Source organism: Oreochromis aureus, linkage group 14 (assembly GCF_013358895.1).
Source record: "Oreochromis aureus strain Israel breed Guangdong linkage group 14, ZZ_aureus, whole genome shotgun sequence".
Lineage (NCBI taxonomy): Eukaryota > Metazoa > Chordata > Actinopteri > Cichliformes > Cichlidae > Oreochromis > Oreochromis aureus.
The window spans coordinates 11,558,150-11,678,994 of record NC_052955.1 but is presented as its reverse complement, the minus strand read 5'-3'; the positions used below and the strand labels follow the sequence as shown (position 1 = coordinate 11,678,994).

At 41.0% G+C, this 120,845-nt stretch overlaps 9 protein-coding genes across 13 annotated transcripts; 7 read left to right on the top strand and 2 right to left on the bottom strand.

Moving 5' to 3' along the window:
• The first annotated feature begins 17,011 nt into the window (after nucleotides 1-17,011).
• Nucleotides 17,012-17,932, top strand: LOC116316380 (odorant receptor 131-2-like). Its single transcript, XM_039598042.1, has one exon. The coding sequence runs from the start codon at nucleotides 17,012-17,014 to the stop codon at nucleotides 17,930-17,932; it is 921 nt and encodes a 306-aa protein (XP_039453976.1).
• A 2,639-nt stretch (nucleotides 17,933-20,571) lies between these two features.
• Nucleotides 20,572-22,949, bottom strand: LOC116316385 (diablo homolog, mitochondrial-like). 2 transcript variants are annotated; one of them, XM_031734941.2, is made up of 6 exons: nucleotides 22,630-22,949; nucleotides 22,327-22,444; nucleotides 22,023-22,148; nucleotides 21,522-21,632; nucleotides 21,296-21,392; nucleotides 20,572-21,146 (listed from the first exon to the last, which is right to left on the bottom strand). In XM_031734941.2, the coding sequence occupies exons 1-6, from the start codon at nucleotides 22,764-22,766 to the stop codon at nucleotides 20,941-20,943; spliced, it is 795 nt and encodes a 264-aa protein (XP_031590801.1). In that variant the 5' UTR covers nucleotides 22,767-22,949; the 3' UTR covers nucleotides 20,572-20,940. The 2 variants fall into 2 exon arrangements, with proteins under 2 accessions (XP_031590801.1, XP_031590802.1); XM_031734942.2 differs by having other exon boundaries at nucleotides 22,327-22,441.
• Nucleotides 22,950-27,731: 4,782 nt separating this feature from the next.
• Nucleotides 27,732-28,755, top strand: LOC120432896 (odorant receptor 131-2-like). The gene has a single exon (XM_039598253.1). The coding sequence runs from the start codon at nucleotides 27,781-27,783 to the stop codon at nucleotides 28,744-28,746; it is 966 nt and encodes a 321-aa protein (XP_039454187.1). The 5' UTR covers nucleotides 27,732-27,780; the 3' UTR covers nucleotides 28,747-28,755.
• An 8,055-nt stretch (nucleotides 28,756-36,810) lies between these two features.
• or95a1 (odorant receptor, family 95, subfamily A, member 1) lies at nucleotides 36,811-38,612 on the top strand. Its single transcript, XM_039598142.1, has one exon. The coding sequence runs from the start codon at nucleotides 37,120-37,122 to the stop codon at nucleotides 38,083-38,085; it is 966 nt and encodes a 321-aa protein (XP_039454076.1). The 5' UTR covers nucleotides 36,811-37,119; the 3' UTR covers nucleotides 38,086-38,612.
• A 4,147-nt stretch (nucleotides 38,613-42,759) lies between these two features.
• Nucleotides 42,760-55,525, top strand: p4ha3 (prolyl 4-hydroxylase, alpha polypeptide III). 2 transcript variants are annotated; one of them, XM_039622430.1, is made up of 14 exons: nucleotides 42,760-42,793; nucleotides 43,042-43,170; nucleotides 43,942-44,096; nucleotides 44,218-44,441; nucleotides 47,567-47,716; nucleotides 47,793-47,844; nucleotides 47,922-48,079; nucleotides 48,741-48,917; nucleotides 50,495-50,559; nucleotides 50,695-50,854; nucleotides 50,954-51,016; nucleotides 51,488-51,556; nucleotides 52,547-52,643; nucleotides 53,121-55,525. In XM_039622430.1, the coding sequence occupies exons 2-14, from the start codon at nucleotides 43,058-43,060 to the stop codon at nucleotides 53,189-53,191; spliced, it is 1,554 nt and encodes a 517-aa protein (XP_039478364.1). In that variant the 5' UTR covers nucleotides 42,760-42,793; nucleotides 43,042-43,057; the 3' UTR covers nucleotides 53,192-55,525. The 2 variants fall into 2 exon arrangements, with proteins under 2 accessions (XP_039478364.1, XP_031590793.2); XM_031734933.2 differs by lacking the exon at nucleotides 42,760-42,793 and having other exon boundaries at nucleotides 42,934-43,170.
• A 195-nt stretch (nucleotides 55,526-55,720) lies between these two features.
• Nucleotides 55,721-74,108, top strand: c2cd3 (C2 domain containing 3 centriole elongation regulator). The gene is made up of 33 exons (XM_031734932.2): nucleotides 55,721-55,965; nucleotides 57,144-57,413; nucleotides 57,496-57,653; nucleotides 57,801-57,979; nucleotides 58,093-58,235; nucleotides 58,314-58,446; nucleotides 58,532-58,684; nucleotides 58,777-58,921; nucleotides 59,033-59,142; nucleotides 59,306-59,509; nucleotides 59,665-59,777; nucleotides 59,877-59,995; nucleotides 60,300-60,428; nucleotides 60,518-60,961; nucleotides 61,871-62,022; nucleotides 62,475-62,718; nucleotides 63,088-63,271; nucleotides 63,358-63,541; nucleotides 64,105-64,277; nucleotides 64,363-64,498; nucleotides 64,821-65,095; nucleotides 65,595-65,675; nucleotides 65,753-66,370; nucleotides 66,449-66,793; nucleotides 66,877-67,015; nucleotides 67,095-67,159; nucleotides 67,246-67,451; nucleotides 67,543-67,673; nucleotides 68,701-68,850; nucleotides 68,930-69,120; nucleotides 70,458-71,208; nucleotides 72,214-72,322; nucleotides 73,877-74,108. Exons 1-33 carry the CDS (start codon nucleotides 55,914-55,916, stop codon nucleotides 74,012-74,014), a joined length of 6,624 nt encoding a protein of 2,207 aa, XP_031590792.2. The 5' UTR covers nucleotides 55,721-55,913; the 3' UTR covers nucleotides 74,015-74,108.
• Nucleotides 74,109-74,435: 327 nt separating this feature from the next.
• Nucleotides 74,436-95,909, top strand: LOC116316381 (mitochondrial uncoupling protein 2-like). Its single transcript, XM_031734934.2, has 6 exons — nucleotides 74,436-75,812; nucleotides 88,548-88,755; nucleotides 90,175-90,378; nucleotides 92,602-92,703; nucleotides 92,784-92,964; nucleotides 93,045-95,909. Exons 1-6 carry the CDS (start codon nucleotides 75,687-75,689, stop codon nucleotides 93,142-93,144), a joined length of 921 nt encoding a protein of 306 aa, XP_031590794.1. The 5' UTR covers nucleotides 74,436-75,686; the 3' UTR covers nucleotides 93,145-95,909.
• An 872-nt stretch (nucleotides 95,910-96,781) lies between these two features.
• On the bottom strand, nucleotides 96,782-99,693 carry LOC116316382 (vacuolar protein sorting-associated protein 37B-like). 2 transcript variants are annotated; one of them, XM_031734938.2, is made up of 5 exons: nucleotides 99,345-99,693; nucleotides 98,325-98,496; nucleotides 98,163-98,236; nucleotides 97,009-97,200; nucleotides 96,782-96,927 (listed from the first exon to the last, which is right to left on the bottom strand). In XM_031734938.2, the coding sequence occupies exons 1-5, from the start codon at nucleotides 99,450-99,452 to the stop codon at nucleotides 96,802-96,804; spliced, it is 672 nt and encodes a 223-aa protein (XP_031590798.2). In that variant the 5' UTR covers nucleotides 99,453-99,693; the 3' UTR covers nucleotides 96,782-96,801. The 2 variants fall into 2 exon arrangements, with proteins under 2 accessions (XP_031590798.2, XP_031590797.2); XM_031734937.2 differs by having other exon boundaries at nucleotides 96,782-97,200.
• Nucleotides 99,694-100,102: 409 nt separating this feature from the next.
• camkk1b (calcium/calmodulin-dependent protein kinase kinase 1, alpha b) lies at nucleotides 100,103-110,896 on the top strand. Of its 2 annotated transcripts, XM_039598146.1 has the most exons (17): nucleotides 100,103-100,274; nucleotides 102,768-103,114; nucleotides 103,206-103,253; nucleotides 103,343-103,396; nucleotides 103,482-103,533; nucleotides 103,633-103,766; nucleotides 105,574-105,610; nucleotides 105,727-105,748; nucleotides 105,887-105,975; nucleotides 106,816-107,015; nucleotides 107,179-107,232; nucleotides 107,328-107,401; nucleotides 107,940-108,027; nucleotides 108,112-108,240; nucleotides 108,794-108,897; nucleotides 110,135-110,185; nucleotides 110,545-110,896. In XM_039598146.1, the coding sequence occupies exons 2-17, from the start codon at nucleotides 102,845-102,847 to the stop codon at nucleotides 110,624-110,626; spliced, it is 1,488 nt and encodes a 495-aa protein (XP_039454080.1). In that variant the 5' UTR covers nucleotides 100,103-100,274; nucleotides 102,768-102,844; the 3' UTR covers nucleotides 110,627-110,896. The 2 variants fall into 2 exon arrangements, with proteins under 2 accessions (XP_039454080.1, XP_031590805.2); XM_031734945.2 differs by lacking the exon at nucleotides 110,135-110,185.
• The last annotated feature ends 9,949 nt before the right edge of the window (nucleotides 110,897-120,845 follow it).

Genomic DNA, 120,845 nt, shown 5'->3' with positions numbered 1-120,845 from the left:
GTTGAACTGAACTTACAATCATGAGACAAGGTTCTATATGGGTACAATAACAAAGCCCCCCTCTTTTACAAAAATAGACAATAGTACAGCTTACGTCAATCCAAACCACAAAATGTTCCCTGACCTTTAACATTGCTCTAAAAACATTGTCTTGGTCGGTGCTTCCCTCTTCGCTGTCGCTCGTCTGGTGCACTTCCTCTAAGTGCGTCGGCACACTTCTGCATTTCTGTGTGTATGTGTCTGCAGTGTATGCTACGTGCGTGTCATGACCTCTCACTATTTGTCTGTGTGTGCGTGCAGAGTTTGCATCTGCTTTCTGAACCTTAGTTGACCTCAACTTAAGCAACCAACCAGGCTAAGGCCATCCTGTGTGTAATGATCTTGACTTATATGTGAAATATATAAACAACTGTTTCAATCTACCACAACTGCTTAAGGCTTAATCCGCAATAAATGCATACTAAACACCCTTGCACTTAAACTTCTGGCTTCAGTTTCACTTCTGCAAAACATGCTCTGCAGACGCGCGTTTTGTTTCCTGTCTCTGCCCTCTACACAGAGATCATAAAAGCATTAATAACATTTAAATTATAGATTCAACAGAACCATTTAAAATGGTTCTTCTTTGGACCTGTAATAAAGGCTATAACCATATATCTGAACATCTGAATGCATCTAAATGCAACCTCACTATTAATACTGAAATGTTAATGATGATTATAAAAATAGCAGCAACTAATAGCAGGACAATATTTCTATTCCTGACACTCCCACTCTTGACCTCTTGACCACAAGAGGTCACCATACTGATGTGTGTTGGGTCACTGCTTGGCCCATTCAGCTGCTCCCCTGTCCATCCCAGACATCATGGACATTTAGGATCACTGTTCTTAGCTCTGACCCTCTCTTGGCATCCTGTGACTTAACAAATCAGACAACCTCATGTCATCTAGGTGGTCTTAATAATAAAATGCCAGCTCCCACTTGAGAACACTCATGCTTGAGGTTAATCACACCAAAATATCAGCGAGCCTAAAGTTGATCAGGGCATGAGAGAATAAGAGTGCGAGCAGAGCTCAATCAGCACTCCTCCCTCACCCCAGAACCCACTCATACCGGTGAAAGACCCCTTACACTTGTGAATCTCTAGTGGTCTGTCCCTTTTCTGGGTCCCACTCTGGTGGAAATCTGGCCACCTGCAAAGGAAACAGAACCCTTCCTCCCTATACGGCTTCCCTGCCTTATGTCCCTCAATTGTCTTCTTTATTCAAACCTAATGTTACTCAAAACATGAACCTAATTTTGTATTTGGTTTTGACTTTTATTTTATATCTCATTCAACCGTACTCAGCATTTGTAAAACTCTCACAGCACTGCCTTTAAGAGAATCGGAGGAAGCACGTCTCTGCATGTGCTTCCTCTTTTTCCTTATCTGATCACCAACATCCTGTGCACAAAACTGTCACTGCTGCAAGGGCCTCTCATCTAAAGTCACCTCTCACCAGCAAAATCATCATAAAATCATTATAAGGGCTTATTCTACTAAAAGGATAATAAAAACAACCGCTTTAATCACTCAGTGTAAGCACATAGTTAATTGCTCCTAGATAAACTTCATCATAGCTAAAAGCTGAACTCTAACTGTATTTTGAACTCCCATTTTCTGGGTGATAACCTGTTTGAATCTATCATTTTATTTCATTTTGCTGCTTTTAATGTAATGCCTCCCTCTAACTTAAACTTTATCAGACTTAACCAACATATATAAGCTTTCTCCCTTTGCTTCTGTTTTCTGTATTTCTGTATTCTGTAACTGCTTTTTATATAAGAGGACTAAGTTAGAGCTGCATCTGTTATCTCAATATTTTATATGTCACTCAGTTTAGTTACAAGCAAAACTCCTATTCAGTTCCTCTTTCTGTCATTTGTTATTGGGCCAACTCAAATTCAGTTAAAAGCTAAAGGAATTTCAGGCCCTAGGCCTCAAATCAATACTGTCCTGTGTGTTGATGAACTCTGTATGTCTGTAAGCGTGTGCAATCCTTCAAAACTCAGGTCATTCTCACAGTAGATTGGCTAATCATAACGTTAACCAAAAGTTTATGACCCTCAAGAGACGACTCTCTGAGCCACAACTCCGTCAAAGGCACAAAAATGCAATGTGTGAAAAAAAATCATTTCTACATATATAATCTCCAATATTATTCATCTTATCCTAAAAATCAAAAAGAAATCACACTTTTTCTACTCATAAAATGTTCACTATTTTCCCCAAAGCATATCCTTTATTCCCACAATTTCCCCTTTAAGTTTGGTGTACAACTTCTTTTTAACCCCAGCAATTTATCTTCTAAACAGAATTCAGTTCATTTTACTCCTTTCTTTAGAATTAACAATCTCCGCCTCAGTTTTACTGTATCTAGATTATCAAACAACCCCAATCATTATAAAATCCTAGTAAAACCCCTTTCACATTAAACAAATTAAATCTTAAATCCTCTCTTTTTGACACATCTCATGTGGCAAAAACTCAACATCTCCACCCAAGCTTAACAAATTAAAAGGAAAAAAGGTTAGTCATTTCATTTCCCAGAACCGCTCAGCAATTCTCCTCTCCGGTGTTTTTGCTTCAGCCCTGAAAACCTGTGTTTAAGGAACAAAATCAATTTAATCATCATGTCAAATCTCCTCCAACTCGTTGCTCCATTGAACTCTGGATCCTTGGAATTTCCTGAAAACAAAACCTGTAGTTTACATTTCATACTCAACTCTCCCTTTATGATCCGTCTATGTCATAACAAAAATAAACTTGAACAGAACAGTTATTAATCCTGAGTTACCTCAGTTAATGGTAACTTGAATCTCATCAAACAATGTTTCCCTTTTAGCATTTAGCATTCTCCCAACAATATAATGTAATCCCATAATCTAACCCCGTAAAAGAAATTTTCTCAAAGCAAACATCAGCATCCCAAAATCAGCCTCCCAGATTTAAGTCTCCCACTTGTCCTGCCTATGGCAAAAGCAAAACAAAGCATCCCCTTTCTTTTCCTCACATGATAAATCTGTCCACATTTATTCATTCCACCTTAGTCCAGTCACTCACATTCACTCACATGCATTCACACATGATATTTTTGCTGATCTGCAGCCTCCTGCGCACGTCATCAGATGCTCCACATCAGCAAAATGAGCTCTATCATTCGTTTTATTTCGTTTTCCTGTTTAGGAAAATAGTTCTCTATACTTTTGACTGGATTGAATCGATACAATCCATTTTTAGACAGAGACTTGCCGCCAATCAGTCTCTGATTGTAATCAATTATAATTCTGTAAAGCCCACCTGATTTTCGTACTTGGTAATTTTGTCAGCGCCGTCCGTTCACTCTCTTCCAGGCCTGCTTAGAACAAAAATGAAAAAAAGAGCTGATTATTAGCTCATCAAAGTACCAAACAAAATCACCTGACAGGTTTTTCCTGAGTGCACTACTACAAAAATTTTTGGGGCCCCTCTCAGACAGATCCATGTCTTAATTAAACACCCTCTCTGGAAATAAAACAACAGCCTCAAAATCTGAAACAATCTTAAATTTCACCCGTTCAACACACGAAAACCTCGTCAAAAGATCAAAGACCGTTTTCATTCAGCACAAGATAAAAACCAATTTCAACAACGTATCATCCTTAAATTATAAATTTCCTGTCCAAATCTGCCCCTCTGAACAGACCTGACCACCGTAATCAAATATCCTGATACTTTACCATTATATATTTCTCCCAATACTCTTCAACAGCCCGATCTCTCTTGAACTGAACCGAAAGCCTCCGACACACGCGCACACAGGAAGTGTCTTTGTCACTCACTCACTCCAGCTAATTTGCATAAACCCACAGCTCAACAGCCAACTTAACAAGAGGAATACATGTTTAAACTTTATCACGTTATTGAATTATTTTCATTTTCTTTCTATACTAATCACTTACTTTGATAAATCAGTGCAAGAGCACTCCTGAGTCACTCTTATAGACACTTTTCTTTTGTTTTTCCATCTATTTTAAATCTTTCCATCAATTGTATTAACCATTCACACCATTCTCTCACTCATACAAGCAGCAAGCAGATCTTCATTGCATATGCTTATGTTCTTAGCCAGGTTTTTAATCAATATCTGTTCATTAAGCTTCAGGAGCTTGTCTTTATAAGGTTAATGCATTTTCTGTTTGTGTGTGTATGGGTATATGTTATTTTGCATCTATGACTTCACAGTCTCCCAGACTTCTTCCCAACTCTCCAGTTAAGCAGTCAGTTTTCTTTTTCCCCGAGTTACTAACCCACATTTTGATTTCCCACCTTAAATTACCGCCCTCCGGGTCTTCAGCCAGGAGCTGGGGCTTGCTTTTCAGGTTCCTGGACACATCATGCTGTGAACAATTCAACCAGAAACTTGCCTTAACATATCCATTCATGTTAACCTGTAATTTCTTCAGACTCCTGCATCTGGAGAATTGGCCTGGGTCTGCTTTACCCTGAAAATAACAAACTAAGACATTTTCATTATTATCACCAGTGGTTAAATAACCCATTTCTCTATCTCTGATCAGAAACACCAATTATGCCATGCATGTAAGCGTGTTCTTCCCTGCATTTTATGTTAATTGGGTGTAAACTGCTTCTTCATTAAATTAATTCATTGAGTTCTTCGTTGCCTTGTGATGTATTCATGTTAATGTACACTACGTGTAAGCTGTTTCTTCATTGCATCCTATATATTCATATTTAATTTATGCATTTCACCACTGAGCTTTAGATTCAAACTATCTCACTTCTGATTCATTTCAAAAATAATCTCACATGTAACAATTTGTATGTGTGTTTTCTATTCATTAAGGTAATGACAATTATTTTCGTTCATTATTCCTACCTTTTCTAATGTTTACCTCTTTGTTATGCTGTAGTGGACATCCCTAAACAATTCATGAGTTCAGGTTTCAATTTTCAATCCAATTATATCCTATATTCTCGCAGTCAAACTCGTCCAGCTTCATCTCTCACTGGTCCTCTCTGCACAATGTCCTGTTCGGGCCTCAAAGCTCCAGCAAACACAGTCTCAACTCAGCTGTTGTCTTCTTCTCTGTTTCTTTACAGTCTTTCTTTCAGATTAAGTCCCAGCATGGCAAAATATCACTCAATGTCCAGTGCTCTTCCACAATTCTTTATCCCACTGTTCAACTGCCCAGCCTGTATTTTCACAGTACATGTTACATTACTCTTACATGCTGCTGCTGGTCGTCAATCGTCATCAGGGTTAATGGATCAGTGGCACTGCCGTTTGCCTGCTGTATTCAAGTTCACGATGTTCTATCGATCTTCATCAGGCGATTGACTGTCCTTTGAACTTCTTCTCCGCTTCAGGGACAAAGTGAGAGATCCAGCCGCCCAATTTCGAGCCAAAAACTGGCTTATTCTCCCAATTCTTTTAATCTACTTTTCTGCTGCTGAACTCAAGGTTGCAAAGTTGAAAGACGCCCACCTGTATTGACCATATAATTAGTATTATATTCATTTTTTCTTAAAGGCTTCATTGCTCCCATTTCCTCGTCTGTCTCTCTGTGTTCTTTCTGCACACACTCAGTTCCCATATATGGGCATGCACAGTTCCTGTTCACTATTTCCTGTTGCTGCAGCCCCGATACACAGAGCAATATTTCCTGTTCCTCAAACTAATCTAACTCCTTTGTTTTTGTTTTTCTTGAATTAAAAACACTTTCAAACTTTAGCACATCCTACTTTTTCATCACCCAAGAAATATATTTCACACTCCTTTATTCCATACACACCTTTAAAAGTTCTCACCTCTTTCAGACGCCATAAATCGTCTCACACGCACTGCCTTTCTCTCACTCAGAGAACTCACGCAGAGTCACTCAAATCAAATACTGACAGCACTCACACAGTTAAAATCACTCGAAATACGCTTTCATACGAGTATTTTGGACATGCCTTCCATGATCAGAAAGAGCAAGTCAAAAGAAAAGAAAAAGAAAACTGAAACCTCTCATCATCCTCACGGCTTCTCCCCACACACATAACTGAAAAAATAAACACACCAACATTTATGGCTCACGAAATATACATCTATCAAAATTCAGTCATTTACTATGCATCCACACTAATATATTCACACTGTATTTACACCCTCATAATAAGCTCTTATATACAGGCATTTAGCAAAAAGCTCTCAGTCCTCTCAAAATTGAAACCACCCTCTCTGCGCGTCACTGCTGCTCATTTGCATTTACACACACAATCAGTGCACTTCCGGCTGTGCATGACTGACACAGAGACTGATCCTACTCATAGATCTCATATTTTATATTACAGACGTCTTAAATTACAACTGCACAGATTTTTTTAGGCCTTTTCAACTCCTATGTAATTTCGATAATAGAACATAACGGCTCCAACCGATCAGTCCCAGACTTTTGTGCTCAATTCACCAGGGCGGTCCCAGACTGTCCTGTCCAGATCTCTAAACCTAACTTAATTTGCCAGCATACCCAATAAGCGCAAAAATAGGAGACTCTAACTCCTAGCAATTTCAGAGGTTCCCAAGTTCTCTCCCGCTGTCGACGGTACTATCCCTACTGTCCAGTAGGTCTAAGGTCAGCGTCCTGCCTTAGCGCAAGCGTTACCAAGGAGAAAATGCGCTTCTTAACAGGCGCGCTGTCGTCCTAGAAAAATTTATAATAATTTGAAACAACAATCTACACCGGATCAGGATTAAGATTGAGGCAGATCTCCGTTGTGGACATAAGGGACTTGAACCCACGAACTGACCATCACACGTAGATCAAATGACCAGCGGGCTTCACCCCACACAATGACCAAATTCCCTATCCTTCTAAAAGTTCACTTACAGTCCAACTGCTTTAATTCTCCTTTCATTCCTTTATTCTCATTAACTCAGTACTGTCACTTATAAACTTCCATTTCATTATCATTACTTCAACCGTAAACTTCATGAAAACTTCACCAAAATTAAAAACAGACATTCACCAGTAATTTTCAGTGAGTAGACTTTAATTTGACATGCCCAATGTGACACCTTTTGGAAATATATTTCAACAGGCAGTGTCTTACCTTTAAATGCCCCGGGGAATGCCTGCTCACTTTCACCACTGATTACCGTCTGCCCGTCCAATTACCACGGACCCCGGATCTCACCAAAACCCCAACATTCCCTCTCTCTCACCGGAACGAGCCCCCAAATGTTAGGGTTCAATATTGAGAGAAGAATCCATAAAACCACAGATCCAGGCGTGTGCAATTTAGACGGCATTTTAATAAACACATGTGTGAGTTCAACAACCCAATCAGTGTTGAACTGAACTTACAATCATGAGACAAGGTTCTATATGGGTACAATAACAAAGCCCCCCTCTTTTACAAAAATAGACAATAGTACAGCTTACGTCAATCCAAACCACAAAATGTTCCCTGACCTTTAACATTGCTCTAAAAACATTGTCTTCGGTCGGTGCTTCCCCTCTTCGCTGTCGCTCGTCTGGTGCACTTCCTCTAAGTACGTCGGCACACTTCTGCATTTCTGTGTGTATGTGTCTGCAGTGTATACTACGTGCGTGTCATGACCTCTCACTATTTGTCTGTGTGTACGTGCAGAGTTTGCATCTGCTTTCTGAACCTTAGTTGACCTCAACTTAAGCAACCAACCAGGCTAAGGCCATCCTGTGTGTAATGATCTTGACTTATATGTGAAATATATAAACAACTGTTTCAATCTACCACAACTGCTTAAGGCTTAATCCGCAATAAATGCATACTAAACACCCTTGCACTTAAACTTCTGGCTTCAGTTTCACTTCTGCAAAACATGCTCTGCAGACGCGTTTTGTTTCCTGTCTCTGCCCTCTACACAGAGATCATAAAAGCATTAATAACATTTAAATTATAGATTCAACAGAACCATTTAAAATGGTTCTTCTTTGAACCTGTAATAAAGGCTATAACCATATATCTGAACATCTGAATGCATCTAAATGCAACCTCACTATTAATACTGAAATGTTAATGATGATTATAAAAATAGCAGCAACTAATAGCAGGACAATATTTCTATTCCTGACATAACACTTTATTAATGGATTTAATGGGCTAATTTGCTATATTGATACACTACTGTATAACGGAATTGCAATAAAGAAATTACAATGTAAGAAGATAGTCATTGCATAAATACTGTAAATTTTGCATCATCTATTTATTAATTTAAAAACCTAAAAAGGTACTAAAAAGGTGCTATTTGTTTGGAAGCAGCAAAAGAGAAGGAAAGGATTGTGTAAGTGTGGGCAGAGACTTCAAATCTAGAGACTTTTACTGGTAACAGGAGATCTATCTAGGTGAGGAACCAGGGCACCCTGACGACAAGTGGGCTACTGGAACAAGAAGACATCGGTGGGCAAGAGACGAAAATAGGGCTTTGTTGGAATGCTACTACGCAAGTAACCCTGGCGGAAGGGGTTACATGAATAGGATGAGGGACCTATGGATTCTTCGATACCCAACATCCACAATGACGGCGAAACAACTAGTAGCTCAGTGTTCCAACATTCGAAAGAAGGGACTGCTATCACAGCTAGAGATTGACGAGGTACAACATAAATATTACATGAAGTACCCTCAGAAGGTCTGCTAGATGATGTTAATGCAGCACTACGGATGATACCTACAAATACAATTACTGACACTAACAAGCTGATCTACAATACGGCAGCAGTGATCAGTGAGATGCTTGGCTACAAGTTGAACAGCCACAAGGGGCAGTACCCTCCATGGAGAAGGAGGCTAGAGGGCTAGATCAAAGTAGCACGAAGGGAGGTTAGCCAACTAACGGAGTTGCAGAAAGGCACGACAAAGAAGGTGCCTAAGAAGTACAGCAAGCTGTCCATACCTGAGGGCTTGGAAACTGCCAAGCAAAGACTCACAGCCTTGGCCAGCCGCTTGAGGAGGTACACCAGAGAGATAGAAGGCAGGAGAATAAACCAGCTGTTCTCCACAGAACCAGCAAAGGTGTACTCTCAGTGGCAAGGGCAAGTGGCAAACAAGAGAACAGCACCACCAAGGCTGGAGACGGAGCAATACTGGAAGAGCATATGGGAGAAGGACGCAACCCATAACGGCAATGCTCAGTGGCTAGTGGATCTGAGGGCAGACCATAGCGACCTCCCTGAACAGGGTCCAGTAACCATCACAGTGGCAGACATCCAAGAAAGGGTCTCCAGTATGAAGAGTTGGACAGCACCAGGGCCCGACATGGTTCACGCCTACTGGCTGAAGAAGCTGACTGCACTCCACGCAGCGTCTGGCAGCACAAATGAACCAGCTGCTAGTTAACGAGACACCGGAATGGCTAACCGAAGGTCGGATGGTCCTGATCCCCAAGGACCCCAAGAAGGGACCGGTCCCATCCAACTACCGACCAATAACCTGCCTCAGTACTACATGGAAGCTCCTGTCAGGCATCATATCGGCTAAGATGAACAGGCACATGGGTCAATACATGAGCGGGGCACAGAAAGGGATTGGCAAGAATACCAGAGGCGCAAAACACCAGCTACTGGTAGACAGAACAGTCAGCCGAGACTGCAAGACCAGACTGACCAACCTGTGCACAGCCTGGATTGATTACAAGAAGGCCTATGACTCAGTGCCCCACAGCTGGATACTGGAATGCCTAGAATTGTACAAGATCAACAGGACCCTAAGAGCCTTCATCAGGAACTCAATGAGGATGTGGCGTACAACACTAGAGGCCAACTCCAAGCCCATAGCACAAGTCACCATCAAGTGAGGGATCTACCAAGGAGATGCTCTGTCCCCACTGGTGTTCTGCATAGGCCTGAACCCCCTCAGTGAGATCATTAACAAGACTGGCTACGGATACCGACTACGAAACGGAGCGGTTATCAGCCACCTCCTGTACATGGATGACATCAAGCTGTATGCCAAGAGTGAACGAGACATCGATTCACTGATACACACTACCAGGCTATACAGCAATGACACTGGAATGTCGTTCGGACTGGAGAAGTGTAGTCGGATGGTAACAAAGAGAGGGAAGGTAGTCAGAACTGAGGGGATTGAACTACCAGAAGGCAACATTGCAGACATAGAGGACAGTTACAAGTACCTGGGGATCCCGCAGGCGCATGGGAACCATGAAGAGGCCGCTAGGAAAGCTGCAACCACCAAGTACCTGCAGAGGGTCAGGCAAGTCCTGAGGAGTCAGCTGAACGGTAAGAACAAGATCCAGGCCATCAACACCTACGCCCTGCCCGTGATCAGGTACCCTGTTGGGGTAATAGGCTGGCCAAAGGAGGAGATAGAAGCCACTGACATCAAGACAAGAAAGCTCCTGACCATGCATGGAGGGTTTCACCCCAAGTCCAGCACCCTGAGGCTGTACGCTAAGCGGAAGGAAGGGGGCCGGGGACTGGTGAGTGTCAGCACCACAGTCCAGGATGAGACAAGAAACATCCACGAATACATCATGAAGATGGCCCCAACTGACAGCGTGCTCAGTGAATACCTCAGGCAGCAGAAACCCCAAGAAAGAGGAGGAAGGCGAGGAACCATCATGGAAGGACAGGCCCCTGCACGGTATGTACCACCGGCAGATAGAGGAGGTGGCTGATATCCAGAAATCCTACCAGTGGCTGGACAAAGCTGGACTGAAAGACAGCACAGAGGCACTAATCATGGCAGCACAAGAACAAGCTCTGAGCACAAGATCCATAGAGGCTGGGGTCTATCACACCAGGCAAGACCCCAGGTGCAGGCTGTGTAAAGACGCCCCAGAGACAATCCAGCACATAACAGCAGGGTGCAAGATGCTAGCAGGCAAGGCATACATGGAACGCCATAACCAAGTGGCCGGCATAGTGTACAGGAACATCTGTGCCGAGTATAACCTGGAAGTCCCGAGGTCAAAATGGGAGATGCCCCAAGGGTGGTGGAGAATGACCGAGCTAAGATCCTGTGGGACTTCCAGATACGGATGGACAAAATGGTGGTGGCTAACCAACCAGACATAGTGGTGGTAGACAAACAGAAGAAGACGGCTGTAGTGATCGATGTAGCGGTTCAATGACAGCAATATCAGGAAGAAGGAACACGAGAAGCTGGAGAAATACCAAGGGCTCAGAGAAGAGCTCGAGAGGATGTGGAGGGTGAAGGTAACGGTGGTCCCGTGGTAATCGGAGCACTAGGTGCGGTGACTCCCAAGCTAGGCGAGTGGCTCCAGCAGATCCCGGGAACAACATCGGAGATCTCTGTCCAGAAGAGCGCAGTCCTGGGAACAGCTAAGATACTGCAAGAGGACCCTCAAGCTCCCAGGCCTCTGGTAGAGGACCCGAGCTTGAAGGATAAACCGCCCGCAGGGGCAAGATGGGTGGGGGGTTTTTTCCGTTTATATATATATATATATATATATATATATATATATATATATATATATATATATATATATATATATGTATTAGTGCTGTCAATAAATTAAAAAATTAACTAATTAATCTCACAATTTTCTGTAATTAATTGGGTAATTAATAATTAATAAGCTTGTAACTGACATTTATGCAATATAATGAAGTAAATGCAGAATAAACACAAAGAATGTGTTTTGGAGTTTGTACGTGTTTTGGAGTTTGTACGTGCTTTGTCTCTAGCGGCCACCGTAAATATACTTTTATTTATTCACTCCACATAAAATCTAATAAATAAATTATAAAATATAAAAACCAATTTGTTCCCCCTGTTCAAATCACGGACAAACAGCATCCCACAGTTGTTTATGTTTTTAAACCCATTTTGCACAGAGGCATTTTTTGAAAAATGTATTGACAGCAATGTTGAATATTATTACACAGGAAAAAAACAACTACACGTGAAATAATTACCCTGTGACGCCTTTGCCCTTCTAAATGGAGGGACAGTAACTGCTTGTGTATATGTAAGTGTGTAAAAACTGCAGATAGTCAGATTAACAGTAACAGTATTTCGTCTCTATGTGCCATTCTGCAATTCATCTCATGTAAACAATAACGTGGCGCACAGCATGCCGTGAAAAAAGGCACATACCTTTGGCATTGCGTGACAAATTCTGTATTCCTCGTCCACATGTAAACACAAAAAAGTAGTTTTAAAAAATCTCCATTATCTGTGATAAGAGATTTTTTAGGATTTTGGGATTTTTATTATGTTATGCTTAAAAGTACGTTTCTTTATCTAAATGTGTTTGCTCTTTTCAGTATTCAGCTTAAACTCTGCAACTCTGTGCAGACTCCTAAATGGGGAAGTTACACAGGAAGCCTGCAGTTCTATTTTATCTCTTCCTGTACGTCTCTGAGAATGCTATGAATAAAAAGGCTGACAACTATTGCACGGTGCGAGTCTCCCTGAGTCTCACCCGTGTACACGTAAACCTGTCTGAGCGTTTTTATTCCGCCCTGAGTTGCAATACAGGAAAACTCCTGACATTTGTTGGTCCTTCGAGCCGGATGAGACACAGGTGATTTGAAACGCCATTTACGTGTGGACGAAAGGCCCAAATGCATAGAAACAGCTGCGTTTTCAAAAAATATGTGTGTGGACGTAGCGTAAAAGAGTTAGTAGTGTATTTTATTACTACCTATAATTTTTTGCAGTTTACTTTTATTTGCTTAATTGTTTACCAAATGTTACCAATTTCAATGGAGTTTGAAAACAAAATATGGGTGTGTGGTTGGAGGGTGTGTTTGTGCGGGGGGGGACATTTTTCTTGTAAAACAAAGGGGGGCTCAGCAAGTTCCCAGAAAGTTTGGGAACCACTTGCATAAGATGTAAGTACAACTCGTCCGTTTTCATATGCAAAAAAAATTATTGCGCTAGCTGACGTGGTTCAGGTTCTACAGGGATTTAAAAATAGTTACGCAAAATGGAGCGTGCCCACTCCGACCGGTTTTAAAGGGTTAAAGAGATCAGGTCTCTCCTACTGAGAGTGAAAACAGGAGTTTAACACTGTTGTAGTGTCGAGTTTGTCAGCTTTCAGGGGAGCGCCACTGACCAGGGGCCCCAAGCAGTATCTCCGCATATGCCCCATAAGTTGGATGTGAGTTAGAAGAGACAGAGGTAGAATTCTGGCATAATGTGGAGGAAGTATTATTAGTGTTGCCAGAGGTAGAAACTGATGATTGGAGTGGAATCATAAGATGTAGACCTGAGGAATGAGGAAGTATGGGAAAGTACTCAACGCAAGAGGTGGGCAAAAAAAAAATAATTAAAAATTGGATTGTCAGAGAGATGAAAAAGTAGACAGAAGTACTGTGTGTGTATAGGTGTATGGCAAAGAGTTGTTGTTAAGCAAGTTAATACTTATCTATCAATTATTCAAGGATAAAAAAACACAACTAACCCAAAGGATGAACCAGCTCTGTGTCTACACATAACAGAGAATTTAAAATATAAAATGATAACTTTCTGTATTTTGTTACTTGCAGCCTTTGGCACAAACACACGTTGTTCTATTTCTTTAGTGAAATCCATTAAAATTGCCAAAGATCACAAAGTTTGACTGGCGTAAAATAGAATTTATACTACAACAAGGTGATCCTGAAAAGCCTATTAGCCAAAATCTTGGCATATCTTGGTATGGTAGGCAGTGTGTCTGTCATGTTTGGAGTTTTACTTGATCGACCAGTAAATTCAGAGCTTCACTTCTACACTCAGTTCTCCCTTCACCACGATGGACCTGTGCAGCTTCTGCATCACTGTAGCCGCAGCACCAATCCATCTGTCAATCTCCCGCTCCCTTTTCCAATCACTTGTGAATAAGACCCCGAGATACTTAAACTGCTCCACTTGGGGCAGGAACTTGTTCCTGTAGATCAAGCTCTTGCAATGAAAAAGATCAAATGGCCCGTAGCAATGGGCCAAACACCCATACTCTCAGAGCACCCCCACAGTACACACCGAGGGACAGATCAAATGCCTTCTCCAAGTTCACAAAACACATGTAGACTGACTGGTCAAACTCCATGCACCCTGAAGTATCCTTGAGAGGATAAACAGCTGGTCCAGTGTTCCATGACCAGGACGGAAACCGCATTGTTCCTCGTGTATCCAGGGTTCGACTAATGGATGGACTCTCCTTTCCAGCACCCTGGCACAGACTTTCCCAAGGAGGCTGAGGAGTGTGATCCCCTATAGTTGGAACACACCCTCCGGTCCCTTTTCTTAAAGATGGGAACCACAACACCGGTCTGCCAATCCAGAGGTTCCGATCCTGATCTCCACACAACATTGCAGAGGCATGTCAAACAGCACAGCCCCACAATATCCAGAGCGTTCAGGAACTCAAGGCAGACCTCATCCACCCCAAGGCCTCTGCCACCAAGAAGTTGTTTAACTGCCTCAGTGAACTCGCCTTCGGAGATTGGCAGGTCATCCCCCTATGTCCCCAGACTCTGCTTCCTCCATGGAACAAGTGCCAGTGGGATTAAGGAGGCCCTTGAAGTATTCCTTCCACTACCCGACAATCTTCTCTGTGAAAGTCAGCAGCGCTCCACCCGTACTATACACTGTGCAGGTAGAGCACCGCTTTCCCCTCCTGTGTTGCCTGACGGTTTGCCAGAATCTTGTCGAGGCAGTCCAAAAATCTTTTTTCATGGCCTCTCTGAACTCCTCCCACACCCGGGTTTTTGCTTCAGCCACTACCTGAGCCACACTCTGCTTGGCCTGTCGGTACCTATTAAGTCCCACAGGCTAACCAATCCCGATAGGACTCCTTCTTCAGACTAGTGGCTCCCTTCATCTCTGGTGTCTGCCATTTGGTTTGGGGGTTACCACCACAACAGGCACCAACCACCTTGTGGCTGCAGCTCAGTGCAGCGGCTTCTGCAATAGAGGCGCTGAACATGGTCCATTTGGACTCAATGTCCCCAGTCTCCCTCGGAATGCTGTTGAAGCTTCGCTGGAGGTGTGTGTTGAAGATCTCATGGACTGGGGCCTCTGCTAGGCATTCCCAGCACATCCTCACTATACGTTTAGGCGCACCAGTTCTTTTCAGCATTCTCCACCACCTGATCCAACTCACCACCAGGTGGTGATCAGTTGACAGCTCAGTCTTCTCTTTACCCGAGTGTTCAGAACATATGGCCTCAGGTCTGGTGATACGATTACAAAATCTATCATCAACCTGCGGCCTTTAGCGTCCTGGTGCCACGTGCACTTATGGACACTCTTATGTTTGAGCATTGTGTTCATTATGGTCAAACTGTGGTTTGCACAGAAGTACATCAAAAACACTGCTTGGGTTCCAATCCAGGAGGCTGTTCCTCCCAATCACGCCCCTCCAGTGCATGACCTCACTGTCATTGCCCACATGAGCATTGAAGTCTCCCAGTAGTACAACAGAGTCTCCAGGCGGCGCACCCACCAGCACCCCACCCAGGGACTCCATGAAGGCTGGGTACTCTGAACCGCCACTCGGTGCATAAGCGCAGACAACAGTCAATCTCCGTTTCCCTGCCCAATCACTTGTGCAGGAGATACTTAAACTGCTCCACTTATCCATTGGGAGAAACTCCAAAGATACAGGCAGTGGCCCGTAGCAATGGGCCAAACACCCATACTAGGATACCCACCCCAGGCCGCTGCCTCTCACCAGGGGCAACTGCAGACTAAGACAGAGTCTAGCCCTTCTCCGGGAAAATTGTTCTAGAGCCTAAGCCATGTACTGAGGTGAACCCGACTATATCTAACTGGTACCTCTCAACCTCACCACTGACTCAGGCACCTTCCCCACCAGACTCTTTGCCTACCAGAGAGGTGGCATTTCATGTCCTAATTGCCAGTCTTGGTAGCCAGAGACAGGTCTGCCAGGGCCTCTGCTCCTGGCCGCTGCCCGGCACACAATGCACCCAACCCCTACGGTGCCTCCTGTGGGTGGTGGACCTGCAGGAGGATGGCCCAATCTGCCTTTTCCAGGCTTTGCCCAGCCGGTCCTAATGGACTAAGGCCTGGCCACCAGACGCTCACTCTCGGGCACCCTTCCCAGGCAGGGTGAACTGTTTCCTTGGTGTTGTGCTCATAGGGGTCTTCTGAATGACCAGTTTGCCATGGGAGACCCTAACAGGGGGCAGAAGCCCCCAGACAACATAACCCCTGGGATCCCCTGGGACACACAAACCCCACCACCATGATAAGGGTTTTTCAGACAAACATGTAAGAGAATAGTGTATTTATTGGATATGTTCCAAGGTTCCAAGAGTCCTATTGCAACAAATTAGCTGGAATATTGTGGCGTGTGGCATGCTTGATGTTACATACTTTACCCTATATAATTAAACAATTGGAAAAATAAATAAAGATCTGAAATATAGAGGGGAGATTTATTTTAAAAAAAAACACTCATTTATGCTGCTCAGTGTGCATTAAAGGCAATAGGTAGGGAAGAAAATAATTTTTCCTATTGACTTATTTGAATATTGCACAAAATAGGCCTACTGCTTGTCACGGTCACATCACTGTAGAACTTTATAAGACATACCTTAAAAGAATAATGGGATATAGTCTTCCTTCTGGCAATAACCATGCCAATTGATTAACTTGTCAACAAGCAACAAAGTTTTCAAAACTTTAATCTAGAATTTAGTGTAGACTCTCCTGACTGAGTGCTCCATCTATCAACAATGTACAGCCATCAAGGGGAATGATCTCTAAGGGAAGATGACGACACCTTAAGACAACTTCAGTTTCATATAACCTTTAAATTAATGTTCCACTGTCATCTCTAAGAAAACTGCAGCACTCAGAAGAGGATATTTGTGTTTGGAAAAGGACGAAAGGTTTCTCCACTAGACTGATTTTTTGGTTTCAGTCTTTAGAGTAAATCTTATATTTATAATGACACTGATTGACTCTTAGAAGTTATTTAAACAATCGTGTTTGTTCTCAATGGCAGGTAACAGCTCACTAATTTGTGCTTTCTTGCACCAATTATTGACAGTCCGGGTCATGATTGTGCACACCCTGGTGATAATCTTTCTTTGTATCAACATGTTGCTCATTGTGACCTTTGTAAAAAAGGAATGCTTTCACACATCTGCTCGCTACATTTTATTTTTTGTCACTTTACTGTCAGACAGCTTTTTGTTAGTCATGACTGATATCTTGCTTATTTTAACCAGATGTTCAGTACAAGTTTGGTTGTGTATAATTATCACTCTTTTCGTGCTTGTGTATTCTATTGTCACACCAGTTACTCTGACAGCAATGACTCTGGAGTGCTATGTAGCCATTTGTATGCCCCTTCGTCATGGACAGCTGTGCTCCACACGTAGCATTAAGTACTGTATCCTGATAATTCATGGCCTCAGCTCTGGGCCATGCATTGTTATTATTTCCATGTTCTTTGCTACTGCTTCAATTAGCTTCTACAGTCAATACACAATTTGCTCTGTTGAAATGTTTATGCTTTATAGATGGCAGGATCATGCTCGCTCAGCTGTAAGTCAGTTTTATTTCATGATTATGGGCATCACTATTGTTTTTTCATATGTTCAAATAATGAAAGTGGCCAAAGCTGCATCAGGAGAGAATAAGAAGTCAACACAAAAAGGAGTGAGAACAGTGATCCTTCATGGTTTCCAGCTGCTTCTCTGTCTTGTTCAGCTGTGGAGTCCATTCATAGAAACAGCTGTCCTTCAGATTGATGTCAACTTGTTTAGAGATTTCAGGTATTTTAACTATGTATTATTTAGTATTGTTCCAAGGTGTCTGAGTCCTCTCATCTATGGCCTCAGGGATGAAACATTCTTTCTTTCGTTGAAAAATCTCATGCCTACTTCATCCTGTTCAAAAAAACATGTGATTTGACAAAGTACATCACTTCTATTAATAATGGTAACATCCATATTTAATCAAAACATTCATTAATTTTGACAATATTGACAAGCATGTAATGATTAACTTCATATATTTTAACAGGTACAATTTACACTGAAGTTTTAAAAAATAAAAATGTAAATAATAAGAGTTAGTTTATCTCATTTGACAGAATTTACTGTAGAGTATCTACACAATATGTGGAACAATAAACAAAATAATAAGTATGTGTGGTGTTTTCCACTCATCAAATCCGACATGAGAGGCTAAATAAGAATAAATGTCTTTTTGAACTTGTAAAAACAAATTTATTTCTCTAATGTCTTTAGGCATAGACATGGTTAATCAGCAAGATGATTATTTATCACAATATAAATAAAACTAAATGGAATTTTCCAGGATCTAATATGTTCATTATTAAAACACCTAAATCATGTCATCGTAATTTAGCATTATGTGATTGGGCACCAAATGTGGATGCACAACAGATATCATAACAATTATAAATTGTAATAAATAGACATTTTCTTGTACTGTTATGTAGATGTCATCAAACAATGAAACACAGAATAATTTTGTTATATTATTAAAGCAAAACATATATTATATTTCACTTATGGATAGGATAAAAGGGTGTATGTCAAGAAGTCATTCTTAAGGAAGAAAAACAGCGAGAAAAGGCTGAAGTATGCCCAGTTACACAACAACCGGACTGAAAGTTAATAGTAACGAGCTGTAATGATTTATCCAACTTAGAAATTTCTTGGTTCAACTCATCATTAATACACTTGGCTTCATTAAAGGTTGTATCAAACCTCAAGTAAACAAATGAAATAAATGCTTGTTGGTGAGTTTGTGTTACTTTTCTTAAAAGTAATGCAGCAAACGAAGTTGAAAACCAGCCCAAAGAGACTTTAAAGACACCACAATGATTTTACTATAGACACATGAACAGGTAGAAATGGAGATTGCAAGCCTGACTGCTCATTACTGCCTTTGTTACCTGTTAGCAATCAGGCTCTGGCTGCTTGGCAGTGGTGTCCATACACTCAGCTTTAATATCATTTACGTCTTGCATTTTTCCAGAACCCTATATACATAATCACATACTGTGTATACTACTGTTTATATAGTGTATTATCTTACTTATTTTGTATTTGTTTGTATTTTATTTGTATTTTTGTATTTTTCTTCTGCTATCTGTACCTGAGCTGAGGTTGCCATCACCAGTGTGTGAGCTGGGTGGATGTCTGATGTGTAAAGCGCTTTGGGGTCCTTAGGGACTAGAAAGCATATATAAATACAGGCCATTTAAAGCATACATTTTCCCGCCATAAGATCAATAAAGTCTTATCTTATCTTATCACTCTGGGTTCTTGGCTAGCTTTGCGTTAGCATGCCGTCTTGCAGATGTTTGCAAAGAGCTGAAGTTCTGTTAGCAGTATCATAAAAAGCAGTATAACTTTGTTGCATGCTACAACCAAAACTGCAGACAACATTGTTCTAGGCTAATTTGGAACATAAAATTGGATAAAAACTTCAAGTTCACCTAGACTCAGAGGACAACTGTTTGCCTTTCCTGGACTGCGCTGTGCACATTGAAGAGAATGGCAACCTCAACATTGAAGTTAATATGTACCTCCTCTTTGACTCCCATCACCCTCTGGAACACAAACTTGGAGTAATTACCCTACACCACCGGCAGAACATGTTCCCTCTAAGCCTGAGGGAAAAATACTACACACGTCAGTGAAAACATGTATTATCCTAACTGGGCATTCATAAAGTCAGCAATCCACAGAAAAGAAGATCAGACACCAGCGAGGGAGGATAAGAAAGACAGACGCATTTATAGTCATCCCCTATGTAGCCGGTGTATCATTAAACTCGGACTTTTCTTGTTGTTCCCAGTGTACTTCAGACCCAGCAACACACTCAACAGAAACTGGTTCACCCGAAGACAAAACTCCAAAACACAGACTGAACAACGTGGTGTTTGTACAGTGCAGCGAGGAATGCCCAGACCTCTATTGGAACCAAACAGCCACTTCCGCATGGCACAACATGAATTCCACAGGACAAGACTCAGCAGTCCACTACATCTTAAGGATAAGATCACTCTTTCAAAATGCCAATGTTCACATTTGGACAGAGAGGACAGATGGTTTGAAAGAGGAGTGGGCCATCTATGTCCACTGTGATCCCCATCCTTGAACAGAGGCGTGGTTTACGACATGTCTGCCATCTATAATCAGTTTTGGTTCCCTCCCCAGGGATTCCCCATCACATGCATGGACTAGTCCTCAGGAATTCAGACAACCTTTCTCATTCACTATTTGTTAGGGTCCCACACCCACTTTCACAACTCTGATTAGAGGATCATTGTCCCTCATTAATACTCCCTGGGTTAAAATCTGGCTCTCGGCCATTTGACCTTAGAACTGAAGAAGGGATGAGAGGTGAAACGTCATCACTGTCGTTTTTCTTTGCAAAGTTATAATAGGGGATAATAGGGGATATGATTGCTGGGTTTTTCTCTGTTCTGTTGTAGGGCCTACCTTACAATATAAAGAGCCTTGATGTTGTTGTGATTAGGCAGTTTATAAATAAAATTGAATTGAAATTGAATCTTTAAAAACAATGGAGGACACAGTAATTTTATTTAAAAAAAATCTTTGTTACAACAAAACATATATTGTAATCCACTGATGGATAAGAATCACTGGAACAAAATATTAGTGATTCCATCGTTTTCCTACATTTACTAACCCTAATAAATAGTCTTAAATAAAAATATTTGCAAGTGGTTTATTGTTAATTTTATTTTCAAAATTAGCCTTTTTTTGCTTTATTCTTCTGTGAAAGTAAACATGTAAATATCTGACAGTAGGAAAGCTATTATAGCAAAAAGACTAGAAAAGACGTTTTCGAAGTTGAGCTCATTACTTTGAAATCAATAGCACTTGCACATTGTTTTCCTGTTTTCCCATATGTCTGTCTTAGTCCTCTCGTAGATAAGCCTCATGCACCTCAAGCCCATCACTATCCTCAAGGAAGGCAGCATATTCTGCCATCCTCTGGATCTCTTCTACTTTTGTCTCAGCCAGCTTCTTATCTGCCTCGGCAGAAAGTTTCTGTGCTTCTTCCACCTGCGACCGGGCCACCTGGATGTTTGTCCTCATTGAGATGGATGCCTGGTGAGCTCCTGGAAACACAGATTCATTTTGTCAGATTTCTGAGTAAAAATATAGGTGTATGCAACTATTCCCAGAACTTTATAAAGTAACAGTACATGTCCCAAATTTGATTTTAATGACTTCATTCATCCATAATTCAGGAAAAGATTCTTCTCACCTGAAGTGCACGCTGCCTCAGCTGCCATTTTACACAGGCTGATGGCATTGATCCAAGCTGATTCATAACGTTTGCATTCAACTAGTCTTTCACTAGCCTGTTAAGACAGAGAGAAGTGACAAACTCAATAATTTCTTAATGTAAAAGCTAATTTCCAAAATATAAACTCAACACAAAAGCATATTAAACATTTGTTTTGAGGACAAAGAGGACAACACAAACTAACCTCTGCACGCCAGCCATTGATCGCTTGCTGGAGTGAATCCTCCTCTGCTGGGGTCATTCTTCCCAGTGAGACCAAATATTGTCTTTGAAAAGCAATACGTGAGTGCACAGCCTGTGAGTAAACAGAGGGAACAAAAGCAGTCAGTTACAGTACACAGCAACATTTGAATTATAAACTCAGAAGAGTTTGTAGGACACTGAACAGTATTTCGGGCTACTTGTATAAGTTCAAATCAGACATACAAGACTTTATTTTAGAATTTTTGCTAATTTTATCCATTGTCTCTCAGTTTTCATAAATTTGTCCAAGTAAAATTAATTCCAAAGTTTATTGTCACCATATTTAATATTAGGCTGAAAATTGCTGCAGTATATTACTGAATAGATGTGTCCAGATGTTTTTGTCCTCTCATGTTTGTGTTGAATTTAAATTAAGCTATTTTTTAAATCTTTTGAAAAACGAAATGTTGCAAACCATGTCTTATACACAGTAAAAACCTACCTTTGAATAGTCTGCAAGGGCATCGACGTAAGCCAAGGTGGTCTGAGAGAGGAAAGTACATGAGCTGTCTGTAATCACTGAGGCAGCTCTTCTGATCAGAGAGTCATGCGAGAGGTTTTCCACTTGCTGCAAACAGGGAGAAAAAAAATATCAGTGTTTTTAAGTCTTTTCTTTAATTTCTCCATATGTATATTATCTATAAGAAGAAGAAATACTCTGAAGACTCCTGAAGAGTCAACATTAGTGCAGTTGTAGGTGACTGTACTAATTCACACTTCTATGTTATTTCTGGAGACTCACCCACCTGTGTAAAAGGGACAGCACAAAGCCCACGGGCAATGGTTAAAGACGCTATGCTCATGTGTGAAGGCTTTGTCAGTTCCCCAAACTTCTGGTTTCCAGGTATCCTGCTCTCAGAGCTGCTGTAGAAGCAATGCAGTATGTTAGGACTAGGACCAGCAAACAAATTAATGATATTTCAATTTGAAATGCTGTGAGTTATTGTCCTATGGTCTGACTTGGACCAACTTGTGGTAAATTTCACCAAAGATCAAGGTCTGGTTTTAACTTTGCAAATCATTTTGTTGAATATTTATTCACAACTTACCTGAGGAAGCGAATGCAAGCTGCTCCTCTCCTTAGCACGCTCTTACTGGTCCGCAGCACTGAAATGTCTATCTGATTCCGCACAAGTCCTGTAGCGGCACGGCTCGCACACACTGAACACTGACGAACAGCTTGCATTTTGCAGATTAATTTGATCTGCTGCACTTACAGAGTCTATTTATCTAATCTGTAAAATAAGTTCCTGGCTGCAGGTTTTCCTGTTCAGTTTAAACCTTGCACTTTTCTCACTGTTGCCTTGTCTTAGTAAAAGTCTTACTTGCTGCTAGAGAGGTTTGAGTCTGCTCTGTGAATAAAAACTATCATGTCTTGTGGGTATTTATAATGACTCAGCACCACTCAATTACGCAAAAGGCATTGATCTGTTGACTGTCCCTGTAAATGTACGTATTTGGTGTTATCTGCGAAACCCTGTAGATACGTGCAGGTTAGAGACCATTTGTGCTGGTTGTGGACTTTCTATCTCTATCACTGTGTAGGGTTTATATGTATGACTCAAAAGGCTAGATGTAGTTAATGGCAAAAAGTTTACCAACTTTCATTACATTTTAATTTGAAAAACATCCCCCAAAAACAACTATTTATACTCATAAAATTTCCCACACCTAAAAAGTGGCTTTTCTGTCATAATGTACAATTAGGGTTAGTGCAGAGCAGAAGAATGATAAAGCATGATAAAGGGCCAAACTCTGTTTTTCATTTTTCATTATCATTTTTTGTACTGATGCATAACTACAATGAAAGCCAGAAGCCACTACCCAGAACAACAAACTACTGAGAGTTGCATTGTGGGTAATGTAGGTGTTTTGAGACAGGCTTATTGGAGGTAATAAGATCAAATGAAACCACACCAGGATAATATAAGAGCCAAAGATTGGAAGCAGGGCTGTTGGGCACACTCACAAGGGTGAGGAAAGGAGACATGTAAGACCAAGTATCGGGTAAAAATAATTAGGAAATTACAGGTGGAGCAAGACAAAGGTAGCAAGTAAAAAAAACAAAAGGGAAAAGGGAAAGTTTCCAAAATAAAAGGAAGTGACTGTAACTTGTGTACCACATCCGGTCATGGCACATGATACTCCTTGAAGAGGTAGGTCTGTCACAATTCAGGTAGACTTGGGTGCACATGTAGTGCACCCATGTAGTGCATCTACTATCTGTGCCCAACACCAGCATTTCTTCAACAACTACCTCTGTGAAAATCACTATGTTGTGTGTAATTTATGGTACCACAAATCTATCAGTTTGCATACGGATTTCCATACAGACTCATAGGGAGAGGGGTTTTCACCTACTGCATGTCACTGTGCAGTAGGTGTGGATGGCCTATACATCAGTTGAATGGTTGACAAATGGACTGAAATAGGGAAGGGAGCAATACTGAAGTTCACTAAGAATGTGAGAAGTGTGCAAAAACATCAAAGATAAAAAAAAATACAGAACATAACTGAAACAGATAATTGGTTTATTTCTGCTGCATTAATATTCAGACACTTTCTGTGAGGCCCGTTTGCCTTTTTTGGATCTAGTTAACCTTGTATGCACAATATGACAAACTGCAGCACGGAGTCCATTGTTTTGTACAAGTCATCTAAACTGTGTTCAAAACAAACAAATGTTAAAATAGAAAGTTTCAATTACTAATGCAAATATCAAGATACCAAATATGCCAAGATGAATTTTGGTGGGTAGTTTTTTAAAATGAGGCACAAAACATTTCAAATGTTTTCTTTTCCGAAATAAACTTTTTGTGTTGGAATCCAAAAAGAGACTGCAGTTGTTTATGGTGGAGAAAGAGGGCCTCAGTTAGGAAATGAGAAATTGCTGACATCATAAGAGCTTCTGTTTTAATAATTTTTTCCTTTGTAAGTACTACATTAAATAAGCTGATATGATCAGATAATAAATTGACTTCAACAGGTTTAAAACTACTTTGAGGATAAAGATGAGAGAAAGTGTATACTGAGGTCTTGAATCTCAGGAAAACTTTACAACATGATGAGCACTTTGGATGGTCATACAACTGGGCCAACACTGTAGCAAAATAATGCATAATTTCTTCGTCAAATCTGCATTACATACTTATTTCACCTTCTCTGCGTTTCTCTCTCTGTGCCATTTAATGTTCCACTAAAACTCAATTGGCCAAAAGTCTTGCAATTGCCCTCTGTCTGATGCACTGAAAGTGAGTTATTTGCTGAGCTGGGTTCAAAAACAGAAAGTTTGTTTTGGACAGAGACTGTGGCCCAGTCCTCTGGGGTCCTCATTACTGACGCAAAACTTGCGTAAACAGCTGACAAGCCCCCATGAGCTGCTCTCTACAGAGTCAACTTGTTTGCCAAACAAAAGAAAACTTCAGGTTGCTCAATGGGACTCGAGAGCTTTGTGTTAATAATCAGCTAGTCTGTTAATTACTAAGCGGGGGACATGGGCCATGCCCTCTAACTGCGCTCTGGAGATTCAACACTCAATGAAGAAACACCTCTTAATAGATTTCATCACCTTTTTTTGAAAACAACGCTGTTATTACACCTGCAACTCTGTGCTCTGATTACCAACTTGAGTAAAGTTGTGCAAGAATGTTAAACATTGTCACAAAAAGATAATGCACTATGTCAAAGATACCACAGCTTTTGTGCCAGTAGGGTTTTTGCCATTTTTTACAAGGCCCTGGACAAAAATCTACAACAATCTACAACAACTTCAACATATACAAGTACAGACCTGAAAACCTACCAGACCTGTTGGAGGATATACACAAATTAAATGGTACATTTTCTTCAGAAACATTCAGGTCATTCCTGCTGGAGTTCTGATATACAGAAGTCCTCATATTTGTTCTCCTATCTGGCAAAAACATTACTTCTCATATGTTCAGCTAAACAGATTATACCAGCAATTATCATCGTTAAAACCTTACTGAACACTTAATCATATGTCTGAACATAATCCTGGACTTCATCAAGAAATTATTTTTAACTTGCAGTTTTTGAATGCAGCCAACTATACAATTTATCAAATGTTTTTTAAATATAAAAAAACATCTTAAAGCATGAGATTCTTGTACTACATTTTCTTGCATTTTCTCTAACAATTATGTCAAACATATAACTAGAACTGGCCCACCAAAATGTCCAATCTGTCATTGTGGATGGTTTTGGAAAATGTGGAAATTTCAAGAACAAAGTGGTATACATTTTGGACCTACATCTGCATTTTCATCAGTATTACAGTTTTTTTTTTTTTTTTTTACTGTCAAAGACAACATCCACGACCTATCATAAACCAAAGGCAGTTTTTTTATGTTTTGGTTCATTTTTGTTTTCTTAGCTCAGAGTTGAGCATGATGGCGGTTACATGGTTAATTTGTTTTGTATTAACATTAACCAGGTTTACTTTCTAAAAGCTTGTTTAAAATAAAAGAAAAACTATGAAGAGACAAATGAAAAACACTGTGATGCAACTATGCAGGAAAAATTATATGAAATGATAATTAAGTCAACCTTTCAGTAACCCCACAGTGACAGGCTCACCATGAAGGAGGCCTCACCAAGATCTGCAGCTCACAAAATGTCTACACACTGACTTTCACAGTTACACTTGCTATAAAAATAAAGACAAAATTGTATAAAATTGTGGTCAACTGTCATTGCCTAGCAGTTCACAAGCAGTTTGTACAAGAAACAGCTGGCTCAACTAACCCAGATAACTTCAAAGGTGTCTATTCACCAAAGTCAGCGTAATGCCAACAATTGATACGAGAGCTCCCCTTCCAGCTGGAAGAGGCTTGTCCCAGTGACTGATTCAGCAAAACGTACATTTAAAGGGGCATTTATGGCTTTTCTACTGTGTTCAAGCCTTCCTGCCCTCAAAGTACAGCTGCTTAAAAGGCCTTCATTTTCGCCAGCTCATAGTTTGGTACACATGAACTGAACCTTCATTGCATAAGAGGCTTCCAACGTGGAGCCAAGTTCAGCAAACTTTTAAGCCTGTGGGATGGAAAATCACTGAGCTTAGGAAGGTAATTACTGTTCTGGTTTATGATCATTTAGGTATTTTTTTATGCTTGGGTGTAGATTTAAATATTTTATGTATTTTATATTTTATTGTAAAAGGTCACAATATACATTATTTATTTTGACCCTGCAGTCTTTTCAGGAGGACATTTAAAGGAAATAGTGTAGCACTGACTTAATAGAGTAGCCACTAAAAAACTAATACTGAGACTTCCCAATATCTAAAACCACTGGACTGGATCACAGTGGCTACAGCCATCTTTTTCATACAATCTATGATAAAGGTCTATATTTATTGTGCTTTTACTTAACACATTTTTACTTTATATAGTATTTTACTGCTCAATAAAAGAATGCTCATTGGCTTACATACCACTCCACTAAATATAGTATGGTTTCTATTCAGGGTATGTGTGTTTTGTACTGTTTAAAAAAAAGAACATTTACTTTTTTAATGAATGCTAATATTTTATCACCAGTAATTGTGAATTTTTAATTATCTGTGTTGTCAGTATGAGCAGTGAATCACCTTGAAGCCAATTTTAGGAAAAAAATAGAAATAAAAATGGATAAAATTTTGTCTAATTTGACAGTATCAACTGCTGCTCATGATGCCTTACAATATAGACTCACTTGTCTGTTTAACTTCCTTTCATGGATCCTGTAATAAAAGGTGCTTTATCATTTTCCCCCACAGTAATCTGTAGTTAATGAGAACCATGATGCTTAATGACGATAGCATGAAATTAATTTATCTCTGGGGAATCAGCACTGAGTCAAACATAAGATAACCGAGGCCAAACAGATCAGACAAGGGGAAGACCATCTTTGACACTTTGTTTGTTGAAAACATGTTGTGTGCTGAGAAGAGAAATCTGAGCTCTTCTGACAGACAAAGTCATTCTTATTAGGTGAGCGAGGCACTGTCTCATTTTAATGAGTAAATGGTTTGTTTTACAGGGTGATTTGAGTTTACTGATTATTTTATTAACATGAGGCAGCTCATTTCTGTTGTAAATGTAAATGATATTATACATTATGTTTTATTTTATCTTGTGTATATGGAAGTTTAAGTTGTGCTTTTTTTAACGGGTGTGCTGCAGCTTAAAGCAGCAAAAATGCAGAATCTGACTGAACTTCCTTTTAATGCAACTTCCCAAAAAAGTCTGTCTGTTATTATCAAAGTATGTGCAGTTATCCCCTTCTTCAGCACCTTCCTCTGCTGCATTGCTGTCATGCTACATGTGTTTGCATCTCACAGGCAGTTCCTAAACACTTCACGCTACATCCTGTTTGCCCACATGTTGATCAATGACACCCTGCAGCTTCTGTCCTCTGTGCTGCTTTTCCTACTTGTAATGGGTCAGGTAAAATTTCTTGTTTTCTACTGTGTTCCTCTGCTGTTCATATCCACTGTTACTTATCAGAACACACCTTTAATCCTGGCCGCAATGTCCCTGGAGCGTTATGTTGCCATCTTCTATCCCCTGCAGCGCCCGGCTGCCTGGCGCTCAGGCCGTATCTGGATCATTAATCTTTGTCTGTGGCTTATAAGCTGCATGTCCCACATCATCGAGTACTCCATCGGGAAGCAACGTCCTGCTGTAGATGTCCTCTTTACACCTGTGCTCTGCAAAAATATACTTATCAACTCATCTCCAATCCAAGCATTATTCAGAACTGCTGTGAGTGTGATGTTCTTTGCAGTTGTGGCTGTTGTCATCTTCTCCACATATGTGAGAATCCTGCTGGAAACCAGGAAGCTGAGACAGGACAGAGTATCTGTGAACAAAGCCAAGCACACTGTGCTGCTGCATGGCTTTCAGCTGTTTCTTTGCATGTTGGCTTTCACTCTCCCCATCACTGAAAGTCTGACATTGTTGTACACTAACTGGCCAGCAGAAGACATTGCCTTTTTCAATTATTTCTGTTTTATCCTAATCCCACGCTTTCTTAGCCCACTCATCTACGGCTTCAGAGATCACAGTCTGAGGAGATACATTGGGAAAACATTCCTCTGCTGCTCAAACGCAGTCAAGCCCCATTTCAGAAGCAAACAGCAGGACAGCTTGTCTGCTTCTTGAAAAAAAAAACAGTTTAGACTCCTGCAGAAAACCTGTGCAGAATATCTGCATCTCTGTCTGTCGTTTGCCCAAACGAACACTGAGCAGTTTCTTATGCTGTAATTATTTTTTCCATTCACACTGGCCATTAACAGATTCCTTATTGTACTGCATGTAAAACAAATCTGGAAACACAAACAGGCAATATATATGGAAAAAAAAAACACTAAAGTAAGATATCCACTTTATTTGTCTGATTAATATGTTTCTAAAGCCTCATATTGCCTTCAGATATTTTTGCACAGAACAAGGACCTGGCTCATGAAAGGGGCTCTGTAATTATCAGGTAAATATTTACAGTAAATAAAAAACATTTCAGTGGTAATTTGAGCGCATGAATATTGATTTGACTTCTTTTCCTTAAAAAGGCTAATAAAAGGTGTCTAAAATCTTAATATGACACTCCTCATGTTGGTCATGTTTTTGTGTCAGATTTCATGTTTGACTAAAAGTGTGATATCTGCACTGATAAATGCTCCATTAGATCTCTAACCTACAATAGTTGTTGGAGTATAGAGCGAATCTCAGAAAATACTTTTTTATTCTTCATTTAATTTTGTCAATTTGTTAAAAAAATAAGTGCACTATTAAAAGATGTCACTTTATACTGGAAATAAATTCTATAAAATTGTGATAAAATGTCTTTATCATCTTAGTTTCATGCTTTAACACTTTGGTTAGAATTATCACAAAATCATCCTAAACTGCACTCTGGTTTAAAAAGTTTTACTTGGTCAGCACTGGGGAAAATGTTCTTGATCTGAAATTAGTGAACCATGGTGCTTTGACCTTTTAATCTAAGGTTTTATTGATAATTTTGACATTGGTAATTTAAGGATTAAAAATGAACTGGCTAAATCTCTCGGACTCTCTGTGAAAACAATCCTGACGCCAGATGTTTTAGAGATCTGATGCTGTTAAACATAAACCAGAAGAGACTAAAAATCTGTGCCAGCACCATCAGACAAGATTACTCAATGGTGGGAGTGAATTTAAGGTAACTTTAATGACGTTTGAAGGGACACATCCTCTCATTCTTTCAGTGAGGATTTATGATTAACAGGGACTGAGTTGCATTCAAGGTAACTCTAAATGCTTTTTGGCTCTCTGTGAGTTAGCCGGACTTTATAGCAGATATTTAAAATCTTATGGTGTCAGTATTAAAAAGAAATACTTGCAGGAGTATCTGGATGCAGAACTTTTGAATGGGGAATATTGTTCCTTGTCAGACTTTGTTCATGTTTATTGGGTTTCTTTGGGAGTAAATATTAGGTGATGTTAATCAAACTGAAAACAGAATACAGCTGCTGAAAGTCTACAGCAGTTACCCCTCACATTTACTTTAGGTTAGTCACAAAATAATACATAAAACGATGTAAAAATGCTGCTTATATCCTGAACATAACCACTTTGTGTTAACATGCCACTAATTTTTAATCTGAGAAATCCTAATTTAGTTTAATGTCAATAAATCATTGCATCCTGGTTGTTACTTTTCCCGAACATGCCATTACATTTCAATGAAATTCTGAAAATAACATCATAATAGTAATAACAGAAAATCTTCAGACAAAATTACAGTTCTCTGAGTTTTGCTTTATGTAGTTTAACTCATTTTCAAATGTAGGCTAAATATTTAAACAGATGCTTTACTGCAATGTCCGACAGGAACAGTTGTAAAATCTTTCATAAGCAGATTGCTTGGAAGGCTTAAAACCATCATGTTTTTTCCCTTTTTGATGATCCAGCTTACATTTCTATAGGCAGGTGACCTGCGAACAGTTGTTATCTTTTAAAATCTAGATTTTCATGTCATTTATTGCAAAACTGATGAACTCGAACCGTCCAACTGCAGTACCTTTCACCACCAGGAAGGGGCTATCCATCTTTTGGGGATCCTTGCTGTGGCTCATCGCTGCTGCAGCTTGGATATTGCGCAGAGCTTTGTCCTGCATATGTCGCTGTGATTCCAAACGCGGTTTTTAAACTGTTTTTAAGAGCAGATGATTTCCCTTTTATTTTCAGTTTTTTAAATACTGACTTCACAGTAAAAGTAAACAAAATATTGCAAATATGTTACATCGCAGTATTTGCTCAGACTGAACTCATTTAATTAGAAACAGCATCTGTGACAACCCTATAAATCTGATGATATTGGTGAGCACATGAGCGCAAACTAATTGTTCTGAATCAATTCAGGCTGTCTGTATATGATGAACAGAGGGCGAAGGCTGATCTCAGATCAGTCGAGAGCCTGCTCCAATGCTGAGGAAAACTGAGAGGCGGTGAATCTGCCGAGGAAGAGAACGAACAGCTCACTTTCGGAGATGAAGTTTGTGTGCTTGTTTGCTTTCTCTCGGGCCTCCTGAGTGTCGTTGAGGAAATGTATACAGAGGGGTGAAACACTGGAAACAGACTTGATTGTAAAAGATTGAAAAGATTTGGATCTCAGAAAATATCCGATTTACGAATCTCGGTTTGGTTCGAGTTTTATCCAAAGCTGCTGATTATATCATAGCCCAGGAGACTGATCTCAGATCAGCCCTGAGAGCCTGCTCAAATGCTGAAGCTCAGCGGTGCTGTTCAGGAAAACTGAGAGGCGCAATATAGATGCTGGTGAATCTGCCGAGGAAGAGAACGAACAGCTCACTTAGGATTCGGAGATATCAAGTTTTGTGCTGGCTGTGTTTGCTTTCTCTGCTTAGGCCTCCTGAGTGTCGTTGAGAGGAAAATGTATACATCGCTGCTGAACATAAAGCAGGCGATCAGTGTTGAACGGAAGCTGATCGATTACTTGAGAATTTACATTGGCCACTGGAGGACATCAAACGGTAAGTAATGGTGAAACACTGTAAACAGACTTGATTGTAAAAGATTGAAAAGATTTGGATCTTAGAAAATATCCGATTTACACTGATTTTTGAGGTATTGCAGCATTAAAAGAAAAGCGTGCAGGTATTGATATCTCGGTTTGGTTCGAGTTTTATCCAAAGCTGCTGATTATATCATAGCCCAGGAGACACTGCACACACACATAGTAAGTAGTAATAGAACAAGCGTTGCAGATGTGAGATTTAATTATGATATGATCCCATTATGGCTTGTATAAACCTTATATGTATGATATCATTAAAAAAAAAGCAGAAAAAATAGACTTAAGGTTTTCGTGGCTCTATTTCACTATGTTGGATGCAGGATCACTGATACAAAACATACCAAGTCACTTCCCGCTAATTTATGCAAATAACTCAATAGTTCTTCTGTGGAAGTGTTTCTAATTTTGTGAAGGAATCTTTTGGTCATGAGAATTCAAACATTGGCTTGATTGTGGTGGATTTTTGCAAGTGTTTGAGCTGGAATAAGCTCAATATTTATGGTATTTATATGAGATACAGTTTCCTTGAATCAGTCTAATATTCTAAATGATACTTTGCCCATAGAGGACTTTTGCAGATGTAAATTTAATACTTTATAGACAGGATTCTTATCTTTTTCCTCTTGTTCCTTTCTTCTGGTGAAAATAATGTTTCGTGCATAAAAATGCCAGTTTAATTATTGAGATTTTATTATTTTTGGTCTGAAGACCCTGTTTAACAATTCTGTATCTTCACACAGTTTTTATGCCAAAGTATCCGACCTGCACACAGAACTTTACAAAGGCCCAGCGGTCGCAATGGCCAACCCTCTGGTGGCTTTTACTTTGATCAAACGTCTTCATTCAGAGTGGCTGAATGTCGTCTACAGCAATGAAGCCCTCGAGAAGGTACAAGGTTGCCCCACTGCCGTCTTCAAAGACACATCTGGTGGTGATATTTAAGCATCCACGTCCCCTCATCTCTGCTGTCACCACTAAACCCCTCATCATTCACCTTTTTGCCCCTCTGCTGTCCAGTCCTCAGGTCCAGTTACGAGGAGGAAGAGGCCGATCTTGAAACCGAAAGACCTTAAGAATTTTCCCAAAAGTCTTCCCAAAAAGTTGATTATGTTCATCTGGCCTTAACATTTTCAGTGAGCGAAACATTTCATCACTCATCCAAGTGACTTTTTCAGTCTCAGCTGACTGCAGGTTTCCCCAACAGAACATCTGCATAATGGCTGAAACTGGCACCACTGATTAATAATGGGCTGTGAGGTCAGTTTATTGATCATTAAAATGCAAATTGATCAGTCACCATTGATCAATGGCCATGAGTACCATTCACAGAGAGTGAATGGTACTCAATGGTACTCAATGACTGCAATCACAGCACTGTAAGATGGTAAAAGATGTACCCTTAGGGCCCCTCCTCAATTCAGAGATGGTCTTTCCCTTTTCATGTAAATGATCTCCTTGACTCCCCGCTCAAACCAGCGTTCCATCCTGTCCAGGATGTGCACATCCTCATCATTGAAAGAGTGTCCACTGGCTGGTAGGTGTGAATAGACTGCAGAGTCCTGGCCTGACAAGCTAGCTCTTCTGTGTTGTGCCATCCTCTTAGCCAGAGGTTGTTTGGTTTCCCTGATGTATAAATCACTGCAATCCCCCTGGCACTTACTGTAACAGCATACGCTATATTACCATATTAGTGACCAGATCCTTGAGGTGGACCAGTTTTTGCGGCAGTGTGTTTTGGGGTTTAAAAGCAGAGGAAACAGAGTAATATATATGGTACTCATAGCAACTGACGAATTTGCATATCAAGAAGATGAAGAAACTGACCGTACAGCCCATTGTTTGTCAGTGGTGCTCATTTCAGTCATTGTGCATATGTACTGTTTATAAGGTTGGAGAAACCTGCAGTCAGCTGTGACTGAAGAAGTCACTTGGATGAGTGACGAAACATTTCTCCCACTTAAAAAGCTACATCCAGATAAACAGGATAATTTAGGGGGGAAATCCTTACCTGGATGACTGAATATGCATCAAGACAATATAAAGTATCCTTGTAACTATAACATTGACAGTATTATGAGGGAATCGCTTTACTGGTCCAGGCCACTTAAGGTAAAATTGCTCTGCATGTGGTGCAAAATGAGTCCTGGTTTATTACATTGTTAGTAAGAAACACTTAAAGGCCCATGTTTTACTCTTAGCTCAGAGTAAGCATGATGATATGGTAAATTTGTTTCATATTAACATTAACCAGGTTTACTAAACCTAAAAGCTGGATAAACCAAAAGAAAAACCATGAACAGAGAAATTAAAAATACTGTGATGCAACTGTGTAGAAAGAAATTATATGAAATTATACAAAAACTGTCCTTAAATTAACCTTTCAATAACCCTACAGTGACAGGCTCACCATGAAGGAGGCCTCACCAACATCTGCAGCTCACAAACTGTCTCCGCACTGACTTTCACAATCACTCTTAAGATTAAGTTGTATATAAATGTGGTCAAATGCCATCGCCCAGCAGTTCACAAGCAGTTTATACAAGAAACAGCTGGCCCAATTAACCACGATCATTTGCAAGGTATCCATTCAGCAAAGTCAGTGTAATGTCATTGCCAAGAGAGAGAGTTGGACCCCAAAAGCAGACACGATAGACCAAGATTTCGAAACACTAAAACCTTTATTGAACACAAAAAGGTCTGGGATAAGAATAGGGCAGTGAAAGGGAATCATGCAGGTGCAGTAGCAACTGTAACAGAAGGAGAGGAGGGTTATAACCAGGCATTGAGAAAGATGGAGGATATTGCAGGGAGAAGTGTTGAGTGAGAGCTTACTTGGAGAATAAAGTATGAAGGATCCAGGAGGGCAGGCAGGTGAGTTCTCTGATTCTTTTCAGATTTCCAATGAACAATGGGTTGGCAGCAGCAACCCACATAGCAAAATTGGTATGGCCCGGATCTGGCCCACACACCGCAAAGAATGACGGCCCTTTGGTGGCCCAGACATGGGCCAGCACAAGGCTAGTTGCAGACACACTGCTGGCCCTGTGCTGGCCCAGACCAGTTTCAGCTCTGGCCCCAGATGTCAGCCTAATGTGTACCTTAACCAAGCCATGTAATGACAACATGTGAACATAACAGGGCGAAAGTAACATGACGAAACTCTGTTCAGACAGTGAGTGGACTCTTTCTTACATAGAGCTTTTCTACTCCCTCGGGTTACTGAAAGTGCTCTATACAACATGCCACATCACCCACTACCTCTAAACTGAGTGCTTTCTAACTACATTCACACTCTTGACATGCAGACTGGAAGAGGCAAGGATCGAACCACTAACCTTCTGATCAGTAGGTGACCTGCTCTACCTCCTGAGCTACAGCCACCCAGTGGCAAACATAAGTAAACCCTCACTAGGTTTTGATAAAGTGTACACTCACAAACCTGTCAAACCTGCATTTGAAACGTTGGCTACCATATCAGTATAGTATTGCAACATGGCATTTGGGTCTTCTATCTAAAATAGGAAAATAGGAACATAAACAGTGCCATCATTGCCAGACCTGGCCCACATCTGGTTGACATACACTTTGCCATGACACCAGTCAGTCAGAAATGCCAGCTTGATGCCAGATCTGGCCCAGACCTGTTTTCTATGGGCCTGGGCCACATAAACCAAACCACAATCGGGCCAGATATGGCATGCCATCACACAGAAAGTGCCATTAATGCTAGGCCTGGCCCATATCTGGATGACATACGTCTTATCATGCCAGAAGGCAACCAGCAGTGCCAGCTTGATACCAGATTCGGGCCAAACCTGTCTGCTATGTGGGAATGGGCAGCAGGTGAGTAGTAACGGGTAGCAGACCTGCTCCAGGAAATCCGAGGCAGGAATGGGTTAGTGTGGGTAGTGATCCAGAAATACCGAAGACTGAAGACAAGGAGAACAATAGGTTAACACAGGATGTTACAAAGTTCAAACGAAGCATTGAGGCTGATTTACTGCTAAAGAATAGCTGACAAACTAGTGAGGACTGGAGGTGTGAGCCCAGACTATGACATTTATTGCCAACAAGTGATACAAGAGCTCCCCATCTAGTTGGGAGAGGCTCAACACATTGAGTGATTCACCAAAACGTGCATTAAAATGGGCATTTATGGCTTTTCTACTGTGTTCAAGCCTTCCTGCCCTCAAAGTACAGCTGCTTAAAAGGCCTTCATTTTCGCCAGCTCATAGTCTGACACACATGAACTAAACCATTATTGCATAAGAGGTTTGCAACATGGAGCCAAGTTCAGCAAACTGGGCTACTTTTAAGCCTGTGGGATGGAAAAACATTGAGCTTAGGAAGTTAATTACTGTTCTGGTTTATGATCATTTAGGTATTTTTTTATGCTTGGGTGTAGATTTAAATATTTTATGTATTTTATATTTTATTGTAAAAGGTCACAATATACATTATTTATTTTGAACCAGCAGTCTTTTCAGGAGGACATTTAAAGGAAATAGTGTAGCACTGACTTAATAGAGTAGCCACTAAAAAACTAATGCTGAGACTTCCTAATATCTAAAACCACTGGACTGGATCACAGTGGCTACAGCCATCTTTTTCATACAATCTATGATAAAGGTCTATATTTATTGTGCTTTTACTTAACACATTTTTACTTTATATAGTATTTTACTGCTCAATAAAAGAATGCTCATTGGTTTAATTACCACTCCACTAAATATAGTATGGTTTCTATTCAGGGTATGTGTGTTTTGTACTGTTTAATAAAGAACATTTACTTTCTTAATGTATGCTAATAGTTTATCACCAGTAATTGTGAATTTGTATTATCTTTGCTGTCAGAATGAGCAGTGAATCACCTTAAAGCCAATTTTAGGAAAGAAGACAAATAAAAGTGGATAAAATTTTGTCTAATTTGACAGTATCAACTGCTGCTCATGATGCCTTACAATATAGACTCACTTGTCTGTTTAACTTCCTTTCATGGATCCTGTAATAAAAGGTGCTTTATCATTTTCCCCCACAGTAATCTGCAGTTAATGAGAACCATGATGCTTAATGACGATAGCATGAAATTAATTTATCTCTGGGGAATCAGCACTGAGTCAAACATAAGATAACCGAGGCCAAACAGATCAGACAAGGGGAAGACCATCTTTGACACTTTGTTAATTGAAAACATGTTGTGTGCTGAGAACAGAAATCTGAGCTCTTCTGACAGACAAAGTCATTCTTATGAGGTGAGCGAGGCACTGTCTCATTTTAATGGGTAAATGGTTTGTTTTACAGGGTGATTTGAGTTTACTGATTATTTTATTAACATGAGGCAGCTCATTTCTGTTGTAAATGTAAATGATATTATGCATTATGTTTTATTCTATCTTGTGTATGTGGAAGTTTAAGTTGTGCTTTTTTTAACAGGTGTGCTGCAGCTTAAAGCAGCAAAAATGCAGAATCTGACTGAACTTCCTTTTAATGCAACTTCCCAAAAAAGTCTGTCTGTTATTATCAAAGTATGTGCAGTTATCCCCTTCTTCAGCACCTTCCTCTGCTGCATTGCTGTCATGCTGCATGTGTTTGCATCTCACAGGCAGTTCCTAAACACTCCACGTTACATCCTGTTTGCCCACATGTTGATCAATGACACCCTGCAGCTTCTGTCCTCTGTGCTGCTTTTCCTACTTGTAATGGGTCAGGTAAAATTTCCTGTTTTCTACTGTTTTCCTCTGCTGTTCATATCCACTGTTACTTATCAGAACACACCTTTAATCCTGGCCGCAATGTCCCTGGAGCGTTATGTTGCCATCTTCTATCCCCTGCAGCGGCCGGCTGCCTGGCGCTCAGGCCGTATCTGGATTATTAATCTTTGTCTGTGGCTTATAAGCTGCATGTTCCTCATCATCGACTACTCCATTGGGAAGCAACGTCCTGCTGTAGATGTCCTCTTTACACCTGTACTCTGCAAAAATTTAGTTATCAACTCATCTCCAATCCAAGCATTATTCAGAACTGCTGTGAGTGTGATGTTCTTTGCAGTTGTGGCTGTTGTCATCTTCTTCACATATGTGAGAATCCTGCTGGAAACCAGGAAGCTGAGACAGGACAGAGTATCTGTGAACAAAGCCAAGCACACTGTGCTGCTGCACGGCTTTCAGCTGCTTCTTTGCATGTTGGCTTTCACTCTCCCCATCACTGAAACTCTCATATTGCTGTACACTAAATGGCAAGTAGAAGACATTACCTATTTCTGTTTTTTCTGTTTTATCCTAATCCCACGCTTTCTTAGCCCACTCATCTACGGCTTCAGAGATCAAAGTCTGAGGGGCTACATTGGGAAAACATTCCTCTGCTGCTCAAATGCAGTCAAGCCCCATTTCAGAAGCAAACAGCAGGACAGCTTGTCTGCTTCTTGAAAAAAAAAAACAGTTTAGACTCCTGCAGAAAACCTGTGCAGAATATCTGCATCTCTGTCTGTCAGTTCCCCAAATGAACACTGAGCAGTTTTTTATGCTGTAATTTTTTTTTCCATTCACACTGGCCATTAACAGATTCCTTATTGTACTGCATGTGGAACAGACTAATAACCTATAATCAGTCTTCATGAAATGACAGTAAGTGGAAAAAGTTACACTGGAGAGAAAACAAACTCTTTGTATTACTGTTCCTCCTCTAAAGCTCAATCTGGAAACACAAACCAGCAATATATTTAAAAATATATCCAAAAGATCCAGTTTATTTGTCTGATTTATACTTTTTAAAGCCTTGTATTACCTTCAGATACTTTTGCACAGAACAAAGAATCTGGCTCATGAAAGGGGCTCTGTATATATCAGGTAAACATTTGCAGTAAATAAAAAACATTTCAGTGATAATTTGAGCACATGAATATTGATTTGACTTCTTTTCCTTAAAAAGGCTAATAAAAGGTGTCTAAAACTTCTAAAATCTTAACAAGTTGTAACAGGTCATGTTTTGTGTCAGATTGCATGTTTGACTAAAAGTGTGATATTCGCACTGATAAATGTTTGACAGCTCCATTAGATCTCTAACCTACAATAGTTGTTGGAGTATAGACCAAATCTCAGAAAATACTTAAAAAATAACTGCACTAATAAAAGATGTCACTTTATACTGAAAGGAAATTCTATAAAATTGTGATAAAATGTCTTTATCATCTCAGTTTCATGCTTTAACACTTTGGTTAGTATTATCATTAAATCATCTTAAACTGCGCTCTGTTTAAAAAAGCTGTACTTGGTGAAAACTGAAAAAATATTCTGGATCTGAAATTAGTGAACCATAATGCTTTGACCTTTTAATCTAAGGATTTATTGATAAGTTTGACATTTAGTAATCTAAGCGCACATATTTAAAATCTTATGTTGTCAGTATTATAAAGAAATCCTTGCAACAGTATCTGGATGCAGAACATTTTAATGCATATAATATTATTGTTTCTTATCAGACTTTGTTTGATGTTTATTGCATTTCTTTGAGGATAATTATCACGTGATGTTAATAAAACTGAACACAGAATAGAGCTGTTGAAAGTCTATTACAGTAGATAAAAAATGTTCTTTTCGGTTACCCCTCAAATTTGTTGTAGATTAGTCTTAACAACGTCATTCCACAAACTTTTAATCTGAGAAAAACAGATGAATCTCTTCATCATTAATGTCACAGTTACAGCCTTCCTTACTTTACAATAAGTCATTGTATCCTGGTTATTACTTTTCCTGCACATGCCATCACAATTCAATACAATCTGAAAATATCCTCATATTAATAATAAAAGAAAATCTTTATACAAGCCTAAAATAGTCCTTACAATGAATTAAATACATGTGAGTTTGTTCTGGTTTGGTTTAACTCATTTTTAACTGTAGGCTAAATATTTAAACAGGTCCTTTACAGCAATGTCAAACTTAAAAAATAATAATAATTTAGCATGTTTGATATGTGTTTTTGGGAAATAATCTCACCTTAGACAAATGGGGAAAAAATATATATTTTAGAGGACAACAGGGATAAAATAAATAAATATGCATAGTTGTAGACACAGGATCAATTCTAAAATCTACTGTGAGATTTGCTTGTAATATTTAAAACCCATCGTGTTTTCCCTTTTGGATGAACTCTTTAGGCAGGTGACCTGTTTTTTTTTAAGAGAAAGTATAACAATAAATATATTATCACAATTTGTTGTGTTAATAAAATTTCTGAAATGACTTTGCATCCCATACTGTATGTACACTGCTGGTAGATTCATTTCTGGAAAGGTACACACCGCTCAAAATACAGGGAGTGCAGAATTATTAGGCAAATGAGTATTTTGTCCACATCATCCTCTTCATGCATGTTGTCTTACTCCAAGCTGTATAGGCTCGAAAGCCTACTACCAATTAAGCATATTAGGTGATGTGCATCTCTGTAATGAGAAGGGGTGTGGTCTAATGACATCAACACCCTATATCAGGTGTGCATAATTATTAGGCAACTTCCTTTCCTTTGGCAAAATGGGTCAAAAGAAGGACTTGACAGGCTCAGAAAAGTCAAAAATAGTGAGATATCTTGCAGAGGGATGCAGCAGTCTTAAAACTGCAAAGCTTCTGAAGCGTGATCATCGAACAATCAAGCGTTTCATTCAAAATAGTCAACAGGGTCGCAAGAAGCGTGTGGAAAAACCAAGGCGCAAAATAACTGCCCATGAACTGAGAAAAGTCAAGCGTGCAGCTGCCAAGATGCCACTTGCCACCAGTTTGGCCATATTTCAGAGCTGCAACATCACTGGAGTGCCCAAAAGCACAAGGTGTGCAATACTCAGAGACATGGCCAAGGTAAGAAAGGCTGAAAGACGACCACCACTGAACAAGACACACAAGCTGAAACGTCAAGACTGGGCCAAGAAATATCTCAAGACTGATTTTTCTAAGTTTTTATGGACTGATGAAATGAGAGTGAGTCTTGATGGGCCAGATGGATGGGCCCGTGGCTGGATTGTTAAAGGGCAGAGAGCTCCAGTCCGACTCAGACGCCAGCAAGGTGGAGGTGGAGTACTGGTTTGGGCTGGTATCATCAAAGATGAGCTTGTGGGGCCTTTTCGGGTTGAGGATGGAGTCAAGCTCAACTCCCAGTCCTACTGCCAGTTTCTGGAAGACACCTTCTTCAAGCAGTGGTACAGGAAGAAGTCTGCATCCTTCAAGAAAAACATGATTTTCATGCAGGACAATGCTCCATCACACGCCGTCCAAGTACTCCACAGCGTGGCTGGCAAGAAAGGGTATAAAAGAAGAAAAACTAATGACATGGCCTCCTTGTTCACCTGATCTGAACCCCATTGAGAACCTGTGGTCCATCATCAAATGTGAGATTTACAAGGAGGGAAAACAGTACACCTCTCTGAACAGTGTCTGGGAGGCTGTGGTTGCTGCTGCACGCAATGTTGATGGTGAACAGATCAAAACACTGACAGAATCCATGGATGGCAGGCTTTTGAGTGTCCTTGCAAAGAAAGGTGGCTATATTGGTCGCTGATTTGTTTTTGTTTTGTTTTTGAATGTCAGAAATGTATATTTGTGAATGTGGAGATGTTATATTGGTTTCACTGGTGAAAATAAATAATTGAAATGGGTATATATTTGTTTTTGTTAAGTTGCCTAATAATTATGCACAGTAATAGTCACCTGCACACACAGATATCCCCTAAAATAGCTAAAACTAAAACAAACTGAAAACTACTTCCAAAAACATTCAGCTTTGATATTAATGAGTTTTTTGGGTTCATTGAGAACATGGTTGTTGTTCAATAATAAAATTATTCCTCAAAAATACAACTTGCCTAATAATTCTGCACTCCCTGTAAAAAGAGTCATGTATGCTTTGACGTCTTTCTGAGTTACCTCCTTTCAGTTGTCTTTGTAAGTCTGTTTTCCCTCCACTTTCATCACAATTAACACTATTGGACTCAGTCAAGAACAGTTCAAAGCAGTATTTGATGTCATCAGTCCAGGATATGTCATAGTTTTTTGGTTCTGTGATCATCCTGATGACATTTTTAGCTGAAAGTCAAACTTGATTCTCAGGTGGGGATAATTTCCCCTTCTTTGAGTGACAGCAGCCTCAACATAGCCATTGTCCTCATCACTGAGTTCCTTCTCATCAGTCATTTTTTAGCCTAGATTGCACAGATTATATTCCATGCCATCTTCCGCTTCTGACACTTCCTTATCTAATCCATCCTCTCTGTCAGTTTCCTGGCCTCTCTCCTCCTACCAGTGTACTGATCAAATATGTAGTAAATAGCCTCACTTAAGGTATATCAACGTGCCAAATTGCTGCTACACAGTGACCTGTAACCAAGGCCTCAAAAAAGCATTATACACCAAAGTTACAGGAAAATTTCAGTGCTATTGAAACAGCGATGCAACTGTCTGTGAGAACTTCCAACACAGGTGTTATACCTGTGGAAGAGATGATCTACTGGGCAAAATTTCCCATAGTGGTTGCCAGGGAAACCAAGATGTGTGTGAGTGCACAGTGCACATGTGTTTATATCTGTGTGTGTGTGTGTGTGTGTGTGCATGCATGCATTCTTGTGTGTGTCCATATATCCATCTGACATATCTATTTGAATCGAGGTATTTACAACTGTTGTCATTGGGAAAACCCAAGAGTTTACAAATGTTTAATAAAACACACAAATTAATGCAATTTATTTTGTGTGTTGACATCTTATTTGTAGAAAAAGACCTGGAATTGGTCAGTTGGATCGAATTAAGGACATCTTTCAGAGATAAAATTTCTAAATTGCTCAAATTTGACCGGAACACGACATTGCCACCTCGAACCGTCCAACTGCAGTACATGTCACCACCAGGAAGGCGCTATCCATCTTTAGGGATCCTTGGTTTGGCACTTCGCTGCTGCAGCTTGGTTGTTGCGCAGAGCTTTGTCCTGCAGATGTCGCTGTGATTCCAAACTCGGTTTTTGAACTCTTAAGAACAGATGATTTCTCTTTGATTTTCACATTTTAGAACGTTGACTTCAATGTAAAATTAAATTTGCACAAACTGAACTCATTTCATCAGCATCTGTGACAACCCCATAAATCTGATGATTTTGGTGAGTACATGAGCGCAAACTAATTGCTCTCAATCAATCCAGGCTCTATGTATGATATGATGAAAGAGGGCGAAGGCTGATCTCAGATCAGCTGAGAGCCTGCTCCAAATGCTGAAGCTCAGCGGTGCTGTTCAGGAAAACTGAGAGGCGCAATTAGAGCTGGTGAATCTGCCGAGGAAGAGAACGAACAGTTCAGTTTCGGAGATGAAGTTTTGTGTGCTTGTTTGCTTTCTCTCGGGCCTCCTGAGTGTCGTTGGAGGGGAAATGTATACATCGCTGCTGAACGTAAAGCAGGCGATCAGTGTTGAACGGAAGCTGATCGATTACCTGAGAACTTACATTGACCACGAGTTGGACAGACTGGAAGACATCAAACGGTGAGTAATGGTGAAACACTGGAAACAGATTTGATTGTAAAAGATTTAAAAGATTTGCATCTTAGAAATTACACTTACTCTGATTTTGAAGTAATACAGAAGAAACCCCCATAGATATTATTACCTCGGTTTGTTTGTTTTCCAGAGGTGGTGATTATATCATAACCCGGGAGACACTGCACACACACATAGTAAATAGTAATAGAACAAGCGTTGCAGATGTGAGGTTTGATAGTGAGATGATCACATAATGACCTGCATAAACCTTATAAGTATGACATTAAAAAATGCAGAAAAAATAGACTTAAGGTTTTCGTGGCTCTATTTCACTATGTTGGATGCAGGATCACTGATACAAAACATACTAAGTAACTTCCCGCTAATTTATACAAATAACTCAATAGTTTTTTTTGTAGAATTGCTTCAGATTTTGCAAAGGAACCTTTTGATCATGAGAATTCAAACGTTGGCTTGATTGTGGTGGATTTTTGCAGTGTTTGAGCTGGAATAAGCTCAGTATTTATGGTATTTATATGAGATACAGGTTTCTTTAAATCAGTCTAATATTCTAAAGGATACTTTCCCCATAGAGGACTTTTGCAGATGTAAATTTAATACTTTATAGACAGGATTCTTATCTTTATGCACTTTTCCATTTGTTCCTTTCTTCTGGTGCAAATAATGTATTGTCCTCAAATGCCAGTTTAATTATTGAGTTTTTATTGTTTCCAGTCTGAAGACCCTGTTTAATAATTCTGTATCTTCACACAGTTTTTATGCCAAAGTATCCGACCTGCACACAGAACTTTACAAAGGCCCAGCAGTCGCAATGGCCAACCCTCTGGTGGCTTTTACTTTGATCAAACGTCTTCATTCAGAGTGGCTGAATGTCGTCTACAGCAATGAAGCCCTCGAGAACCTACAAGGTTGCCCCACTGCCGTCTTCAAAGACACATCTGGTGGTGATATCTAAGCATCCACCCCCCTCAACTCTACTGTCACCACCAAACCCCTCACCATTCACCTTTTTGCCCCTCTGCTGTCCAGCCCTCAGGTCCAGTTATGAGGAGGAAGAGGCCGATCTGCCCAATATGGAAGACCTCCAAGGGGCTGCTAAGGGGCTAATGAGGCTGCAGGATGTGTATGCTCTGCAAATTTCCAGCCTTGTAAGGGGTCGTTTCCAGAGAATCACTAATGGCGAGTCTGTGGATGTCTACATGCCTGCAGTATCTGTCCAGCTCTCTGGTGATGACTGCTTTCTGGTTGGGAAGGTACTGAAAACGTTATGTACTTTAGAAAAAACACAGTCCTGCATGTAAAAGAACAGAAATATTCGTAAAATGTAAGTAACAAAAGTAATGGTACTGTTTTACTCTGCAGTTTTTTACGTTTGGCTCCCAGCCCAGGGGTTGGTCATGTGATGGCCGATGCCATGTATGTGCTCCTCACATGCTTAATGTGAGGAGCACATACATGGCAACTGTATGTGCTCCTCACATTAACTACTACACAAATACGTATTTACAATTTTGTCCATTTGTCTAAGTTTTACACTTTAGATCAAAAAGTAATCTTTACCAAATTGCCTGAAAGGCAAACCATTCATCAGTGAATCTAATAACAACCTAAGCCTACATAAAAGATGGATATAGCCACAATGACATCATTCAAAGGTTGGCGGGCTGATGTTTAAAGCTTTGAGTCTGGCATTTTGACCATCTCCATATTGGGTTTTTTGGAGCCAGAAGTGAACAACTGTGCATAGGAAGTTGAAGTTAAATTATCTGTGGACTGTAAAGAGGCATTGCACTTACCTTTCAGCTAGTGCAAACACTGAGAAAACCAAAAAAAGTGGTGCACAAACCTCTTGGCAGGCTGTTAGTACAATTAACCACAGAGCAGGCCACATTATTTGTCCGATTACTGCAGTAAAATCCTCCAAAATCAATACCAGAAACAAAGTCGAGAGAAGCGGTTCAGTGACTTGATTTAGTAGAGATGACGTCTAAACAGGCAGCTGTTAGCTTCAGCTGTATGTGTTGGCTGCACCACCCGTCACTTGAAGCAGCTATATTTCCTTATAACGTTGAAAAGCTCTAAGCCCTAGCGTCATTTAAATGGATAATGATATGAAATAAAAAATATAAAAAGCTGAAAGGGAACTAGAAACTTTTTTGTAGGGTCACAAAAAAGAAAAGTTGGGAACCGTGCTTTAATCTTTAACAATGCAGGATTATTGTTTTCTTTTAAACAGTAAATTATAGCTGTGAAATTAATGTGTTCAAATAAAATGTGACGAAGCATAAAATGAAAGCAGTATTTGTGCCAACTCTGTATTTCTTAAAAGCACAACAAAGGAAATGTGGTGCGAGGACACATCTGTCTTCTTTCTGGAACAGCTTTCAGAGTAACATAAGGTAGGAGGACTCACTGAAGGAAATTAACATATTTGGAAGTTGGTGCCCTGAAAAGCTTTCCCCCTGGTTAACATCCCATTCCAGAGGGCTGCAGTTTTATCCCAGACTTGTTAATAGTTCTGTTGTGGGAACCTAGACTAGAAAACTGGGATTCTTTCCATTGCATGCCTGGGAATTCTTTTCATGCGCAGATGAATATAATATTCTATAGAAGGGGGAAAAAAAGCAGATTTTCCCCACAATAAATTCCACTGTTTTCATGCAGTGGTGATGTGTAAGGGTAGGGCACTGTGTGGGAGAGACATACTCTTTATGGAAAAGACATTAAGTCATGCTGCAGAAGCTTGTCTTCACTTGTACCAGGGCTGAAATTATGTGAGGCAGAGATGCTTAGTTTTAGGGGTTTCTCTATAAAAGAGCTACCTGCATGTGCTTTCGTGTAGTTGTTAAATTGATCTTGAAAACCAGCAACATTTTTTAACACAAGTTTGAGTGTCTCAGTTTTAGTGGGGAGAGGTTTAGGGCCCTTTAAGGTAATTGCCAGCTGACACTTCCCTCAGGCTCATTACCTCATCAGCTGAGTATTTTTACACATTTATTGCTCTTTAGGTTATTTCTGTTAAGACTAGCTGATCTTAAATTAAAGAGTGAAATGTGGGTGTAAACCTGTGGTGGATTAACTCAGCATGTGTGATTAGTTGGTGGGCTTCTGTGTGTGTTTGTAGGGGTTAAATAGCACACATGGAGCTGTGGTTGTGGATGTAATCTGTGATGGGAGGAGACTCTTACCACCCACTTTCAGTGTGGGTGATGTCAGCCCTTTAGTCAGCACCTACTTCGTCAAGTCAGGTCAACTGCTAAACTGCTTATAACCCAAGTAAAGGAGACCTTTAGTGTTTGTGACTTTCAAAATCTAAAAATGCTGTAGTCTAGTTTTATATTTCCATAGCATACATGAAAATGTGATGCAGGGACACACTCTGTGGAAGAAATGCCTACATAGGCCTACATGTAATGCAAATCTACTGCCCATATTTGGTTACAGAAATGTCCAGATTATTTTTTTTATCTACTTGCTTCAGGCACTGATGAGAATCAGGCTGCAGAGGTCTGTTAGGTTTACTTTATTAACTCTGCAACCTAGATTTTTTTCCCATTCAAATCTTTCAGCTGACACCACTTTGTAGTACTTTATCAGATTTTGCAGAGCTTTTCTAAAATCATGGGACCTAAGGGAAAGACAAATTCAAAAGACAAAGTCAATTTTTGAAAGCACAAAGAAGGAATTCATTTATTTTAGTTAGGTGTGTTTATCAGAGATTCTAGGTGTCAGTGTGCTGCGAAAGGTTTCTGAAACTGGGCCTTGATGGCAGCTGTAGAACATAAGCTGCTACATGATACACGCAGGATAAAAGGGTGGACTAAACAAAAACTGAAAGTGGGAGAGCACAAGGAATAAACACAGGTGGGTGAACAGATGGGCCGACAATAGGGTGAAGGTGAGGGAGAGTCAAGAAAAGCAAAAATAGTCATAAAGGTGTGGAACAAGAACAAAGGAAAGAAATTAACAAGAAGCACATATAGAAGGACTGAGGAGGCACAAGGCATCACAGGACACACAAAAGAGTAAACCCTAAGAAAAAGGACAGAGGTGATATGCAAAAAAATGAAACAAGATCCTAAACCAGTAAACCCAAAAGAAATGAATTCAAGTGAAGCCGAAGTAGCTAAAATGGCTCAGCCAACCACAAACATATGTCAGCTGACTATCATGATCGGAGAAACGGTCTGACTCTGGCTGCTGACTCTGACTCAGGCTGGTCTTACAGTTGTTAGTGTGATCCTTATTGAAATCATCCCTGCAACCACAAAACCTCACAAATTCCGACCGACATGCATGCAATATTCAGCTGTTCAGTTCTAGACAGACTCTGTTTAAATTGTGAAGTACTTGGTTTTTTTTGTGTTATTGTACCCAGGTGGCCTATGAAGAAGAAGACTATTATCACTCAGTGCAGTGGCTGGAGGAGTCTGTGCACCTTTTCAGGGGAGCAAGAGAGGAGTGGAGCCCTGAGAATGAAGGCACTTTGGAGGATGCTTTGGATCACCTTGCCTTTTCTCACTTTAAAGTAAGTGAACAGACAGACTGAGGAAATTTGCATGATTGATGATTTAGATTTCTCTAAATTCCTTTTATTGTCTCAGACAGGAAACGTCTCCTACGCTCTGAGTCTGTCTCAGGAGTTACTGCATCACAGTAAGTCTCTTAAAACCCCTTTTCTCAGTGAACTGTGTCATACCTCTCTCAGATTGTTTACACATTTTCTTTCTCAGATCCAATGAATGGAAGAGTTTTGCAGAATGTTAAGAAATATGAGAAGCTCCTGGTTGCTGCTGGTCCACCCAGAGGCACTGGGTTGAGGAGACCATCCTCCAGTTATTTAAGGACCAGGGACACTTATGAGAGACTCTGCCGGACTCAAGGCTCTCAGGTATTACAGTTATGAGGAGCAGATCAGGACAGGAACACATCAAACTTTTCAAATGCATATACATTAATGTAGCATTGAGTTACAGGGTTTTATGTCACTAGATGTTCAGTGTTTCAGGATGCACTTTATTTAAGAGGATGTTTTTTTTTTCATTTTTACATGGACTACAGTTTAAATTTTTGCATCAGTATTTATTTATATGGCACCTTTCAAGATAAAAGCACAAGCACAAACTTCACATCAAATGAAAATAACAAAAATGGAAATTGACAAGATACTGCTGACAAAAAAACACACCACCAGTACTAATAAAGGAAAATCTCAGTGATTCGATTTGATTTTATCCTCTGAGGATACTTAATTTCTGACCAAAAAACACATAAATCCATCAAATAAGTTTACAAATTTAAGTCTGGACCAAAGTGCTGATCTGAAGCTATAAACCCTCGCCCCTAACATACCCCAAGAACTTCATTTAATTTCTACATTTTTAGGTTTGTAAAATGTTTTCTTGGCTTTAAAAAGCACCACAAAAACTCTAAATGTCATCTTTGTTTTTAAGCTTTTATGTGGTGGCAAGATCCATTATATAAGTAACTGTAGATGGATATCCATGTTTTGATCTTGTTAATAGACTTCATATGGTCGTTGCTTCTTACAGCGCAGGCATTTTACAAATCCCCAACTCTTCTGTGACTACTTCACCAACAACAATCCTGCACTGATGCTGATGCCTGCAAGACGGGAGTTGGTGAGCCTGCAGCCGTATGTGGTCCTCTACCATGACTTTGTCACTGACACGGAGGCTGAAGACATCAAGAGCCTCGCCCACCCAGGAGTGAGTGCTCATCGCATGTGGTCAAAAAACCCATGCCTCTTCAATTTTTCAGAATTAAAAAAATAATCAGTGTCTTAACGTCATGTGTTGTTAGTTGATTCCGTCAGATTGTTGAATGGTTTTGTAATCCCATGTTTTGGAGAATTTTGTCAACAAAGGGAGGGGTTTTCCCACATGGGACTCACAAAATGTGAATCTGAAAAGTGTTTTCTTAGCAACAAGAAGGCAAATCAACAAAGGCATTAAATGAACACTTTTTCCCTTTGCAAAGTCACATTAAAGTGTGGGACTGCCAAACTGAAGCATGTAATAGATGTTCTAATAGACTAAATCAATATATATGTGTATGTTTGTGTGTCACTAACAAACATTATCATTTGACGAGTTTTTTCTTTAACGAAACACATCTTTTTTGCCTTTGGAGCTTTTATTTATAACAGATAAAGATTCAGAGTAAACTTTTAAGTGATGTTTCTTGATGGTGAAAAACATCAAATGCTGGATTGTTATAAACAGTTAATACATTTAGTTTTTCAAATTTGGTACACCTAATTAATGCATGTGTAGAGGGAATCTAATATTTTAATATAGATGTATATAAAATGCCGTGAATAGACATGTAGGTTATAATGAGTACTATTAATTTTAGTGCTTTTTGCTGATCATTCTTTAACTTTTCAAAGACGAGCCTTGAATCTAGACCGTGTGTAGGTGTGTTACAAAAGGCCTCTGACTGCTGGGGTCTAAGCCAGACTCTTCCTACTGGGAAGATTCTGGAGGGATCATATAGCGGAAGAGTTGGCGTGCTTCCAAACATTTAGCAAAGCTTAAGGAAAAGAGGAATACATTACTACGAAAACTTGGCTGAATTCCTCAAACTGTCCAAATAAACCAACGGAGCTGAGGCCGATAAATGTTCAGTCCACGATAGCTGAGTCTTTATTTCCATTGAGTAAAGTGAAACTTTACTGCAGTGGATCGTCCTGAGAGCTCTTCAGTCTTCTGATGCAGTGACTTAAGGAAATATTTGGTGGGATAACACATTTGCTGCCCCTATAGTTTCTGTGAGGTTTTGGCATTGTTCAGTGGGTTTTCCATCTCTTGCTCAGATGGAAACCCCTGTACTTATTTCATCATTATGTCAGCTTGTGGGCTGATTGAAAACAGGCCCCTGGTATGGTCTTAGTTTGGAGCAGAGAGTGGGATTGGAGCATGGTTTCCAGTTTGCTGTTGCTAGATCCCAGAATACAAGTCTGTTAACAAACAGTTTTATAGGTTTTCTTGGTGATTAATTGTATGAAGTATATATATTGAGTTGAATATTTCATTACTGATTCTCAGCATGGAAATGTTTGTATATACCTGTTGGAAAATTGGAAAACAATCATGAAAACCGGAGGAGCTCTGTGGTTTACAAAAATATATTTGCAGTGCTTTTTTCTCAGGTTGTGCTTCACTTTCCTCCGAAGCCCTAAAAAAAGGGAAGGATTAATGGAAACCCATCCTTAGATGCATTAAAATTTGGCTGCTGTAACATTCACAAAATTAAGATGCTTTTTTCTGTCTTTGCTAACAAGCTGAGAAGGTCTGTAGTAGCAGCTGGAGAGAAACAAGCAACAGCAGACTATCGAATCAGTAAGAGGTACAGACAACACTTCTTGTTACTCTACTACTGCCATAGCAATAAAAACATCTGCTGCAGGTTTACTGCTACATGCAGCTGGTATTTCTTTTCAGTCACAGTATTATTTTATTAATCAATATCTTTTACTGCTAGTGCATGGCTGAAGGGCTCAGCACAATCTATTGTTGGGAAGTTGGACCAGAGGATCTCACTGCTCACAGGTCTGAATGTGAAGCATCCATACGGCGAGTACCTCCAAGTGGTGAATTATGGGATTGGTGGCCATTATGAACCTCATTTTGACCATGCTACTGTAAGTTTGTTGTGTTGGTTGATTGGCACTTATTTACCATGGTGATTGTGGATATTTTAGTTGCCTTTAAAATGTCTGTTTGCATTTCTGTGAAAACAGTCACCTTCAAGCCCCGTGTTCAAGCTGAAAACTGGGAATCGGGTGGCCACGTTTATGATATATGTGAGTAAAGTCGAACCATTTATTGACCCTATTTGACCCCGTAGCTAAAAGTTCTTTGGCAGTTCTTTTTCAGCTGTCCAAAAGTCTAAATTAAAAATAAACACATTTGGAGAACCTGGCCAACTTGGAGAGCAAGCCTGAGAAACTGACAACAGTAACTACATTTACACTTTGGGGATATTCTGCCACGCAACAAACTTGAAACAAACTCTCACAGTCGCCTTCTTATCTCTCCTGATGCAGTGGCTTCAGGAAATGTTTGGTGGGAGAACACATTTATTTAAACCTTTATTTGTGTTCATGTAACCCATTTGTCCATCTGCTGAGTGCTTTTGTCCTTACAATAAGAGTAAAACTGGGTGGTGATTAAAAAAGAATGAGTTTTCAAACACTGCAGCAGACAGAGCAGCTTTTCATAACATGAGCACGTAAACACAAGACACAGCTCTGAAGGAATGTCCTTTTCCACAGCTCAGCCCCGTGGAGGCAGGTGGGTCCACAGCGTTCATCTACGCCAACTTCAGCGTTCCTGTCGTGGAGGTAAATACACTGCAAATATCTTAGTATCTGTTATTTTCATTTCATATTTTTTCCTTTTTACACATTTAAATACGTTTGGTGTCAAAATACTAAATGTCAGATCACAGAAACAATAGCCTTGAGATGAATTCACTACTTTACTTTGCAAAGTCAGTGGAGGTTTTTTTTATCTTTAGTTTTTTGGTTGATAAATGAGCTGCAGTGGAAAGTTTAACAGGCCATTCCTGGGGGCTTAACCTTTCACCTTTTTTTTTTTATTAGAACTCATTTCCTGCCCAAACTTCAGAAAAAGATAAAATGACCCAAAAAAAAAACAAAGTAAGAAATAGAAGTCTTATACACACTGGTGACAAATTAAAAGAAACACCACCATAAAAAGTAAAATACTAGGCCACAATGCCAGCATATTCAATGCCAAGATTCCGATGCCAACACCTTGGCATTGATTCTTCAACTGTCTGGAAGTCTTTGAATAATGCTCTTTGAAAAGAAATTTCCCCCTTTGGTGTTTTAATTATGGCCATGGGGAGACATGGTCTAACATGGTAGTCCAAATCTACCACAGGTTTTAAATTTGGTTTGCTGTGGTTACTGTGAATGCCAAGCACGATTTAAAGCATTTTTAGACACAATAAACCATTTACTGACCTCTAGGATGTAATATTGTCCTCCTGCAAGTGGCTCTCCCATCACTCAGACTGTATTGACTTACAGACTTCCTGTTTAAGGGGACAAGTGGACGATGACAGCAAAGTGCCTCTCACAACAGCAGAATCCAGTGTGCTTTTTTTTTTTTTTTTTTTAGCAAAAATGGGATACTTAACACACTTTTAAAACTTGTTTACTTGATAATACTATATAGACCAAAAAATTAAGAAGACTATAAAACTTATTAATGAGTATAGCTGATAGTTACTGACCATAGTTTAAACCACACTTCTTTTTTTTAGGATACTCAAAATGATTTGTTTTTCGTTTTTCATATCACAGAAAGCTGCTATCTTCTGGTGGAACCTGCACAGAAATGGTGAAGGAGACGATGACACACTGCATGCTGGCTGCCCCGTACTTATTGGAGACAAATGGGGTAAGACTCAGACTCATTATGATGTGACAGGGCTGTGAAAAAGTAGCGTAAATATGGAAACTAGCAAATCAGTCACCATCACTTATCCAGCATTCAGCTCTCCTGATATACTGGTGCACATCTGTACCGCATTAGGCATTTAGAGAAGTGGCCGAGAGCAGTTCAGACATTTGGAATCTAAACATCTGCTGATGCTTGGAACCAGACCATCACACGTGTGTTCAGGACTCAGTTAAGCTAACAGAAAGATATTAATCATTGAAAAACAGCTGCAGAAGTATTTAGTGAAGGTGTTGTTTTTAGCAGCCATATATATCGTCAGATATTAACCTCCAGGCTACACTTTCCAAGTGCAATGACTCAAAAGTTGAAAATATTCAACAGCAAAAAAAAAAATTAATACATAAAAAAAACTGATACTGTTTTTTTTCTGTAGAAGATAATTTCACATGATTTGTGTCTATCTTTGTGTTCCAGTGGCAAACAAATGGATCCATGAGTATGGTCAAGAGTTCCAACATCGCTGCAGTCTGAATCCTCAAGAGTGAAGGGGTGGAGCCATTGCTGGGCCCCTTTGGAGTACAAGCCTTTGCAATTGTGAGGCACATTTGCAGGGAGAAAGAAGGACGCAGCAGGAAAGTTGATGCACAAGCAAGGGCAGCGAGAGCCGGGGCAGCTTGCATCTGTGATTGGAGCCCTAAAGCCCCAGGGATCCTGGAGTGTACAGCGGACACTGCTGCAGTGGACATGGAGGAGGAGGAGGAGGCAGAGGAGGAGTGCGGCATCTGGCAGCCAGCCCCCAAAGGCGAAATGCTCTTTCTGGCCAGTTCCTGCAGATGGATAGAGGCCTTTGCCTTTGCACACTGTGCTGGCTTTAGTACACTGTGCAAGGCTGTTTACCTCCTGCCAGCTTTAATACAGACATCTTATACAGCCCCGTTCCTACGCTGGGCCCACTCAGGGATCTGCTTTTACAAATCAATATATGATTGTCAAAACTTTATTTTGAAATATAAATAGTAAATTAATAATAAATACCAAGTCAACAGAGATACTCAGTGTCTCAGAAAGAATCAGGTTTCAAGAGGTTAAAATCTGAGTCGCCAGAGATTAATGTTGTCAGAGCTCAGGCTCGAGGTTCAGACTGGTGCCAATGAGTCAAAGGAACTAGAAATTGTGAATGTGCCTGTGCATTCCCAGCTGGCTGAATGATGTGGTCATTGCTGTCTGTGGGAGACTCTTTGAATTTGGTTTGATTTAACTGAATGTCTCATGGAACAAATGAACCAGCAAGAGTAGAGAGTAGAGGTTCAGATTCTGCTCTTCATTAATGTTGGAACTTGTGTAAACATGGCCAATCCTGACTGCATACTATTCAGATATGAGTGTCTAAGTAGGTCATAACCCATCATAAAACAGTGCTGAAATTCACTATATGAGGTAGGAAAAGCAGGATTGGATGTATGTTGGAGATGCCCTGCTGCTTGAGTGGCAAGGATCTCTGAATAATACCTTTGCTCACCGCAGTGTACACAGACAGTGCCTCCAAGTACATCAACCAGCCTTTTTCACATTCCTGCATGCACAGTAAAGCGCAGGATTATTTTCCCAGGGAGATGATGGATAGACAGGCTCTACTGCTCTGAAGCTCTAATAACGCTTTGCTTGTCATGTGTAATTCACAGGAAATGCTCAAAGCAAAAAGATCTTAGAACACAAATGTATTTCATTTAAAGAATAACTAAATACTACTATATTAAAAAAACACTGTAGTTACAAGCTGGGTTAGGTATTTAGCTTCATTTTATTACCTATAAAAATCATCTATTTTTTTTAATTAATAAAAAGATTATTTTTATTTGGTCAAATCAGAAACATCTCATTAATCAGAATGGTTTAAAGTAATCATTTCTTTCTGTCTGTTTTAAAATTTACTGTTTCTTTTAGAACTGAAGGAGTTTTAATCTGCACTCTCACTGTACTCATACATTATCACTGGTTCTCACTGTTTTCACAGCAAATATAGCTGCAGATGGACTTGCTGCTCTGCAAGCGGAAAGTCCAAACTATTTGAAGCTCACATAACCAGAGGTCATAATATCAGGTCATGCGTAGGTCTTCCTCGGCACATTGTCAAGAGCACACAGTGATTCTGTGCCTCATAAAACAAATTCTTCCGAGCTTTATGGGTCTTTCTAAGTTTTGAGAACTAAACGAATACTTTTTAAAGTCAGTGAGTTTGCACAACTGATGGAAAATACAGATAAGCAGCAACATAAAAAGTAAACCATAGGTAAAAACAAGTCTTTTAAACTCAGATACAGACTTGTATTAGTGAACAGCTTTGACTCAAAGACCAGGGCTTCCCTCTACTGGTAGACAGCTCGGAGGTGTTCTTGTAATGTTTCACAGTAATATATATTGTTTGGTTGTTTTTTTTAATCTATTGTTTATTTGCTGTTACACAGTTGAACAGTTTTGGGTGCATTGTTGAAGCTGCACTTATGCTTGTTTTAAAGGTCTGTTGGACACTGGGTACAAGAAAAAACACCTTTGTGCCAATAAAATACACTTCTGAATAAAATTATTGCAAATAAAGCTATCATATGCATGTGTCTCATAAATTGTGATACATATTTCACAAATTTTATAATGGTTGAGCTGCAAAAAGTAAAAGTGTCCACTGTGGCTAAAAAGCAAATGGCAGAGAAAAGTCTTAAAACAGAATGTTTATTTGCCCCTCCCAATTAATCGCTGTATTCCTGCTTCCATTCCAGCAATTATTTAAATATTATGGTTTAAAAACCTCATAATTAAGATAGACATTGTACACTGTTAGTTACTGTATTAGTACAACACAATGTAAATGCAATAAATACAAATGTAATAAATCCTACTTCATGGCGGTTATCATGCTGCTCAGTAATTGTGTAGTCGTATGGTTTTCCACATTTTTATTATGAATGAATCCATTCAACAGCTCTCAAAAAAAAAACAAAAAAAAAAAAAACATCGCAGCAAAAGTTAACTCACTTTCCCAGAATGCCTCTGTGAAAAGCAGCGGCAGCGGAAGCGGGGTAGTTCGTTGCTCGGGAACAGTTTTCCGCGCTGCTGTTTGTATTATGAGTGTCTGTGGGTGTGTGTGTGCCGCTCACTCAGCTGCGTTTAACGGATTATTAGTTAGCTGCAGAGCGATAACATGTCCGCTAACGTCTCTGACTGTGCTTTGGCCTGGCTGTTAGTTACAGTCCATGTTTACTGAGCTGAGGGATGAAGAGCAGAAAGCAGAGGTCCGCCAGAACTGCAGGCAGCAAAAAGAAAGGTAAACTCAGTTTAGCTAGCCGTTAGCTACTGTACTGTTACCGACAGCTGTCAGCCTCAGATTAGCCTCAAATGTTTACTTACTTATTAGTTACATTTCCCTATGTACTGTCTGTTTTGTATGCACTGTCTTTCGGTTTGTTTCGCCGGTCTTCACAAATCTCTTTTGTTTGTTTACGTGTAGCTCTAACAGTCAACTTTATGCAGCCTTTGTTTGTGGTTTTGTCAAAATATGCTAAAGCTAAAGGCAAAGTATACAATCTCTCTTTAAAACAGGCGCCTTCAATCGGTTTCTGTTTTCTTCCTTTTTCGTTTTTGTGGTGTTTATGCATAAAGAAGACTGTATTCACAAGTGATACCAAAATACTTGCTAATACCTTGCAAGTTGTTGTAAGATTGAGTAATCAGACCTTGAGAACGCTCACCGGCCACTATGTTAGGTACACCTGTTTAGGCTGTTGCTGCTGGTGTAAGGCTGTGGGGATATTTTCTTGGCACACTTTGAACCCCTTAGTATGTATTAACTGATAACTGTTTAAAAAACAAAACACAGCCTTCCTTTGTAATTTTGCTGGCCATGTCCATCCCTTTACTGAACACATTGTGTCCATCTTTTGATGGGTATAATGTCACAAAGCTTAAATTGTCTAATCTTGGTTTCTTGAGCATGGCAAAGAGTTCATTGTACGCAACTAGCCTTCACAGTCACTAGATCTCAATCTAATAGAGCAATGGGCGATATAAAAGAACTTATAAAATATCCATTAAACGCATAAGCATTGGTGTTTTTTGCTATAGATTTATTTATGCCTCATTTAAATCTCTGCGGATCTATGTCGTAACATACGACCTAACTGAAAGCCCCATATAACCAGTTATGTCACGCTGAAGTTAGAACAGTATTGTTAGTGTGATTTTTAGCTTGGGTTAAAGTACCTTTGACAGTAAAATTTTCCCTCTTTAACCTAATATTTTTCAGTCGTTTAAAGAAAAACATTAAGTAAAATCTTTCAGTACATGTTTTTCTTTCTAGACGAAGGCTTGATATAATTTGTCATATCCAATCTGTTATATTTGTCCAGTGTTTTTCAATTTAAAGGCAATAAAAGAAAATATAGGAAAACTGAACAGCCCATTCTTTTTATTACTTTCTTTGTGTTTCCACTTTAACTCTTGCAGTCCCCAGTGATGTGTCCCCATCCACTAGTCTCCCACCTCTGGTCGAGGGCCAGCTCAGATGCTTCCTGAAGGTGACCATAGGCCGAGTTTTATGGACAGTTCACAAGCCACCATCTGCAACGTTCATCAGGCTGCGCTGGTGGGGAGAGTCATCCGACGGTACACATTTCTTTCCCAGAGATGGATCACAGCTGGCACAGAAAACTATCAAGACCACAGCTCGCTTCCCCATCCGCTGTGGCCCAAAACAGTTCACCTCTTACCTTACAGGTAGTTGAAAGAGGTTGATGCTCTTGATTTTGCAATGCTGCTTCGATTTCCTTTTCATCTGCATTATGCTGTTCATCAACAGATATGGGCTCTTTGGTGCTGGAAGTCCTAACCAAACCAGATCATCTGCCAGTTGCACGGGCTCAGGTCGCTGGCATCTCCCGCCTGTCACTGTCACAGTCAATCAGTGGATTTTACACTCTTGTATCTCCAACATCTGAAAAGCTGGGAGAGCTACAGGTGAGTGTAGACTTAAAATCATATTTACTTGCCAAGTGCTTATTTGGATCTGAGTATTATTGGCTGTATTGAAATTTGGCTTTGCTCACTCACTTTGTGACATTGAGGACAGTCCACATCTAAGCTTTTTTTTACACCCCTTATCAGGTAGCTCTTAGTTTGGAGCCACTGACAGAAGCTTATGACAGCAGCGGCTCTGGTCCCCACACAGACCTCAGCACCGAGCAACAACAAGTCACCCCAATGACCGTGCTCTCACAGCACAGGTTGCTTTCAGCCGACAGTGGGAAAGAATCAGCCGAGAGCAGTGGTGGAAACACACCAAGGTTTAGAGTTGAATTCAAACAGCTGCACAGCATCTCGTATCTTGGCATACGCAGTGCCATTTTAAAATCTGAGGACAGTGATCTTATTTTATTCGTTGCTATAATATTTTCAGAGGGAAGGACCACTTATATTTCCAAAACACACAGAGAGACGAAGAAGAGACGCTTGAAAATCAGATGCCAACAACAAACAGATCTCAGAACAGTCAAACAGCTGTGAATCCTTTAAATCAACCAACTAATGATGTCATTTCAGGTTTGTTTAAGCATCCATGCATTATCAGTTTGCAGAAACACATATCTATATTTTGAAATTTTATTTCTTTCATTTCAGTTATTCTCGACCGTGGAAACAAACTCAGAAATGCAATGGTGATATCAGCTTTAAAATCTGACACGGATAGTGCTGCAGCTCTGAAAGATATTCCACTGCCTCTACCAAAGGATAACATCCAGCCTCTGCCAAAGTTAGTGTTGATTTTTAAAAAAAAAATAGTGCTTCCTTTCTCTTACCAATTCACTTTCTGTAAGATTTTCCTCTTTTACTTGCAGGCCCTTGTCTTCTCCTTCTGGGATGTTTCTTGAAAATATCCTTCACACTGATTTAACTCTGAATCACTCTGATGATGTTACTGTAATCTCAGACAGTGGCTTGGACGGACCTACTGACATAGACAACAGAGCTGTGGATCTGGTACTTGGCAGGTATCCATGTTTGAATTTATATCCAGATGCAGATGTAGGATGTTGTATTTTTACTTAAAGCTTTGCCTGTTTTTTTTCTCTTTTCTTTAAAGCTCTACTTCTGCTTTTCCTCTCTGGGATGGACAAGGCTCCTGCCCTGATTCTTTGTCTGGTCATAGCAGTGTCTGTAGTGATAGCGAGCTCAATGATCCACAGTATGATCAGAGCTTGCTGGAAAATTTGTTCTACAAAACTCCTGTAAGTAGTTGTCTTTGATATGTTTTTTTTTTGTTGTTGTTTTTTTTGGTAAAGTAAGCTTTGCCAGTTTAACTGATTTTCTAGTATAACTGAGTTTAGTCATCCTTTCAGATCACAGATACCACATTAGGTGACACTGAGGAGGAGCGCCAAGGGATCGTGTCCTCAAGTAAAGATCAGCCAAAAAAGCTGACTGAGTCTGCACCCAAGATTAGTGAAGGGTGAGGGCCTTTACGTATTCTTTTTAAGCCAGAGCTAGAGCTTCTTTCAGAGGCTCAGTTTGTTCTTGAGGTGTGAAATTTTTGGCTTTAATGCAAGATGAAGTTACATACAATTTCTTATACCTTTTAAAGATGGTTGGGAACCATGCTTTTCTGTGTCCAGGGAAAATTCAGAGGATCAGCGGTCAGGAGATGGTGGGAATATCCATTTTCTCCTGAGTGCAGAGCAGCTGACTTTGCTGAGTTCAGTGCGGCTGGCAAGAGTGACGATTGAGTCTCTGACTGTACCAGCTGGCAGCTCACCCACAACACCCAGAAAAACCTCAAATAAAGGAAAACCACCTCGGCCATTAATTGCCAGGAAATGGTTAGGAAAACATTTAAAATCTTGTTGATCATAATAACAGTAATAATAATGATAATGATAATCACAATAATCATAATAAAAATGCAAATCACTGACTTTGTTATAAAAAATATGAATTTTTAGGGACAAAACTATTGTCATTTTTTTTCTTTTAGTACATATTTTGTTGAGTATTCGATCCCAGTGACTTCAAATCGACACGATCGCAGTAAGGCGAGTCGAGATGGGGAAGTGGCCAGAGTTGTTTCCAGTAAAGTCACAGGAAGAGGTATGACCAGTGAGAATCTGCTTTAATGAAGTCGACCCAAGTGAAAAGTACTGCTTGTGCTGCTTCAGGTTTGTGACTGACAAACACTATGTTTTTTAGTGGTGAACTTCCATCATCTCTCTGTGTTTCCTGTCAACTTCAGTACAGCCACAGTTGAACAGTGGTGGAGAACTGATCTGATTTTCAAGATTTACTCACGAAAGAGTGACCAAAGGAAAGTAAGTACCTCCCAACTGACTATTAGTAATTTGATTTTGTTTGCTACTGTTTTTCTTGACAAAGGCTTTAAATTATGATTATTTTTAATTAATTGGTTGTTTTGAAGTTAAAATATTTTTGACCTACACATTTTCAGACAATACCACAAGTGTGATTAAAATATTGAAGAGTCTGTTATTATATTTCTAACATGTTCTACAAACACATGGCTGTGATTCCATTAAATATCAAAAAAGATCATTGCTGTTTTCTTTTAAATGCTCGGGTATACTATGTATTAAATCACTATATCCTGTGTTGCAGCCTGTTGCTATTGGTAAGGCAATTCATCCACTGCGCAGTCTGCTGCAGAGCAAGCAGCTGAGTCAGTCTGTCATGTTGCCTGTTCAGCGAGAAGGGAACAGTGAAACATGGGAGATTGGACCTCTCAAGGTAATATATTTTCATTGGCTTGCTTCTTTTACTCAGGAAGTAATGTTTGAAAGTAACTGTCACAGAAGTAATGTTGATATGTTTTGCAGGTTTCACTAGAACTTGGAGCACACAGTAAAGGTTTCTCCTCTGAAAAAAATAAAAGCAAGGTGACTTGGAGAGACATGTCACCGTCACAAAGTCCAGAGAGACAGACAAGCCTCAGAACCCAGCATGCTACCAATGGCAGAGAGGAGTTACCGGCTAGCTGTTTAGAAGAAGCCAGGCTGAATGTTTGGACACCTCAGAGACCCTCCAGGGAACCTGCTCCTATTTCCGGATATCAAACTTCTCCTAAATCGTGGCAGCAGGTGGAGGAGGAACCTGAGGTCCTGCTGCATGCCTTACTCATGGTACCAGATGGAAAGAACTTTAACTGTGGGCCTCTGCAGGCGCCGAATGTTTATTTGAACTGTAAACTGTTTTGGTGTGATGAGCCGGCAAGATCCGTTGTCAGCTGGGGTCAGGCAAACCCAACGTTTAACTTTGTTCAGGTAAGTGTTGCAGGTCCATTATTCTCACCACATTTAAAGTTTGCTGCCTGGCATTGTACGTCATTGAGTCATTGGAATGATCTTATTTATGAAGGGAAATTACTATAATGGTTTTGCAAACTGAAATCACAAAACAAAAGACAAAACAAACTTACTTTTTCTCTTAAGTCTTTTTTCTGGATCTACAAACAGTTTGCACAAAGCTGTTTTTTGTAATAAAGGAATATGTGGGTCATTAAGAGTTTTTTTATTTTTGAGTGTTGTTTTAAAAGCTTTACATATTGTCACATTTTTTTTTTTTTTATTTATTCATGTCCCTGATACTGTGCTATCCTACTAGAAACTAGTAGTAAAATTAACATAAGAATAAATTAGCATAAACTGGTATTAGAAATTAGGCTGTGGCTTCACAGAGTAGCTGTTTACCTGTTTATCTATCATGGGAAAAGTCCTGAGTTTGAGACTAGGAGGAGAAACAAATCCTCTTGGGGTTCCTTCAGTAAAGGCATCTGACATAAAAATCAAAGCATACATTAGTCTGTTTTACCTGGCAGGCTTTTTGTTTATTTGTTTATTCCATAAGTTACCAGATTTCAAATTTGCATCAATTTAAACTACATGGATGCAACAAACAGACACTTCCGAATTAGTGTCAAATAAATCTAGATTAATGAATAATAATAATAATGATAATACTACTAATAATAATAATGATAATAATTGTTGTTGTTGTTATTGTCATTATTATTATTATTATTATTATTATTAATCTTCAAAACTGTTTTATGTTCCAGGCTATGAACATTTAATGCTTTTTTTAGTCTGGCATTTTGAGTTGTGGGGATCATTGATGATTTCTCAGTGACTGCAGCTTGATCTAAATACACTCTTTACATTTCTCTGTTTTAGGTGACACCTGTGGCCTTAACAGCTAAGCTGCTGGAGAGGATGAAGAATAATATGATGGTCATAGAAGTGTGGCAGAAGACTAGAAGCTCAGGGCAGGATCGACTCCTTGGCCTAGTTAAATTACCTCTTCATCAGTTCTACATGTCATTCAGGTATGATAGGTAAACAATAATACAGGATAATTATGAAATATTACAGTTGCTAGCTGGTCAGTTGGCCATTTATTTGTTTGCAAGAAGTATCTCTGAGTTTTGACTGAAGAAATTAGTTAAATGTAAATCCTACACTGTTTGTGCCTGGGAATTATATTTTGATATTTTGTCCAGTTTTTTTGAGTGTTTAAGTACCAGTGTTTTGAGAACATTATCCACTGATTAACAGTTGTAATTATTATTTAGCTGACAGTCCTATAAATTGGAATCACAATAATAATATCTGAGAGGGAAGAGCAGGGAAAACTTTTAGTATCTCCGGTTTACATACACCAAGAATGTATTGTAAAAGGCAGTGCCCCTACATTATACTCACTAAGTGAATTCCTAAAATATATGACAAAGTATAGTACATACTAACAAGTTTACTAAAATATGTCTGCCCCCTTCAGGGATCCAAAGATCACTCACCTCCTCCTGCAGGCGCAGTACCCTGTTTTAGGGGTGGACTGCTACATGCCTGTCATTGATGTGTTCTCAGGGAGCTGTAAAGGAAACCTCAGGGTTGTTTTGGCTATGGGCCGATCAGAGCAGATAGTTTCCCTCCAGCGCACGAGAGATGAAGAATATGACTCGTTGCCTCATCTTGTGAGACCAGTTCATCTGCTTGATCACCATCCACATTCACAAACAAAGGTTGGTGTTACCATTGGCTGCATAATACTTGTCAAATAGGTTAGTGCTGGCAGTTTTTTTTTTAATAGAAAGTGTAGAGAAAATTCCACTTTAAATATGTGCTGGCACACAATACAGACCAAAATTTAAAAATAAATAAATCTGCATAATTTACATTTGTCAGTATTGAGTTTTTATGGAAACTCGCTGCAATGCTGTTTTTTTAATTTATTTAGATTCTTAAAACCTCACAACTCATGAATGTGATTTGGTAGAATAAATATTAATGAAAACATTATCACCAAGCTTCAACACAACTTGTTTGTTCCCTTTCTTTCTCTAATGTGTTGGTATGAACACAAACAAATATTAACTGCCCTGCTCCCTCAGGTGACTGCAGCACATGTAGAATCTATGAGAGAGCATGTTTTTGTGGTAAGGGTGGAGAGGGTCAGTGGGATGACTCCTCTGCAGTCCACAGTGTGGGGCGAGGCAGACTGCTACATCCAGTACAGCTTCCCCTGTCAGGAGGGCAACTCTGCTGCAGACATGGACCAAAACCTCATAGAGAGCAGTAAGGCCACCTAATCATTTCAAATCTTCATCATAATATGTTTCTATTCCCTCTTAATCATTCCAAGCTTAATCACATCCCAACAGCTGTGAACCTGAAACCATTTCGAACCACCACGACACTCTGTGTTCCTGACCCGGTGTTTGGTCACACAGAGACTCATGTGCTCCTGGCTCCTGAAGGAACTCCTGTCCAGAGGCTGCTTCTCAGCTCTCTCTCAAGTCATGGTCTCAGCAGCGGTGGAGGCATCCAGTTTGAAGTGTGGTGCAGGTTTGTGGATGCTATTTTGTCATCATATTTAAACTTGAAATAAAATAATGAAATGATATGTACCACAGTTAAAATGCTGATTATAAGCCTAGTATTTTTACCCCAGGAATGGTAATGTCTTGGCTTCCTGTTTGAGCTGAAGGTGCACTCTGTAAAAATATGTTTTAAACTTTACTTAAAGTTTCATTAGGTACAAGGAGCACAGAAAACTTTATTTCCTTGGCAGCTTTTGTAAGTTTTGTTTCATTACATAAATCTAGTGCATTTTGTAAGTTTTTAATCAGTGAGTTTCACACTGTATCCTGTTAAGGAAAATACTTTATTCCTAAATGCTCAGTTGTGCATAATGATATACAGGTCTGCAGCATTACTCTTTAGTGTCTTTAGTGAAGTGATTCTCAAGCTGCAGGTATGTGTACAGACAACCAGGTGTAGTGGGGGCATGCCAGACAGAATTTTGAGATCCACTAACTTAAATCACCATTTATGTGAAAGTAATCAGTCTTGATTGCAACTGGCTCAACTTTTTTTCTTTTTGTGATCAATATAATGTCTCTCTGTAGATATTACTATCCAAATGTGAGAGATCAGCTCGTGGCCAGAGGAATGCTTCCGCTGTCCAAGCTGTGTGCCATGGTCACCATGCAGAGACAACATCCTGACGAGGCTCAGATGTTCTCTCTGCCCCTGATTCCCAGGACAGAGAGTCCCACAGTACACCAACCTCAGCCCTCAGGTATACACACATAATCATGCACGCATGCTAATAGGAATATATAGATACAGGCAATATCTGACTGTTATTGCTTTTGTTTTTGTAGGACTGTTAGATGTTTGCATTCGATACAAGCACAGGCCTGTGAGACCTGAAGGACACACTGGAAGAGGAGCTGCCTCTCGGGTTGTGACACTCATGGTTCAAGTGCACAGAGCATGTGGTCTGAAGGCTGCCGCAAGGTACATCACTAACACTGACCTCCAGAAAATTTGATGTTTTTTTTATTTCATCCATCTATGATAAAGCTCATTAATTAGAACAGATTTTCTGGACACCTGCTCGCTCTGATAAAAACATTTGGGTTAGGATGTAGGATTAAGAGCTGATGATGTACACCAAATCTACAGTTGTTGAGACTCTGCTGTTTTATTTTTGTTCATCCTGAGATTGGTGGCAAATTTCATCTGATCAAAATAAAAGTATTCGCTCATTTCTTCTTTATGTGTATTGAAATCATAATTCCCAAATTAGTACTTAGAAATACTGTCTCTGCTATTTCAGGACATTATCAGAACAAGATGAAAGGTTCAGCTACTTCGTCGGCGTTGGTTTGAACACTTTCATCACAGTCCAGCTTTCTTTCTTGCCCGAGAGTGAAAGGAGGTGCACCCGCACAGCAGCCAGGACTTTTTGCCCTGAGTTCGACCACCACATGGAGGTGTCCTGTGATCTGCTTGCTCAGACCAGTGGTGGAGAAACCTTCAGCCTTGCTGAGCAGCTGGAACAGGCTTCTGCTGTCTTCACTGTCTGGAACCGAGACAATCGTAAAAGTTTAAGTGAGCTCAGTGCACTCTTTGTGTAATTAAGTCACTCTTACACTTAACTTGCCTAAAGTATATTATGTTACAGTTTTCTGATTATGTTTAACGTGAGACCATTAATCATTTATTTTACTTTTCATTTATCTTTTCTTTACCCATCGATGCAGCCTTATAGAAATTGGCGTAGCCTTTTTTAAAAAATATTATATCGTATACACCTGTGTAATAACTGACTGATCTAGATATTAAAAATCGTCATGAATATTAGCCCTAGTTTATAAAGACTTTTCGTTATACACCATTTAACAGTGAGATAAACATTAATGCGTTGGAAAAGTCTGTAAAAGAGCTGATCCAGGACATTGAAGGATACCTTTGCTTTTTGGCAGCATAATGTCAAGTTTTTAAAAAAAAAAAAACATGTATTTGAAATTTTTGAAACATTATTGTGTAAAAATGTTATTTGCAGTATTTGTTTATAATATTTATTTTTTCCTTTTTTTTTCTTTTGTAGGTGTGAACATTTCCAAACCTAAAGATTTAATGTTGGGGACTGTGAAAATACCTCTGTCTGAGCTCATCAACAAAAGAACAGGTATGTTGGGCTTAAAATAGTTAAAGCAGTTTTTTTTGTGAAGACTTTTGTCAGAGTGTTTCTTTTTCCACATGTAGGGATTTCTGGCTGGTTTGGAGTTTATGTAAGTCGGGAAACAAGTTCTTCTCAGCACCAGCACATCTTGGTCGGAGGCCTCGAGGTTTCCATCAGCTTTGCTCACCACTCTGATAGAGAAAGGGTCATTAAAGCTGCTCAGGGTTTAGGCTGGGAAAATACCCTGACTGACAGTTCCATGATGCAGGATGAAGAAGAACTGTTTGAAGAGAGCATGAAAAAACTCTCTCTGACCTTTACCATGCCTAGAGTGTGGCTACCCCTCCACTGTTTGCTGCTACCTGGCTACAGTGAGCTGCAGCGCTCCACCTACTGCTACATCAGGTACAAGTTCTATGACAGAGATGCCTTCTGTTCTCACCTAAAACACCCATCTGCTGATGAAGGCGCAGAGGAAGACCAGGCCACAGTGAGTTTTGAAGGAAGTAGGACTGTTGAACTGAGACGTACGCAGCCTTTAATGTGGTATCTACGGGAGGAGAAGCTGGAGGTGCAGGTGTGGGTTGCCTTTAAGAAAAATAAAACCAGAAGGCCCAGTGACACAGACCGACTGGTGGGCTCAGCATTCGTTGATCTGTCCTCGCTTGCAAAGACTTCCAAGCAGAAGCTGACACTAAGTGGTATGATAAACTACTCAGCATTGCTTTAGTAAAATCGTCTCTATATTTCAGAGTGTAATAAGTTTTGTATTTTCACAGGAGTGTACCCTCTGTTCAGGCGCTCAGCAGCAGATCTAGAAGGAGCAGCTCTCAGGGTACACATCACCCTGACAGGCGGTTCAGATCCAGGAGAAATACCTGCAGGAGCTGAGACTCAGGTGGACTCTGACAGTCAGGAAGAACTGTTATCAGAGGACATGGAAGAAAGAGATCAAGTCCCTTCTCCATCTACACTCAGAAAATCATCAGCACAGAGCAAACACAAGTATAAATCTTCCAGAGCCACTCCAGACATCTCATCTGTGCAGCACACTGAACAGAGTACAGATGAATCTTTCCCTGTGACAGTCACAGTGGATCGGGCCATGCACCTGAACCTGAAAGGTGTGACCTGATGTCTTGTGCCTTTTTTGTCTAAAAAAAAATGCACAGTTCACTAACAACAACATGTTTGTCTTTTCCATCAGGCTGTCCTCTCGCAGAACGCAGTGAAGGGATGCCATGTTGCTGCGTTTCATACGCCACTGCTGACTCTGCTGAACCAGTGTCCACGGCTGTGATAGCTAACACCGACTCCCCCGTGTGGGACCATCAGCACGAGTGCAGGTTGAATAACTTCACAGACCTCAACTTAAATAACCTACTGATCAAACATCAGGCTAATGTGTTTGTTTCAAATTTCCAGGCTATCAAAGCAGCTCCTGGTTAATCCACAACAATCCCTTGTTTTTAAAGTCTGGCATAAAGGAGGTAAAGGAGCTGTTTCACCCCGTTATTTGTGTTGCTTTAATGTCTTTGATGGATTAATTTATTCATGGTTCATTTTGCTTCCATAGAGCTGGACAGGGTGATTGGATTTGCCTCTGTAGACCTGTCCCCTTTAGTCTGTGGCTTCCCATCAGTGTGCGGTTGGTACAACATCACAGACTTTGGTGGCCAGTGTCACGGCCAGCTTAAAGTGTCCATCACTCCACTGAAGGGGGTCCAAGATTTACGCTGGCAGAGACTATCTGTGAGTGAAGAAGCTGCCAAAAACTCATTGGTGAGAGAACTCAGACTGCTTGAACAGATTTTTTTTATACTTGATGGCTTTCTCAAAATTTGAAACAAACCAGATGGTGTTTGTCTGGCAGGGTTTGTTCCAGGCCTTTCCTCTCAGCTACCAGACTACAGCCACATACAGCAGCTTTCCCTCTCACATCAGCAGGTTCCCTGAGCAGAAGATCTCATCACCCGACCACACGGACAGGCTGTTCTCTGAGAGGTTTTTATTCACACCATGGTTGTGCCGATCATCTGTTAGAATATTTGCAGCCAGTAAGGCAATGGAAGATGTTCATCAGCTGTGTTTCATCATTTTTGTGGTCCTTATTCCTGAGATCCAGTCTCATAAATGTGTATCACTTAGTTTAGACACATTGAGGACTGAAAAACGTTAGGGCAGGTTTTTGTATATCTACAGTAAGTAAGTAAGCCTTAAGCCTCCCCTCATTTCTTTGTATTTTGCTATGAAAATCAGAAATATGTGCAGCAATTTGTTGAAACGTATAAACCTGGAAACAAACAATTAAGCATGTAGGCAAAAAAACAGTTTTAACATTGGTGACACAGTTTAGGGTGCTTTTGCATTAGTTTTGTCAAGATCCCCAACACCACTGAGTCCAAACCATGACAGAGCCTCCACCGCTGCAGATGTAGCTATTACCTGACCGCCTCTCTACTTATTGACAATCATTTGAAAACCAGAAACTTCAAATTTTGATTTTTTTATTCCGCTTCTTGTGTAATTTGGCATTAAGAATAGCAGAGGCAGATGATCCATTTTGATAACCCTTAAAAATAGCAGCAAAAAGAAGAAAACAATTAATAGGTCAGTGTTAAGTGGCTGGACAAATTTAAAAAAAAAAAACCCATTTCTCTGAAAATGAGTTTAAAGCAGCCAATGTCCTCCAAAAACCTTCAGAAAACCTGGAGAACTATTGCACAAGACCACTTCAAAAAATTACAAGTCTGACCCCTTTGGAAACAAAATATAAATAAATGAGTGTGGCGTAAGTACCGTGTATAATACTGTGTTTGTGCAATGGGGATTAATTCGTTTTCCTGTCACAAAAAGTCAACAAAACAAAAGAACACAAGCATCTGCTATCAGATTATTTTAAACACTGGTATTGGCACAGAACTGGTGCTTTGCAGAACCGGTCCTTCATTTGCACAATTTTATTCATTCCCACATGCTACAATATAAAGTCTGCAACTGTATTCATCTGTTATTGTAATGACTGCTGCAGGTCCAGTGAGAGTGACCGTCATTCTGAGCACATGGACAATGTACGCCTGTACCATCAAAGTCTGCAGGAGCAAACAGCGTCTCAGTCCTTTCACAGTAGCAGTGCAGGTGACATCAATCCTTCCAGCTCGATCCTGTTCTCAGCACTCAGGTACCAGTTTATAAACACTGCGTTGTTTAACCATTTATATGACTGATGCAGAGCCTGAGCTTTGTTTCTTTTCTTACAGGAAAAAACTGAGTGAGCTCGACAACATTCAGAAATATTTCAGCCGCAAACTTTCAACTCCCACATTCCCACCTATGCCAGAGCAGGAAAGTCACAATAAACGTGAGAAACGGAGGGACTCGGAGTACAGCTCATCTCAGCTTCTACTAAAGTCAAACCAGTTAGTCGGAGAAGTCCACAACATCATCAGTGGTGAGTTCATCCATTTACTGCTAAGATCCTAGAGGAAGTTGTGGTCAAATAGTTAACTGCTGCTCTGGATCAGCACAGCATTCTTGACCACTTTCAGTCAGGTTTTCGTAGATTTCATTCAACTGAAATGGATCTTCTGAGAGTATCACATGACATTTTGAGGCCGAGCTCTTATCTCTGCTCTGCAGATGATAATTGGTTCTACACCCTGTTTCGCCCAAATGAAATGTCTAAACGTCGCAGTTTATTTAAGTGCCTAGACACTGTTAAACAGTGGATGGCAGGCAGTTCTCTTCAGGTAAATCAAGAGAAAAATGAAATAATTAGAAAAATGCATGTCTGGGATAAAGGAGACACTTGGACCTCTTGGTTCTTTGGCAAACTTGGAGAGCTTTTCACAGACAGGCACCAGGTTATACCGGAGGGCTTCTACTAACATATGTCTATGGCAGGCCCCTGAGGTTCTGTGACCAGGGCCTGCTGATGGTGCCCAATACTAAGCTGAAAACAAAAGGAGACAGATCCTTTTGTTTAGTGGCCCACAGACTCTGGAACTCTCTTGCTTCGGACTTAAGATTGGTAGACTCTTTTTAAAAGCCAGTTAAAAACAAATCTTTTTAAATCTGCTTTTTATTCATTTCTCTTGTTTTGCTTTTTTATGCATAGTTGGCAGAGTTGGTAGAGCAGGTCACCTCCTAACCAGAAGGTTGGTGGTTTGATCCTAGTCTGCTCCAGTCTGCATGCCAAATATCCTTTTGCAAGATACTAACCCCAGGTTGCTCTCCAATGCATCCATCGGAGTGTGAATGTGTTTATGAATGTTAGTTAGACAGAACTAAAAAACTTAGAAAAGTGCTTGTGTGATTGGGTGAATGAATGAGTTGTGTAAAGCGCTTTGAGTGCTCAGAGTAGAAAAGCGCTATATAAGAACCACTCCATTTACCATTTACTTAGTTACTCATAAGCTACTTTTGCACCACATTAACTTTTCCCAGGGACTGCAGGGTTTCATTTAAGTCTCTGCTCAGAGAGGTACTGAATGTTTACCTTACATTTTAAACAATAAAAGAAATGTATATTTTGATGGTCCGGAGGACGACCCATGGTGCTGTAGTCTCCACAGTCTGAGTCTTCTGCTGCTTGTTATTTAAATGAGCTCATTGTACAGTTCTTCTCATATCCCATTATATTTATTTTATATCCAAATTACATTTATGTTAATAACTTCTTCTGTGTGAGCCACACAAAACTAAAAGGATTCAGCTCTGGGTTTAGACACATGTTGCATGCATGTGCATTTCTCAAACCCTTCAAACTTTGTCTGTCTCTTTACACAGGTCTACAACGACACCGCCTGGAAACAATTCCTTCAAACCCACAGAGTAGCTCAACAGTGTCACCTGTTGGAGACAGCAATACACAAGCCATCACTGACAGATCGCCCAGTCCTCACAGAGTTTCACATTGTTCCCCAGAAGTCATGTCTCCTCTGCCATTTGCACCAGCAGAAGTGTCTGAGGACCTCACAGACTCTGAGCCTGAGGAAGAAAAGGACAGACGAAGTGGCAAGGCTAATATGACTGAGAGTGATGAAGAAGAAACAGGTTGCAGAGAGGAAGAGGACAATGATGTGGATGAGCAGACAGATGAGGATTATGAGGAGGTTGTAGTGAAGCTGAGGCCTTTAAATGAGGTGACCTCATTAACAGACAAAACCAGTCCCTGGACCAGCATCTTGTCAGATCCTGAATTGGCCTCTCTGGAGAGCCTGGAGGGACCAGAGCACCTGGACCTGAGTGAAGATGAGGGCAAGAAGAAACTGTTGGTAGATATGGAATCAGGTCACCCCAGCGGGAAGCACAGGGAAGAGGAAAGTGAAGACCACTGCAGCTTAAATAGTTCCACAGGAGATGCCTCAGACCTGGAGAGAGGTGATGAAACGTTGCAACATGCTGGAGATGAAAGACAACAACAAGAACTAAACAGCCCTAACAAGAGGTCACATGACACAGATTCATCACCAGCCAAACAGCACACCACAGACACCCACAGTGTTTCCGCCTCCTCAGACGAGCCACACCTCCAATGGTATCCTTAAACGTGTTTCATAATTCATTTGTGCCCGTTAGGTTATACTGTTTGTATTTGCTTTTCAGGGCCAGTTCAAATTAGTGATTCATTATAAAACTTGTTCTAGGTGTGTAAATGCTATATCTTGTGTGGAGTCTTTAGGGTTTTATTTCAACATTCATCTCAACAATCTAGAGATGAAGGAGACTGACAGGTGGAAGTGCGAAAACGTTCCTGCTGAGCAGGCTGAACATACACTCACACACACTAAATCCCATGTGGTTGCTCACAGTCTGTGTAGTTAGTTGGAATGTTGGATAACTCGGACATATTCATAGGCCTAGCAGTCATTTTCACATGTCCACAAAAGTCAGTCATTCCCAATAAATACCTTAAAATTACTATTATGTACTTGAATTCATCTTTCAAAATGCTTTTAAAATGTCAACAAATGAGAGTTGTTTCATTTTAGAGTCACAGATTTGATTTGATTTTGTTTTGTTTTGCTTTTTATTTATTGTTTGGAGAGCATATGTCAGAAGCAAGATTTAGGAAAAACAGTATGGGTATAAGAATAAAAACCCACCTTTTTGAAAGCAGTTAACTCACAGTCTTATAGACATCCAGAGTCTCAGTAAACACATCCATCAGTGTCTCATCGGGAAAGTTACCAAACTAACAAATACTAAAACTATGGATTTTTCCTCTATTCAGTATTTGTATTTTATGTTGTTTTATTTTCCAAATTCATGAGATCATTTAAATTTTTATCTTTGTTTTAGTTAACATTTTTTTTAATTGTTAATTTAATTTATTGTTATTTTAGTTTTAGTTCACTATAAGAATCTTAACTCTTAATATAGTTTTCCTGTGGAGGTCAAACAGATATTGTTTTGTTTTTGTTTTTCTGAATATTTACTTTCATGTTTTTGGGGACTGTTTAAACACAGTTCCCCTCCTCTTCAGTTGTAACTGCCTCATAAAACACACTGAGAACATGTTTTCTTAACTTTATCCATTAAGCTCTGTTCCTGCAGAGGTTCTAAACTTCTTCCTCCCCTCCCACCAACTGGAGGCATCGATGAGAGCTATACGTTTAGCACCCACGTTCTCCCAGGTGTCCAGCAACCCGGTGAGTGTTTGTCCACGGGCAGTGCTTTTGGCCATCACGCCTGCTTATATGTTCACTCTCTCCACTCCTGTTACTTTTACATTGGTGTTAGAGTGTCTGTGAAGGTTCTCAGTCATCCAGGTCATCGTAGTCAAAGGAGTTTGCAAAGAAAAGCGTCTGGACTTCTTTAAGTTGCTTGAAGACGTGTCTGCCATCTATAATCCAGTTTTGAGTTCCCTCCCCAGACGCCTTAACGCCCACTCACATCCTGGGCCATCTGACCTCAGGAATTCACATGACAAGGTGGGGCCAGGTTTCACAATGAGCTCACCCGAAACCTTGGCTGATTAGGTCCCACACCCGCTTTCACACCTTGGCTCATGTGATTAGAGGATCACCAGGGGGTCCTTTGTCCCTCTTTGGGGGGATACTCCCACTGGGTTTAAATCTGGGACTCTCGGCCATTTGACCTTAGAACTGAAGAAGCTTCTCGGATGAGAGGTGAAATGTCTTCAAGCAACTTAAAGAAGTCCAGACCCTTTTCTTTGCAAACTCCTTTGACCATTGGTGTTAGAGATTAACCTTTACCTTTGATGTATCTATTCATGTTTGCATAATTTAATGGTTTTGCAAATATACTTGCCCAACCTTCCTGTAAACACAGTGTTATGAATAATCTTTCACATGATGTGTGACGTGTGTGACGCCAGACTGACATTCGGTGTAATTTAACACTCAGTTCTGCAGCACTAACAGGTTGACTTCCATTCTTATGTAATCTCATTCACAGTGTTTGCCCAGGATTTAAATGTTGGGGGTTTTTTTGTTGTTTTTTAAACCAACAACACATTTTTGTATTTTTGCAAACTTTGGATGTGATTAAGTAAAAAGTATGAATTCTACAACCACTGATGGATCTCTCTTCTAATGTAATTGATCATTTTAATGCAATTTAAAACAAACAAAAATTATAAATCAAATGCAGCTTTATAGTCAAAAACCATATGTACATTCCATACACAGGAATTTGAAATTGAAACGGTCCCATGGCCCTCAGTGTACACTAAAACAATATAAAGATAAAAATAAAATAAAAGTCTTATGTACAATATAATATAATACGGCAGTACAATACAATAAGATGCTGTCACATGCAAAAAAAAAAAAAAGCATCAATGGAGATGACTGTCACTCCTGTTTATTAATTTTACAACTTTTTGAAGAGCACAATAAAACAGAAGTTGAGAGTTAGAACTTCTTTGGAGAGGTGGTGTGACTGTTGGCACCACCTCTCCTCCCTGCATGATGACGAGACCTTTCAAAGAACCTGTTCAGGCATGCCATTTGTTGCTGATACATGTAGCTGACAGTCTCACAACATGAAGGTTAACCAAACAAAGGTTTGTTGTGTATGAATTGTGAGTCATGTAACCACAAAGATTTCTGATTAATTAACGTGTTTGTCTTCAGCCTCGTATCGCAACTAAGCTGTCTTGGTACACTGTGTACTTGCAGTTCAGAACTTGTGGGGTTTTTTGGTTTTTTTTTTTTTACTTTAATGCTTTATGTTTTCAGGACCAGAACTCATCGGTTCACAGCGCCCCACCTCCCAGAGGCCCTCGGCAGCGTCCCAACATGTCACCGTCATCCATGAAGAAAGAGACGGAGAGAATAGCAAAAATTTTTGCAGCTCACTTTGATGAGACTAATTAGAGACGTTTGGTTTCAGCCTGCAACAATAATCATGTATATTAAATGTAACATTTTGTATTTTTATAAATAAATATTAACCATTTTCACTACTGAAGTTTTTTTTGTTTGTTTTTTTTTAACGTTTTATTGAAGCTGAATGTCTGCATGGCTGGTGGCCACAGGTTTTGGTGATGTAACTGTTTCAGGTTCTCTCCTGAGTAAGACAGCTGTGTATGTTAATTTCATGTTTTTGGGTTTCCCATCATGTTGATTTGTAAAGAAATAAAACATTGAAGTTCAGTTTAAAAATGCCATTGCTAGTTCACATCACCTCTTCAACTCATTATAGTAGCTGACATAACAGAAGGGCACCTGTACATATGTGTGGGTATTTATATGAGAAATGTGATACACATAATTGGCATCAAATAAAAAAAAATGCAAAAATGAGACACATAATAAGTCAGGATAACTGGGAATATTTATGGAAAATGTGGTGGCCGTTAAAGTTGAACATTTGAGTGTTATCAGAAGGGAAAAAACAACTGTGGTTTAGTTGATAATAACAACAACTATATAAAAGATAAACATATGGAAGAGTGGGGAGGTGTGATCTCCAGACTTTAAACTTTTCAGATAGTGGTCCTACTGAAATATTAACACACCTACAATTCCTGTAAATAGAGGGTTTAAATACATAATCCTAAAGATGTATGATAGCAGAAACATGAAACCTAAATTGATCTAAAAAAAAAAACAAAAACAACAACAACAACCACATATCCATGATACAACACCCAAATGACACTGCGGGGTAGTTTTGGGGATGTAACATAACTCAGTTAAAGTTACTCCTGTACTGAGGATGTTGTGAGGCTCTGTTATACTTTGGGGGGCATTTTGTTGCCATGGTTTGAGTCTTCTTGTAACTCTTAGAGGAAAATGTCACTGCCAATCAACAGAAAGTGCAATTTCTATAATAAAAGACTATCCTCATACCTGTGGTGTAGAAGAAAGGTGGTATATAAATTATTTCATATTATTTCCCATGGCCTTCACAGTTACCAGATATACACCCAAGTGAACTCCTGTGAGTCGGTGGTCGCCATTGCCATCATCAAAACACCAAAAGCAGGATTATTTCCCATAAGAATGGGAGGACATTATCCGTACTAAGATACATAAAACTTTACTGATGACGCCTCAGCTCTTCTCCGCTGACATTGAAATAGTTTTTTATTTGAAAGCAGGTGGATCATGACAGAGAACACCGATAAAGAACAATCTGGGGTATTCCGCGCATGTGTGTGATGAGTATCTGGAGTTCAGGCAGGGCGGTGCAGCAGGTCCGTTTAAAGTCAGTAAATGTGGGCCTGGCTTCACTCACCAGCTGCGCAGTCAGGTGTTTGTTGACATGCGAAGATACCGGCGTTATTCAGTTTGCTTTCGACTTCTTGTCGTGAGCGTTTCTGTGTAATGGCACGACGACGCTGTTCCCTTCAAACTCCAAACTTTCTTTTGCATGGAGCTTGACCTACATCGCTTTTATTCGTTTCCGGACACGAAGGATGAAATGCTGATTAGTCCAGCCAAACGGCGGTGTGGGTTATAATCCTTCAAAGCGCACTTTGTTATTTAAGTTGTTTAAGTTTAAGTTGTTGGTGAGGCTTGCTGTTGAGCTCAGGCACTGATCATGGTTGAAGGGAGAGCGGCTGATTTGGCGCCCACAGCTGCTGTTAAAATCTTCTCAGCTGGAACAGCAGGCTGCGTGGCGGACCTGGTCACCTTCCCACTGGACACCGCCAAAGTCCGGCTGCAGGTGAGGCATCAGGAAGCCCCACCCGCCTCATGCTATTTGCAACTATAGCCACCTCAAAATATTATCGATAATTAAGAGCTTTATATTTTATAACAAAAATTGTAACAAAATTCAGAATGTAAAAAAAAAAAAAAAAGTGAAAAATTGGTGCACAGTGGGACACCCCCTCCCCCCAACCCGGCCCAACTTATTGTGTAAGTGTTGTTTCCTGATTTCTTTCTTTTTTCTTGTTTCTTTTTAAACATATTGTCACACTCAAATGTTTCAGATCACCAAATTACCGAAACCCCAAAGTCCGTTTTTAACTGATGATTTGAGTTATTAAAGAAACAAGTGTAACGTGATGGTTTGGCATCTCCCTGAATAATTAGGAACAGCACGATGGAAACAGATAACTGTCTTAGCAGCCTCTTTACTCTCAGCACACAGCAACAACAAAAACCAACACTTCCTGTGTGTCGCGGTCATGAATACTTCACTGGGCTCTCAGAAGCCAGGAAATCTTATACTCAGATCAATGCAGCGAAAAACAGCTAGGTAGATAACATATTGTAACGGACTGGGTTACAAGTTAGTTGACTTTTGTGTTATCAGTGTTTTGTGTTCAGAATTGCCAGTTACTTATGGCATAGTTGGACCACACCCACAGCATGGTGATTTACTGAGTGTCCTTGAATGTGCAGTAGTCTAGAGGCCGGTTGGCCTGTCAATCAGATCAGCTACCAATGACAGAGAGTCTGGAGGAGAGCATGTGTGTGGTTGGCTGAGAGTGTTCGGGGGGCGGGGGTTAGAGAATGGGTGTGTGTGGCGGAAGAAAGGAGGAGAGAGGGGGATTGTTTTTGTTGCTGGAGAGCACGCTTTTTCCCTGTTGTTTTGGCGTTGGCTACGGCCCACAGTAGCCCGTGTTACTATTCTGAATAAACACCAGTAACCGGAACGCCGATCGTCTGTGTCTTCTGTCGGAGGGACGCTACACTGGTGTCAGAAGTGAAAGTGAAGCTTCGCCTCCGGAGTTATCTGCGCTCGTGCCGCCCCGACTCACGGCATCGGCTGTGGATGCTGGAGATTTTTGCGGGACTTTGCGGAATGCTTCCGATGGATTACTCCAAGATCAAGCGTGAACCTACAGCAGAAGCTCACGGACACGACTACTCCACCGGGGACCGGAGGTTCGCGGAACACAGAGAGCGGGTGAGACAAACGACCGCGGATATGGCGAGAGAAGCCGGCTTTGCATCCTCTCACCGTTCGGGTGGCCAACGGAGCTCTTTGGGGACTTCTGCAGCGGCTGAGAGTGTGGAGAGAGACACGCCGACGCATAGAGGCACTTTCCACGCTTCCATGAAGACCCCCATATGATGGCAAGGCTGACTGGGAAGCTTTTCATGCACAATTTGAACTGTTGGCCAGGGCTGGTGGGTGGTCTGCTGAAGAGAAATCCCTGCAGCTAGCTATGTGCCTTACTGGCGATGCCCTGTCTAGCTTGCTGCTTTTGAGCCCAGAGGGCAGGGGGATTATGATGCTTTGGTCGGGGGTCTGAAGAGGCGGTTTGGCTCTTGCTCTGCTCCGAGCCTGCTGCGCTCCGAACTGTGTGCAGCCACCGCCGCTGACCAGGAGAATCCATTAGGGACCTAGCTAATGACATTGAGGGCTGGTCCACCCATCTATGCCCACATGCCCCCACCATCCAGGGCGAATTAGCTTGTGACCACTTCCTCCAGGCCCTGCTTCCTGATGAGCTGCGGATCCAGACACTGTTAGCTCACCCTAAATCCCTTCAGGAGGCCCTGGAGCTGGCTACAGAGAGAGAGTTACTGTGCGCTGGGGCTGCTAAACCCTGACTGAGCTGACCAGGCCACCGCAGATGGGGGCTACAGGAGGGACTGCACCGGTGCCGCAGAACCCGCATGGGCGGAGGGATTGACCCACTTGGTGAGAGCTGTCACGCTACGTGGGGAACAAAGGCCGAGAAGAGGGCCGCCACCCCAACCTGATCACCCTGCAGCCCATGCCCTTTCTGAGCGGGCAGCCGACTCCTCCCCAGACCTGACTGGTGGTCCGGCCGCCCCAAGGACCCACTTACACTGACCTCACTGCACCCCATGCTGCTTCATGCCCTCCCTTCTCCCTAAGGAACCGCCCCGGACAAGGACGGGAGAGTTTCAGCTGTGAGGAGGGTGTGGGAGGAGAACTGCGATGGACTGACTGCTAGCGAGCAGGGCCTGCTCTGGCAGCTGCTGCTGGACTTCAAGGACTGCTTCTCCTTCTCAGAGGATGATATGGGCCGCACTGACCTCATTCAACATGACATCGATACTGGAGATGCACAGCCCATTCGGATGAGGCCTAGACGCCTCCCCTGGCCAGACAGGCTGCAGCGGAGAGGGCTCTGCGAGAGATGCACCGTGCTTGGACTCATTGAACCATCCACCAGCCCCTGGGCCTCCCGGTTGTTATGGTTCCAAAGAAGGTGAAGGATGAATGGCGGTTCTGCGTGATTTCCGGCCTTTGAATAAGGTGACAAAGAAGGACCCATATCCTTTACACAGATAGATGAGACCCTTGACACTGTGGCGGGATCCTCATGGTTCTCCTCCCTAGACCTACGCAGCGGGTACTGGCAGGTACCCCTCGCACCAGATGCCAGACCAAAGACTGCATTTATTACCAGCGGAGGTTTATGGCAATTTAAAGTTCTTCCTTTCGGCCTCTGCAATGCCCCTGCCACATTTGAGAGACTCGTGGATAAGGTGCTCACTGGAATTCCCCACGGAGAATGCGTGGTGTACCTGGACGACATCTTGGTCCATGGTGCTTCTTTCCACGCTGCCCTTGGGGCCCTCAGACGGGTCCTGGAGAGGGTATTGGCAGCAGGGTTAAAACTCAACTCAAGGAAATGCTGCTTAATGCGACGTGAGGTTGCGCTCCTGGGCCACCGACTGGGGGCCAGGGGGTCGGAACCATGGATGATAAGATCCAAGCTGTGAAGGACTGGCCCACCCCAAGATCTGTGCAGGAGTTAAAGAGCTTCCTGGGCTTGGCGTCAGACTACAGACGGTTTGTAAGGGGTTTCTCCTGCATAGCCGCGCCACTGTTCCACCTGCTCCAAAAGGGTGTGACCTTCCAGTGGACAGCAGGCTGCCAGGTAGCTTTCACCTCACTGCAGGAAGCCCTAGTTGGGGCCCCAGTGCTCTCTCCGCCTGACCCCACTCTGCCCTTTGTCCTGACACAGATGCCAGCAGTGTCGGATCTGGTGCAGTGCTAGCCCAGGTGACACCCAGCGGGAGAAAGTGGTGGCATACCATAGTCGGGCCTTCAACAAAGCTGAACCCGCTATTGTGTCACAAGGCGGAGCTGCTCGCAGTGGTATGTGCCATACGCCACTTTAAGTACTACCGGGGCCTCCACTTTACTGTCAGAACGGACCATGCTGCCTTGCAATGGCACATGTCTTTAAGGAGCCAGAGGGGCAGCTAGCACGCTGGATTGAGGAGCTGCAGGCTTATGATTTCGAGGTTGTGCACAGACCTGGGGCCCAGCACAGGAACGCAGATGCGCTTTCCCGCAGACCCTGTGCCCAGGACGGATGCCACTACTGTGAGAGGAAGGAAGCTCAGGAGGAGGACCAATTGGTGCCCGATGTAAAGTGTGCTGTGACAGGGGTGGAGGAACGGCCATCCTGTCAGAGGCTGGTTTCTGTGGATCCAACGGAGTGGAGACATCAACAGGAGGAGGATGCTGACATCAAGCCAGTGCTTGGGTGGATTGAGGAACAGCAACAACCCCAATGGGAGGAAATCCCCATGTTGTCACGGGCCACAAAGGGACTCTGGTCCATGTTTAATGCCTTGCGGCGGCACGATGGAGTGCTGCAAAGGGGCTGGAAGGAACCGGCTACGGGCGAGATGAGGTGGCAGTTGGTTGTCCCGCGGGCCCTGCAGGAGATGGTGCTTCACGCAGTGCATGGGGCCCCAGGGTCTGGCCACTTTGGTGTCACCAAAACACTCCGCCGCCTCCGACAGGGGTTCTATTGGGCCCGACATAGACGGGACGTAGAGGACTTTTGCCGCCGCTGTGACAGCTGTACAGCACGGAAGGGACCCACAGCCAAATCCCATGCCCAACTGCAACAGTTTCCGGCAGGGTACCCTATGGAGAGGGTGGGGATGGACATCCTGGGTCCTTTTCCCCGCACAGAAAGGGGAAACCGCTATATCCTCACAGCTATGGATTATTTCACAAAGTAGCCAGAGGCATACAGTTTACCTGACCAAGATGCTGAGACAATTGTGGATGCTCTGGTGGAGGGGATGCTCAGCAGATTTGGGGTGCCTGAAGTAATCCACACGGACCAGGGCAGGAACTTTGAGTCTCGTGTGTTCGCGGCCATGTGCGAGAAACTAGGCTCCCATAAGACCCGTACAACACCCCTCCACCCATAGAGTGATGGACTCGTTGAGAGATTTAACCGTACACTGGCAGAGCAACTGGCACTAGTGACGGCTAAACACCAATGTGACGGGGATAGTCATGTTCCCCTGGTCCTCATGGCATATCGTTCGGCGGTCCAAGACTCCACTGTGCTCCCCTGCCCTCTTGATGTTGGCCAGGAGATCAGGACTCCAGCGGAGATGATGATGGGCCGACCTCCCGATGCTGATGGGGATCAACCAGGTCCGGACTATGCGAGGAAGCTCCAGGATCGCATGGAGTCTGCTCATGACTTTGCTAGGAGGAAACTGATAAGTGCGGGGGCGCGGCAGAAGAGGAACTACGACGTCCATTCCAGAGGCCGACATTTTAACGTGGGGGAAGGGTCTGGGTGTACAACCCCCAGAGGAAAAAGGGCAGATGCCCTAAGCTGAGCAGTGACTGGGTTGGACCCTGTAAGGTTCTGGAACGTCTGGGGGAAGTGGTGTATAGGGTACAACTGCCCCCAAGGGGACGGAGGGTCGCCCTGCACCGGGACAGACTGTCCCCTTATCGGGGTGCGGCCACTGCACTGACACAACAGGGTGGGCCGCAGACAGACCTGGACTCCACCCCTGCAGATGCTCCCACCACCATTGTGACAGCCCCTACTATGAGCCCTGTGAGCCCTGGGCCCACAGCCACTTCGGACGTGGCCCCTCCCCCACCTCCATCCGGGCGCCTTCGCCCAAGGAGGCACCATAGACCACCAGGTCATCTGAGAGACTTTATCCGCCCTCGTTGGCGAGGGACTTTGAGGGGTTGGGGTAGTGTAACGGACTGGGTTACAAGTTAGTTGACTTTTGTGTTATCAGTGTTTTGTGTTCAGAATTGCCAGTTACTTATGGCATAGTTGGACCACACCCGCAGCATGGTGATTTACTGAGTGTCCTTGAATGTGCAGTAGTCTAGAGGCCGTTGGCCTGTCAATCAGATCAGCTACCAATGACAGAGAGTCTGGAGGAGGCATGTGTGGTTGGCTGAGAGTGTTTGAAAGGGGGTTAGAGAATGGGTGTGTGTGGCGGAAGAAAGGAGGAGAGAGGGATTGTTTTTGTTGCTGGAGAGCGCGCTTTTCCCTGTTGTTTTGGCGTTGGCTACGGCCCACAGTAGCCCGTGTTACTATTCTGAATAAACACCAGTAACCGAACACCGATCGTCTGTGTCTTCTGTCGGAGGGACGCTACACTGGTGTCAGAAGTGAAAGTGAAGCTTCGCCTCCGGAGTTATCTGCGCTCATGCCGCCCGACTCACGGCATCGGCTGTGGACGCTGGAGATTTTGCGGACTTTGCGGAATGCTTCCGATGGATTACTCCAAGATCAAGCGTGAACCTACAGCAGAAGCTCACGGACACGACTACTCCGCCGGGGACCGGAGGTTCGCGGAACACAGAGAGCGGGTGAGACAAACGACCGCGGATATGGCGAGAGAAGCCGGCTTTGCATCCTCTCACCGTTCGGGTGGCCGACGGAGCTCTTTGGGGACTTCTGCAGCGGCTGAGAGTGTGGAGAGAGACACGCCGACGCATAGAGGCACTTTCCACGCTTCCATGAAGACCCCATGATGGCAAGGCTGACTGGGAAGCTTTTCATGCACAATTTGAACTGTTGGCCAGGGCTGGTGGGTGGTCTGCTGAAGAGAAATCCCTGCAGCTAGCTATGTGCCTTACTGGCGATGCCCTGTCTAGCTTGCTGCTTTTGAGCCCAGAGGGCAGGGGGGATTATGATGCTTTGGTCGGGGGTCTGAAGAGGCGGTTTGGCTCTTGCTCTGCTCCGAGCCTGCTGCGCTCCGAACTGTGCAGCCACCGCCGCTGACCAGGAGAATCCATTAGGGACCTAGCTAATGACATTGAGGGCTGGTCCACCCACCTATGCCCACATGCCCCCACCATCCAGGGCGAATTAGCATGTGACCACTTCCTCCAGGCCCTGCTTCCTGATGAGCTGCGGATCCAGACACTGTTAGCTCACCCTAAATCCCTTCAGGAGGCCCTGGAGCTGGCTACAGAGAGAGAGTTACTGTGCGCTGGGGCTGCTAAACCCCTGACTGAGCTGACCAGGCCACCGCAGATGGGGGCTACAGGAGGGACTGCACCGGGCGCCGCAGAACCCGCATGGGCGGAGGGATTGACCCACTTGGTGAGAGCTGTCACGCTACGTGGGGAACAAAGGCCGAGAAGAGGGCCGAGGGTCTGCTGGGGATGTGGACGGCCGGGTCACCTAGCCCGAGACTGTCCCCACGCCCACCCGGATCAGGGAAACGACATGGGGTCTGCATAACCGGGACGATGCAGGACCCTGGGGCTGTGTCCCGACCTCCTGTTCCGGGAGGAACAACCCAGCTCAGGGCCCACGGGGGTGCACAGCGCCCCTGCGGAGCTGTGGATGGACAGGTGGAGCGGCTTGTTTTGTTGGGCAGGACTTGGGTTGGCAGCTGCTGGTATGCCCCATTAGTTGTGAATGGACTATGCTGCTCAGCCCTGGTGGATACCGGGTCTTCAGCGACAGTTTTAAGACCTGATGTGCTGGGAAGGGGGGATCGCATCCTCCCTACCATGGTGAAGCTGCAGACTGTGACGGGAGAGCGGACCCCCATGCTAGGGGAAGCACTGCTCACCCTGAGTGTGGGGAGGAAGTCAGTCCGCTGCTCTGTATGGGTTGCAGACCTGGAAGACTGTATACTGGGGCTGGATGTACTGAGGGCACTGAACTGCGTTATTGACACGAGGGGGGCGCTCGTTCCTGACGGTGGTGTTGTTCGGATGTTGAGGCGGCCACCCCAACCTGATCACCCTGCAGCCCATGCCCTTTCTGAGCGGGCAGCCGACTCCTCCCCAGACCTGACTGGTGGTCCGGCCGCCCCCAAGGACCCACTTACACTGACCTCAACTGCACCCCATGCTGCTTCATGCCCTCCCCTTCTCCCTAAGGAACCGCCGGACAAGGACGGGAGAGTTTCAGCTGTGAGGAGGGTGTGGGAGGAGAACTGCGATGGACTGACTGCTAGCAAGCAGGGCCTGCTCTGGCAGCTGCTGCTGGACTTCAAGGACTGCTTCTCCTTCTCAGAGGATGATATGGGCCGCACTGACCTCATTCAACATGACATCGATACTGGAGATGCACAGCCCATTCGGATGAGGCCTAGACGCCTCCCCCTGGCCAGACAGGCTGCAGCGGAGAGGGCTCTGCGAGAGATGCACCGTGCTGGACTCATTGAACCATCCACCAGCCCCTGGGCCTCCCCGGTTGTTATGGTTCCAAAGAAGGTGAAGGATGAATGGCGGTTCTGCGTAGATTTCCGGCCTTTGAATAAGGTGACAAAGAAGGACCCATATCCTTTACCGCGTATAGATGAGACCCTTGACACTGTGGCGGGATCCTCATGGTTCTCCTCCCTAGACCTACGCAGCGGGTACTGGCAGGTACCCCTCGCACCAGATGCCAGACCAAAGACTGCATTTATTACCAGCGGAGGTTTATGGCAATTTAAAGTTCTTCCTTTCGGCCTCTGCAATGCCCCTGCCACATTTGAGAGACTCGTGGATAAGGTGCTCACTGGAATTCCCCACGGAGAATGCGTGGTGTACCTGGACGACATCTTGGTCCATGGTGCTTCTTTCCACGCTGCCCTTGGGGCCCTCAGACGGGTCCTGGAGAGGGTATTGGCAGCAGGGTTAAAACTCAACCCAAGGAAATGCTGCTTAATGCGACGTGAGGTTGCGTTCCTGGGCCACCAACTGGGGGCCAGGGGGGTCGGAACCATGGATGATAAGATCCAAGCTGTGAAGGACTGGCCCACCCCAAGATCTGTGCAGGAGTTAAAGAGCTTCCTGGGCTTGGCGTCGTACTACAGACGGTTTGTAAGGGGTTTCTCCTGCATAGCCGCGCCACTGTTCCACCTGCTCCAAAAGGGTGTGACCTGCCAGTGGACAGCAGGCTGCCAGGTAGCTTTCACCTCACTGCAGGAAGCCCTAGTTGGGGCCCCAGTGCTCTCTCCGCCTGACCCCACTCTGCCCTTTGTCCTTGACACAGATGCCAGCAGTGTCGGATCTGGTGCAGTGCTAGCCCAGGTGACACCCAGCGGGGAGAAAGTGGTGGCATACCATAGTCGGGCCTTCAACAAAGCTGAACCCCGCTATTGTGTCACAAGGCGGGAGCTGCTCGCAGTGGTATGTGCCATACGCCACTTTAAGTACTACCTCGGGGGCCTCCGCTTTACGGTCAGAACGGACCATGCTGCCTTGCAATGGCACATGTCTTTTAAGGAGCCAGAGGGGCAGCTAGCACGCTGGATTGAGGAGCTGCAGGCTTATGATTTCGAGGTTGTGCACAGACCTGGGGCCCAGCACAGGAACGCAGATGTGCTTTCCCGCAGACCCTGTGCCCAGGACGGATGCCACTACTGTGAGAGGAAGGAAGCTCAGGAGGAGGACCAATTGGTGCCCGATGTAAAGTGTGCTGTGACAGGGGTGGAGGAACGGCCATCCTGTCAGAGGCTGGTTTCTGTGGATGTAACGGAGTGGAGACATCAACAGGAGGAGGATGCTGACATCAAGCCAGTGCTTGGGTGGATTGAGGAACAGCGACAACCCCAATGGGAGGAAATCCCCATGTTGTCACGGGCCACAAAGGGACTCTGGTCCATGTTTAATGCCTTGCGGCGGCACGATGGAGTGCTGCAAAGGGGCTGGAAGGAACCGGCTACGGGCGAGATGAGGTGGCAGTTGGTTGTCCCGCGGGCCCTGCAGGAGATGGTGCTTCACGCAGTGCATGCATGGGGCCCCAGGGTCTGGCCACTTTGGTGTCACCAAACACTCCGCCGCCTCCGACAGGGGTTCTATTGGGCCCGACATAGGCGGGACGTGAGGGACTTTTGCCGCTGCTGTGACAGCTGTACAGCACGGAAGGGACCCACAGCCAAATCCCATGCCCAACTGCAACAGTTTCCGGCAGGGTACCCTATGGAGAGGGTGGGATGGACATCCTGGGTCCTTTTCCTCGCACAGAAAGGGGGAAACCGCTATATCCTCACAGCTATGGATTATTTCACAAAGTAGCCAGAGGCATACAGTTTACCTGACCAAGATGCTGAGACAATTGTGGATGCTCTGGTGGAGGGATGCTCAGCAGATTTGGGGTGCCTGAAGTAATCCACACGGACCAGGGCAGGAACTTTGAGTCTCGTGTTTCGCGGCCATGTGCGAGAAACTAGGCTCCCATAAGACCCGTACAACACCCTCCACCCACAGAGTGATGGACTCGTTGAGAGATTTAACCGTACACTGGCAGAGCAACTGGCACTAGTGACGGCTAAACACCAATGTGACGGGGACAGTCATGTTCCCCTGGTCCTCATGGCATATCGTTCGGCGGTCCAAGACTCCACTTCGTGCTCCCCTGCCCTCTTGATGTTGGCCAGGGAGATCAGGACTCCAGCGGAGATGATGATGGGCCGACCTCCCGATGCTGATGGGGACCAACCAGGTCCGGACTATGCGAGGAAGCTCCAGGATCGCATGGAGTCTGCTCATGACTTTGCTAGGAGGAAACTGATAAGTGCGGGGCGCGGCAGAAGAGGAACTCGACGTCCATTCCAGAGGCCGACATTTTAACGTGGGGAAGGGTCTGGGTGTACAACCCCCAGAGGAAAAAGGGCAGATGCCCTAAGCTGAGCAGTGACTGGGTTGGACCCTGTAAGGTTCTGGAACGTCTGGGGGAAGTGGTGTATAGGGTACAACTGCCTCCAAGGGGACGGAGGGTCGCCCTGCACCGGGACAGACTGTCCCCTTATCGGGTGCGGCCACTGCACTGACACAACAGGGTGGGCCGCAGACAGACCTGGACTCCACCCCTGCAGATGCTCCCACCACCATTGTGACAGCCCCCTACTATGAGCCCTGTGAGCCCTGGGCCCCAGCCACTTGACCTCCACGTGGCCCTCCCCACCTCCATCCGAGGCGCCTTCGCCCAAGGAGGCACCATAGACCACCAGGCCATCTGAGAGACTTTATCCGCCCTGACCACACCCGCGGGCAGGGACTTTGAGGGGTTGGGGTAGTGTAACGGACTGGGTTACAAGTTAGTTGACTTTTGTGTTATCAGTGTTTTGTGTTCAGAATTGCCAGTTACTTATGGCATAGTTGGACCACACCTGGTGTCAGCAGCATGGTGATTTACTGAGTGGGATATGGCGAGATTTACTGAGTGTCCTTGAATGGAGATTTTTTGATGGCCGGAATGCTTCCGGCGGATTACCCAAGATCAAGCGTGAACCTACAGCAGAAGCTCACGGACACGACTACTCCGCCGGGGACCGGTGAGGTTCATGAAGAGCGGGTGAGACAAACGACCGCTGGATATGGCGAGAGAGCCGGGTTGCATGCAGTAGTCTAGAGGCCGGTTGGCCTGTCAATCAGATCAGCTACCAGGGACAGAGAGTCTGGAGGAGGGCATGTGTGTGGTTGGCTGAGAGTGTTCGGGTGCGGGGTTAGAGAATGGGTGTGTGTGGGCGGAAGAAAGGAGGAGACCCACTTGGGATTGTTTTTGTTGCTGGAGAGGGCCGCTGCTGGGATGTGGACGGCCGGGTCACCTAGCTTTTCCCCTGTTGTTTCCCGACCTCCTGTTCGGGGCGCTGGCTACAGGACTTGCACAGTAGCCTGATGTTACTATTCTGAATAAACACCAGTAACCTGGAACAGCCGATTGTCTGTGTCTTCTGTCGGAGGGACTACAATATGTGGGCAGGTGGGCGTTTTTTTCCAGGCCGTCTTCTTATTACTTATTATATACTTATTACTGCTTTGAACATGCATGTGTAAACATTCAAATGTGTAAACATGTAAATACCAAAACACGTAACCACCAAATAGCTACATAATTAGCTCTATAACCCTTGTAAACACCTCTTTGTATATCAAATTACCTTTAAATTTACTTCCACACTTTAGACACGATATCCAAACCCACCTTGCCTTATGTGAAAATGTAAAATTTACTGTGACCACTCACATTTTTAAGAAAGCAAAGTTCAATTTCACTAGCCACACCCAGGTGTGATTACTGCCAGTCTAAAAAGTGAAGTAGGCTAAAATATGACACAATTCAAAGAAACAACAAAACAAAACAAAACATGTAAAACAAAAAGTCACTGAAAGCTATCAGTCTGAAAAGGGTTACAAAGTCTTTGGGACTCCAGTGAACCACAGAAAAGAACCCAGAACAACATCTGAAGAACTGCAGGCCTCACTTCAGCTAAGGTCAGAGGTATAGAGGTGATGGGAATGTGATGGTCTCGAGCTGCTTTGATGCTTCTGAGCGACTTGCTGTAGTTAATGGAACCATGAATTCTGCTCTCTACCAGAACATCCTGAAGGAGAATGTCCAGCAATAGGTTTCTCCCTTCAAACCCCAAAACACTTGAGTTATGCAACAAATACACTAGTGTTTTGGATCCTTGTCCTGCTCCTAAATGGTAAACTGACTGGTTCTTATATAGTGCTTTTTTACTCTGAGCACTCAAAATGCTTTACACAACCTCATTCACCCATTCAAGCAAGCAATTTTTGCTATGCTTTTTCTATCTACAATTCACACACATTCATACTCCGATGGATGCATCAGAGAGCAACTTGGGGTTAGTATCTTGCTCAAGGATATTTGGCATGCAGACTAAAGCAGCCAGGGATAGAACCACCAATCTTCTGATTAGCAGATGACCTGCTCTAGCACCTGAGCTATAGCCACACCAAATGGCCTTGTCAAAGTAGGAACTGGCCTTATCAAACTCCAGACTGAAACCCTATTGAGATGCTTGGGAGTTATTTGAAACGGGCTGTTAACGCCTGTTAAAAATAATGTGGGTTTTGGTTTTTTTTGGTTTTTTTACAGGCGTAGCTAACAAAATTGCCAGTGAGTGTCAGTTTTCCCAAAATCATTGAAGTTGCCATATCCGTCTAAGAGCATAAAAAAATAACATTTATTCATAATGTTACCACATGAGCATTTTTAGGATACTGTAGATATAGATTGTTGTCAGCCAATACAAAGTTACCTGTGTTTTGGCTGACTAGAAGATAAACTGCTTTTCATGTTGTCTAAGCATATGTTCAAGCATATGCTCAGAAATATCTCAACACTGGTGCATGTTACACAAATGTAACCTAACAATTAAGAAAGCAGCCTGATCACAGACATATGTGCACATTTTCCCTCTAAGTGAGGCAGTGAGGCTGATGGCACATCTTGAACCTGTTATTATGTTTCTTCAGGTGCAAGGTGAATCCAAACCCTTACTGAAAGGCCAGAGGGCGGAATACCGAGGTGTGTTTGGCACCATCTTCACCATGGTGAAGACAGAGGGGCCGAGGAGTCTGTACAGCGGGCTGGTGGCAGGACTGCACAGACAGATGAGCTTCGCCTCGGTCCGCATCGGCATGTATGACACCATGAAGGAGCTCTACACCCAAGGCTCAGAAAGTACGTCTGCATCAAAACAGCCAGTGTACTCCACCTCAGGAGTTTCACAACCACCAAACAAATTTAGCCTGTTAAACCTATTGCTGTTCTTGAGCTGGACTTTGTATTATTGCCTTGTTTGGATGGATTTATTGTTTCTGTCCGATGTCTCTTTATGTTATAATTTAGTTTTTTTTTAATAAAAAAAAACCTTATAATGGTGAACTTTTAAAGCCAGGTTTCCATTGGTAAAAGAGATCTTAATTTACGGGACTTCCTGGTTAAAGTAAAAATAAACATAAAAACCCCCCAAAATGAGCTTCAAATACAATTATTTTATGAAGGACTCACTGTCTCATTGTTTTGATTAATAAAATTCTAGTTTAGACGGAGTCCATGTTTACATTTTAATATTAATACACAGTTTTCTCTTTGTTTATGTTTCTGCCTGGTGAGTCAACTGCACAAGTTTTCAGTCTTATCACAGCTAAAGATGGTGCAGATGGAAAACAGAAAAAATCCTTGCAGGTGATCCAGATGTGCAAAAATTCCTTTACTGTGAGTTTGATGTCAGTGTTTCACAGCTTTTAGGAAATACATGCCAGTCGACAGGTATAAACATGTAAGAAGTTATGTTCAAAAAGAGACGTTTAACTGATGTTTAGAGCAACTGGTTAGTTTAGATTTTTTTAAGATTTCTTAAGGGGCTAATGAGCTCAAACACCCCCTTCCTAATATCTGAAAATAAACTTCAGAAATTGAAAAGTCCTGATCATCTAACCGGAAATCAGACTCAGACTAAAATGAGTATAAGTCTAAACCTTAATCGCCTGAACTTGTTTTGCAGAAAATGCCTCCATGATGTAAGCCGTGGAGAAAAAATTTCCTCTTTCAAGGAATGTGTTTATGCTGGAGGCCTCACCTATTCTCACTATGTCGCTGTGGCATTATTAAGCAATCCAGATTTCCTCCCAGATCAACAAAACTTCAGAAGTTAGAGATACAACAACACACCCGCTTGTTCTCATTTCCATGTCCCACCCTCTCTTTCACTTTTTCTCTGGTTTTTAAACTCTCCCAAAGGCATAAGGACATGTGCCTGACCTTGATGAGGACATCTCCAAACTATAATTTCTGGCCTAGCTTGTTGCTTTATTTAGTGAAATTATCAATTAAACCAGTTTGAATGAATAATGTTCTACCAAAGAAAACAGTGTACGTCTACCCCAGTAGGAAATGATGCTTGAAACCTGAGAGAAGAGGGTCTACCAAATAGAAAGTAAAATATTAACTCGCTTTATATTAAAAGCATAACTGAAAAATTTTGTGCATCCAGGTTTCACTATGATTATCCAAACTGCACCAAGTTTGATCTCTAATTGCTGTGTGTGTCTTTGTTTGAGGCACCAACATGTCATAAATCAATTGCTTGCGTAACAGATGCTGGACTCGGGACTCGACTGCTGGCAGGTTCCACCACAGGAGCGATGGCCGTGGCTTTTGCTCAGCCCACTGACGTGGTGAAAGTCAGGTTCCAGGCTCAGGCCCAGCGGCCTGAGAGCGGCTCTGTCAAGAGATACAGCAGCACGATTGATGCCTACAGGACCATTGCCAGGGACGAAGGTTTTAAAGGCCTCTGGAAAGGTATATTAAAATACGTCTGTGAAGGTTCTCAGTCATCCAGGTCATCGTAGTCTAAGGAGCTTGGAAAGAAAAGCGTCTGGACTTCTTTAAGTTGCTTGAAGACGTTTCACCTCTCATCCGAGAAGCTTTTGACCCACCATTTGACCCTTGGGTCCCAGATTTAAACCCAGTGGGAGTTTCCCCCCAAAGAGGGACAAAGGACCCCCTGATGATCCTCTACCTAATCACATGAGCCAAGGTGTGAAAACGGATGTGGGTCACAATCAGCCAGGGTTTCGGGTGTGCTCATTGTGAAACCTGGCCCCACCCTATCATGTGATTTCCTGAGGTCAGATGGCCCAGGGTGTGAGTGGGCGTTAAGGCATCTGGGAAGGGATCTCAAAACTAGATTATAGATGGCAGACAGTTGGTGTCGTAAACCACCACCTCTGTTCAAAGATGGTCGCTCACAGTGGACAAAGATGGCTTCTTTCACTCCTCTTTCAAACCATCTGTCCTCTCTGTCCAAAATGTGAACATTGGCAGGTCAGTCTTTCGAGGATGCCAATGTTCACACATGTTCACACGTCTTCAAGCAACTTAAAGAAGTCCAGACGCTTTTCTTTGCAAGCTCCTTAGACTATATTAAAATACACTCCACAGGGTTTAGGTGTTATTATTGCACAACATGACATCCCTAACACCACTGAGCAGCGGTCATCTTGTAGCAGTTATGACTTATACCATTATATTTGTTATAGATTGCCACAGGGATGATTCATGTCAGCGTCTGAGCTGTAACATCATGGTCAACAAAAAGGAAAAAGCAAAAAGCAAAGGTTTAGGGTCATGTTAAAAATATAAGCTCTGAGGGAAACAAAAGTAAAAATCATACTGACACATGTTAGTGGAGCTTTTATGGTTTCTGCAGCCTAACACTTATGTTAGGTCACAAATTAAACCACAGTTGACTGACTTCAACCGACTTGTCCCCAGAATTTTACGGAGTCTTCTGTTGGCCGAGCACCTTCTCAGAGAAACCTGCTGCCTTATGTGCAGATTTTATGTTGCAAAACAAAGATGTGAAGCTTGCATTACTTCAGGCATTTGACAGAGAGCCCACAATGACCTCGGGATAAACCAGCACATTTTCAGATTAGTCTTCCTAAAGGGGAACTGCAGTGATTTTACATGTCAGTCTTTTTCAGGTGTTCATGAAACTACTGTATGTTTGGAAAAAATACTGTGTGGCTCCAGAAAAAAAGTGCTTCCTCTATTGACTGACAAAACCACAACAAGTGGTTAATTTTCAGCTTGTTTGGACTGATGACTAAAGAAAATTAAGAATAAAAAAAAAAAGGGCTTAAAACTACGTTAGCTGCTTGCAACACAACAGAACTGAACAAACTCCCTGGAATTGTTGGTAATCAAAGCACAAGGTTTTTCCCAAGGAAGACAAATCTGTAAAATTCCACAAATGACAATTATTTTTCCCATTTCTATTAGTGAATAAGACATACAGTAGAGTCTAGAAATCTTTGGACAGTGACGCATTTTTCATAACTCTGCATGCTTGAGTGCAGATTCTCAGCCTTAACTTTTAACCCTAAACCTTATTTGGTGGTGAAGTCATTGCATTTCTATGTGCTTTTTTTAATCAGTGTGGATTAATAGTTCATTATATGCATTTTTGTGTCCTTTAACCATTAAAACTAGAATTAATTTAGACAATGCTTCAAAACAACTGTCCAAATACAGCAAGTACCCAGAGATGTTACTACGATGGCTGTTGAATGGCAAGACTTGCTTCTAGAGGGACTTGTGGATATTTTTTTTAAGTTAGCAGCCAGTGAGACTTCTGCATGATCATTGTTTTCTCCCCCTGAAAGCCATAAATAAATTCCACAATACATTTTTAAGGAATAAGCAAATATGCCACAAATTTAAACTTATATATCCAAAGTATTTCCTTTTATTTTTTATCTTCTCACTCCATTTTTCCAAAAATTTTTTTTGCAAATTTCTGCTGATAATGACACGAGTGTGCTGCTGAAACTGATACAGGATTTAAAATGAGATGCTGTTAACTGTTGATATCTGAGGCCGGTATAAGAATTTCTTCTTTATAGCAAAGTGAAAATCATGACTGATTTTCATGACTGTTTGATGACAGCGCAGGATGTTTTTTAAGACTGAATTCACCAGAGAAAGAAAGGTGTTCCTATATTTTTGCTGTTCTTACAGGTTGTCTTCCAAATATAGCTCGTAATGCCATCGTAAACTGCTCTGAGCTTGTGACCTATGACATAATGAAAGAGCTCATCTTGAAGTATAACCTGATGACAGGTAAGTCCAAATCTTTCTAACTCTCTCTCCAGCGTCATGTTTGTTTATTTGTTTAAATAACAAATCAGTTTTTCCTGCAGACAACATGCCGTGCCACTTCACCGCAGCATTTGCAGCCGGTTTCTGCACCACGATTGTAGCATCCCCTGTGGATGTGATAAAGACACGCTTCATGAACTCAGTGCCTGGGCAGTACAGCGGTGCTGTTAACTGTGCTATAACCATGCTGATTAAAGAAGGACCAACAGCTTTCTACAAGGGGTAAGGAATGCATTTTTGAAAATCAAGCATGACAGAGTGACTCCTGCATGCATTCTTGTCTCATCTGATTTCTTTCACAGCTTTGTGCCCTCATTCCTTCGCTTGGGTTCCTGGAACATTGTGATGTTTGTGAGCTACGAGCAGATAAAGAGAGCCGTGATGAGGTTTCAGCAGTCCTGAAAGTCTTTGCTCAGACCTGTTTGCCTGTTGGTTTGATACTGAAGCTATGCAGCCATTGTAGCACAGTTATTGTTGTTGGTTTAGACCTTTTCATCCTCAGGAATAAAAGTGCACATCTAACAAGGTCAAACCCCCAAAAGAAACTGCAGTGATGATTGATTTTAAAAAACAAACAAACATTTATTTAAATATTTAATAATTATTTTCTTATATCTCCACAAGCTCTCTTTTCACACGAGGCATGTTAATGTTTACTGGCACACTTGAACAGACGCACAAGAGAAAATGCCCACAGTATATTCTTTAAGTTGTATCTTTCTTAGGCAAGTTTATGCATTCAGTGCATTTGCTTCCAAGTGTAGTAATACACACATGAATGGAGAAGCACAAAACTGAATTTAGATGTGTAAAGTAACAAATGACTGTTGGATATATACTGACAGAACAGGTCGAACATGTTTCTGAGGCTGTAAAAAAGAATACAGGAAGTGCAAATGTATGTAAATATGTAGCCCAGAGTAATTATCCCATTTCATACTGAATTTTTCCAAAACATACAAATAACCAGGTCATATGTCACCTTTTGGAATGAGCAGCTCCTATTTTTTATTTTATTTCATGGATAAAGTAGAAATGTTTGTTTTATGTTAGGCCATGATTGAAACTACTGAGATAACATGTATACTCTACTCACACTCTTCAGAAAGGCCTGTTCCTGGATACTAGAGAAAAGGGCAAATTGTTTATTATAACCGCAGATTCAGGAGGAACAACAGCTTTTATTCTGGTTGTGTAATGGTGGGCCAGCTCTTTATCATCCTGAGGTGCATGGACATTTGCCCAACCAGTCTACCTGTGTTTTGTAGGAGGTAAATCAGGAGTAAGGGTGTTGAGGAAACTGTTGTGGTTTGCTGCTTCACAATTCCAGCAATAAGTCGCTCATTCTCAGTGGGTGCTGGATAATGATGACCAAAACAAATAGGCCTCTTTTTAGTTACCATGTTCAATAACCTTTTGCTTGGTGGCTTTGAACCCACCATCTTCTCTGGTCATATGACAAGTTATGCTAAAGTGTTATTATTTCAATATCTGCTCAAAATGCATAGATATATAATTCTGACACATTTTTAGACCTTTATATAACTCAGATCAGTATTGTGACAGATGAGATTAAATGGGTTACATTAAATCCGGCATAATATTTGTTTTCTAACATTTCTCAGTCTTCATTGAAAACTTGAACACAGCACTCATAGCATATGTTTGCTCACTGGGTTTAAGCTACTGTGGGAAAACTCCCTGTAAGCCTCATATATTTTCTGTATTTTGGGTAAAATTATTGTTTTGTGACTTTTGTTGTTGTTGTTTTTTTTTAAGTGAATGTATTTCTGGGTCAGGGCATTTTTATCTCTTAACCTCTCTAACCTCATATACGAGGTTGACTGTGTGTGAGTTAGACTTTATGTATAAGTATACTGGTTCACTTGGTCTGTTGCACTTGTATGCCTTTCAGTTATGTCTAATGTATGGCTTATGCTTTGACCAACTGGACTGTCCTGTTTAAAGTTTTAAAAATATGAATAAAATGTAGATGAAATAAGAAGGCAGTAAAAAAAGGACAACATTTTCTATAGGGGGCCAAATGTTGACCCACACACATACACAGTGAACCTCATCATGTGTTACTATATACCTGCTGTACTACTGGATGCTGTTACAGATACTCTTCTGTATAATCCCCCATGAGACCTTTCAGGGAAACAATACAGAGATAAAACACCACCTAAGTGTGTGATTCAAGCCAGTAAAAGACTTTTGAAGCTAGAGGATGCAAGCTCCAACAAATATTTTATGATAGTTCATCTTTCTTATGCCATTTGTATCATTCTTGGTGTGTATACAAGCTTATTAACAAAAGTATCCACATATTCAAACATAATCGAGTTTCCTGCCAAACAATGCAGAGACACGCAGGTGAACAGCACAAAACAACCAGCTGACAGACAAGAAAATTGCCCAGTTTGAGTCTTGCAGGACAAAAGACGCTGCTGACAAAGATGAAACTGAAGTCTGTGCTGGAACAAAAGCCCGTATACATGGTCCACCTTGCTAATCATCTCCATGGCTGAACTGGTATGGCAAAGTGTGGTGGACCACATGGCACCCTGGCTAACCCTAATGTGTGCTCAGGTGAGTCCATGTTGAGCCAAAGCAGGACATGGACTCATTGGACTTTTATCAAAAGACTTTGAGCGTGGACATCATCATGAAGGAAGCGTTGCTTGTGCTCCTTCTCTGACCTTGGCAGGAGTCTCTGGGCATAAATGGCTGCAGGTATCGAGTGTCAGTGAGCAGTTCAAGTTCACCGCAGAGAAAACATTACTGTGTTCTAACCAGCTTATAAATACTGACGGCATTTACAGTAAAATCACCTTAAGTTAAAAATCCAAATGATCAAAGTTTGTTACCTGGAAACAAAAAAACAAACTTGCTGATGTGCTTTGCATTGATTTGGTTACATGCCAACATCCACCGCCTTCTTACTGAAACAGGCTAAAAGCTCAGAAGCATTTAGTTAAGGTATTTGCTCCTAGAGAGAAAATGAAACTGTGTTTGTGTATTATCTGCTATTGTAAATTACCATTTTTCCTCCTGTCATTGTTGGTGTGGTTTACTATGTTAAAATAGTATATCTGCAGTGTATGGCTCTATGGAAACTTGTTTCCAGCACTGAATGAATAAAACTTGAAATTTTTAATTATGAATGGCATTTTTTTTCAGCTGTGGAAACAACCTCCATATCGATCACCTGAAATCATGTATCATGTGCAAGAAAAGCAAAACTTTAGAAAAAAGTAAATGGGGCATGGTTCATATGCCTTTCTAATGACTTCAGATGCACACAGCCCCCTTTAAATGAGGAGAAAAGAAGTCAGCTAGATGAGTTGAATTTTGCCCACCAGACTTAGTCCTATACATCAATAACGACCTCAGGTGTATTTAGAAAACTAGGGAAATCAAGTTAGTTTCACCTTGTAATTTCATGCAGTGAAACTCCTGCAGCTACTATACTCAAGACACAGAACTGTCATCAACATCAGTTAAAAAGTGCTTCAATAGATACCTTTGCGTAAGGTCAGCAAGAGTGTTATCTCATAATATTCCACTAATGGCACTAGCATTGAAAGCTGAGAGGTATCCATTATATGCTGGCTGTGAGTTAAAGACACACAGATCTGGTGTGCAAAAGATTTTTTTTTTTTTAAAAAAAACACTACCTTTCAGGATTTCGAGGTCTCCATAGAGTTGTGAGGCTTCAAAAAATGTGAAACTCAGAGTACAGCAGCAGATTAAATACATTAGGAACTGTTTCTGTGGGGAGTTGGATGATCTAACATGGCTTCTTTAAAATGTCCATGTTAAGTTTGTTGAGGGTGATTTAAGTGGCTGGTCAGTCATCAGTCCAAACAAACTGAAAATTAACTAACTCTGGTTTATTGTTTATTCTGGAGTTTAAACAATAAACCTGCTGAGTTTTTTCTGATATAACTGAATATATTCTTCTACCCATGCTTTACTGCTTTTCAATATTTATTTTATTTATTTATTACAACAAACACATTAATCCAGACTAAATTTGATTAAAAATCCATTACTTCAATGTGGTGCTTGTTGGTGCCTCCTCGGCTGCATGCTTAGTGGCTGAAGACGGGTGGGTTTGCGGCCTCGGCGGTGCATTTCCATTTGAAGGAGCTCATCCTCATCAGAGCAAAACACCGAAGGCTGGATACAGGGGACAGTGTTTATGTGGGCGCCAAGCGCCAGTAGGAACGGAGGTAAGACAACAGCTGTGGTCAAACTGACCTGCTCAGGAAGGCCCAGAGACAAATAGTGAGCCTCACTGAGCCTTTGTGCTGTTGTTGTTTCATTTCTGATTATCTCCTGCAGTTTCCTCACCAGGACCAACCTGATGTGGTGCAGTTTCTGGGAGCTGACAAAAAGCTCCAAAAAATCTTGTATTGCTGTCTTTCCATCTGTAAACCTCTGAAACAGTAGCTGTCAGACAGAAACACACACAGAAGGCATTTTGCAGCACATTAGAGCATAACTTGGCTCCAGCATCATTCTGAAATGTTTGTGGGTATTAAAGTGGGAAAAATTTAGCTTGCTGTTCATATATATTTGGAAACTGACACAAGTTTTTTTTTTTTTTTTTTACCTGTTTAATGAAACATATTCCAATGGCAGTTATATAATGGACATGGGCATACTGTGTAGACTCTTAGGTTTCATTTGAGGGTATAGACATTCAAATTGGATGAAGGGTTTAGGAGTTTCAGCTCTTTAACATGTGCCACCCTCTTTTTAAAAGAACCAAAAGTAATTGGACAATTGACTCAAAGTCTATTTCAAGGGCAGGTGTGGGCAATTCCTTCATTATGTCATTATCAGTTAAGCAGATAAAAGGCCTGAAGTTGATTTGAGGTGTGGTGCTTGCATTTGGAAGATTTAGCTGTGGACAGACAACATGGGTCAATGCAGCTCTCCATGCAGGTGAAACAAGCCATCCTTAAGTTGCAAAAATAGAAAAATTGTGGTATTGTACAAAACTTAAATTAGAAAAACATTGTCTCTGTCCAAATACTTTTGGACCTAACTCTATATATTTATTGTGTTTTTGGGATTGTTTTTATAACGGGATAATAGTTTGCCACAGCTCTGCCAGACAGAGTGAACATATTGAGCCAATGCAGGGATATTACTCCTGATTTAATATAAATGTGAAAAAAACAAAAGAATCCTAGGTTTTGTTCATTTTTTTTATTTACTTGGCAAACCTTTTATTCCTACAGATCTTGCTGATGTAATCCAGTGAGATTTATTTACTATCGTCTTATTATCAACAAGGTATTTGAGTGTGTGACATACTGTGACAGAGTTGATTAAAGAAAATACTTCATTGATCACAGATCAACACAGTGGCTCTGCAAATTATAAAAAAAACATTGTTTCCTCACCTCAGACTCCTCCTCTGCATGTCTGATCTTGTTCAGGAGACACCAGTGAGCATAATGAACACTGTATTTTTCTGCTATAGTGAGAAATGAAAGTGTTTCAGCATGTTGTCTAAATAGTTTTTGGACAGGCAAAAAAATCAGACCAGAAGGGATTTCACTTACCGAGTTGATCTTGTTTGGCCTGAATGATGCTTCTGAGTTTCTTCAGCTCCTTGTACTTCACTGCAAGCAGCAGCTTTGCATCTCTAAATTTGGGTTTCTGGGTAAGATTGACTTTGGCCAGCTTTTGATTTGAAATCCGTATCTTTTGTGCAGCCTGCTGGAGCCTCTGAAACTAAAAAAGCACCACAACTTGTTTTAGAAACAAGGAATGAATTAGTGCTGTGCTTTTCCCCTATATGTGCAAAAGTAAACAACAGCAGACCCGAGATGTTTGATTGATTAATCAACTGGGAGGAATGTATTAGTCGCTATTATAATGTTTGTTTAAATCTTTCTTTTAACCAATAAATATTAAATACTTGATGGTCAGAGATTTTAAAATGGAAGAGGTTTTGCTGTGAATTTATAATGAAAACTATCATTAGTTCCAGCCCTGCATTAATGATTTTATAACACTGAGGAATAGCAGGACATTGACAGGGAACATTTTTATGTAACAAATATGAACACTTTTAATATTTCTTGGATTACTGTGTGTCATTAGTACTTCACAGAAGCAGAGTAACCCACTTAACACATTTACCACCCAATGCCCTCAATTAACGGTGTTGGTAATTACGAGAATAATTTTCTGTGTTTCTTTAATGGTTTAATCACATGTGTGCACATTATATTTGTAATGTTAACATATAATTATTTTTGCTATCCATTAAGTTTGGAATAAATTTGGAGTAACAAATTATAAAGCATATTAAAAAATTTAATTAAGATGCCAAATTACAGTTATTTACTTATTTACTTAGAGAAATCTAGGGTGCAGGCTCAAATTTGGGAAACGTGAATGTAGTTCAGTGAATTCTATAATTCTTTTTAGTTTTAAAGATGATTTGACAGATTTATAAAATCTTTGTGTTTTCCTGTTTTTATGACAGGTGGTCTAATGAATTTGTTAAGCACTGCACTTTTAAAAGAATCCGAATACTTCTTATTTGTATTAGTTTAAACATCTTTTTCACTCACCTTTTCACTGCTCCTGGCCATGTGAGTTATTTTGTCCTCGTCTTCCAGCAGCTCTCGCAGCTCTCTGGTTCTTCGGACCCCGAAGTGAAACTGGACCGGCAGAGACATGCTGACCGTCCGTGCTCTGGATGCTCTCTGTCTCCTCAGTATAACACCTGCTGGCTCCTGAAGCGTCCTTCCGGAGCTGTTGATGCTGCATTCAAAGACCGTCAGAGGTTATACTACTGCAGAGTTTGTGGAAGTAAACATGACTCTTCCTTTCAAAGTTTGACATCCTGGAGAAAGAGATGTTTTGTAAAACTGCTTCTCTAAGCTTGTTTGACCTCTTTAGGAGTGTCTTAAAACTGAGTTTGAATGTGTAAAAATACCTGAAACACATCATGTATTAATGAATCAAGGACTTGGGGAAAAGCCCTTGAAGATAATGCTGGAAGTTATTTATTCTTGTCAATAAATTACATAAATAGTTTCCTTGCCATGTTTAATATTTATTCAAGATGAGTTCTAGAGAATTTCAAAATAATTTAAAAGAATTTGTTTATTTTTGTAATGATTAAAGACCTTAGTATTTATATACTGCATACTTTTTATATAAATATGCCGTATTTATCACAGTAAAGGATGAAAAGAAAACGTCAGTGCGCAGCATATTGTGTGAGTGTGTGTTGTTGACATATTGTCGCTACCACTGTGGGATTATTCTTGGTTTTGTGTGTCTCTGTTGTCCAGCCTTGTCCTGTCTTGATCACCCTGTCAACATGACCACTGCTGCCCTCAGAATAACTGAGGCTATATGTAGCCTCAGTTAATCCTTAAGTCCAGCGCTGCCGTCCGTCAGTGAAAGTCCTGCACTGAGACTGAGAGGAGCTTCATGTCCAGACAACATTCAGATTTACCACCACAGCCCTGAACACAGGACATGTCCACTGGGTGAGGAAACGATTCTTCCTGTACTTAATTTTTTAAAATATTGCGTAGTGATGTATTTTAGTGTGTGTGTGGTATGCTGAAGACAGTTCTAATGAGGTTATAGGGTGTTATTTTAGGGTTTTTGCATTTCATAGGTCTTTTTCTCCTTTTAAAAAATTTATAACAACATTACTTTTTAAATGTGCAAATTGTGTTGTCTTGAAATATTACAGATCTTCATAAAAAGCTTTGCAGTTCTCAGTACTGCATTATGGGCAACAGAAGTCTTGCTCATAAAGAGTTAATGGTTATCTGCACCTTCTGATTGTTAGGATTTCTCCTTTTCTGTGTCTTTGCCTTTGTTTCTGTTCACATCAGTTCTTATCTTATCTATGCTTGTGCTGGAGTTTGCAGAAGTCATTGTTTATATATCTCCAAACTCCTCAAAGGATTATTTCAACTTACAAAACACAAAAAGACCTTTCTCTTAACCAGATCTTCTATTTGCACAAAAAGCACAACACATTTTATTGTTTGAAAAAATGTGTAAAGAGTCCTGTGAGTCTGTGATTGCTGCATGTTGTGAGTAATTAGGGCATGGAGGGGATGAACAACAACTAACAAACAAGGTTAGGTTGATATTTCCAGTTACTTGGTACGTAAGTTTAAAAGTTAGTCCTCTGAAGTATGGCTTCAGAGCAATCAATTTAATTTTAATTTTGCTAGTTATTAAAACAAAATCACTGATGTGAAACTCTTATTTTGACACGATGTGCTAAATGCTGTCATTTCACTTTTCAGCACATCTCTTTTCATTTTTCTGCTCCTCCATGAAATTGTGATTTTTCTTTCTCAGTAGAGGAGCTGTAGTTTGAAGTATTGTGATTATTCACTGTCTCATTAGTTATCACTGCACCGACCTCAAGTGAACAGTCACTTGTTTTGATCCCGGGCAGTTTTTTGCTAAGACTGCAAAGACTCCTGAGAGAGTTTATGTTCATGTTAACGGTGCAGTCATGTTGTGCTTAGTGTTTGGCGTGATGTGGCTTTCAGTGTTACAGGGTGCAGGAAAAACATCATTTTCTGTTTCTGTTTCTGGGTTCTGGTTCCTGGTTGGATTTTATTCTTATTCCTTCTTGTGTTTGCAGTGTCCCAGTGTTTCTGTGTCTTTTCCTCTCTGTCTTACCTTATGTTGGTAGTTTCTCCTCCCTGTGTGTCATCTTCACTTTATCTCATCGTCTGATATTTTCCATGTGTGACTTGTCTTCTCCTGTCTGAGTGTCCTTGTTTGTGATTGCCCGCCCTGTCTTAATTGTCTTGTTGTGTAATCAGTCCTCTGTATATAATTAGTCACGTCTTTCCTTTTGTCCTTTGTCAACAAGTCTGTTTTGGCTCCTGCTGACTCTTATGATCTGAAAACCTCACCCAGATCATAAGAGCCCATTTTAGTTTTACACCTTTGGACTTTTGAAACTTCCTTTTTTTTCCTTTTGCTATTAAAGGCCATATTCACCACATTTTCATGTGACACTTTAACATCAAATTGCTTATGTTATCATCTTATGCAGAAACAGCATTGCCGGGCTTCTTCTTTATTCCACAAATTTGTCTTTAAAAAACTGGTGCCTACATTACCCACAATGCAACTCTAGCTCAGGCCTTGGTGCAGAAATTAAATCTAAAAATATCAAGGCATCCTGCTCTTTTAATAAAAGTAAGGAGAATTTGGGATCAATTCAAATGTATGTTTGTATATGTAATTTTTTTGTCAAAAAAGGTGAGAAATCTTGTGGTGACCTGGCTGCATTATGGTGTACTATATGATTAAATGTTTGCATATAAATAAAGACATATCTAAAGAAGGTACACAGGAAGGATTAAAACTGATAACATAATCTTCTTGTACTTTTGTCATCTTCAGATTTACTTTTAATAGCAAAAACCAGTCATTATTTCAGTTTATCTATCTTGTATTTAAGGCGAAAATATAACCAGATGCTCGGACACACCACATCATTATAGTTTTATCTAAACAAATACAAAGAAAGTCAGAAGGTCAGAGTTACAGCTACAGTGACAGTGTCACCCCGAGGCTTCAGCCAAAATCCCACAATCTGTCTGTACAGACTCTAACAAGGCTGGAAAACCTGCTCCTTTAATTTCTGTCTTAATGAGCAACATTGTACCGCATTGCCACAGCTGTTGATGCACTGACTCTTGTTGTGGTCACAGCCAGCAATACTGTGTATTAACATGTAAATATTGCATTAAGATGCAGTGGAACTTTTGCACGAATCAGAGATAATGCAAGTGTAAACACAGAAGCATTGTTCAAAAAACAGAAGCAACATATTTTGATAGAGGCTATGCAGTAGTACATTCTTCCAAACTTCCAGCCAGCCAGGGTCTGGTGTAAAGACTGGTAACATTAGAGGCAGCATTTAAAAAGCACTACTTTGGAAGATCTCAATATCAAAATCTTGCCATGCCTCTGTTTCTGCTTCAACCTGTCAGCAGGATGATGCGTCCTCTAGCCCTTCAGCAAAACATCTCTGGGATGCTGAGCTGTGAGTGAGTCAGAGTTAACCACCATGAGCGCTGACACCATGAGCGCTGACACCATGAGCAGGCCAGAGCTGGAATCGGAGAACAACGGCGAGCTTGCCGAATTGGTGGCAGCCATGAACGTGGCCGCCAACCGTTTAACCCCTCCTAATGGCTACAGGTCGGGTGGTCCAAGGACCACCAACACCAACCGAGTTCGCCTCTCAGACAGGAAACTGTCTCTGCAGGAGAGAGGGAGCCGCATGGCCCGACAGCCAACCGTTGAGACCAAACGCGTGTCAATCACTGGCGTTGATGTGAGGAGTTTTTAGATAATTTTCACATAAATTTTAAATAATTTGATATTTTACTTATCAGATAATGGAATTCTATCCTTCATTTATGTAGGACTGTATCCACCTCAACCAGTATAAACTAAAGGAAGAGATTGGAAAGGTAAATTAAAAATATGATACAACATATACATATACAGAAGTGAGGAAATGCGATTTATGAACCCGTTTGCCTTTGGTGTTTCACTCCAGGGTTCATATGGAGTAGTGAAATTGGCTTATAATGAAGATTCAGAAGAGCACTATGTAAGTCAAAAGATTAAACTACACTTCAGTATTTACATGTCAGTTTGCCTTTATTACCACAATTTGCTTTATTTAATTCATTTAGGCAATGAAAGTAGTTTCAAAGAAGAAGCTGATGAGGCAGTGTGGATTTTTGCGTGAGTGCAAAAGTATTCATAGTTATCAATCATTAATTTCCTCTTGGCATTTTTGCTGTGGTTGTAGTGGTGATGTGTATGTATGTGTACGCATTCCAGGCCGCCTGCCAACCTCAGGGTCAAAGTCACAGCAGGATCCGTTCCCTAAAGCCGTGTTGCCTCTGGAGAGCGTGTACAAGGAGATCGCCATCCTGAAGAAACTGGACCATCATAATATTGTCAAACTGGTCGAGGTTGGTACAAGGACTCAGTCTTACAATCTCATTGGAAGCTTAGAACAACAGAAATAAACACAACAAACATTTCAACTTTGAATGAAAGTTGTTTTTTAGTTTTACACCTTTGGACTTTTGAAACTTGCTTTTTTTCCTTTTGCTATTAAAGGTCATATTCACCACATTCACCATAAAATGTGATGAAGTGCGCGCGGTATTGAATGCAATAAACACTTTATAATAGAAAAGTCTTTTTCTGCTTTTAATAAAGAGCAGAATGCAACTCGGAGGCCAGACAATGTTATGGTGATTGGATAATATGTTGGATTAAGGTTCAAGCAGAGGTACACGGAAATGGTGGCTTACACAGAGTCACAGAGTGATTCCCCACAGAAGTGACGTCTTCAACATGCTTTGTATCATGAGCTGTTATTTGACCCAGGAAAAAGGCAGATATTAGATAGTATTGGTGGGTGGCTTAAGCCCCTTTGCAATGGAAAACATACACACTAATGTATGTTAATATCTGGCTTTTGTCTTGAATTCTCCCATGGATTCACTCTTTAGTAATCACTGATATTTATTCTTTCTAGCAGTGATGATAACATGACAAGCAACTTCTAAAGTTGTCCCTGCTGTTGACAGCTTCAAACTTCCAGCAATGGACTAAAAAAATCTGCTCACATCTGTTTTTTGTCTTCAGTTGGGTACCATAAACATTAATAGCTGGGTGAAATGATTCTGCATTATCCACTGGTGTAAGGTCCAACTCCAGTATGCAGTGATGGAAACATCTCACGGCTGATTTAGACTTCGGCAATGAATCTTTGTAGAGCTTATGACGTAACCTATGTATGTGGTTGACACGGTTGCCAGCATTCATCCCTGTGTGTAGTGTTAATTACATTGTGGTCATGGCCCAGTATTTTATGTGGTGCCAGCCACAATAGAAACAAATAAAAAAACCTCTGATGTATTTCCCTGGTGGGTCCTTAATCTTTGCTGTGGTCAGGTTTTGGGGTTTTTTTCTCTGGAGGAAAACATATCTATCGCTCAGGTTTTTCCACATTTTTGAACATTCCCTCACATTCACTTCAGTCGTTTTTCAAAATCTCCCTTCAAGAATTTGTGGAGATATTATGCTGAGGCAATGTTGTTATTTTCTTACTGATACACACAAAAAAATGAGGCTGGAAATGCACAGGAGGAGTAGAAAATAGGCCAATCACAATAGTTGCAGCCTGAATCAATGAGAGGTGTGGGTACATTTTCAGAGAGCTGCATGTCAGGTTACATCTTAAGATATCAGAGGGGTTTGGGGTTAAAATGTACCTACAGTGTAGATTTAACAGAGGTTAGCCACCATGTGAGGGCAGCAATGTTGCCTCACAGCAGTGGGTTCGAACCCGAGTACTGACTGGTCTTCTGTGTGGAGTTTGCATGTTCACCCTGTGCCTGAGCCCTGGTTGCTCTTGCCAATGAAAAACATGCCAGATTAACTGTGCCTGTGTCATCCCATAATTAATCTCATAATTTACACTTCCTGGTTATATTAATGTAGAAAACCAAAAGCATCTATTTCTTATATCCCTGTTTGAATCAGTCTTTGTAAAAGATATTTAAAAACAAACAACCACTGTAACTGTGTCACTGGCCTTTGTGCTGCTTAAAATGTGCTTGTGGTGTGCAGAATGATAGACTAGAAAAAGACTAAACTTTCTCCACTAGCAATGGGAAAGGAGCCAAAGACTTATTTAATAATAATAATAATATTATAATTATAATTATAATTATAATTATAAACATCAGTTACTGTGTCTTCCAGGTGCTGGATGATCCTGATGAAGATGGACTTCACATGGGTTGGCAATAATTTATTTATTATTTATTATAATTCATTAATCTATTTTGCATCAATACTGTGTTTTCAATAAGAAGGCAAGAAGTCATTAAAATCTGATTTTAATCTGTCTTCAAGCCTTCGAATTGGTGACAAAAGGGTACGTTGTTGTGCTTTCATGTATTCTATTGAGCTCTGAATTGGGATTTTTTAAGTTGGGGATGCCACCATGATGATTAGATACAGCACGACTATTTAATGTACGTTTCTGCTTTTGTACACCTCTCATGTTGGTCAGACCGGTGATGGAGGTGCCTACTGATAACCCTTTAACGGAGGAGCAGGCTCGCTTTTACTTCAGAGACGTCGTCCTTGGAATAGAGTACTGTAAGTACACAGACTTTATGACACATTTTTGTTATCTGATTTCACATATCTTTTCAGTTGCATTCACTTCACTCATACGCCTCAAGGCAGGAATGGGTGAACACGTGTGTCTACAATTTGTTTCCATATGAAATTAAGCCCAAATGATCTTTCCCTGTGACAGCTAGACATTTCAAAATGATTAGCAGCTTAACTAAGTTGACCTTACTAACTGCAAATATGTTCATCATGAGCTTTTACAATATCAAGCTGAGGTGTGTGTGGAGACCAAAAGCAGTCAGGATCTGTCTCATATCCAGGAAGACACCCTGGAGAGGAGGAGGTCCTCAATTATGTCTCTTCAGTAGTTTGGGAATGATTTGGTATCCTCCTGGAAAAGCTGGAGGATGTCTTTGGGGAAGTGAGGTCTGGCGTTTCTGCTTTGACAGCTGCCCCTGTGATCTGGGTCAGATAAGCTGTTGGATAATATTTTAATAGGTTTACTTTAAAAGAAAAATATTTGAGAAATGGTCTCTATTCAAAGAAAATTCACCTTTCAGTGACCAATGTCTTTATAGAGCCGATGTCTTCTTTACGTTAACCTTTAGCCATTAGTTGTGATTCTGTGATATTGACAGACGAGGTGTTAAATGGTTTAAGATTTCCATAATCAGAGAGAAAAAGTTCAAAGGTTATTTTTTTTTAAACTTTAGAATATAAAACTGTACATAAATAATAAACTTAACAGGAAAAATGTAAATGCAACATTTCATCATAATAACATTTTTTTCCATTCTAAAATATACCAGAGCTGATGCTTTTTGGCCGATTAATATTAAATCTATATATTTTTTTGTGCAGTACACTACCAAAGGATTATTCACAGGGACATTAAACCATCTAATCTGTTGCTGGGAGATGATGGCCACGTCAAAATAGCAGACTTTGGTGTGAGCAAAGAGTTTGAGGGGACAGACGCCCTTCTGTCAAGCACAGCGGGGACGCCGGCCTTCATGGCTCCGGAGACGATGACCGAACACGAGCAGAGCTTCAGTGGAAAAGTGAGAGGATCTTTTTCCCTACTGGTCATCAGTGATTTAACTATGCTTTGATTTTACATATCAGGCTCTGTTAATTGAGAGAAAGTATCAAGAAGTGATGCTCAGCGAACCTGCTGAGAGCCTTTCAGTGGTGTCACTGTGATTATTTGTGTTTATTTGCCAGGCATTAGACGTGTGGGCAATGGGAGTCACACTGTACTGCTTCGTCTTTGGGATGGTAAGCATGTTTGCAGCATGATGCTTGTAGATTAATATGCTTTTACATCAATCTTTTAGCATTTGAATCCTTTTCTTCTATTTTTCTTGCTTTAGTGTCCTTTTTATGATGAATACATAGTTTCTCTACACAACAAGATAAAGAACAAACCTGTGGAGTTTCCAGAGACGTAAGCAAACTGTAGGATTGTTCTGTAGACAAGCTCAGATTTTAACTTTCAAGGTTTGTGTAGATGTTCTATGTAGATACATAAGACTAAAATATAGTAGGACCAGTATGGGTTAAAATCGTAGTTTCTTATAGGTTCAATGAATAGATTTCTCCTGAGATCAGGCAAGAAATAGGAACAAATCAATTTGCTTTTGGTTTCTGATCATTTATTTGATTTTAATTTGTTGTTTTCTTCATTCATAAGTGTTTTATCAAATCTAGTTAAAGGTAGGGAAGTCAGTAATTTGTATTTTTACTTTAATTCATTTCTCTTCTGTCAGCTAGCTGTTTTTTCACTGGCGTTTTAAATCTTTTATAAACTTGTGATCACTTGTTTAGCATTTTGGAACTTACTAACATTCAGTCTATAATGATTTGATATTTAATATTATTGTATAATACAATATTATTCATCAGTAGCTTCATGTCACATGTTAACATAACTAAATGTGTTTAATTCCTATCCACTTATTTTTCTGATTCTTTTATTTTGACAGGCCATTAATAAGTAATGAACTGAAGGAGCTCATTGAAAGGATGCTGGATAAAAACCCTGAAACAAGAATCACCATCCCAGAAATTAAGGTGAGAAGCAAAATCTATCACATCTACATCCTAGAATCACAGAAACAACATCAGTTATAATGAACATATGTGGTCCGGATGCAGCTCCATCCGTGGGTGACAGAGAACGGTGCAAATCCTCTCCCTCTGGAGGAGGAGCACTGCACGGTGGTGGAGGTCACTGAGGAGGAGGTGCAGAACAGCATTAAACTCATCCCCAGCCTCTCCACTGTGGTGAGTTGCACACATCTGATTGATCATGCAAAGATCACAGTACCTGCAGCTGGCTGCTGATTTAAAAAAAAAAAAAAAAGTACTGTATTGCGTGGCTTTAATTTGAACATGTAAAAATAATACAACAACAACATTGAAAAGAAACAGAAACATCTCATCTGCATGTTTTAAATGTTCATCTGGTAGTACAGTTGAATGACTTCAGTCCTTTCTGCTTCAAAACCACTATTTTTAAATTGGGGTGGAATATGAGGGTCCAAGAACCACTCAGGAGGTGGGAAAAATCAGAGAGAAAGCACACAAAAGTAACTGAAAAATGGTTAAAAATCAGTGGGTTATTATAATTTTGAAGTGCTCAGACTTCCTGCCTCCAGAAACATGCATTAGAAGACATATTGCATGTTTAACAATAAGAATTGCAGTAATTGGGATAATTTTTTAAATTAATTTTTCATTATATAATAGAATTAAAAACTAAGATTTGCAGCTCAACAGTTTACCAAAAATGTAAACCAAATGGGAATTCACTGATACTCTCTCTGATGTCCCTCAGATTCTTGTGAAGTCCATGCTGAGGAAGCGGTCTTTCAGTAATCCCTTTGAGTGTCAGGGCAGACGGGCGGAGAGGTCCATGTCTGCCCCTGGAGGTCTTCTTACGTAAGTAGCCTACTCTGCAAATCCTGCCTGCGCCGCTCTGCCAGACTGCCAGCTCTGCGATTAGGCCGCTAACAAAGCAAAGCAGCGAGCAGATGCTTGGATAAAAATAGATCAGTTCATATGTAGAGTCTCTTTCACATATTACACACAGGAGATCTACAGCTCCAGCATATCAAGAGCATTAATCTTCAAATACCGAGTAGCTCTTACACTGTATTTGTTGTGTCCTTAAACGAGCAGGAGGCAGATAAAAGCATTTGTCCTCTCCTGATAAGCTAAGTGGGAGCCCCTGTGGCAGCGGTAGTGGCTGCGCTGCTTTTGTTTTCCATTAACGGTCTGTGGGGGGCACAGCTAATTACACCTCCATGAGAAGAGATGAGAAGCTACATCCTCCTCCACACTTACCCAGCCACCAGCAGTACTACAGCAGAGAGCTGCAGTCTCCCACCCAGCAAAATATGTGGAGCCCATCTGACACATGTGATGAGTAAATGCTGAAATCTTCTGATAATTTGAGCTAATAATGGCAATGCTGAATCGCTTTTTAAATTCAAATTAAAGGCAGAAATATTCCACACTCTTAAAGGTATTAATTAGCGCTCCAGCCAGCTTAAAGAAGATCAAAACTCTTTAGATTGATCTTCTTGGAGGGATGACGTAGTGCGGCACTGTGATCCAGGTCAGAATTAACTTCATGTTTAGCCTGAGCCAGGTTCATCTTCCAACTCATTATCATGGTATAATACTAACAAATGGGTTTTTTAAACATTTTTTTTTTAAATCCTGCACAAATGACAATTTATTATTAATATATTATTAATGGAAAATCACAGAAGTAGATTTATTCTGTTTCTTAGTCTATTGCTTGTATTTTATTTTGACTGCTTGTACGCTCAAGAGTTTTTCAGTCACTGGAAAAAAAATTGGTGGGAAAAAATAGCTAAAAAATCATCTTATTTTCTTTTGCACAGATTGAAAGAATTAAGATCAGCAGTTCCCCTACTTCTCTTGTATTTATGCTAAGCCAGTATCAGGCTGTAGCTTCATATTAAAAAATATAAACAGATATATAGCTATCATCAAATTTTTAATCTAACTCTCAAGCAAAAAACGCAATTTTCCCCCAAATTTCTGTCCACAACCAACTCCAGTGTTTCTAAAGTAAAATTTGTGTTTGTCATAAACTGCATTACAAACTTTAAATCCTGGCCTCTTACGTCACATCTCCTTCTTACAGTGGTTCTTGGGGCTTACTGGGGTCTTCGTCTCACCTTCATCCTTCCTTGAGGTAAATTTTAAGCATTTAGGCTGAGCTCAGATGCTTCATACTTAGTGCAGCTCATCAGTTGTTTGTTCGACCTTAAGAGGATTTAGGAGGAACAAGACAACACAAATCTCTCAGCAACGAGCTGTACCAAAAATAAAAGGACACATGGCGTTGTTGACAACTGCTTTGTGTTGGCTTTTCCTCCCTCTTGCCTCCTATTGAGGTCGACGTTGGGGGGCAAGTGATGAGCTGTGCTGTGAAGGACGAGTACGCCATAACATTTCTAGTCTAGTGTGGCCCCTCCTCCCTCCTCTTCCTCACATGCAATCTCACATAGTGCTGCACCTTCAACGACATGACTGAGCATTTATCGCCTGCAGGAAAGTCAGCAGAGAGGGAAGCAGAGAAGGAGAGTTGGAGGACTTGTATGAAGATGAAGCTTTTACAGAGAGTGCTGATTAATCTGGCTCATGTGGATTTAAAACACAGAAAGTATGTTTTTGTACATTTCTTTGTGTCTTTTTCTCTTAATTCTTTTGTTTGTTGTTGCTTCTGACATTAGAGGAGAAGATTGTGGTCATTTTGTGATTTACTGAATATTCACGTAAAGATTTGTAGTGCATGAAAATACAGAAAAAGATGATATTATCTTCCATCCAGACTTAAAAAAGTAAATATACTCCATGAAGATGAAGATATTTTTACATTTTCCTACAGCTGGTGAAGATAACAAAATATATACTATTGAAACAATGACTGAATCACGTTTCTTCTGTCACATTTAGTTTTGTTGTGTTGAATATTAAACACTAGATGGCAGCCTTGAGAAAACCTATTACCTCATAATGACTTTTATTTGAATGTTTCTAGGAGGTTGACGCCATTTAACTATCAGTGGCTGCTACAGCTGTGCACGCGTAAATGCACACTTCTTCATTACCACCATTTCTAATGATTCTGAATATCGGCTGTTCTTCATGCTTTTGACCAGTAGAGGGAAGCATTATGCAGCAATTATACAAGCTCAAACTCAATAACCCGCCCTGCTGAAGGACCCTTAAGCTATAGACGATTTAGCACCATGGACACTGCTCTAACAATCAGCTACAGATCCACCTCACCATTACAGTAGTTCAAAAACAGCTTTCTAAAATTTTATACGGTTATATGAGCATTGACACACAAACGTGAATACAGTAATTTCTTTGAGATCTATTTTATAAATTTGCTGTAAATTGATCATTTTTCTCTTTCAGGAGTAAGAAAAAACGATTCTCTCTATATTTTTCAGCTTAAGGATATTTTATATATTCTTAATTAAATTTACATCAATAAAGACAGTCCTTAGACTCATAACAGTACTGATCCTTGTGCATGTGATTGTAATGAAATTTGTAAAGACCTGGTTTGCCACTGTTAAGATGTTCTATCTGGAGTGTATTATATCACAACCCTCCTCTCTTCTTGTGCAGCAAAAATAGATGTTTCAGTAGTGAGGACGAGGCGTGATGCTGCAAAATTTAAAATCCCTGAGCAAGAGTGCCACTGCCCATCACCATCACAGCTTCACAGTAACAGCACAACGCCCTGATCAGCACAGATTTCAAGTTTATCGCACTGAGCTGGATTTAGAGAGGTAGGCTTCACTGTAGTACAGGTGGGCTGAAGGTTTTTCTGGGGTGCGTGTAGTAGGTGGAACAATATCTCTGATAGTCTGAACAGCAGAATATGGAAAAGATACAAAGGCAACAAGTAGAGAGTTTAAAAAAAAAGAAAAGGTAAAGACCAATAAAAGAGATTTAAGCTGGCACCATGTGACTGCGATGGAGAAGCTCAAACACAGAGCTCACATTGTTAAAGGAGCTCCAGATAAAGGTGTATAGCTTGGGTTTGATGAGTTGTTTCTTGCTTCTAAGGTGACATAACTACATGATGAGATGTTAGACTGGCTCTATCAATAGATCATGAAGTCATCTGTCTCTCTCATCTTCATCTTCATCTATCTGACCATCTTAATCAGACAAAACATACTCTTCACATCTCTCTTCTCCCTCTACGCTGCTGTGGTAGAATACCTGATTTAGCACCCATGTTTCACAGGATGAGCTATTGAGCTATTGGTAATCTTTCAACATATTTTTTTTTTCAAATAAAAAAGATGTTCCTGCACATGTTTCTCAATAAAACCCCATGCATGTCCACCGATCAGCCAGAGGGCTTTTATTTTGAGTCAGACAAAGGAAATGTTAAATCAGACAGTGATATAATGCGATGACTTTAACACAGAGTGTCAAATCTAATTAACAGTTACACTTTCAAAACAGGAATAATTACATTAAATATCAGGATGAGTTTGTCATTGTCCATTAAACAGGTTTGATTTCAACTGGATTAGGCTTAATCTAAATATTCTATTTCCTGGCTTGCAGAAAAAAAGTGGCACAGTTTAAAGTACAACATTATAAATATGAGTTAAATCTGAAAGAATAATGGAGAGAAATTATCACCAGAGCGTAACAGCTAAAGCTAATTAACCCCCTTTTCTTTCAATTAATAAATCTACTTTAATGCTCCAGAATCTTAGTAACTCTGTTTTAATATTACATAACAAAAAACAGCTTAATCTCAGTTTGTAACCAAAAGAAAGACTGGCCCGATTAATGATGTTAATCTTTTTGCTCACTTGTCGACAATTTATACTCCTTGTTATCACCTGTTACTCATAAAAATGTATGGTAGTCTTTATTTATTTATTTTTAGCTAACACTAATCTGTTACATTTTAAAAATGCAATAGCAGTGATATAAATTATGACACAGAGAGAGTGGTCCCATTACTGTCAAAAGTATTTTCTGAGTTTAGCTATGAGCTCACCATAGGACTCGACATATACAGCCATGTAAACGAGAGAATCTGCACAGTACCCTGTGTTAAAAAAAATCCTTACTGCTACGAGAGGTATTAAGAGGGTAAGTAGCAACCAGGTGCTGATAATCAAATCCACTTGATTAATTAGTCTTCAGCAAGTGAGCATGAAAAGCCGAAATGTTGTCAGTTTGCTGGTCTGGGGCATTCAGGTGTGTTACACAATCCCACAATCTTTAAAGACGTGGATATTCCATCTCAGACTGTGCAATGCTCAGAGAAACTATTAATATCCAAACTTAGACTCTACAGGCCTCAGTTAGCAAGTTAAATGTTAAAGTTCATAAAACTGCAATTAGAAAAAAGACTGAGGAAGTATGGCTTCTCTATAAAAACAACATGGAAGCACACCTGAGATTTGCAAAGCTGCATTTGAACACACCACAAGACTTCTGGAATAATGTCCTTTGGACAGATAAGGCCAAAGTGTTTGGCCATATTGCACAATGCACAGAGACTGATAAAGTCATACAGAAACTGATTACTTCAAGATATCACTGCTAAAGGTGGTTCTACAACCTATTGAATCATTGGTGTACTTTGTTTTACACAGGATTGCATAAAGTCCTGTGGAAACTTTTTTTCACGTGATGGTGACTCCCTAAACACACGATAGAGAGTGGTCACTGACTGCACGATCTTTCTAAAACCACTGTTAGCAGTAAGTGCCAAGTTGGCAGCAAAGCTGAGCTCCTCCCAGGAATGCTTAGTGTTGAGAATATTATATCCAAACTTTGATAGAAGTGGAATAGGAAAATTTCCTTAAGAGACAAGCCAGTCTTAAGAAAGAAGTTACACCAAATCAAGTCAGAGACAACAGGTCTTGGAAAATCCAGATTTTTAATTTCTGATTTAAACTGTAATCAGTACGGAGGAGGTCAGGATAAAATACAACAGTGTGTGTTTACAGCCATATGTAAAACATGGTGGAGGCTCTGTCATGGAGTGGAGCTGCATTTCAGTCAGTGGTGTTGGGGATCTTGTCAAAACTGATGGAATTATGATCACAGAAAAGTATCCCATTTTGATCCACCATGCAATACTATCTAAAAAACCATCTGATTGGCAACAGTTTCATTCTTCAGCGGGACAGTGATCTTAAACACACTAATAGTATGGATGGTAGAACAACAAACCACTTAATTGCATCTCCAGTTATGATTAAATATCTTTGAAACGAAGGTTTCCTAATATATTAACAAACAATAGCTAAATCTAAAATCATAATGCAGACCAAAGAACAGTCTTCCTAAATGCTAGCTACCCTCACTTGAGAACAGCTTTAGTTGTTATTTCATTGTTGGATTACTGTCATCACTGTGGGCAGCTGTAATTTCCAGTTGGGCTTCAAGGTTTAGATTTTGCAGCAGGGGCCTCTTTCTTGGTCGGCACACTTTTAGTCCACAGAGAGGTAAAACTCGCTTCACTGTGTTGCTACAGCAGTTTCCAGTTCATGGCATGCTTGAGTCTTGGTGGTTCCTGGGTTGTTTCTAACCAATTTCCTCTCACCTGAGGATGAGAGATTGGCTCTTCTTCTAGATCTTAGCAAAGTGGTGACAGATCCAAATAACTTGTACTTTTACTTGTACTCGGTTGTTTACAAATGTTTCAGAGGCCTAAAACTCTTTTCCTTAAATCTCCTTCGGACTTTCCCATTGTTCTGAGTATCGGTCAATCCAGTGAGTGCTGTCGAACAAATCCTTTTTTGCTGGCGATGACAAACTACTAGTTGCGGTTAATCAGGATCACTAATGAGAGGTTAACAGGTCTTCAGTGAGTTTATACATATATTTGAGGCTGTATATATACTTTTGATCCAGCATGGCTAAGAGAAAAAATAAAATAAAATCTGTGTGCCAAAATCATGTTTTTTAAACTCACTAAAGATACATGCTGTACAGTCATTCCACTCTGTAAAAGAACAGTTTCAAGACATCATTAAAACCCCCAAATCACCATAACATTCATCCTCATTATGAGTGTGTGCAAACTTCTGACCACAACTGTATATCTTCATGTCAGGTCAGTATACAAGACATAAAATTAATGCTTTACAAATTCTCTGTCTCTTATGTAAGTTTATAACGAAGGGCCTTTAGTCTAGAAAGGTTTCATTTCTTTAATTATTGCCTTCATTGTAGAAACTGCACATTTTATTCTATGTCCGATGTGGACTGTATCCACTAATACAGTGCAGTCATGATACAGAAATGGTTGGGATGTGAAATACAACAGAAGGCTAGACTCCAGGTTACATCTTATGCTTTAGCTTCCCTGTAAAAGACATAACTCTTTAGCCCCTGCAAGCTAAAATGGTTCATTTGTATTCCTGCAGTCAGCCCATTTTTCTGCTCGCTGCAGTTATGTGAAGACCAAAGAGGAGTGTTTCTGAGCAAAGATTTCTGTGGAAACTGTTGCCATGCAACGGCACAATACTGCTTTCATACAGAGTAATAACTTCACTGTATGACTGCTCTTTTTCCTCAGCTCCCACTGCTGAGAAATAATGTATGTAATCTGTTTTTCTATTCTGTTCTATTCTATTCTATTCTATTCTATTCTATTCTATTCTATTCTATTCTGTCTGTTTCAGAGTGTAATGGAGCCATTATTTTGGGTTGTAACTGTACAGTCATTGTTTCATTGCTGGTCAGGGGAAACTTTGCTTCACTGTCTACTTCCACACCCAGACTCCCTTCAGTTTCCACACTCAGAGCCAGCTGCATTTCAGCCTCAGAAACAACAACCCCTGGCTCTCCTCTCCCCATTAATCTCCTATTCCTATCGCCATGCTATGTTTCACCCCTTCAGACCCAGGCAGCTCCACGTCACCCTCTCTGCCTGTTATTCACCACAACTGACCCCACTGCCCTGCTGTCAGTGGAACTGTACATCCCCTTGAGGCTGCACCGTGAAGGAGGGGGTTTTCTTCTACTTCTCTCAGGGGAATCCCCTGAGCCCACATACATACTGACTCACTGGCTCAGACACCAGACAGACCCACAAACACTAAGGTATAATTTGGCACCAGGTATTTGGCACCTGGAGGGCTAATTGTAATAAAGCAGTGCTGAGTAGAACCTGTTATAATAAGCAGACATATCAGAAACAGATATTTTAAAAAAACAACAACAAAAAAACAATCTAAATTACATAATAAAAGCATGCAGAAGGCAAAAGACTTTCTGAAATGTAGCCAGCCATTTGTGCCTTCAGTCTTTTCTCTCCTCTGCAGGGTGGCAGTGAGCAATGCTCAACTTTTAATTAACCAGGAAGTTAAACTCTTGAGAATAAGAAGGGAGGGATCTCTTTTGTCCTAGGCCAGACAGGCAACATTAACTTAGCATGCATTTTTCAGTGGCTTAGTCCACAAAACAGCCCCCACAAAGCACTGATCTATATTTTGTAGTTACTACCAACAACATTACAATGACATAAGCTGCCAAATATCTCCTGTCTTAGATAACATTGGTTTATTCATCCAAACTTCTGGGCTGACTGTTAAAATGCTTGCTTTTATTTAGATCAGCTAACAGCTAACTGCCAAATAACCCTAACCACATTTATTCATACATCGCTAAGATACAGCTAAATGGCTAATCTGCACATATTAGACCCCAGTCACACAAACTTAAAGACCGGTCAGTGGTTGATAGAGGATGATATCTACTCCCCAGTTGACAAGTGGTTGCTGGCAATCATTAGGTGAAATTGGTAATAAAGTGGGTGCTGCACTGAAGACCTCCTTGTGATTGCTTTGATGCCTAGCAAGCTGCCACATACTTGTTTGTAAATGCTCGCAAACCTCTCAGCTAGTGGTAGTGAAACTGAAAAGTGCTACTCAAACCAGAAACAGAGAACCTTTGCCTTTACAGAAAACGTTGCGTCTTATCAATGTAACCGATACTGTACATTTTAAAAGTCACACTTTTCACAGTGTGAAAAGTGCACAGCATGCAAACAGCGTTCCAGCGTCACCTCCACATCAACTTGTCATTTTACTTATGCTCAGCATTATAGTAAATACACTCATGTCTGCTGTCGCCGTGGACCTATAACATACATGATTCACAGTACAGAGTGCAACATAACAATCTGGGACTGTTTTGTCATTCAAACCTCGTTTTCAAGAGTTTGTGATAACTACAGTTTTGTAAAGGTTATGTTGAGCCTCATTAACAGGTGACTTGTCAAAATTAAAGTTGAATTTGTTCCTACAACTATAAATAAAAATTAGAAAAGAAATGATTCTTGTGTAGTTCCATCAGTCACTTCTTTGAATCCTGAGCTGACTTGAAGGGTCTTTTACTTTGCCACGATTCACTCGCTAAGTGCTGATCAAGCTCATGGCTGTAAACTGGCTCTAAAATGCCAAAAGCTAAAAGCTGTTCCTTTAATGCCAACTTGAGGCAAATCACTGTCTCGCCAGCTAAGATATGGTCATGGACTTCTTGGGGATTAAAAGGGTTTATTTTTCTCTGGAGAACCAAACGTCTTTTAAACCAGACTTTACACATGGTTGCACAGAGAGTTCAAAGGAAATGTTGTGCACCAGGAGTTTTGTTGGCTGTTTCAATGGCTGAGCAGCTCCTATAGGTGTAGGTGGTCCAGTATTTTTGTCCATGTAATGAATTTTACCAGCTTTTATTGGAAATGAAAATTTTATTTTAACTTCCCATAAATTTGTTTTCTGCTAACAAACAATGGATAAATCATTAGGTGGCAACAGACACCAGCACTGCTTTCACAAATACCAGATTGCTTTCTGTTTCACAACACTGATTGATAGTTAAGATAATGCAAACTGTCTTCCCAGGTCCCAAAAGGGCAATCACACAGGAATCAACTAGCACTGACGTGGCAACCAGAGTCCATAGAAAGTCAGCGATATTTAGTGGCATCAACCAAAGTTAAACTTTTCTTAACTTTGAGGTAATTGAATCAACTACTACTGAAAGCAAAAGATACCATTCACAAAGTGGTAAATACATTAGAGGTTACTTAGGCAACAGTAGCCTGGAATATCCACTAGTAACAAAGCATCATGCACAAGTGAATTGCTTCATGTGTGGATGCTCCTTAAAGCCCCTCATTGTTTTACTTTTGATTCCAATTGCTCTCTGCCTTCTTTGTCTCCTCCATCAGCAGGACTGTATTATTTTTGCCATAGTGCCAGCGCCAGCACACCATTTCACCAACCTGAGAAAGTCCAAATGGGAAAACTATCCATTGAAATTATAACTGTACCCTTTGCAGTTGAAGAGAATAAAATGTAAAGCTTAAATAAGGAAGTCTGAGCAAATTGTTATGTTAATGGCTATAATGTTCCTGAAATTTGAGCTCCTAACCAAACATGCAGACAGCAAATGGACTGGATTAATTTTACAAACTTTTGTTGATTATGCTATACTCTGTAGGTTGGAATATTCCCTTAGTATTAAAAGAAATTGCAGGAAAGCAACTGTAACCAAATAATTAAAAAAAAAAAAAAAACTCCAGACAGCAGAGGGCTGTGTACTGCAGCCAGATGGAGAGGTGCAATGTATCTTGGAATGTTTGGGGACGAGTGCTCCCTAAAATAGTCGCTTAAAACCTTCAGCTGAACACTGTGGCACTTTTTGATAAATAATACAAAGTCTAAATGTTAGCCTGAATAATTCATTTTGCAGCAGCCATGCATAACAGCTGTCTCTGTGCCCAAAAGAGTCTGCAGCCTTCTGTGACTTATCATAACTTAATGACACCAGAAAACATAATAGCACAGTGGAATGAACTTCAAGTAAAACAGATCAGAGTCGATTGTTTGTATAATCTGTGTTATTTCCATGCCGTTTTTTAGTTTGCTCAGTTGGGGGTAAAACTGATGAATCAGAGTGTTTTAACCACGGATATGAACTCTTACCACTAAAACAGAGGCAGATAGTCTCTACAGTGGAGGGGCTGTCACATTGATGTCTCTGGTCTACTCACTGTCTATTCACAGGCTGCAGGGAGGCCTATTTATAGATCTGTCTCTGTTCTCTGCTTCAGTCCCCTCTTTCTCACTATCTCTCTTTTCTCCCTCCTTTTCTACCTCTAATGGGTTGGTATTTCTGGAGCTCTACAGCTATTATCTTCTTTGCATCTTTTGAGATGCAGATCACGTTGAGCTGGATCATAAACTTTTCAAAATCTGACATGTCTGTGCGGTGAACTGCTCAGAAATATATTCTTACTGTGTCTGGCATCAGTGCTGGAGGAAAGTGATTCAATTCAGCATTAATCTAAGGTTTTATTTATTGGTGTTGGGCTGAGAGGTTTCAGCTATGGTCTTTCAGTCTCACATAACCCTTAGTCTTTCCCTATTATTTTAGAGAATGTCTTAAGTTTTAATTACATGTGTGTTGTGCTATTTGTTAGCATGGTGCTGCTGCTGCTGGTTCACAGAGCTGCCACTTCTGCTCCACAGTCCTCAAATGAGCCATGAAAGCTTTGGGGTTTGGCTGATGATGAATGAATGGGTCAACAATGACTGTGAGAAGCATGGACTACAGGAGGTTAACTGCCTTTTAGTGCAGGAATTTGTAGACAGCAGAAAATGCTGCCCTCAGTGTAGAGTGCAGCACTGTGAAAGGAAATCAATAGACTGCAACCAAGCTTAGACTTTGTGATGACCTTTTGACTAAAGTCACTGAGAGATATGAGGCCTCAGACAATACAATGTTAAAACAATAGCTCTGTTTTCCTAACATCTACAAGCTAGCATGTGACAGTGCTAATACTCTACTGTTTAGCAGACTTTTTTTTCTAACCATGTTTAATATGTTAGATTAGGATTTGGTAGCTGGTATAAATTGCCTTCATAATTTGCTAATTCAGAGCACAGCAAACCAAATATGTCAACTCGTGAACTAGAAGGTCTCATCCTCTGGGGAGCAAGAATAACCAAATGTACCAATGTCATCGTAAACCATCCAATATTCATTCATTCAAAGTAGTGGATGAAATGACAATGCCATTTGTGCAAGCATTTCTAGAAACTGGTGTTTTCTTGATGTTTAAGAAAAGTATTGTAAAACCTTACCTGAGCTAAGACAGACTGGAGTTTCCTGTCAACACGAAAACCTGCCAATTAATCCCACTCATATTTTATTTGCATTAGTAACTAAAAATATAAAAGTCACGATTATTAGAAAAATCCTTCTGTGCATGTGTTTGCACTTGGCAGCCTCCAGGTACATGTTTAGCAGGTTATCTTTTAAATTAACTTAAGTTTCAGTATTTATATACAGACATAAAAACCTGAATCACCAGTCAAATCTGATAAAAATACAGCTTCACAAATTTCCTGACTTTTCTGGTCCTGTTAGATTGCTGGAATTATCAGAGCTTGGCTACAGCAGCCTGTGCCAGCACACCTGTCAATCAAAAGGGTCAACACCCCTACCTTTAAGCCTTAATTAATATCCAAATGGAAAAGGTTAAAAAAAAAAATGTTCATCACCAACATGCAATTTAGTGCTGGTTAATTTGGAATTTTCACACGAGTGTCTGTGTGGACTGAGTCTGTTTTAAAGCTGGCGTCAAAGGGTCTACGCCAAGAGCTGCCATTTTTGTCTCTTCTGTGTTTGTTAGCCCCTGAAGTTGCTGCTTTACACATTTAAGTCTAAAAATGGTTTTGTTCTTGTTCCCATCAAGCATTCTTATTATAATACACCAAATCTCCATCTGTCTGTCTGTATGTATGTATGTTTCTTTGTCCACTAACTCCTATCAG

Coding starts and splice junctions, on each gene's coding strand:
- LOC116316380 (XM_039598042.1), top strand. CDS start 17,012: ATGGCAGGTAACAGCTCACTAATTTGTGCTTTCTTGCACCAATTATTG.
- LOC116316381 (XM_031734934.2), top strand. CDS start 75,687: ATGGTTGAAGGGAGAGCGGCTGATTTGGCGCCCACAGCTGCTGTTAAA. Junction 90,379..92,601: donor TTTTAAAGGCCTCTGGAAAG/GTATATTAAAAT, acceptor CTGTTCTTACAG/GTTGTCTTCCAAATATAGCT. Junction 92,965..93,044: donor CCAACAGCTTTCTACAAGGG/GTAAGGAATGCA, acceptor TTTCTTTCACAG/CTTTGTGCCCTCATTCCTTC.
- p4ha3 (XM_031734933.2), top strand. CDS start 42,998: ATGAAGTTTTGTGTGCTTGTTTGCTTTCTCTCGGGCCTCCTGAGTGTC. Junction 51,557..52,546: donor TCAGCGTTCCTGTCGTGGAG/GTAAATACACTG, acceptor TTCATATCACAG/AAAGCTGCTATCTTCTGGTG. Junction 52,644..53,120: donor ACTTATTGGAGACAAATGGG/GTAAGACTCAGA, acceptor TTTGTGTTCCAG/TGGCAAACAAATGGATCCAT.
- camkk1b (XM_039598146.1), top strand. CDS start 102,845: ATGAGCGCTGACACCATGAGCGCTGACACCATGAGCAGGCCAGAGCTG. Junction 107,016..107,178: donor AGCAGAGCTTCAGTGGAAAA/GTGAGAGGATCT, acceptor TTTATTTGCCAG/GCATTAGACGTGTGGGCAAT. Junction 108,241..108,793: donor TCCCCAGCCTCTCCACTGTG/GTGAGTTGCACA, acceptor GATGTCCCTCAG/ATTCTTGTGAAGTCCATGCT.
- LOC120432896 (XM_039598253.1), top strand. CDS start 27,781: ATGCAGAATCTGACTGAACTTCCTTTTAATGCAACTTCCCAAAAAAGT.
- c2cd3 (XM_031734932.2), top strand. CDS start 55,914: ATGAAGAGCAGAAAGCAGAGGTCCGCCAGAACTGCAGGCAGCAAAAAG. Junction 65,096..65,594: donor AGACAATCGTAAAAGTTTAA/GTGAGCTCAGTG, acceptor TTTCTTTTGTAG/GTGTGAACATTTCCAAACCT. Junction 67,160..67,245: donor TAAAGTCTGGCATAAAGGAG/GTAAAGGAGCTG, acceptor TTGCTTCCATAG/AGCTGGACAGGGTGATTGGA.
- or95a1 (XM_039598142.1), top strand. CDS start 37,120: ATGCAGAATCTGACTGAACTTCCTTTTAATGCAACTTCCCAAAAAAGT.
- LOC116316382 (XM_031734937.2), bottom strand. CDS start 99,452: ATGTCTCTGCCGGTCCAGTTTCACTTCGGGGTCCGAAGAACCAGAGAG. Junction 98,497..99,344: donor TGGCCAGGAGCAGTGAAAAG/GTGAGTGAAAAA, acceptor GTGCTTTTTTAG/TTTCAGAGGCTCCAGCAGGC. Junction 97,201..98,162: donor ATGCAGAGGAGGAGTCTGAG/GTGAGGAAACAA, acceptor TCTGTCTGACAG/CTACTGTTTCAGAGGTTTAC.
- LOC116316385 (XM_031734941.2), bottom strand. CDS start 22,766: ATGCAAGCTGTTCGTCAGTGTTCAGTGTGTGCGAGCCGTGCCGCTACA. Junction 22,445..22,629: donor GCTTGCATTCGCTTCCTCAG/GTAAGTTGTGAA, acceptor TTGCTTCTACAG/CAGCTCTGAGAGCAGGATAC. Junction 21,147..21,295: donor TGAGGCAGCGTGCACTTCAG/GTGAGAAGAATC, acceptor CTGTGTTTCCAG/GAGCTCACCAGGCATCCATC.